The 124078-nt window shown below is 43.7% G+C and overlaps 1 protein-coding gene across 1 annotated transcript; it reads right to left on the reverse strand.

Annotated features, from left to right (window-relative positions):
• Positions 1 to 16018: 16018 nt before the first annotated feature.
• Positions 16019 to 64187, reverse strand: LOC142202547 (piwi-like protein 2). Its single transcript, XM_075272711.1, has 23 exons — positions 64026 to 64187; positions 62179 to 62278; positions 61360 to 61498; positions 60038 to 60190; positions 57199 to 57411; positions 53952 to 54062; positions 51890 to 52007; positions 51659 to 51783; positions 50244 to 50324; positions 49130 to 49243; positions 46231 to 46419; positions 36448 to 36532; positions 36244 to 36330; positions 35254 to 35394; positions 33402 to 33515; positions 31755 to 31943; positions 26026 to 26127; positions 25384 to 25500; positions 21495 to 21583; positions 20381 to 20486; positions 19344 to 19597; positions 19152 to 19259; positions 16019 to 16379 (listed from the first exon to the last, which is right to left on the reverse strand). Exons 1-23 carry the CDS (start codon positions 64185 to 64187, stop codon positions 16223 to 16225), a joined length of 3054 nt encoding a protein of 1017 aa, XP_075128812.1. The 3' UTR covers positions 16019 to 16222.
• Between the last annotated feature and the right edge of the window lie 59891 nt (positions 64188 to 124078).

Genomic DNA, 124078 nt, shown 5'->3' on the forward strand with positions numbered 1-124078 from the left:
TTTGAGACGGATAAATCAAACCTAAATGGCAACATTAAAAAATCATCTAAACCCTCCCCCATACCTATGTACCGTATTTTTCGGACTATAAGATGCACTTTTTTTCCCCAAAATTTTTGGGGAAAAGAAGGGTGCGTCTTATAGTCTGAAGGTGGCGCCTGGCATCCGCTGTAATAGAGAGGCGGAAGCCGGCAAGTGATAGACGCCGGGGCCTGAGACATCGCTGCGCTCCTCTGCCCTGCATGAAGCCAGCAGCGGGAGGAGTGATGCTATTCCGCTCCTCCGTCCCCCGCCGCTGGCTTCATGCAGGGCAGGGCAGCGATGTCTCAGGCCCCGGCGTCTATCCCTCCCCAGCATCCGCCTCTCTAGTACAGCGGATGCCGGGTCAGTATCCGTGGCCCCTTCTCCCCCGGGGCCGGTCCCCACCGGACCCGTACCTGTAAAGATGAAGGCCGGCTCCTGCGCGGCGATATCGCAGGAGCCGACCTGTTCGGGTGACAGCCGGGAGCCTAATGAGGCTCCCGGGCCTGTCACTGCTATATATTAGTATTGCGGCTGGGTCTATGACCAGCCGTAATACTAATAGACAGAATGTCCCATAGACGGCAATACAGTTGTATTGCCGTCTATGGGACTTGCGATCAAGTGACCGCAGGTTAAAAAAAAAGCTTTAAAAATATGAAATAAATAAAAGTTCTAAATCACCTCCTGTTTTTTTTTTCAATACAAGGTGATCTAAGCAATAGATATCCCCCAAAATGGTATAACTAAAAAGTACAGCTGGCCCCGCAAAAAAAAAACACTCTATGCGTCCCCGTACAGCTGCAGGGTCACCTGTCAATGTGGCCTTGCAGCTGTTGCAAAACTACAACTCCCATATATTAAATATTTTACCAGTTTTTGCTTCAAATTTTTTTTTCCCTATTTTCCTCCTCTAAAACCTAGGTGCGTCTTATAGTCCGAAAAATACGGTATATATTTACAGGGGCGGGTGTTCAAGAATCACCAAAATCGCAGAAATGCGCCATCCCATTTTGTGCATGCAGATTAAATAGGACTTTACATAAAATGTTATTTTCCATCCCCCTATAAAAATTTTAGCAATCTATACGTCATCTCTAGTGATAATCGTTATTACTATTATCTTAGCGTGTAACGGACATCACTAGAGACGTATTTTACTGTAGAAAGCTCAGGTATAGACAGGACAGGGATTGGGTGAAATGTAAACTTTATTCATGACTTTATGTATATGTTGTGTAAGTGTTTGGTGCGACTTTTTTTTTTTTGGCTTGTGACCTGGACAATGGTAAACGTCTGGGTCACAGCGCCAATAAACTTCCTGGTTATGTTCAGGAGGTATAACATAAGAATACCCCACTAGAAAAGCTCAGGGGGAAATTACATTATACCTGTATGTGACAATCAGAGACAAATGTATAGTATACGCTCTGATTGGAAGGAGAAGGGTTAATAAGGACAGTCCCTGCCACTCCACTCCTGGTGTCACATATAAGTTATATACAGAGTCAGATTGTTTCTCTGTCTCTGTGCATCCTGCTGGGCTGCTCGTGCCCCTCACCCTTTCCTGTTCCAGTTCGCAGATTGCTTGCTTAGACAGGAGGGGGGGGGGGGACAGGACAATTTAGAGCTCTATATCTTTGGACTGCATCAACATATCTTGATGGTTTAAAATGCATTTTAAAGAGGAGAAGCTCATCTTTAAAATGATACCAAGAACTAGATGATTAAACTTACAGTTTTGGAGCAATTCACTGTTGAAACGCTGTCAGGAATTGAGATCTGCAGTTGATGCAGTCCAGAGATATGGGCATTAGTAATGAGAACGTAGTAGCTACGTCCTCCGCTACTGTGGTGCCACCTGGGAGGACGTAGAGCTACGAGCTTGGCAGTGAAAGGGATATTCCTGAAGAAAAACTTTTATCTTCTACAAATTCCGCTGTGTGAATAAACCCTAAAAGTCCAACTTTTCTAATCCATTACATGAATAATTTCACAGATCTGTATAGATTTCTGATAATGGGCCGAGAACAGGACAGGTGACAGCAGGTGCCCACCTACAGCTCCCCCTCATAGCACAGATTGGGGGGGAGCAATTTGCTTCTTAGATATTTAACCACTTCAGTACCGGGCCAATTTGTGCTCCAGGACCAGACACATTTTAGATTTATTTTGTATGTCTCATTCAACTCATTTTTGCATCTTTTTTTCGGAGACACGTAGGGCTTTATTTTTATATTGTTTTAATTATTTTTTGAATGTGTTTTAATTATTTTTATATCCAGGAAAATACAAACAAAATATGAGGGAAATCGTGTCTGGTTTTCACTTTTCTTTCATTTTTTTTTTTAATTTGATAACACAAAGTGCTACTGAAAAACTTTATAAAATAGTTTTTCCTCTCCGTTACGGTGATTTTTATTTTATATGGTGCCGCAGGGGGTGGGGCTATAACCTTTAATAGTGGCGTTTTATTGGCGTATTATGTTTTGGTCTTTTTAAATTATTTTATTTACCGTATTTTTCAGACTATAAGACGCACTAAGGTTATAGAGGAGGAAAATAGGGGAAAAAATTTTGAAGCAAAAAAATTTGTAAAATATTTAATAACAAAATAATATAATATTTCACCAATGTAAATAGAACCGGGGGTTTTCGGACACAGGGATACCAAATGTGTTTCAACAGTAATGTTTTGTTTTATATGTATTCTAGGGATATCGGGGTGTATATATATATATATATATATATATATATATATATATATATATATATATATATATTACACACACACACACACCCCGTATTTTCCGGCATATAAGACGACCCCCGACTTTTCCAGTTAAAATTTAGATGCTGGGATATACCTGTAAGTACATGTAGTATATATACACTAGACCAGCAGTTCTCAACCTGTGGGTTGCGACCCCGGCAGGTCTCGGTCTGGGGGAGGTATGTCCTGGTTTCAACTGATCGGCGCCCGGAGGACGCTGATGAGTTGAACACACAGGCGATTAAAGCAGGAGCTGTCACAGCCAGCTCCTGCTTTACCACTGTGCTGCGGCTTCTGTATGTCTAGCCGCGATGTGATGACGTCACATCATGGCTACAACTATATGAGTGAGTGAGACTGAGCAGGCGGCGGGGGAGCGTTGGAAGGTGAGTATAAGTGTTTTTTTTTTTTGTTTTAAACATTAAGGTGGAACATAATGAAGGGGGGTGACGGCATGACACTGGGGGCAGAGATGGAGGGACATGAAACTGGGCAGATGAAGGGGGGGATGGCATGACACTGGGGGCAGAGATGGAGGGACATGAAACTCTGGGCAGAGATGGGGGAACATGAAACTGAGGAACAGATGGGGACATGAAACTGGAGGAAGAGATGAAGGACATGAAACTGTGGGCAGATGAAGGGGGGGTACGGCTTGACACTGGAGGCAGAGATGGGGGGACATGAAACTAGGGGAGAGATGGCGGGGAGACATATAATGTACGGTGACTGTAGGAGGATTATACTGTGTGGGAGCACATGAAAAATGAATACATACATATTTACATATACATATTTCTGATGGCTTTAGCCACTGAGAAGCCGCGCAACAGTCTGCAGCAGCGCTATTCTGCTGGAACACACACCGTTATGGACGCGTGTTCCAAACTGAATGGGGTCACCGCAACATGAGGAACTGTATTGCGGGGTCACGCCATTAGAAAGGATGAGAACCACTGCACTAGACAATATACATACATGCAGTATACATATTGGACATGCTATATACTGTAGTACTGCTGCAGTATATTACCACCACATGCACACACTATGGCCTATACTGGGGTACACCGCCCCCACATACCAGCCTGCATCCCCTCCCCCACCTCAATGTTATTACATAGAAAGCAGCACAATGACGTCATAACACAAGATGACCTGACAGACCCTACAAAGGCAGACGTCACAGCAGTGACAGACATATGACGTCATACAGTTTGTTTACAACACAGACACAAGTGGAGACGCCTGTGCAACGCAGAGTGTGAATTACACCTTATGCTAACACTTTATACCGCAGTGTCTGTACACAGTGACATTATACAGGTGTATGCACCACCTCAGGCTGGCCATGGCAGTGACATCACCAGTAATGACGTAATAATCCGGACATAGGAAACATTTACCTCACCGATCACCGCAGGCGCCTTCAGCGTCACATCTACCAAGCGCCTGACCACTTTGGTCACGTGATGCGCCTTCTTTGTCCCCTGATTGGCCGGTGAGGCCGTCACTCAGCCAGGACAATCACCTCATTGGTCCGCGGGGGCGGTGAGATCCTGTCACAGGTGAGGAAGGGAAAATGGTGGCGGTGACTGAAAGTGGAAAGTGAGGGGAGAGCGGGAAGGAGGATGATGGAGGCCTCACTGTGTGTACGAGGCCGAGAACTGGGGCAGGGGCCCGGGAAATACACCCAGCAGTGCTAATATAAGAAGTAACACTAGGGGGCGCTTAGTGAGCACGGACTGTAGAAATGTATCTGCGCTCCCCCTAGTGGTGGTTGTAAGAAGGCACAATTTCAGGATAGAGATCAGTCTACATTACTGCGGCTCTCCTGCTGTTACACAGCATGCTGGGAGTTGTAGTTCTGGAGCAGCCAGAGAGCCACAGGTGGGGGGTAACATGGCCAATAAAGAAGGAGCCCAAACCCCGGACCCAGAGGTGATGGAGCGTCTTCAGTCTTCCTTCATGTTCTCCAATCATCTTGAAATAAAAATGTGAAATTCATGAAACGTCTGAGTTTTATTATATCTTAGTTTGCTATTTATATCTTTTCCTGTTTCACAATCGCTTCAAGGGCATTTTTCACCATGAACATCCTACAAGGAGGGAAAAGTGTAGGAGTCTGTTCACATGAGTGGAATCTGTACAAGCTCTATATCCCATACATGTATCAGAGACTGAGCGGTAATAATGAGGAGTGAACCGACCTCTCTGCTGCCTGGGGCCAACTATACAAAGGCTGCACTCATGCTAGGGCAGGTCGCTTCTTCTCTCCGCAAGACTGCTCGCAGAAAAAGGCAATGGCCAGCTCTTACTGAATTCATTGGGAGGCAGTTTTTTGACCCAAAAAACTATGTGTGAACTAGCCCTTACTTTTCTCCCTCTTCTACTGTTAGATGGAAGGCAGTAACATGGCAGCTGAATCAGACGACCTAGGCAGGGGTGTAACATGAAGCTCCAGGGGCCAGTATCTGTAATGTGGCCCTTACCTACCAGTTAGAATAGCTTGGGGCCCCTTAGGGGCCCCGGTCCTGTAGCAGCTACTACCGGTGTATACTCTATACCCGTGTCCCTGTACCTAGGTCTGCCCTTTTTTATTTTATATACACAGGAGTTTTATAAGATGTGCACAATGACATACTTTAGTGGTTGAGGCCACTGTCAGGTCAATGGGGGCCTTAAAGGGGCTCTATCAGCAAAATTATGCTGAAAGAGACCCACATATGCGTGAATACAACAACGAAAAATCCAGCACCGCTTCAGATTCCTTAAAACTTAGCCTTTATTTATGCTGATTTAAAATCCAAAAATCCATGCACTTCTTCTATAGCTATGACTCCATCATACTGGGAAAAGCATCCAGCCGACGCGTTTCGAGGATAATAGATCCTCTTAGTCGTAGTCTGATTCTGTTCCCATATGAGTGACTATAAATACGCTTTAGCAGAATTGCAAACATCTGTTGTGCCCAGAAAACAACCAGAATAAAAACCCATTAACCCTTGAATCTACCTACACCAACTATATATACCGTACTTCAAACTTCATTAAAAAACACGTTTTTTTTTTAAAACAACAGTTACCCTGTAGAATTGAGTTGATGTATTATATGTGCATTATATCAAAAATGTAAAAATGAAATAAATACATAAATATACATTAACCAATATACCAGACAGCTACTAGAAAATGAAGAAACAAAAGTGTGAACCTGCCTCTAGGACAAACATTACATATATTGCAAATATCGCAGATGTACATACCTTGAATATATCTATAAATAGTAAAGACTAGAATACCCAATTGTTTCATTCGAGAGTGCACGTATCTACCCCTCTCAAAGATGGCCGACAGTGATGAACCTACAATTACTGCACCTGCGCACCTAAAAAAGGCAAGTTCCTTTTAAGATCATATGTATTGTCTATTTGCCCTTAACAAAAATGCCTCACTTTGACTCATTGTACTGTATTATATTGCGCATGCTTACCCTGGTCGTTAAAGAATTCATATGAGAGATTATATCTACATGCCCGATCCTTCTCATAGTAAAAAAGACAAAACTATTTCACACTCAATAACAATTTACACCACTGAGGGCCATCATGTAAAAGGAACATAAATGCATTATTAATGTATTTGCATATATGATTTAGATGTGATAATGTGTATGACAGTTAATTAATAGATAGATGCTAAGTCATTTCTGCGATTGAGACCTGATGGATGTCGGGCGTTAAAGGGGTATTCCCATAACTCTTGCTCTGCTATCTGCTATGATCCACAGTATGAAGCTGATGTAGCAGAGCTGAATTTGAGTCAGCTTGCATTACATACAGAGGTAACGACTCCTTATCTCAGCCCTTATCAGCCAAATTCAATTAAACCAGCTGATAAGTGGAAGAGCTGAAGATAGACAGCACAGTAACTCCAGAGAGCTCTGACCTCCCCCTGCCCTATATGAGGAAATCCGTTGCTTGTCAGCCCCTCCCTCCCCCCCTGAGAGCAGGCAGGTATGGCACTTGACAAATGAGCAGATAATCCCAAGGGCCAGTGTCAACAATGAAGTGAATAAATTAAGATAGCGGCCAATCAAAGCAGTTTTGATAAAGCAATGTATTTAGGAAAAGTCTTATATCCACATAAACTAGCAGTATAGATAGGATCCTTGTTATGGGACAACCCCTTTAAGTTTTAGAATCCGAAACGCCTCTTACCTTTAATTTATGACCCCAATTGCCCCCTCTAGCAGGTTTAAACACTTTTTCAATAACTTTGAAACTAAAAGAGGATAAATCTCCCTTATGTTCCACAAGGAAGTGCTTTGAAGCTCCCGATGTTTTTACAGAATTGGGATTGCGTACACTTTGAAGATGTTCTGATATTCTAACCTTCACAGGTCTAGATGTGATCCCACATAACTTAAATCACAAATATCACGTGATCATATAGATCACATTTTCTGTTGTACAATTGGTGAACCCTTTGATGTCATATATATGAGTTTTAGATACATTAGTAAAAGATTAACGCTATTTGGCAAACTTGACAATTTGCTAAACCGCACTTGAAAAAGTCGCATAGGTGTCTGTTTTCTGAACTGTTCTATCAGTATACATACTGGGTGACAAGCAATTGCCAAGTGTTTGCCCACGTTTGGCTACAAAATTGCAGCCCTTCGAAATAATGGAATGTAAAATTTCAAATCCTGACCCAATATAGGTACGTTCTTGCAAATGATGTTCACAACCTCATTGTAGTTGTTACTGTATTTGGTTGTAAAATAAACATCCGTGTTTTTGATTTTCTATTGTTTCTCCTTATACAATAAAGTCATCCTATCTGTGTTGGAAACAATGTTCCTTCCCCTATGTATCATCCACCATGTTGTCTCAACCTATTGCTAATCTCATTAGCCTGGGTCTCATAGGTGTCATTATTTGTGCAAGCTCTTTTTACAGGTGTAAATTCACCAATTGGTAAAGATTTAGTCATGCGTTTCGGATGGGAACTGTGCGCATGTATTAAGGTGTTTCCTGGCAATTTCTTCCGATATGCACAAACCGAAACAGTGCCCTCACATTCAACTCCTGTCAATGTAATGTCAAGGAAATTAATGCTCTTGGGTTCCATGTGATGTGTGAATTTAAAGGGATTCTACCATTAAAAATCTTTTTTTTCTGTGGCTAACACGTCGGAATAGCCTTTAGAAAGGCTATTCGTCTCTTACCTTTAGATGGGATCTCCGCCGCGCTGTTCCTTAGTAATACCAGTTTTTACCGGTATGTAAAATAGTTCTCTGGCAGCGATGGGGGCGGGTCCCAGCGCTGAAAATGTGATGAGGGCGTCCCCACCGCTGCCCGACAACAGGATCCTACGCCGCCTCTATCTTCTGCTGGATCCTCCCCTTCTTTCTTCATCTTTCTTCTGACGCCTTCGCATTTGGTTCTGCCGCTGAAACACTAGTAGAGCCGACTGCGCATGCACGCAATTGCGGCCTCGGAACTATGGCCGCGCATGCGCAGTCGGCTCTACTAGTGTCAGAGCTGACAGAGGTGAAGCCGCCGAAGAAAGAAGGGGAGGATCCAGCAGAAGACAGAGGCGGCGCAGGATCCTGTTCTCAGGCAGCGGTGGGGACACCCTCATCGCATTTTCAGCGCTGGGACCCACCCCCATCACTGCCAGAGAACTAATTTACATAAAGGGGTAAAAACCGGTATTACTAAGGAACGGCGCGGCGGAGATCCCATCTAAAGGTAAGAGACGAATAGCCTTTCTAAAGGCTATTCCGACGTGTTAGCCACAGAAAAGGATTTTTAAAGGGGCTCTATCAGCATAATCATGCTGATTGAGCCCCACATATCCGTGAATAGCCTTTAAAAAGGCTATTCAGGCACCGTAAATGTTATATTAAACTACCCCCCCACCCCCCCGTTTTAAAATAATACCCTAAAAAAGAATGTGAACTACTTACGCATCGTGCACGCTGGGCGGGCATTCAGGGTGTGTCTTCTTCTTCATCCACGCCTCCTCTTCCTCCGATGTCCTCGGGTCCCGTCCTCCTCCGGCGCTTGCGAACGGACATTGATAAAAAAAATAAAGGCCTGGACGCATGCGCAGTAGCCGTAGTAGAAGCCGCATGCTACTGCGCATGCTCCCAGGCCATTTCTTTTTATCAATGTCCGTTCGCGAGCGCCGGAGGAGGACGGGACCCTAGGACATTGGAGGAAGAGGAGGCGTGGATGAAGAAGACACACCCTGAATGCTGCCCAGCGTGCACGATGCGTACGTAGATCACATTCTTTTTCATAGACTCCCAAAGGTCCATAAGGGTGTGCTCCCTCCTCCACTCAGGCCTATAATTTCTGGCATAGACTCTCTCAACGAGAGAATTTGTCAGTGGGTTGATCAAATTTTACAACCCCTAGTAGTTAGAAATCCTGGATATCTGAAAGATACAAAGGGGGTCTTGAAAATTTTGGACTCATTTGAGTGGAGGACGGGGCACACCTGGCTATCGTGTGACATCGTGTCACTATATTCATCGATACTACACGAGGTAGCCATTCGGGCCGTTGCACATCATTTGGCCAAATACTCTAGTTTACCACCGGATCAATTCCAATATATTATTTTGGTCATTGAATACCTGCGAAGCCACAACTATTTTTTATTTAATCGCAAGTATTATCTGCAAACTTGCGGCGCACCCATGGGTGCTAAATTTTCACCTTCGCTGGCAAATATAGTTTGAATGGCCGCAAGGCAGAGAACACCTATAACGACTGGAAAGCTTTTCCTCATACAATGAATAAGATTTGTTTTCCTACTATAAGTGTAATATCCCCTGTAAATAACAGAATAAAGGAAAGGGTTAATAAGCCATCAATAAAACACAGAAGTATTTTACGCATACAAGGACGGGATTTATTCAGAAAACATAAGTACAATACACAGTAACTACCTGTTACAATGACATCCCATAAATCCCACATCTATAGGGCACTGACGTACGGCTGGATGCCCCTTATAAACTGGAAATATGGAATACTGAATGAGAACCCAAAGACATTGTATTATAATCAGCAAGAAAACATGTAAAAAAGAGAAAAAAAAAAACTGGGTCCATTGCCCTTCTAATGGTGATTGTTCCCTAGCGGTGTGCAATACTGAAAACAGGCCACGTGGTAGTCTGCCACTATGGAGGACACGTAACCGCGATGGTCTGGTGATGGATCCTATACGCATCACATTGTGTCATGTACAGGAGACTGCGCTGGAATATCAAAGAATTGCTACAACTAGTAAGTTACATTATGTCTATGGGGGCCAGAAGACACCCCAGGGGGACACAGTAACTAGCCCCTAGTATGGGTATACCTGCTACTGACTAACCGTAGTCCTGCGTACTAGCAGAAGGGAAGGAACTGAAAAGATGCCATGTTGTAGTAGTGCTTTTCATGCCTGATGAGACATCATAAAGCAGTTCCATGCTGCAAACAACTCACCTACCTAAGTCCTTGTAATATGGCATTGGGAATATTGTTGTTAAATGGGTATTGTCATCTCTGCCAGTCATGGCTGAAATGGGAATATGTACGGAGTCGACCAGAATGATAGAAGCAGCTGATCTTTGGTAACACTCAGAGACGTACATGTGAACTACAGCGAGCCTGCTTGACCTATTCCTATTGAGATTGGTGCCGCCTTTTGTGGCATAACCTATAGATATGAGATGGGAATATTCCTATAACACACCTAATGTGAGGTTTTCATAGCGTTTGGCATTCATTCCACAGTTTACGTCTGATCATTCATCACCTCCCATAAATTCTCACTATCACTGATGTATCTGCAGCGATCAGGTTACAGCTGCTGCCAATAGACGTCTATGGAAAGAGAGCAAATGAGAGACCGCACAGAGCCCTGATCTCAGTCCCATCCAGCACCTTTGGGGGGAACTAAAATGGCGATTATGAGCCAGGCCCTCTCGGGCAATGTTGGTGTGTGTCCTCAGGGAAGGGAATATAAAATATGACCTCCTTGGCGGATAAGGGGAACTTGCTCTAGCACCATTTATTTGGAAGATAGCTCCATATAGATTAATATCTGTTTTTTTCTGAAATTTAGTGGCATAATATGGGATAAAGCCAAGAGAGAATACCTCTTCCAAAAGTAAGGCCTGGTTCTGGGAGTCCACTTGGGGAATGGAATACTAAACACATTGACAAGCGGTGAGCAGTGAAAGCACACGGACCCCATAGACTATAATGGGGTCCGTGTGGTGTCCGCTTGGAACATGTGGAGAGAAAAGTACTTCATGAGCTACTTTCTTCTCTGCATGACTCGCACAGAAAACACATGGACCCCATTATAGTCTATGGGGTCTGTGTGTTTTCACTGCTCACCGCTTGTCAATGAAATTGGTATACTGTTCCCTGAAAGGAATACCAAACGCAGATGTGAACCAGACCTAAAAGGGACCCATCCACAGACAGCTGTTTTGAGCAAGATACTGGCCAGCTGGCTAAAAAGTCAATAGATGTGGGTCAGAAAGGATATATCTCTGTAATGAGTCATAGTACCCTGCTGACCCAGGTCTAAGACCTCTCACTCACCCAGCCAGTACTCTGATGAGGGGCAATATCCTCCAAACAACTTTCTGCACATGGGTTTCTATTCCTGTCTTGACTTTATTCCCAGATTATGCCACTAGGTTTCATGATAACTAGGCATTGATCTACAGGGACCTACCTTGCAAGTAAGTGGGGCTAGAGCAAGTTCCCCTTTTCCACCAAGGAGGATGTATTTGCATAGTCATTTCCCAGAATTCCTAGCAGGGCATGCTTGGTCTAATTTGTCTCTGTACACTCCAAAGCAGCCTTTCTGAGGCAACATCTCCTTGTTGAGACATAGTACCTCTTTTGACCCAGATCTGACCTCACAAACGCTCTTCTGGAAGAATGGGAAAAATCTTATAGAAAACCTTCTCAGACAAGGGGCGACTCTTCTAGCTGTAAAGGGGGACAACAAAAAACGCATACCTACAAAGTGGATGGGATTCTGGCTTTCCGCGGACATGATGTGATTTCAAGATCGCCGCATGTCCATTCTGTATTGGTGTAATGGAAGCAGAATGTTTTCCTTTATGGACTTTCTATGAAAAGCGATGTGGGAAAAACTGCAATGCGTTTCGGCTGCTACGTGGGGCTTAGTCTAACACCTACTGTTTTGGAATGGGATGTCAACAAGCTCCTATAGGTTAAATGGTCGGGGCTCAACATACCTTTGGTTATATAGTATATATCTAGTATTGCAATACCACACTTAGCTCGTGGACAATGGAGGTGACATTTCTATAGAATGTATTACTTTTCTTACCTACAACCATAGACAATACATAATATCTGACCAATGTTGAGACATTAATGGACTACATCTGTACATATTACAAGAGAATACATCTCTTAATCTAGGACATAACATTCAATCTACAAGATTTACTGCAGCAGAACTTACCGGGGTTTGTGTCATTGTGTAAATTGGGTGTGGGGGCTGTTCTGTTCAGGATCATTTCTTGGCCACAGTGGAGATGGGTTATAAAGAGCGCCTCTTTGCTCTGGAGGACATATTGTGTCCTGTACTATACAGACAACCCATTGACTTGAATGGGCATTGTGCAATACTTAAAGTTTCCTGTGGAGGTGCTGCAGGGAAACTGAACACTTACTGCCAGGTCTACCACAGGTTGACGCCAATAATGAGCAATATGGCAAACAAGTCAAGTTCTCCCCAGGTCTGTTGGATATGGCTTTGCAGAAAGAAGTGACAAATGATCATGGCGGCCAATACAGCGCACTGCATAGAGTTCACACTGTGTAAGATCTATAAACAACTAGCGCTTTCCAACTCATGCTTTCCAAGGTGAAGTGAATGAAGCGGCATACTGTATATTAATGGAACGTGAAGGTCAAAGTCTGACCTCCTGCTCTACTACCACTCCTTAAATACTTCTTGGTAAAAGCAGTTGAACAAGATGCACAATATCATACACAGCCCCCTCCTTAAGGAGCAGCAATGCTATGCAAGGCACAATATCAGTCCTGATTATTTCACTGGTAAGACTCAGGACTGGTTTCTTCTCAATTCAAGAGAAATGACTGAAGACAGTCTGGTTTTCCGGACTTCCCCCAACATGCTGGGTAAGCCACAGTCAGCAGCAAGTTGAGCGGGGGCTGATTTTATAGCAGAATGCACTAGGTCCGGCCCCAACTGATTTCAATGGAGGGAGGGGGGGGTCCAGTACCGTTCTGAAGTTACAGAGCAGGCTAGGACCTGCTCTATAAGCACTGGGATTGAGCATACAAAGTCCTCTCAGATGGCAGTCCGTTGTGTGCATGGGGCCTTAAAGGGGATTTCTGGCCACAAATAGTTTCTTCATACTGATGACTTATCCACAGGTCATCAGTATATGATCTGTGGGGGTTCAACGCCTAGATCCTCCACTGAACAGCCAGGATAGGTCATCAGTATGTGATCAGTGGGGGTCCAATGCCTAGATCCTGCACAGAACAGCCAGGATAGGTCATCAGTATGTGATCTATGGGGGTTCCGACACACAGAACAGCTAGAATAGGTCATCAGTATGTGCTCTATGGGGGTCCGACACCCAGATCCTGCACAGAACAGCTGGTGCAGTAGCCTCTGGGTACCGGATGCTGCTAGTGGATGGGGAGCATGTGCAGTGCCGCTCTTATTGCAGCCCAGATGGAACGGAGCAGCAGCACAGGCAGCGAGCATCACTCCATTCAAATGCAGATTAAAATGGAGTTTGTGACTATTACCGACATGGATTTGTAGCTAAAACTTGCATAAAATGACCATGCACAAGTGGAGCAGAAGGCAGAGCAGAAGCCAATAGCCCAAGTGTTTACAGATTGAAGGTTTTCTGTTCCATTATGGAGACCACTGTTTCAAAAGTGACAACAGGAAGTGCCGCCATATTGGTTGTAGCTTTTAAAGGATTTTGTCGCTATAACCACATATTCCCTAATAATAAGTATCCAGTTGTCCTGGAGTCCATTGTGTGAGCACCATATCATTCACTGCTATGGAACATACAATTCAACGCAGCCATCTCTATCAAGTCTCATAGAAGTAAATGTAGTAGTAGTATATAATACGTATAGTATGTAGTAGTAGTAGTGTATGTAGTAGTAGTAGTACTACACGGATTTGGGGACCCCTGGGGTCTTACAGATAATTGTTATCAGTTGGAGACCCCCGTTAAGGTAACATCTCCTAGCTTATTTGTATAGCGGCAACATATTCTGCAGCGCTTTACAGACATTGTCAATCACTAATATGGCGGCACCTCTGTCTGACATGTTTGCAAGAAGTGACACCACAACAAAACCTTCGTATCTCTCTAAGTAAATCTAAATATATGAAGACGTTCGACTTTGGAGTGTAAAGCTCTCTCTTTTTTTTAATGTAGATTGTGAGCCCCATATAGGGATCGCAATGTGCTTTTTTTTTTTTTTGGGGGGGGGGGGGGGGGGTCTAAATCTCTTTTGATGATGTCACCTTCAGATGGGCCTGGATGACCCTCCAGAAGATGCTCTCAGATGGAACTAAATGATAGTCTGTTTTCTTGCTGAATAAAACAAAGCTGTATTTGGGCTATAGAGCAGAACTCGGGGGGTGGGGGGTGGTCACAGCCGGGTGGTCTTCATGTATCTGCCCCCCTTGTTATTATGGTCCTATTAACATATACAGCCTGAGTGATCACAGGCTCAATGAATAGGGTTTTGCTTCCATGAATGAGGCCTTTGGTTTGGGTCAAATCTATGTGGTGGGAAATACCTTTTAGACATAGATGCAAATATTACGGTGCAAAATGGAATTGCCAAATTTACAATGATATAGTAATAACACAACAATGCCTTCTAATACACTGAATTATAAAGTGCTACTAAATATGTCCCTGCTATAGAAATCACCTTCATGAAAGTCAGGAGAAAGCTTGTTATTCTATAGTATATAATAAAGGAACGATCATTGCTGAGACCACCCCAGTGTGTGCCACGTGATCTGTCTCACTTTACTGTAGGAAACTCCATGGTGGCTTCATACAGTCTATTGACCATTCAGTGGTCGTGTGAGTAAAGATCCGTGGGGGTCCGGCTGCTAGGAATCAACAAAATCTCTATGTAAAGACCCTTAGAAATAAAAAACTTAGTGTGGTATGTTTATGCAGGGCTGGAGCGACGGTGCACGGCCTGGGAACTCTGCCTTTATGTTGTACGTCATGCCTTGACTTCTAGACATAGACATTGCCTTGAGAGATCCTTTAATGTAACTCTCCAAGCTCTTCTGTCAAATTGTAATAAAAAAAAAATTCTTAGTTATAAGAACGATAGCTATAGCGTTCCTAGAAAAGTGACAACCAATATGGCTGCTGTTGTGACATCCACTGGGATTGTCACCAAATGTCCTAACCTGCCTCTCTAAACATTCATTCAGGGATGGGTGTCAGCCCAGATAATGGTGATAGCGGTCACCGATGCTAATGTGAAAACTAAGGAACACTATTTGTAACAATTTGACAGAAGTTAAAGGGGCTTCCCAGGAGTTGAGTACTGATGACCTTAGTTCATGAATATCTGATCAGTCTAGGTCCGACACAGGGGACCCTGCAGATCAGCTGCTCAAAGCAGGAGGCAGCATGTAGGTGAGCATCGATCTGTTTGTAATGTCACGTTCATCGATTATGAGGTTGGTTTGCAGCTCCCTCCCAGGATCTGTAACACCAAGACCAGACCCTACACAATGTATGGTGCTGTAAATACTATTCATTGTAGAGGCAGCAGTGTTCACCCAAACAGGTGGAGGGGGTCCTGTGTGCCAGACCCTCACCAATCAGATATTAATGTCCTCTATAAAGGACAGGTCATCAATATGCAACTCCCAGAAAACCCCTTCAACCTTAGGACGACTGCAATCTGTGTACAGCGCTGCAGAATATGTTGCCACTACAAGAGCAAGGGGGTAAATAAAATGACTGTCCTACCTTCTGCACACTTTGTTTTAACTATAGCTTATAAGTTCCTAGGTAAACTCGAGACACATTCAGGTTTCATCTATAGCAGTGGTGTCCAACCTGTGACAGACAAGTCGTAGCAAAACTACATCATCACCGGCGTGTAATCTGTAGGTGGTTGTAAGGTTTAATATGTCCAGAGAAAACATCGTAGACATCTCAGGTTCTCTAACAAGCAAAAAACTAAATGAACTGTGGTAAAATAGGAGAGGGATAATGCTAAATCTGCAGACTCAGCATGATCCTATAGGTAGGGCAATAAAAACCGAAAGGGGATCATTCTAAAGTAACCAACAATTAGGGGGGTCCAAAGACTGTGTCATTTAAAGAAAAAACAGCTTGTCGCATAGCTGAATGGACGGCTCGCGGTGGAGGAACTGGCCAGACAGGAAGGCCAGTTTGTGGGCATATTTGCAAGGGGCTGGCACTCTGATGGTACCCGGCCAGTTCCAATACATGTGGCACAGCTTGAAAGTCAACCTGAAAAGAAAACAGGAAAAACAAATATTAAATGGAAACATATTCATTTCAGATCAAATATATAATAAAAAAAAAGGCAAAGTCACAACCAAAGCGACAGCCAGAGACAGGACGTCTTGTCAAAAGTGACCAAATGTTACTAGAAATCTATCAGGCCTATATGGGGCACTAAACCACCTACTGGTACGTATGGACTGGTGGCTTAGCCTACTAAATGGCCTACTCCTAACCCTGCTCGTGTCTGCAGTTATGTGCACGTCTTGGCTTCACTGTGCATGAGCACCAGGTACAACTCTGGCTGCAGTAAGAGCTGCGCATGCACCAGGAGAACAGGAGCCAGGTAAGTATAAAGGCTCATTCACACGGGGCAAGAGGAGGCGGATTAAGGCACTGAATCATTCTCCGCTCCTTCCGTTCGCCCAGCTGTGTAGTTCTCACTCTGACCTGCGCCTCTCGTGGTTGGAGTACGCTCAACTCCAGTCCTTTCTGAAGCAGTTTTCGCTCACTCCTCGCCTCTCTTCTCCTCCATTAGCCCTTGAATCCTATGTCGGGCGTCAGACCTCCCCCTCTCGTGCCCTTTCGCTTCTATATGATGTTCTCCTCTCGGATGTCACTGCGTAACTCCCTCCCTACGTCGCCGCTTGGAACGCCGACCTTCCTGTGGGTTTGTCATCTGCGGATTGGGACCGGTCCTTTTTGCTCTCTCACAAGCTGGCCCTCCCTTGTAGTGCTCAGGAGAGGAATTATAAGATTTTGTCCCGGTGGTATAGGTGTCCGGTGCTTCTCCATAGGATTTTTCCCGCTGTTCCGGACTTGTGTTGGCGCTGTGGCTCCGCTAGGGGTACTATGTTGCACATATGGTGGGACTGTGACGTTCTGCGCCCCTTTTGGGACGCGGTGTTTTCTTTGTATTCCAGGGTCAGTGGGCGCTCGGTGACTGTCTCTCCCCAGCTGGCACTTCTGTCGGTCATCCCTGGTAAGCTGTCGGAGATTAAGAAGGACCTCCTGGGGCACTTTCTCGTGGCCGCCAGGACCGTCATCCCCAGACACTGGCGCAGCCCTACCCCTCCCTCCTTGATTGAGTTCCTCCAGGAGTTCCTTCTTATTCAGCGGATGGAGACCTTGGTGGCGGAAGATTCCCCTGACTATTCCAAGTTTGAACTTCGTTGGCATCCCTGGGTTATGTTCCAGGAGTCGTCTGCCTTCTCTTCTGCCTTTGCTTGAGTGTGACATGGCCGTCTGTTTTCTTCTCCTTTTCTTCTTTTGCTTCCGTTGTGGTTCTTTTAGTCTTCGTCTTGTGTTTGTTTGTTTATTTCTTGTCTATTCCTTTTCCCTTTTTCCCTTTCTCGTTGGGCTATATTTGATTTGTGCGGAGGGGGGTCTTTTTGGCCTCCCTGTCCGCGGACTGTTATGTTTTTTCATTATTGCTCGACTTCATGTTTGTTGTTTGTTTTGTATTATTTTGAAAAATCTTTAAGAAAACCCGTTTAAGCATAAGGCGCTGAATCCATGTCAGAATCCGCCCCCTCACAATAGAGGTCTAAGTAGACCGCTAGCTTACTTTTTTCCGTGAGCGGTATGTTCCTGCTCACGTAAAAAAAAGAAGCGAGCCGCCCTCTCTACAGGCGGATTCCGCGGCAGATTCAGCCCCGCTGTCCGCCTCAAGGCAGCACCGTCAGGACTTGGCCCGTTCATTTGGCCCTAATCCGGAGCGGGAAACCGCGACTGTCAGAAGCCGCAACAGTCGTGGCAGGCGCATTTTGGTCCTACTCTGATGCGGCTTCCTGCGTCAAAGTCAGAACCAAAATACACCTAACCGTGCCCCGTGTGAACTAGCCCTAAAAGGTGTTTGTTCTTTTTTATTTAATTATTTTTTAATCCTGCCCACAGACACAGGGGTTTTCAGGGCCCAAACTGATTTTAGATATTGATGACCTATGCACGTGACAGGTCATCAGCATATAATCTATCAGGGCCTGACACTTGAACAGCGAGATCGGCTGATGTAGTACTTGTTTGTATAGGAGCGGTGCTGCCCCTTTCATTAGCAGCTTCCAGCACCTGGAGTCTACTACAAGAGCTGATCTGTGCGGGGTCCGAGTGTCTGACCCCAATAGATCAAATATGGATGACCTATCCTGTGAATAAGTCAATAGTATGAAAAATTCATTTGAGGCCAGAAAACCTCTTTAAGAAAAAAAGGCTATCCCGAGCTTAGCGCCCCCTTGTTCCTCAGCATCTTCTTTTCACCAGGGCTATGTAGTTGGGAGGCCAAACCTCACAGACTCTTCATAAATGTCTGACCGCTATAGTTAGTCAGTCATTAATAATCTATTGACTGATTCCTATGTAAGTAAATATGTAACAAACTATCCATCTAATTAATTATACTAATAATTTTCTAATTAAAAATAATTAGCCAATTTCTTTTGAAGCTGGCGTCAGAATGTGTCTCTCCAACTCCAGCCAAAATTGGTCCCAACTCCACAGGCCCTATTTCTGGACTGTCCCTTTAAGGCAGGATATAATCTCTCTCTTCTTTTTAATGTAGATTATGAGCCCCATATAGGGATCACAATGTACATTTTTTTCCTATCAGTATGTCTTTGTAGAGTGGGAGGAATCCACGCAAACACGGGGAGAACATACAAACTCCTTGCAGATGTTGTTCCTAGCAGGATTCAAACCCAGGACTCGATCGCTACAAGGCTGCAATGCTAACCAATGAGCCAACGTGTTGCCCCTATAATCTCTCTGTACAACATGCCTTACCTCTGTAAATGATCAGGGCTAAGGTTGGCGGTGTTCAAGACACATACGTAGTGAGTAGGAATGCCACAGCCCTGTCTTGCATGGTGAGAGAGCAAGAAGAAATCCACCCTATAGAATAAGACATAATCCTGTAAATACGTCTATTAGGACAAGTGTCGTGTAAGGTGTAATGCACATGGTAGAGCGGCTCACCAGTCACGGGAGGTGACAGTATGGTCCAACACTGTCCCTGGTGCCGGAGTTACAAATTCCCCAGTATGAGAAGAGTAGAGATTGGTGCTAACTCTCTTCTGCACCACAATCACTACCATGCGGGGCGAATAGTTCTCAAATGTACTGAAGCAAGTCTGGAGCTGCGGGATCTCATAATTCTGCACTACGTTCAGCTGACTGTCTGACACGCCATCTCGGTACACGACGATCTTCTCCGGCAGCATGTGGTTCACCTACATGGAAAAAGAATACTAATGTGCTGATATAAAAATCCAACCAACAAGGTAAATTGTTCTACTTTTCTATGCCATTTACTTAAAGGGATTCTATCATTAGAATCCCTTGTTTCAGTACTACCACATAGGAATAGTCTTAAGAAAGGTTCTGTCTGAAGACTCTCCAGCCCTTCTTCTTCTACGGGCAAAGCAAACTGCACGTCTTGTCAGCCATTTTTCTGTGGCCGCTACATGAGTGTACTGCACATGCGCAGTACGCTCATGTAGTTCTATGGAGTACAGAGCACACTGAGCATGCTCAATAGCTCTGTACCGGCATCCATTACGCATTGGATGTCGGTACAGAGCTACTGAGCATGCTCCATATGCTCTATACTCTGTAGAACTACATGATTCTACTGCGCATGCGCAGGACGTTCATGTAGCAGCCACTGAAAAATAGCCGACAAAACGCGCGCAGTCGGCTCTGCCCTGTGTTGCCCGGAAACTCATTTGCATATGGAGAAAACCGGGAATATCACCAGAACGGCGGCGCGGAGAAGAATTCTAAAGGTAGGGGAAGAATAGCCTTTATTAAGGCTATTCCGATGTGGTAGTACTAAAAAAAGAGAGTCTAATGATAGAATCCCTTTAAAGGGGGTCACTACAACCAATGTTAAACCTAAGGACAGTGACCGGCCTAAAGAAATGCTAGTAGACTGGGGGGGTCCTCATTGCTAGACAAAAAGCAAGCACATTAATAATCTTTCACAGTAAAACCTAGTAACATCCATTGCTCACCTCATGGAATTTCTGCAAGGCCCCCACTAGGCAAAGCTTTAGCCCATCCATGATTTCCTGATGGGGAAGCTGGAAGACAACACGCGAGTACCAGCGGGTCAAGCAGCTGCAAGGAGATCACAAGCGCTTGTGTTATTCTCTTTCATCACATTGTTATATGGTTGTCTTCTGATCAAGAAGAAATGAAGCAATGCCCTATACTGGGGACGTACATGATATCAGTGCAGGATCGGAGACGGTGACCAAAGTAACCACCGAAACCAAAGTGGCTGCACTGAAATCAGTGGGGGGTTTAATGGGTGGGCAGAGCTTATTCAGTTTTATGGCATTTCCTGTTTGTAGCCCCTTTAATATGTTACTCAGGTCTTTCTACTCAGTTCTGAATAAGCAGGGTAACAGCTTAAAGGCATTTTGAGGGATTTTTATTTTGATAACCAATTGTTAGGATAGGTGGGGGCCAACAACAAGCCCCGTACACAGATCTGTTGTTCAGGACTTCTATCGGGTCTGGTACTACACAGAATACTGAGCCAGAAGCAGATGACACTAGGTTCACACCTGCGTTTTGGTCTCCGTTCTGTGGTTTCCGTCTTCTGCATGCAAGAAGACGGAAAGCACAGACCGGGTCCGGCCGTGAGCGTTTTAAGCTCTCCGCCGCAAAACCGTTTTTTTAAATCCGGACACAGAGTACTGCATGTCCGACTCTGTGTCCGGATTAAAAAACACGGTTTTGCGGCGGAGAGCATAAAACGCTCACCGCCGCACATCTTTCTCACCCATTCAAATGAATGGGTGAGAAAGAGTCCTGCAGGTTTCCATAACCTGCCTCTGTTTTATGCAGGAAACGGAAACCTGCATAATGGAGTCCTGGGTGCAGATGTGAACGAGCCCTGACTGCATATTATATAGTAGCCATATGGCATTACTGTAGGTCAACCACTATATAACATATGAAGCCCGCTGCTTCAAGCTCCATAGCTTTAGTCCCAGAAAAACCCTTTTAAAGGGATCACATGGAAAATTTTAGTGCTGGTTGAAGCTGTCCTTTAACGTTAAACTAAACATTTCAACACCATATAAAGCCATAGCAAGCATTAAATGTGCAGATACTCACTGGTTCATGCTGGCCACAAATCCAGTCACTGACCGCAAACCACGACTAGGGTCATGGTAAACATCAATTCCGATGACCATCAAGTATTTCTAGGTGGAGAAGACAAATAATAAGTATAACATGCAAATGAGGACGTTGTATTGTGGTGGATTTATGTCTGATGGTCCTTATATAGCTTCATGTCATTTATCTCATCTACAATACTCAGCAGTGCAGTGGTTATTTTACATGGAGATGTTCATCCTAAAGTCACCTATTCCTCATATTTCTCCTATGATCACTGCTTATAGGTGTCCAGTGCAGGGATCCCTTTCTTCTGACTGGGACAATCTATCAGATTATAGGGTCACATACTGATAGAATCCAACAGGATTGGAAATAGATTTGTGCAAATCCATAAAATACATGAGAAGAGGTGACGGAGGAGGAGGAGGATGAAGCTGCAGTTCTCATGGTTAAGAGCACCCTGAACCACAGATGTCACTTCTAACAACGCTGTTGATTAGAGATGAGCGAGTAGTGAAATATTCGATATTCGTTTTGAATAGCCCCTCAATATTCGACCAAATATCGAATTCCATTATAGTCTATGGGGAATACTTGGAAACCTTCTTTCCTCTACGTTAGTATGGACAGAAAAAAAAAAATTAAACCTAAAGAAACATTAGCATGTGCTCATTACAATTCCTGACTTGATGGCAACATTAAGCAGAGTGCAGGTAACAACGCTGACGAGGCCCGAGCACCAAGAACAGGTGTTACAATGGCTAGCGGATAATGCTTCCAGCTGCATTTGCACCAGCCAGTCAGACAATACCTAAAGTCGTGTTCCTACTTAAGAGTCTGCCCCTCCTTCCTCCCAATATGTCCAAACTTCCCAGCACAGTCATCCCACCCTTTCCCAGGAGCTGTTTTCGGGTCCTCTAACTGTCTCTCATTCTGGCCAACCACTTCCCACATCCCAGGAGCTAACAGACAAATTTCTCTGTCCTGATGCCCAAACACTGGAGCATCCGCCATCTCCTGCCAATTTTGTGGTTGTGGACCAGCAACCGGCATTTCTCTGCCTCAGTGATGATGACAAGACATAGTTGCCATCAGGTCAGGGGTGATGTATAGTGGGGAAAGCAGTGTAGATATGGAGGCAGGCGGAGCACCAACAAAGGTGGCTAGAGGCAGAGGCATGTCCAGAGGCAAAGGACAGCTGCTTCACAGAAGCCAGGCCACAGCCAGCAAAGCCCACCTGTACTAGCCACTCGCCCAAAACTCGCCCATGTTGGCCACCTCCCTCGATGGTGTGTAGATTTTTCAACGTATGCGCGGAGGACAAACTAAGTGAGTTTTACACACTGTGCAACTCAAAACTAAATAGGGGCTCTGAGAAACCTGACCACCTCGGCCATGCCCCGTCATTTGGAAGGCAAGCACTGGGCTCAGTGGGAGAAAGCTAACGCTGGACAATCATCGTCCGGCGTTGCCGCCAATTACTCTTTCACTGTGTCCCATACCATCAGATATCATCCCATACCAAATCTTGTGCGGACATTAGCATCAGACACTAGCTGTGTCCGTGACATATTGCATTGACTTAAATGGACATTGGGTGCGTTCTTTTACACTCCGTGCCTGTCCTTAACTGTCCGTTCCCAAACATGTCTGACTTTTCAAGCGGACAGCTAAACCCGACATGTAGGTTTTTGCTGTCCGCTTGAAAAGTGGGACATCTTTGGGAACGGACAGTTAAGGACAGACCCGGACTGTAAAAGAACGCACCCAATGTCCATTTAAATCAATGCAAAATGTCACGGACACAGCTAGTGTGCGATGCTAATGTCTGCACAGGATTTTGCACGGACATTAGCAGCGGACACTAGCTGTCGGACACCGACAGTAGTGTGAACGCTCCCTTAGTATTATATCTACCTGTATATTCTGTGTATTGTATGTAAACCCTCAAATGTAAAGCACCATGGAATTCATGGTGCTATATAAATAAACAATAATAATAATAAGTTCAGTGCGTCCAATTGCTTCAGCGCGGACGGTGTGAAGAGGAGTAGTAGTGGAGGAAATGGAGAGTGACCCTTCCAGTGGGGGCAGCAAAGTCATGCCAAGTAGCACACTGGCACACATGGCTGACTTCATGTTGGGCTGCTTTTCCAGAGACAAAGGCATAGTTCACATCATGGAGAGCAAACAATACTGGATTTTGCAATCCTCGACCCCCGGTATAAAAATAACATCTTGTCCTTCGTTCTGGTAGGGAAGAGGAACAATCGCATAAATGATTGCCACAAGCAACTGGTGCAGAATATGATGGAAATGTTTGCATCAACCCTCGCTGGCGGCAGAGAGGAGATTTCCTCCAAGAGGCTGACAACTGCCTTCTGGTCCACAATCACCCGGGGAACACTCTCCAAGGTGCGGGACACATTAATGGCCCCCCCGGTCAAACTACCACCACTGAGGAGCCTAGTGTCACCAGGACGGAAAAGTATAGGCAGATGTTGTGTGAATACCTGGCCAACCACAGGCTTGTCCTCTCTGATCCCTCTGCGCCTTACACGTATTGGGTGTAGAAGTTGGACCTGTGGCCCTTGGGGTGAGTGGAGGCTTCCCCCAGCTGAGCTTTGGGTGAGTTTGACGAAGGGCTGCAAGTACGCCCCCCAGTTAGCCTTTTTGGTGGCATAGAGTGTACACAATGAACCCCAACTGTCACTTGCTGAGCCACTCTTCTACTTGTAACTGCACCCCAAATGTAAAGCACCATGGAATTAATGGTGCTATATAAATAAACAATAATAATAATGATAGTACCTGCATGTCTATGCTCTCTTTTGAGTTCTAGTTAGATTTGTGCACCTGCATTTCATCTTATGCCCCATTCTGTGACTTCAACCCACAAGCAGAGTTCTTTTTTTGTGCCCCTTTGTGCCAATTCAGCCCTGCCCCACCAGTTGTAATTCTTTCTTCCCTATCTTGGAGTTGTGACTTGCACCAGCAGCGTTTAGAGTGTCAGGCCCATTCTGTTGCTTCAGCCCAGGTATATACTGTATACCAGTGGTATGGAATTTGAGCCCTAAAAAGTGCTTTTGAGAACTTTCTGCAGGATAAGCCTATAAGCTGATGGTGTTTATAGACTCTTCAAGCAGTGTTGCTTTTTTCAGAATATTTCCTGCCCAGCAGAAGCTAAAATTTCTCTCTGACCCTCAGCACGATGTCTTTCCCTAGCTCACCAAACCGCATCTAGCACGAATATGGCTGAATAAAACTGTTCCACGCAGTCTTATTTCTCTTGTGAAAATGAGGGACAGTGTGTTGGAACGGTCCGTGTTTGAGTTTCCGGGGTCTGAGGAGAGGTATTGGATGTCACTGAAGAGAGATCTGTACCTTTACTATATGTTGTGCTTCTGTGCTCTATGGGATGTGCGACACATTTACTGAGTGGTCTTCCAGCCTGTGCTACATCACAGAATGCCATGTGTGTACAATCTGATGACTGTAAATAAAGCTGTTTAATCAACCCAAAACAGTACAAGGTGACAAGATCAACTAGATATGATTAAAAAAAATCCATAAGACTAGGTTCACACTAGCGCTCGCTCCACATTCAGGGATTCTGTTCCCCATGCATTGAAAAATGAAACACTTCTCTCTCCACATTTTTTGGGCGGAAACCAGGCAGACCTCATTAAAGTCTATGGGGTCTGTGAGTAACTGCTTTTTAAGCGGACTGGGTTTCTGTTTTTTGAGTCCACTTGGGAAGAAAGGAAACCCAAACGCTACTTTGAACCTAAAAGAAACATCTCCACAGGCTTTACAGGCCATAGCCTTTCTCTTAACACACAAAGACAATGGTCCATTCCTTATCAGCCTGCAAGTCACTCACCAATGGGATGTCTACGCCCCACAGCTCACCCCCTAGTTTGCAGTTTATCTGCAATAGAATTTTTTGGGCAATGCTCCGCAGTTTCTGTGGATTAGAGATGGTTCTGGAGTTCACAACCTGTTAAATGAAAAGTATACAAAAATAAGAAGAGGGAAATATGGTGTGTATAGAGTAAGCTAGAAAAGAAGTGGTTGTGCTGTGCCATGCCATCGCTGCCATTGAAATCAATGGGAGCTAGCTGCCCTTTCTTCAGGCGGATTCCGCGGCTGATTCAGCCATGGCGTCCGCCTCGCGACAACTCCCTCCACCACTAGGCCCATTCATTTAGGCCTAATCCAGAGCAGAAAGCTGCGACGGGATGCCAGTGTGAACTAGCCCTGAGAAATGTCCATTTAGTGCCATTATCATCTTTCAGATGACTCCAAGATGATAGGTTTACCTGTAAAATTTCCAGAGATATCACCAGCTGAAAACCCAGTCGGGATTGACATATTTACTATGGCTTAAAATGCCTGCATTATAACGGTTCTCTGCGTGACACGATATGGCTATTTTACTTGTGTCAAGTTGAGATCTTAACTCAAATTTCAAAAACAGTAAATCTGTAAGTAGCACAAGGCAGGAATGTAGAAGGATCCTTACCTGAGATGGGACAGGGGTCTGTACACAGCACATCTTCTTTATGGCACCATACAGGTCATCCCTGGTCCCAGATATTATGCAGACAATAAGCTGCACCTTGGCCTGTCAACAACAAAGACGTGTGATCATGGGGGTGATAACTTTACAATGTGTTATACTATATGGATCTTCAAAAATCTGACCTGCACAAGTAAAATCAATTCAACAAGATGATGTTTTTTTTAAATATTATTTACTTTTCATTTTAAGCATCAGCAGCCCCTCCTGTACTTGCCTATCCGGGTGCAGGACTGTCCACTACAGTCTTGTCTTTTACCAAATGCTGCACTAGTAACACTGAGCATCAAACTCAACTCTGCTACACCAATGGCACCACACAACTATACCAGCGGCTCAGCTCTGCTTCCATTTTCCATTGTGGGCTCCACAGGAGAGAAAATGGAGGAGGAAGACCACCTCATATTCTGTAGTGTGACCCTACCCTAATAAGAGGGAGCATCTACCCAGTAATGTGTCATCTAACGTGTATGGCAAGATGGAGGCGCCATAGGTGAGGTAACGTGCTTTAGTAAATGGGAGAAGCTGTGGTAAACGTGTGACCGGCCCCGAGTACAGTGCACTCAGCTTTATACGTCTCGCTCAGTCTTGATGATCAGCTCGAAGATGATAGAGATAAAAATGTGCTGGGAAAAGAATATGCAGAGTTGTCTTGGAAAAGTGCCAACTTTAGGAGGGTAGCTCCTTATAGATCAATGCCTGGATTTCAGGAAACCTTTTAAGGCTGTATTCACACAGAGTAACGCCAGGCGTTTTTTGTGTGCTTTTTTGCACATAGCGCTGCGTTAACGCCGCGTAGCGCCGCGTTAACGCCAGGCAACGCCACCGCAAAATAGTGCGGCGTTAACGCCGCGTATACGCGGCGCTATGTGCAAAAAGCACACAAAAAACGCCTGGCGTTACTCTGTGTGAATACAGCCTAACATGATCTGGGATTAAAATCAGAGCAGAATATCTACTGCAAAAGGAAAAAATATTGGTTGGACCAAATACTCCGAAATGAAGATAGACCCATCCGCAGAAAGTGGATTCAGGGGATACAGTCCTAGATCAGTGCAAAGCAGGGAATTGGCGGGCTAGGTGAGAGGTCACAGATGTGAGACACAGAGGTGCGTACCTACAGGGGGTGCAGAAGTAACAATCACTATCAGGCCCTGTAGCCTTGGGAGTCCCACAGGTCTCTCTACAACATAAGACGACCCCAGTATTATAGGTAGTACATGGTAAGTGGAGAACAGCTGCTTCAAGATGCACCTCTGGTGGGACAGAGGGGGTACTGTGTCATCCAGGTCACTTTTTGGTGAGTTTGCACTTCAGGTATTTCTTCCCCCTTAGCCTGGATTATTATACATGTGATATGTGTTGGGCAGGGGCTGAGCACTGGAGAACGACACCTGCACTCTCTTTCGCTGCTCACTGAAGCTTATACTCTTATGCTCAGTCCTACACAAATAAGCTTCAAGTGGTGACTTTTAAGTGTTGTTTTATGCAATACACTGTGGGGGGTTTACTGAGGAGCATACAGTCCTATGAAAAAGTTTGGGCACCCCTATTAATCTTAATCATTTTTAGTTCTAAATATTTTGGTGTTTGCAACAGCCATTTCAGTTTGATATATCTAATAACTGATGGACACAGTAATATTTCAGGATTGAAATGAGGTTTATTGTACTAACAGAAAATGTGCAATATGCATTAAACCAAAATTTGACCGGTGCAAAAGTATGGGCACCTCAACAGAAAAGTGACATTAATATTTAGTAGATCCTCCTTTTGCAAAGATAACAGCCTCTAGTCGCTTCCTGTAGCTTTTAATCAGTTCCTGGATCCTGGATAAAGGTATTTTGGACAAACAATTCAAGTTCAGTTAAGTTAGATGGTCGCCGAGCATGGACAGCCCGCTTCAAATCATCCCACAGATGTTCAATGATATTCAGGTCTGGGGACTGGGATGGCCATTCCAGAACATTGTAATTGTTCCTCTGCATGAATGCCTGAGGATTTGGAGCGGTGTTTTGGATCATTGTCTTGCTGAAATATCCATCCCCGGCGTAACTTCAACTTCGTCACTGATTCTTGAACATTATTCTCAAGAATCTGCTGATACTGAGTGGAATCCATGCGACCCTCAACTTTAACAAGATTCCCGATGCCGGCATTGGCCACACAGCCCCAAAGCATGATGGAACCTCCACCGGATTTTACAGTGGGTAGCATGTGTTTTTCTTGGAATGCTGTTTCTTTTTGGACGCCATGCATAACGCCTTTTTTTATAACCAAACAACTCAATTTTTGTTTCCAAAATGAAGCTGCCTTGTCCAAATGTGCTTTTTCATACCTCAGGCAACTCTATTTGTGGCGTACGTGCAGAAACGGCTTCTTTCTCATCACTCTCCCATACAGCTTCTATTTGTGCAAAGTGCGCTGTATAGTTGACCGATGCACAGTGACACCATCTGCAGCAAGATGATGCTGCAGCTCTTTGGAGGTGGTCTGTGGATTGTCCTTGACTGTTCTCACCATTCTTCTTCTCTGCCTTTCTGATATTTTTCTTGGCCTGCCACTTCTGGGCTTAACAAGAACTGTCCCTGTGGTCTTCCATTTCCTTACTATGTTCCTCACAGTGGAAACTGACAGGTTAAATCTCTGAGACAACTTTTTGTATGCTTCCCCTGAACAACTATGTTGAACAATCTTTGTTTTCAGATCATTTGAGAGTTGTTTTGAGTAGCCCATGATGCCACTCTTCAGAGGAGATTCAAATAGGAGATCAACTTGCAATTGGCCACCTTAAATACCTTTTCTTATGATTGGATACATCTGGCTATGAAGTTCAAAGCTCACTGAGGTTACAAAACCAATTTTGTGCTTCAGTAAGTCAGTAAAAAGTAGTTAGGGGAATTCAAATCAATAAAATGATAAGGGTGCCCATACTTTTGCACCGGTCAAATTTTGGTTTAATGCATATTGCACATTTTCTGTTAGTACAATAAACCTCATTTCAATCCTGAAATATTACTGTGTCCATCAGTTATTAGATATATCAAACTGAAATGGCTGCTGCAAACACCAAAATATTTAGAACAAAAAATGATTAAGATTAATAGGGGTGCCCAAACTTTTTCATAGGACTGTATAATACAGTGTGTGTGTGTGGGGGTATACTGTGGAGTATATAATACTGTGTGGGGGTATACTGTGGAGCATATAATATTTAAATTTTTTTGAAACTATATTTCGGCCCTCCAATGATCTGAGGGACAGGGAACTAGCGTAAAAAGGGCCACTCCATTGGAGCCCCCTATAACAATACTAGTGATACGGCAGCAGGAGTCCAGTACTCAGTTAAGGCCGGAGACAGCACACGGATAGCCCACAGGAGGCCTGAGGTAGTAGTCCAGGAGCAGATACTTGAGACAAAGTGGAAGTCTGTAGCATCTCAGGAGTTTTTAGTGAAGCTACAGAGAGCTTTCAGCCAGCAGAGAGTAGTTCCAAAGAAATAGAGAAGATCACCAGCAAGGAGATCTCCTGGGTGTCCAGCTTGTATCCAGATACCTGTACACAATACCAACACAAAGTAGGAAGTGTCAGAGTCACCTATATATATATATAGGCAGTCCAATCAGGGTTAATTCAGTGTGGGTTCTAATCAGTGGAAACACAAAAGTCCAGCAGACAGCTATTCAAGAAGCTGAATAGCTCAGCAAGCAAAGAGACACTGGGCAAGACAGCAGGTCACAGGTTCAAATCCTGACACCCCCCTCCAGGACAACCAGCTTCTCATCTTTGATCCTGCATGCTTTCACATATCTCTGCTATGCTTCTCTGGACGCAGCAGCCAAAGTGGTGGCCATCCGCCATACAGTGTGGATTTGGTCATGGAATACTGAATCCATTGCCTTCCTTCACTTCTCGCGGGCCAAACAGGGCAGACTTGTGGGCAAAGGTCTTGAGAAGCTCATCTCTGAAGTTACCAGGGAAAAAAGCTCTCTCCTCCTTCAGCAGAAAGTTGGAAGTGCAGAGAGGGATAAAAGCTTACTGGATATAAGGGTAGAATTTGTTAGCTTACTATAAGGTTAAAATGCACATAAGGCTATAAGCTCAAAATCTGCAATAAAAAAGTAACAATTTCTTCCGGATTTTTGCAATTTTAATGTGACAGTTAGGGGGCTAAGAACGTGAATTGGCAGGGGAGGTGAAAGGTCCTCTATAAAGGTGCATGATGGGTTTATAGGCACTGTGTCCCATTTATTCAGCTCTGTATGTGTAACAACGTCTGCTATTACAGCTCAGTATCATTTTGTTAAATGGGGCAAACCTGCAGTGAGCCGTAATACCAGCCACAGTATAGATAAACAAAATGAATGGGGTACAACACTCGTCCGAGGGCCCAGGCCCCTTTAAGCAGTTACATTGATGGTGGTGCACAGAGCTGGACCCTCGGCACTGAGCTAATATTGATGGCCTACCCTAACAATAGGCTATCATGTGTAAAATATTGGATAACCCTTTAAAAACTGATGTCTTATGAATGCAAACTTTTTCGGAATAAAGCCAGCCTAGTGATCAGCTTATTGCTGCATATGTAGCTTGTAACGTTTCAGTGGCGAGCTGCGACTAGCCGGACATTTCCCATATAAAAGCTGTAGAAATATATGCTAACCATTAAAAGTAATGGCCAGAGACATAAGGCAGGGGCTCTTTAGTGAGACCAGTCCTTGTTAGGGCCTCAGCGGACATGTGGTTAACAGCAAACAAGAAATGTGTCTATGTGTTATGTTAAACAATATTTTTTAAGAATACTTATATTTAAAAAAAATTCTAAAAAAAAACCCCTTACAATTCTAACTCTTGCCACTAAGCTTAAAGCATTCAGTGACTTCCTGATTTCTACAGAAGAACCATGGGCCATAGACGTAATAATCTGGAGAAAACTCTATTCAGTTGTATGAGAGTGTTTCTACGTATGCTCTTTTATACCTGAACAGGTCATTGTATAGATACGGGAATAGACAAGCAGAAAAATTCTCTATTGTGACTGGCAGATACATAGACATGACAGCTGTGATGGTTATTGTGCTGGTAAGTGAGGAGACTGCTGCAAAGAAATCTCCTACAGAAACCAGAAAATATTATATGGCCTAGTGGACAACGTCAGAACTGCAGGAATTTGTTTTTGCATAGGTAACATGGAAAAGTTTTAAAAACCGCACCAAAAATATACAAAATGTATAAATATACGTTTACCATAAAACTTGATTTAAAAAAAATAAATAAAAAAAAAATAAAATATCGCTCATTTTCTGGTGACACATCTCTAAAGCGGTCGTCTTAACCCCTTATATACAATTACATGAGAATCTTTTGGAGCCAATCTAAAAACTGGTGACTGACATCATGTACCATCATCATACCCATACTGATATAAAACGTCTGATAGTCCTAATCTCCTCCCCTTCCTAAAAAGTAAAAAACACAAAAGTCTGACATTGGTTCTCACAAACAGGATACAGAGGTCACCAGTCCACTTGCTAAATCCCAGTATATTTTCTAGTAAAGCCTCACATGACTCATTTGTGTATCCGATATTGTCCTTCTGACCAACACCAGTCATTTCCTATCATGATGAATGTTGAGGTTTATTTCCCATACAGTGGGCCTAGTGACCTTACCTCCCCCTCCAGCAGTGACCTGATGCTTTGGACATATGTCTCTACACGGTCGTCTCTAAGCTCAATACAACTGGGCTGATTCACACGCATGCCAATTGGGCTGGCAATCCGGTCAATGGCACTAGTAAGATCCTTGACTTGAGTGCAGGCACGTTTAGGGTATATCACTACCCAATATTGCAGAGGAACCTGAGGAGGAAACAAAGAATAAGATTTACCCTGGAAAAATGCTGATTCTGATGCCGGAAGTGTATCTTCTAAAAAGCTGCAACTGAGACTGTACCATCTAAGAATTTACACCAAGGAAGGGCTTAATTTGCCACCTCCCCCCTGTAGGAAGCTGAGCAGTTGTCACAACGGCGTGCACTATTGCACGAACATCACCGGAATCAATGCAATCAATCACATGATGAATGCCATAACATAAACATTCCCCGAATCTCCATTGTATGGTTGAGTGGCCTCCCCACCCCTAGAAAACATGATTAAAAGGTGATAAAAAAAACCCCATACATATTCCACAATGAGATCAACAAAAATTACAGCTCACCCCACAAAAAATGAGCCCCCATACAGCTCTGCAGATGGAAACATAAAAAGGTAAAAGGGCGTCAAAATAGGGCAATGCAAAGCAAATTATTATTATTAGAATTTTTTTTTTTAAAGAACTGTATAAAGGCATAGAAAAAAACGATATAAATTTGCTGTATACTGGCCCACAGAATCAGGCTATTGTTACACAAAAGATCTGTTTTGCAGGCTCTAAAACAAACAGACATTTTACAACCTAGGGTATTTCCATTTTTGTTGTTTCCACCCCCCAACAAATTTTAATTTAGACGGAACATGCAATGGTGCCGTTAAAAAGTACAACTTGTCCTGCAAAAAACAAGCTCTCATATCACCATATCAGAAAGCAGTATAGCACCGAAAAGAGAGCAGCACTATGTAAATACGCGCAATTGGTACAAGCCTCCAGTCAGGGGCAAAATCACCAAAGTAGCAAAATGAGGTAGCACTCCAAAATTGATGCAACAAATACTTTAGTAGCCCAGTAACGCAACGTTTCGGTTTAACCTGAACCTTTCTCAAGCCTATATCATAAGGGAAGGTATAAACATGAAAAATTGAAAGCCTGCATTGGTGGGAAGGGGTTAAACAAGCGACTGTAGAAAACAAAGAAAAATAAAGAATTAAAAAAAACAAAAAAACTTGCTGCAACTTTTACTGAATCCTTACAACATCTCCATCTATACCTGTAAAGTGGATGTGTATAAAACAGCAAATACAATATAAATACATACAAGTCTGGCTCTAGCGACACCTTTTGAAAAGGTAGATCCCTATAGATTGGCGATTCTCAATTTTTTTCAAGCGATGTATCCCCTAGTGAGAAAAAGTCCTAACCAAGTACCCCCAAAGTAATGATCTCTTATATTACTTCTGACAGTTATGTAATGACCCCGACATGTAACACAATGACCCCCACATATGCCATAATGGTCTTAAAAATGTAACATAATGACAACTTTTGTACTATTCTGTCAAAGTGCAGCAAAGGGGTTTCACACAGCTCTACGTCACTATCAAAAACAATAAAAATTACATATATATAATAATATAATATATATATAGATATAGACATACAGATGAAATGGATGGTTCACGGGTTACTTCTCTGGTCCAGTTCAGGTCCTCTCCTGGTGGGAACGAATTGTTCCTTAGGTTAATTTTCTCCACTGGTAGAATCCTTCCAGACGTCTGCAGAAAGCAAGGTGTATAGGAAACTAATTCTTATACAATACTAAAAATCTCATCAGTGTAATATTAAACCGATAAGTAAAGAATGTCCTACAGTGTTGGCCAAAAGTATTGGCCCCCCTGCAATTCTGTCAGATAATCCTCGTGTTCATCCAGAAAATGATTACAAGCACAAACTCTTTGGTAATATCTTCATTTATTTTGCTTGCAATGAAAAAACACAAAAGAGAATGAAAAATAAGTCAAATCATTGATCATTTTACACAAAACTCCAACAATGGGGCGGACAAAAGTATTGGCCCCCTCAGCCTAATACTTGGTAGCACAACCTTTAGACACAATAACTGCGCACAACCGCTTACGGTAACCAGCAATGAGTTTCTTACAAGGCTCTGCTGGAATTTTAGACCCTTCTTCTTTGGCAAACTGCTCGCGGTCCCCCCTGAGATGTGAAGGGGGCCTTCTCCAAACTGCCACCAAGAGATCTCTCCTCCCCCACAGGTGTTCTATGGGATTCAGGGCTGGACTCATTGCTGCCACTTTACAAGTCTCCAGGGCTTTCTCTCACCACCATTTTCTAGTGCTGACCTGAAGTGTGTTTTGGGTCATTGTCCTGCTGGGAGACCCCTGACCTCTGAGGGAGACCCAGCTTTCTCACACTGGGCCCTACATTATGCTGCACAATGTGTTGGTCGTCTTCAGACTTCATAATGCCATGCACACGGTCAAGCAGTCCAATGCCAGAGGCAGCAAAGCAACCCCAAAACATCAGGGACCCTCCGCCATGTCTGACTGTAGGGACCGTGTTCTTTTCTTTGAAGGCCTCTTTTTTTCCCTGTAAACTCTATGTTGATGCCTTTTCCTACTTTTGTCTCATCTGACCAGAGAACATTCTTCCAAAACGTTTTTGGCTTTTTCAGGTAAGTTTTGGCAAACTTCAGCCTGGCTTTTTTATGTCTCTGGGTCAGAAGTGGGGTCTTCCTGGGTCTCCTACCATACAGTCCCTTCTCATTCAGACGCTGACGGATAGTACGGGGTGACACTGTTGTACCCTCGGACACATCTAGGGAGGTTAGCCACAGTGCCATGGGCTTTAAACTTCTTGATGACACTGCGCACGGTAGACACAGGAACATTCAGGTCTTTGGAGATGGACTTGTAGCCTTGAGATTGCTCATGCTTCCTCACAATTTTGCTTCTCAAGTCCTCAGACAGTTCTTTGGTCTTCTTTCTTTTCTCCATGCTCAATGTGGTACACACAAGGACTCAGGACAGAGGTTGAGTCAACTTTAATCCATTTCAACTGGCTGCAAGTGTGATATAGTTATTGCCACCACCTGTTAGGTGCCTCAGGTAAGTAACAGGTGCTGTTAATTACACAAATTAGAGAAGCATCACATGATTTTTCAAGCAGTGCCAATACTTTTGTCCACCCCCTTTATGTTTGCTGTGAAATTATATCCAATTTGGCTTTTTGACAATTCTTTTTGCGGTTTTCCACTGAAGACAAATTAAATGAAGATAATAATACCAAAGAATTTGTGCTTGCAATCATTTTCTGGAAGAATATTATCTGACAGAATTGCAGGGGTGCCAATACTTTTGGCCAACACTGTAAGAGGGCATACAGCCACTTAATATTTCCATAAAGGGACTATATCAGGGGGAATATAAGGAATACTGATGCAAATAACACATAAATATACATCAGCACATACAGCATTTGTACAATCCCTACAATGTGTATATCGGAGTCTATCTGTAGGCCCCATCTCTGCATCTCAGCCTGCGCCTCCTCTTTGGTCTGGATTCTCTTAATCATCTTTCCAAGCGATATGTGGTGCTGCTTAGGACTCAGGTGTATCTGCTGGGTCAAGTCCTGGAAACAGAACAAGGACATGGTTGGCACCACAAGCTGAGCCAGGGGGGAGACATTTCATAAGAGAAAAGGCTTGCAAAGGTCAAATTAAGTAAAGCTGTCCTCCACCCACCTACACCCCACATATGTATTACAAACTTGTCGTCGTTGTGATCTCTTCCCCCATAGATAATGGGTTGTTTCATCAATGTACGGATACAGACCTATTGTAATTTGTATGGGTACTATGTAGATTTCTCCAGCAATATCAATTCACTATAAAAGATTCAATAGTTAGTTCTAGGCTGATAAACTGACATGGAGAAGTTGATGATGTGAGAAGGTGACAGGCAGAGTGCTGGAGTCCCAGTATATCTCCCCCGGGTTTCTGACATACATGTGGTCCAGGGCGGGTCTGGAGTAGGCCTCAGCCCAGGTGTAGGGCCCAGACTTGTTACTGGCCCATAAAAGGCTGCAGATCCTGGGAGCGAGAGGAGGTGCCTGGGTCTGTCCCGAAACACTGAGAGTCTGGGGAGACTGTACGGTGCTACATTGTTTGTGTGGCAGTAAGGCACACTTATAGTTAGCTTTTTACTGTTTAGTTAGTGCTCGGACAAGCAGGGCTTTGTTTGAGGTTTTACTTGACGTAAAGCTGTATTTTATTTTGCTTATTTTTTGCCCGACATGAAGGTTTATTTTATTTTGCTGTTTTTCCAAATAAACCTGTTTGCATCAGAAATTGTGTCCCTGTCTCGGATTAGTTGGGTCCACACCATCGCTGCTACAGAGCTACCTTCCCCACAATGGATAAACAAGATATTGTCAAAACGGGCTATATTACAGTTGTCAGCAAATATAGCACCCAGTTACCTTCATGGCTTTAAAGTCTTTTTTCATTTTTTCAGGAATGCCAGTCATGTAGGAAAGTTCTGGAAGGAGGAGGACCATACCTGCCATCTAAATGTAAAAATAGACTATGAACTCTGATATTCCCCACTGTGGTACTATTAAAGGATTATCTTATCTTATATACACATCCATAACATCTGCAGACAGTACAGGCACAGACATCACCTTGCTAGGAACATCTTTCCTCTCCTTAGGCCTGTGAACTAAGAGCGGCTGGTCCACTTCTTTCACTGTGATGCCATAATTCTTACTACAGGACAAAAGATACCAGATAAGTGCACATATATCATATGTATGATCAGTGGTGTAACTAGGAATAGCGGGGCCCCGTGGTGAACTTTTGACATGCCCCCTTTCCCCTGACTGACGCAGGCCCCTGCCAGGATCGGTAAGTAAATAGGGCCCGTTACCGACTAGAGTAACTCCAGCCAGTAACGGCGTATTAAAAAAAACCCCGCAGCAGTAGCGGCTGTCGCCGGGGCCCTAATGTCCCGGGCCCTATGGCAGCTTCTACCCTGATAGTTACGCCCCTGTGTATGACCGGTGCAGGTATGGAAGAGCATTCACATACTGTACATTTATGCTTTTCAGTTCAAGGTGTAGGGTTCTGACAATAAAACCAGCAATACAACTATAACCTATGCAAATCCAATGAACAAAAATGTGGCTTGCAAAGGGATTTGTTAATCTGCAGTTACTGCAAAGCATGTGCTGGAAGGACAGAGAAGTACAGGCAGTCACTGTGTGCCACAAGCACATGGGCAGCATTTTACTAACATAATCTTTATACTACAATCTACATGAAGGAATTTCCTATCAGAGGCCTGAAGAGAGGCTTATATATGAAACTGGACTTAGCCAGCCAGACAACTAGGGAAACTATCATGGCCGCTGGAAAAAGAAAGATACCGTATATACACGAGTATAAGCCGACTTGAATATAAGCCGAGGCCCCTAATTTTACCTAAAAAAAACTGGGAAAACTTATTGACTCGAGTATAAGCCGAGGGGGGGAAATGCAGCAGCTACTGGAAAAATTCAAAAATTAAAATGGTCGGAGTTTTTGGGTGCAGTAGACGCTGAGGAAGGGGAGGGGGTGTTTTGGTTGTCTGTCTGCCCCTTCCCTGAGCTTGAGGACTGTTTTTTTTTCCCCACCACTTGGAATTCAGCCTAGCTGACTATAGGGTATCTGCAGTGCTATTAACCCCTTCCCGACGGAACAGGAGAACTGCAGATACCGTAAATTCAGCCTGGTTGTAGTCAGACTGAATTCCAAGTAGGGGGGAAAAAAAAAAACAGTCTCAGGGAAGGGGCAGTTTGACAACTTTTTTTCCCGCTATGGCGTTTACCGTACAGGAAAAATATTTTTATAGCTTTGTAGAGCGGGTGTTTTCGGACACAGGGATTCCTAACGTGTATGTGTTTCACTGTATTAGTTTTATATGTGTTCTAGGGAAAGGGGAATAGTTTGAATTTTTAATACTTTATTTTTTTTTTGCATTTATTAGACCCCCTAGGGGTCTTTAACCCCAGGGGGTCTTATCACTAATGCAATGCATTACAATGCTAATGCATTGTAATACATGGCAAAAATTGTCATTTCTTTTGCAGGCTGCATAGAGCACTGCAGGCCAGGGAGCCTTTACAGAAGCGCTCAGGGGAATGCCCGGCAGAAGCGATGAGGGGCGGACCTGAAGGAAAACCTCAGCCAGCCGGACCTGAAGGGAAACTGCAGCTGGCCGCCGGCAGAAGCACTGAGTGGAATCCCCGGCAGAAGCGCTTTTGCCAGCGGCCGGTCGCAGTTCCCCTTCAGGTCTGGCATCCGAGGTTCTCCCTTAGGTCCGCCCTGCGGCAGGGGACCTTCCTCAGCACAGCCGAGCCTATCTTCAGGATCGCCCTTGAGTGAGTGGTCGCGCCTGCTCCCTCCTCCTCCCTCCAGGGACATGGTGGCGCCTGCCGCCTACCCTCAGCAGTTCCCCTCGGAGGCTTCAAGTTCCACCAGTGGAGGGCATCGCTGCTGTAACTCTTTCAGCAGAGATGCTGGATCTCATGAATTCCGGTATTACCGCTATAAGAGTTACAACATAGGTGCCGGTTGCTGTGGCAACGGCTCAGGATCAGAGTGGCGCCATTAGAGCTACAGACCCGGCATACATACACCGGGATGGGTGTCGGGCCCACAGCATCGCTGTTCACTTCAAACTGCTAGCAGGCCCGGAATGCAGACACACGTTGGGTGCGGGCCTGAGGTTATGTGACCACGTAACCCCGCGTGTGATAGAGCAGTGTGTGTGTGTGTGTGGGGGGGGGTCTGTGTTCCGGGCCTGCTAGCAGAAGTACTGTAAGTACTTCTGCAATTTGAAATGAACAGCAGGAGCATGGCGATGCTGCAGGCCCGGCACCCGTCCCGCTGTATGTATGCCAGGTCCGGATGCCGGGTCTGTAGTTATAATATTGCTGAATTACCGTAATGACGCGAGTATAACCCGAGGCAGACATTTTCAGCACAAAAATTGTGCTGAAAAACTCGACTTATACTCGAGTATATACGGTAATTGAGAAAAGAAACAGCGTTAATATTAAGTAAAATTCTGTGTGTGTAGTTATGTGATAGTTGCTCTCAGAATTACTTTATAAAGGTTGTTCAGGCTGGAAGTATTTTCATTATTGATAACTGTAGATGAGCGAGTAGTGAAATATTCAATATTCGTTTTGAGTAGCCCCTCAATTTTCAACTATTCGATCGAATATCAAATCCCATTATAGTCTATGGTGAAAAAATACTCGTTTCAGGGTAAACCACAATTCGACTAAGAAGAGTCACCAAGTCCACTATGACACCCCAGGAAACGATGCCAACACTTCTGGAATGCAACTGGGACAGCAGGGGAAGCATGTCTAGGGGCATCTAACATGCCCAAGTCCCAGGATTACCCCACTATCACAGCTTATCAACTATACACTCTCCTCACTCAATAGAACCTCTATGGAAAGTGGAAAAATACTTGGAAACCTTCTTTCCTCTACATTAGTATGGACAGAAACACAAATTTAAACCTAAAGAAACATTAGCATGCGTTCATTACAATTCCTGACTTGATAGCTGCGTTAAGCAGGGTGCAGGGTACAACGCTGACGAGGCCCGAGCACCATGACCAGGAGATACAATGGCTAGCGGATAATGTGTCCAGCTGCATTTACACCAGCCAGTCAGCCACTACCTCCAGTCGTGTTCATACCCAAGACACTGCCCCTCCTTCCTCCCAACATGCCCAATCTTCCAAGCAGAGTCATCCCACCCTTGCCCCCTCCAAGAGCTGTTTTCGGGTCCTTTCCACTCTTCCACTCTGTTCAACCACTTCCTGAATCCCAGGAGCTAACAGACAAATTTCTCTGTCCTGATGCCCAAACACTGGAGCATTCACCATCTCCTGCCGATTTTGTGGTTGTGGACCCGCAACCAGCGTTTCTGGGCCTCAGTGATGATGACGAGACACAGTTACTATCAAGGCAGGCTGTGGTTACATGCGGTTTGCATTAAAAGGACAGTGAACAATTGGAAGAGGAGGTGGTGGACGACGAGATCACCAACCCTAAATGGACAGGGGTGATGTATAGTGGGGAAAGCAGTGTAGATGTGGATGCAAGCGCAGCAGCAAAAAAGGTGGCTAGAGGCAGAGGCATGTCCAGAGGCAGAGGAGAGCTGCTTCACAGAAGCCAGGCCAGAGCAAGCAAGGCCCAAGATGTTCCCTGTACTAGTCACTCGCCCAAAACTCACCCATCGAAGCCACGTCCCTTAATGGTTTGTAGATTTTTCAACTTATGCGCGGAGAACAAACTGAGTGCGGTTTGCACACTGTGCAACTCAAAACTGAATAGGTGCTCTGAGAAAGGAAACCTAACCACATTAGCCATGTGGCGTCATTTGTAAGGCAAGCACTGGGCTCAGTGGGAGAGAGCAAACGCAGGACAATCATCGGCCGGTATTGCAGACACTGCCTCTCCCACTGTTTCCAATGCTGGTACTGCAGTCCAGACCACCAGCCAGGACACCTCCACATCTGCCTCTGGCCTTTGGGGACTTCACCCTCATACTCTCGTTTTCCTGCCTCTAGTCCTTTTGCCTGCACCATCATGCGCCTCTTCAGAGGAACTCTCCATTTCCCAACCCACCCACATGCCCAAGCCCTAAACAGCCACATCTCAAAACTGCTGGCCCTGGAAATATCGGCGTTTAGGCTTGTGGAGACTGAGGCCTTCCGTGACCTAATGACAGCTGCGGCACCTCGCTATGCTGCCCCTAGCCATCACTACTTCTCTTGGTGTGCCATCACCGCCTTGCACCAGCACATGTCCCATTACATCAGGCGGTCCCTGAGTTCCGCGCATTGCTCTAAGGTCCACTTGACCACCGACGCCTGGACAAGCGCATGCGGACAGGGACGCTGCATCTCTGTAACGATAGGCTAGGTGAATGTAGTGAAGCCTGCGACCGAGTCACAAACTGGGGCGGCCTATCTCCTCTCCCCGCCCAAGATTCCTGGCAGGGGTTCTCACAAAGCCTCCTCTCTTTCGCTGTAACATCGACCCCAGCTGCAAGCTAGAAAAGCTGCAGCACTGGCATGGGGAGACGTCAGCATATTGTGCTGAAGCTCATCAGCTTGTGCGACAGAAAACACACTGCCCCCGAGGTGAGGGATGCCATCCTAGATGAGACGGCAATGTGGTTTTCACCAATGCACCTGGGCCCAGGCATGGTTGTGCGTGATAATGGCCGGAACCTGGTAGCGGGTCTGGAGTTTGCCAGACTCAAAACACTTTCCATGACTGGCCCAAGTTTTCAAGTTGGTGGTGCAAAGGTTTTTAAAAATCTACCCCAATGTGCCTGAGCTACTGGTGAAAGTGCGCCGCTTGTGCGCCCACTTTCGTAAGTCTACATTAGCTGCTGCTAGCCTGAAAACCTTCCAGCAACACCTACATCTGCCTGAACACCAGCTGTTGTGCGATGTCACCACACGCTGGAACTCAACATACCACATGTTGAGCAGGGTGTGTGAGCAGCAGAGACCTTTGATGGAGTGCCATTTCCAAAATCCAAGGGTTCCTCAAAGTCTGGTCCCTCAGTTTATCCACTATGAGTAGTCATGGATGACAGACATATGTGAAATCCTACGCATCTTTGAGGAGTCCACCAAGAGGGTCAGCTGTGACGACGCATTAGTGAGTGTAACAATCCCGCTCTTGTGTGTGATGCGAGAATCCCTCATCGCCATAAGGGATAACGCATTGTACGCTGAGGAGTCTGGGATTTGCAGACCCATCACAGCTAGATACTCAGAGCACACTCCCGTCAGCTTCTCAGTGTTGAATGATGGAGGAAGAGGAGGAGGAGGATGAAGTGGCAAAGGATGTCATTCTCACACACGAGGCTAGCAGGGAAGTTCAGTGCGTCCCATTGCTTCAGCGCGGATGGAGTGAAAGGGAGGAGGAAGAGGAGGAAATTGAGAGTGACCCTTCCGGTGGGGGCAGCGAAATCATGCCAAGTAACACTCTGGCACACATGGCTGACTTCATGTTGGGCTGCTTTTCAAGTGATAAATGCATTGTACACATCATGGAGAGCAAACAATACTGAATTTTTGCAATCCTCGACCCCCGGTATAAAAATAACATCTCGTCTTTCATTACAGTAGAGAGGAGGACCAATCGCATAAATGTATTGCCACAAGCAACTGGTGCAGAATATGATGGAAATGTTTGCATCAACCCTCGCTGGTGGCAGAGAGGAGAATTCCTCCAAGAGGCTAACAACTGCCATCCGGTCCACACCCAACACGGGGAACACTCTCCAAGGTCTGGGACACGTTAATGGCACCCTCTCGCCAAACTACCGCCACTGAGGGGCCTAGTGTCACCAGGAGGGAGAAGTATAGGCGGATGTTGCGGGAGTACCTAGCCGACCACAGCCCTGTCCTCTCCAATCCCTCTGCGCCCTACACTTATTGAGTGTCTTAGTTAGACATGTGGCCCTTAAAGTTAGCCTTTTTGGTGGGACAGAATGTACACAAAGAGCCACATCTGTCACTTGCTGAGCGACTCTTCTACTTGTAACATCATAATTGAACCTGCATGTGTATGTTTTCTTTTCAGTTCAAGTTTGATTTCTGTTTCCCATCGTCACAATTTTTTAAAAATGAAAACTGATCAACGATTTACTGTAGTTACGTTTTCTCATAGTATGTTAGATTATCAATAGAATATGAATAGATTAGAGTTAGAATATCAATAGATTTGTATTTGATCTATTGAGAGTTGCTGAAGAATGGCATGTAGAAAAGTTTTTCTTCAAAGATCATTTTGGAATTTTTAAGGACTGGAGTTTTATAGTAAGTCCTCTTCTCAGAGCCCTTAGACCCTTGGGGTGAGTTGAGCCTTGCACCAGCAGATATATAGTAGTAGATAAACGCCATATATACTGGATGACAGTATACAGATTTCTTCTCACCCAATGGGACAGTTAGAATGAGTGAGTTCACAAACTGATGTATACAAATGTTTTTTTTGTTTTTTTTTGTATACACAGAGGGTAGATATATTGAGCGTATCTACTGCCGTACATACTGGATGATAGTATACAGCGTGCTTCTCACCCAATGGGACAATCAGAATGAGTGAGTGCACAAACTGATGTATACAAGTGTTCTTGATTGTACTATACACGGAGGGTAGATAAATTGAGCTTATGTACTGCCGTATATACCGGATGACCGTATACAGGTTTCTTCTCACCCAATGCGACAGGTACAATAAGTGAGTGAACAAAAACACTTGTATACATCAGTTTGTTTAAAGTATACACGGGGGGTAGATATAGCGTTTATCTACTACCGTATATACCGGATGCAAGTCAAACTGCTAGCTTCTCACTCCTATGCGACTCATATGTGGTGTTTACCAGTGGTAGGGAATTGGAGCCCTAAAAAGGGCTTTTGTCGAAATTAGCTGACAGATGAGTGTGTAATGTCCCGGTACTGCTCGTCTCATTCCCTTTAATAGTCATTGCAGACTGAGATGGTATGGACATTTGCATATAAGGTAAAAAGTTTCCTCCCCCTTCATTATATATTACCAGAGCCAGCACACAGGGGGTCTATTAATGCGCCATCTTGTGGATGTTTTTGTGAACTACACCTGCCTATACTTGCCATTGTAATTTGAGTTGGCACTGTAAAGGAATGTCCAGTATGATCAGGTGACCTTCAGGACTAATCAAGCTCCCTTGACTGGCTTGGAGGAGGAGGAGTTACAGCCCCCTCTAGGGGGTTGGGGACCTTTTGTCTGGTCTCTTTTGTGTGGAGCTACAAGGCTAAGACATAGGGAGCTAGCAGCACATGGAGAGCTGAAAATGGCAGCCAAGTCTGAGAGCACTTCCAACAGAGATGGCTTTTCCTCTGTACTCAAGATTCTCCTCAAAGAGTGTTTTCCTCTGAAGCTCTAAGCCTACAAGCACTAAAAGTTGACGGACCTGCTTATCCATACATCTGGGAACCTCACACATATCTCTCTATTCAAGTAAGTCTTTGGGACAAATCTATATTTAAGAAGCCCATAGCTAGTCTGGCAGAATTTGAGGGTCCCCCGCTGCTGACAATTCTAGTTGCTCTTCTACATACGTGTACCCAGTTTGTTGAGGACTAACCCCCTGGATACAGGCCATCTTTACAAGTATATACAAGTTTAACTACCCAAGCAACTACTAATTAAACTATCCAAAGCATTCCTGCTCCAAGCTCTATCACCTGCTTAATTGGACACTGCCTACAAAAATCGCTGTATTGTATGTGAAGAATTACTCCATATGTACATTTGTATTACTTTGTCCTGCTAGTAAAAGAGCAACGACTACCCCAGAGACCTGGTTGTCTGTTGTCATTGTCAGATATCACGTGGGGGTGGGTAGTCGGTGACATCAAAAAGGAGATTTTGTGCACATTTGGGACCCCCTGAAAGCCGGCCACATCTGATATATTACCCGGGATACCAGCCCTGGCCCTCCTGAGTGTTACAAGTGCATATATTAGTGGTGTATATACACTCATTAAGCAGTGTAGCTGAGAATGTTTCCTGCCTGCCTAGCATAAGCTAATCCCTCTCAAGCCCTCAGCATGTCTCTCCATATTTAACACCAAGCTGCAAATGACACGAACATGACTGTCACAATTATAAATCCGAGGTCACCTGATTTAGCCAGCCAATTACTTTTTCCTATTTTTTCCGATGCCTAAGTTTTCCTGCTTCCTGTCCCACCTTCCCTGCAGTTATTGGTGCAAAAAAAAGCGTTTTTACCGCGTGGTATTCGATCGAAATTGAATATGTCAAATACATTAATATTAGATTGAATACCTACTTGATCGAACGGTATTCGCTCATCTCTATTGATAACCTATCCTCAGGATTCGCATCAGTGAACACTGAGAACCAACACAGGTCAGCTCTTCCCAGCAGCCTACTACCCCAAAACCTATACAGGGGGTGGAACTGCAAGCAGAAAGCTCTGTACCCTGTATTGCAGGTGTGACAGAGTGGATTTCAGTATCCACCACCACTGCTATACACTGTTTGGAAACCTCTGCTTCTGCCTCCATGTTTTGTATAGGTTGCAGCGCTTAGAACAGCTGATGAGTGCCATATCTGTGTGTTAGACCCCCATCTGTCTATTTTAGGGTGGGTCATCCGTTACAGGTTCGCTTTAACTGTAGGGACATCTGTGTATCCAGAACGGGCCCTATGGTAGTAACCTCCCCGGATAGAGCGGGACAATCCCACATTTCAGGTGCTGTCCGGCTGTTTCGGGCGGCAGGCACTGATACAGTAACAGGGCGCAGAGCTATCAGTTCCAACAGTTCCAAGCTCCATTATTCAGCAGTAGGGAAGAGCAATGAGCGCCAAGCCATAGACACCACTACAGCCGGAGCCTGCAGGTCCATGGGAACAAGGTTAGGTGAGTATTCTGTGTTTTTTTCTCTCATATATTAGCCCTGATCAATATCAAAAATGCCCCGCAGCTCAGCAGAAAACTCTTTAGGCCATATTCAGACAACCTAATGCTTCTGCATTTTAGCATTCCTATCTGTAAATCTCACCATGACCACAGGTCTAATAACCCGAACTAGCAGCACCAAGGAGATCTAAAGTGCAGCAAATTCGGGTTACAGAATCTGTAATAGAGATACTAAAATGCGAACAGAATTACATTGGAATCCAATGGGTCTCCGCTGTGCCAGACGATTTTCATTCACTGATTTCAGGCAGACGCCGTGACAGAGTTTCCAATGCAGATGTGAATGTAGACTTAGGGTGTTTTGGTGTTAGGGACCAGCATTGGTATCAGATTCAAGTAACTATGTAGAGGCTGTTGTAATAAGAAGTCGTTCCTGGTTGTGCTTCCCTGCTATGAGATACCAGCAGATGTGAAGGAAGATTTGCCTGCAGCTTCAGTTTTTTGGTATAGGCAGATAAAAGTGACATGTAATGTATCATGGCTGCTCAATAATCTGTGCCCTGCTGTCCACTTCTGGGATCTGAACAAGGTTATATAACTCAGCTCAGCAATGGAAGAAATGCCCCGAAATGAAACGTAGGAAATATAGTTATGTCCTGAGATGTACAACCACAGTGACTGAATGGCAGTGTCTGAATAACATAGCGGATGGAGCCACCTAGTGGCCAAATTAGGAAAAGACAGCAAGTCCACACACAGTGCAGGAAGATCACCATGGACGTAAAGGCTGCTACACTGAAAGTAGTGAAAGCCGCCGTGAAAATTGACAACATTGACATCTGCGGCTTTTACAATTTCCTGTACTGGAAAAATTTGCAAAATCTCATTCGCTTCTCTTGCTCTGCCATGTACCTGCACAATGTCATTATACACACAGCAATTCTTACCTGTAGTAGTCAATGAAACTTATATTTGTGCCATCTGACATGGTGAAGACGTCTTTAGGGGTTTTCTTCCACTCGATATCATCTATGCGGTAGGTGCGGTTATTGTATCTGGTGATCACGATGCTGCCTATCAGCTGCTTGGTCACTTCATCTTGAAAGTGTTCACGACTTTGCTGGTACAAGGTATGCCTATAATGTGACCATACACAGACAATGGTGACACCAGGGTACAGCGCTCCTCCTGTCATTTAGCAGAAGTTACATCGATTCTTGATATTCCTGATAATACAAGGACTAGTCATCACCTCGACCTCTGTCCTGTTCCTCAAACTATTCCTAAGCAATGAATGTAGTGTGACGGGGGCATTAGAGGAAACTCTCAGTAGGAAATACAACTAAACACATTTGTCTGTACAATGTTCAGGTAGGTGGTACAAGTCAGAGTAACCTCCACATAATAGCAATACATTGTCCAGGCCATCACATGGTCTCTGCGGGCTTATCTTTATCCCATAGTGCCTTTTGGCCACTTTCAAACCAATATTGAGAGACAAATGTTATGGTTTGTATAATAAAAAGTCGGACAAGTTTCCAATATACTTTCTGTATCAATTCCTCTCGGTTTTCTAGATTTCGGCTTGCTGTCATTCATTCTGTTACTTCTAGAGGATAAAACGCTGACCGTGGTCATGTGATCTACGGTCCATGGTCATGTGATCTACGGTCCATGGTCATGTGATGAGCACACAGGTGCCGCTCGTTATAGTCACAACACAGTAATCAGACATCAGCCTGGTAATGAGCTGTGCACCTGTGTACTCATCACATGACCATGGACCGTAGATCACATGACCATGGTCAGAGTTTTATCCTCTAGAAGTAACAGAATGAATGACAGCAAGCAGAGATCTAGAAAACTGAGTAATTGATACAGAAAGTATATTGGAAAATTGTATATCTTTTTATTATACAAACCATAACATTTGCCTCTCAATATTGGTCAGAAAATAGCCAACCCCTTTAATATGTCTGATCGATCAATATTTGTGCGTGTTTCTTGAATGCTATGGTAATCTTGCCATGAAAGGGTCTGCTGTGAGTTCATGTGAGCCCCACTGAACAGGGCCTGGTGTCTTTACAGACAATCTCAGTACAGTACAGAACAATATACCAGCGCTGTATAAGCAAAACGACAAAAGTATATAAAGATATCCACAGACTCAGGCGTAAAACTAAGTAGATATAAGGTTTAGGCCTTAATAATGATAATAATACATTTTATTTATATAGCGCCAACATATTCCGCAGCGCTGTACAATTTGTAGGGTTCAAGTACAGACAAACAGATACATAACAAAGAAATAGTCGCTTCACACAATGGGACTGAGGGCCCTGCTCGCAAGAGCTTACAATCTATGAGGCGTTATTCATACATCAGTGTTTCGATCGGTGATTTGTATCTGTGATTGAGAGCCAAAACCAGTAGTGTAGAGTATATAGAGAAAAGGGATCATGGAAAGATGTCCTCCTGTACTGCGATTTCAGGCCACTCTGGTTTTCGGCTTACCAACACGGATGAAGACACTGATGTGTGAATAACACCTTAGAGTGGGAAGAGTCACTAAAATTCCAGGCCCTTCAGCGTCGCTAGTACAGGAGGCCTCAGATGCCTGTAAGTACTACGAGAAGGTGACAGGTGAGATTCTGGAAGGTCGCTATATCTCTCCCAGATTCCTCCTTGTGTGTGGTAAGTGAGGTTACAATTCAGGTAACACCTTAGCTGTGAGACGGCTCCTTCTGTTAACTACTTCTTGTCCTACTAGGAAGGAGCCTTCAAACACAGGTGGGAGCTGGGCCTCATTAAAGGCCTATGAATTATTGCCAAGACCTCAGTTCTGGGCAGGAGCCGGGTTCTGTCCTAACACACTGCAAACTGGTGAGAGTCCAGTCTGAACTGTTGCCTTGACTGGGCTTTGTGTTGACCGTGTGTCTGAAGCAAGCCACACGTACAGTTAGGGTATTCTCTGTATAGTTAGTAGCTCAGACGAGCAGGATTTCTGTTATTGTTTTGCCTAAAGTTAAGGCTTATTTTGTTTTGCTGCAAAATAAACGAACAGGGTAAAACCTGTTTGCACCTGAATGTTTGAGTCTGTCTCTGATTGTATGTGTCCGCTGCTGCTGCTACCACTGAGCCTTTCCTCCCACAGTACAGATCAGGAAATATGCAAAATGGAGGTCAATTTGGTAATAACCAGAGATGAGCGAGTAGTTAAATACTCGATATTCGTTTCGAGTAGCCCTACAATATTCGACTACTCGAATCAAATATCGAATCCTATTATACTCTATGGAAGAAAAATGCTCGTTTCAGGGGTAAGCAACATTCGATCAAACTGATCTTACCAAGTCCACGAGTGAGGGTCGGGCTGGATTCTCTGAGAAGTCTTCTCCGCGCAGCATCCCCGCGTTGTCATCCGGCAATGAATTCACTCTGCTAGGCATCGGGCCTGGGCAGAGACGACTGCGCATGCCCACACTACAAGAAAATGGCCGCTTACAGTCAAAGCTGCCATTTTCTTGTAGCACGGGCATGCGCAGTCGGCTCTGCCCAGGCCCGATGCCTGGCAGAGTGAATTCAGAGACGGAAGACGCCGTGGGGACGCAGCAAGGAGAAGACTTCTAAAGGTAGGAGAAGAACCAGTGTTGATTGGCCGACTGTATAGCATTCGGCCAATCAATGCTGGTTCTGCACTGAATTTATCCATTCGAATAGCGAGTGGTACTCGATCGAGTACGAGTATTTCGAATATCGTAGAATTCGATCGAATACCTACTCGATCGAATACTACTCCCTCATCTCAAGTAATAACTAATAGATAACTAGATGATCAGTACTTACATAATGTCCAGCACAGAATCATTACGGATAACCTTATGGGTAACGTCAGCAAGAAGAAAGAGACCTCCATCTGTCCTGCGTATACTGGCTGCAAATCCTGGCCACACCTGCAACCTACAACACAGCACATTACAGCATGTAAGGCAGTCTAACGGCACAGACAGACATTAGTAATGGGACATATGTGACGTACTTTAGCAGACATTCGCTCTAGATGACATTGTAGGAGGGCACCAATAGATGTGGCAAAACCTTTTTTTTTTTTAATGATGAACAACTGGAATCCAGATGTTATTTTGTATATATCTCCCCCACCTTTCAGGGTAATATATACAAGCACAGATCTAATAAATGTAATACTATCCTATCCAAAGATTTACAATAAAGTAATAATGGGCTAAAACAGAATGCCAAGAAATGCACGCACACGCCATATACACACAATAAAGGGATATTCCAGTTACTTATCGCCATCCAAAGGATAGGGGTAACCTGCTGTTTGGTGGGACCCCTACTGATCTCAAGAACTGGGGGGTTTTGCACCCCATTTCTGACCAGGGAGCCTGACCGTACAGTGCCCATAGCTCCATTCATTTGAATGGGAACTGCTAGAGATAGCTGAATGCTTACTTGAATAAAAACACATAGTATTTAGAGAAGCCCCATGTATAGTTCACATGTGGGTGCAAATCCATAGGGTCCGGCGGTTGAACCCTCTAGTAATAATGAAAAAAAAGGCAGCACTCCAAAGTAGTGATGAAGAAATGATGCGAATTTATTCCAAGAACTACGTTTCGGTCCTAGGAGTGTTGGATTCTTAGCCTGACAAAGGTCTAATACTCCTAGGACCGAAATGCAGTTCTAGGAATGAATTCATATCAGTTCTTCCCCATTACTTTGGAGCGCTGCATCTTTTTGATTGTGAATGCTTACTTGGCTCCCTCATCTCTGGCCAGTCCCCATTCATATGAATGAAGCGGCACCCTGGCTATAACTGTGGTGCAAAACACCCCGATTCTCAAAATTGGTGGGGGTCCCAGTGGTTGGACACCCACCGATCAGCAAGTTACCCTCTATCCAAAGTTGTAACAGGAATACCCCTTTAACTGCTTACCTGTACTGATGCAGCACTGTGGCGCTTGTGGGATCATAGTAATTTCTACCAACTAGTTTCATATCCAGAATCTTCATTACTCTGGAACAGAATGTACACATTACCCGAGTATAATGGTACCCACACACAAACCCCAAATATAGCCTAGTCCCAAACAAAGCTCTATATGTCTCAGATTATCACAGTAGCAGCTTCACAAAGACTCCCCCCTCCCCCGAGACATCAATAGAAAAGCAAAACTGGGGTTTTATAAGTTTTTCCTAGTACAAGAAAAAACTGCTCCATACTAACAACTTTATTTATATAGCGCCAACATATTCTGTAGCAATTTACAAATCAGAGGGCACATGAACAGACAATATGAGACATTAGAAGGTAAGGAGAGCAGCCTGATACAATAATAAGATTTATTACAATGTTTCTTATATTCACCTGTACTATTCAATTAGGAAAAGTGGTTTTAGAATTGGAAGTAAACATTAAAGGGATCCTATCATTGAATACCCTTTTTTCTGACTAACACGTAGGAATAGCCTTAAGAAAAACTATTCTTCTCCTAATTTTAGATGTCTTCTCTGCGCCGCCGTTTAGTAGAAATCCAGGTTTTCGTCTGTATGCAAATGTGTTCTCTCACAGCACTGGGGGTGGTCCCCAGCGCTCAAACAGCACTGGGGGTGTCCCCAATACTGCATCTTCTTCCATCCTAGGTTTCAATCTTCTAGACATGCGCAGTTGACTCTGCCAACGAGCTGAGCCAACTTCGCATGCTCGTGGCCACAAAAAAATGGCCACTTACACAGTAAGATGGAGTAAGCGGCCATTTTCTTGTGGCCGCTTACACAGTAAACTGGTGTAAGCGGCCATTTTCTTGTGGCTGTGGGCATGCCCAAGCTGACTGCGCATGCCTGGGAGATTGAAACCCAGGATGGAAGAAGACGCAGGTAGAGGCCGTCCCAGAAGAAGATGGAGGCGGCGCTGGAGTGTTCTCTTGCAGCATTGAGGACGCCCCCAGTGCTGCGAGAGAACTCATTGGCATAACGAAGAAAACCAAGATTTCTATAACACGGCGGTGCGGAGAAGACATCTAAAGGTAGGAGAAGAATAGCTTTTCTTAAGGCTATACCTACGTCTTAGTCAGAAAAAAAGGGTATCCAATGATAGGATCCCTTTAAGGATTTGTGCTGCTGCTGCTTCCTATAGTCCTAGCTGTGTGTATTGCTTTAGGTTCTGCTATGTTGGACATACCACAGTACATTACAAGGAGCGGTCTGTCTGTCTTGTCTGTCTCTTTACCAGGCTTCAGGACTAACGTGCCATTTTGATATGAGACTGTGGCAGGAAATCTCTGCTGTCATAGCTGTGATGTGTCGCCACCACTGAGATCACTGCTACAGTACATAAAACATGTCCCTTACCTTCTGATCACAACATTATAGAATGGAATGCACAGGTCTGAACTGGGTTCTAGGATCTTGGTCATCTGTATTGTGAGTTTTATCTTCTGTCCATCTGTCCGGCGCTCGCTCTCAAGTTCCACTGTCTGCAAAAACACAAAAAACATACATCTAGTTACAGATAATAGTTTGTCCAGCGTATGGTATCTCAAACAAGGTGACAATGAATATAATAACCATATGACAGTTTACCTGGGCAAGCTTGACAGGAAGGTAGAGGATGGAACCATCAAATGCAGTCACTTGTCCGGTCACAGAACGATGGTCTTTTAACATGCCAAAGCGCATGCTGCGACACTCCACATTGGGTCTGCACAAAGCAAGAGAGGAAGGTCCACATACAACTAAAATACATTGATCAGTGTCTCCACTTCATATTCTGTTTATCCAGCTCATACAGTTGAAGGGGTTGTTATATTACTTATCCACAGGATTAAAAAGGGTCAGCGATGAGGAAAACACAATTTATAGTCCACCTGCATTCTCCCTGTGAATGAAGCGTCAGTGCACTTATATGACCAGTGCTCCATTCACCGTACTGAAGCTACATTCACAACGAAGCATACAGGTGGATGTAATGGGACAACCAATGACTAACACTGAACTCTTATGTTAGTAGTGTTCACCTCCTAGGGAAGCAGGGGATAAAGTAGTCTGGGCTACAGAACAGGAACAGCACCTACATGATCATACAGAAAACTGTGATTGGTGATCCATAGAAGAGTATGCCAGTAGTGTACATTTGGGTTTCCTCCAGGCACTCCAGCTTCTTCCCACACTCCCAAGGCATACTGATAAGGAATTTAGATTGTGCGCCTTACTTGGGACAGTGCTGACAATATCTGTGTAAAGCGCAGTGGAATATGATGGTGCTATATAAGTAAGGGGGTGTACACACTAGTGCCGCTGTCCGCCCTTTGGGTTTCTGTCCTAATCCCTGGAGAAACTGCAGAGGGGTTTTTAAAGCAAACTGCCAGTGTCCATATGCAGCCTCTCCGTGGTGAAACCGTTTGTTTTGCATTGATACAAAGTCCTGCATGTCCGACTTTGTGTCCGTACAAAAAAAAAAAAACGGTATCACCGCAGAACGGCTAGATACGGACACCAGCGGTTTGCTTTAAAAACCCATTCAAATGAATAGGTTTCTAAAAGGGAACGCTGGCAAGCCGTCCCCTATGCAGTTTCTGTGGGGATTAGGACGGAAACCCAAAAGGCAGACAGTGGCGCAAGTGTGAATGCCCCCTAACAGAAATCAGTAAATAACAAGCCCTGCTTCTCCCCTTTGAAGTTTCTCCTACTGTGAAATGTATTTTCTTAAAAATAGTTAAAGGGAATCTGTCAGGTTTATCTGGGACCTTACGGACCGGTGGATTACTGTCCCAAATAGCCCTATTGTGGAACTTACGTCACTCTGCAGCATCAGTGTGCATGTGCCAGGCCTAGGGGTGTACTTCCCTGGCTTCAGTAACCTAATACTTAGACACCAGGAGCACCACAGAGGGGTCTGATCATCTGTAGTTAAAAAGAACCTTTCATGTCCTCTGGCACTGGTGGTTTTATATACCTCTTGAAAGCCGACTTTGTGCTGACATCAGCTTTGACAGTACATGTCCAGGTGTAGGAGATATTAAACTAACAGCACCGATATCCCTTCACTGTCAGAAGGGCAGGCCTTAATGCTCAATCCCCTCTCCCAAACAGAACAAGGCTATGGAAGAGTACTGTCGGAGGAAGGCATTCCTTACTGCCTAGCTTCATTGCCCGCCCTTCTGACTGTGGAGAGATACTGGTGCTGAAATTAACAGCACTGACATCCCCTGCACCCTGGCACACATTGGGACAGTGTGCTGAATTCAGTGCACTGTCAGCTTTCTAGCAGTATATAATGCCGGGGATGCCAGAATATAAAAGGTTGATTTTTTCATAGTGGACACAGAAGAGTTATTATAGGGCTGTTGGAGAATCTAAACCTTTAGTTCCCATTAAAATATACTGAACCTTACAGATAAGTATTTCTGGTATTAGGACCTCATTAGACTGCCCAGTCTATAGAGGATATCCTATGTATATATCTGTCACTTTATCCTCTCTCATATCCCTGTGTGGCTCCCAGCTCACCGCCTCACATTTCAGGTCTTACAATAATGACAACTGACAGATCAAATCTTCATTGGCCAAAATGTATGAAGAGTAAAAGCCTATATAGAAATGTATACATATACGTGTATTAAAGACACATCAGGTACATGCTTACGTGAATGTGACGTGGTACTGATACACAGCCTCGTTCTTGCAGTGGATCTTTATCAGGTTCAGGCCTAGTGGAGTGCTGGTCCCTTTGGAGCCCTGTTTTATCAGAGGTTCTCTGTGAAGACAAATAAATGAGTGTTCGGGAAGGGGCTCCTCTGGATAAAACAAGGGGTACAAAACTAGAGATGGCAAAAACCATTCTGCTGCACAATGGGAAATCTTGTTTTACTTGCTGGTAATAGTCTGGAAAAGTTATTTGTTACCCAAAGTGGCACACAAAAGCTACAGAAAATTATAGTTTACGTCGTTCACCTACAGAGACGGTCCACGATTCACACTAGGCTGTTTTGTCACGAGCTCAAAAGTTACCCCAACTCAGGGAAGGTCGTCTCTACACATAGCCTACCCTCTCTTTATGATTGGGCACAAGGGTCCCGAAACATCTTGTGGATCACAGAGAGCTGTGCAGTCATACAGTACCTATCAGTATTCAGGACTACACTGGAGTCTAGAGAGGTAAGTGACCTCAGGTACGCAGCTTTAACCCCACCAATCCTACCAATGTATCATGTGACTGACCAGGGATACTGAGAATAACCCCTTCACGGCCCCAGACCACCAAGGACTCCGATATTAATCTTCAGACATTAAAGGAGTATTCCCATAACCCTTGTTCTGCAGCCTGCAGGCTCTGTGTTCTGTTCACTTCCTGGATTTCTCGGCACATTGGAGGACGGGGTTTCACTTGCTCTGCTATCTGCTATGTTTGCAGTTAGTAATGAGGGATTGGTTGTAGATACATTACCACAGTATGAAGCTGATGTAGAGGCTGATGTAGCAGAGCTGGATTTGAGTCAGATTGCATTACATCAAAATCAAATCAAATCAAATCAAAAAAATGCTTTATTGGCACGTCCGAATAGGTATTTGGCATTGCCAAAGCTAGTAAAGTGGGTGGGTGGGGGGGGGAGTTGGGTTGGGTGGGTGGTGGGTATGGGGGGGGGGGGGGGGTTCGGTTATAACAGTCCATGGAGTCTCATCTTCCTCTTCGTTGGTGACTGCTATATGGGGAGGTGGGGGTGGGGGTGGGTGGGGGTGGGTGGGGCGGGTGTTTTGGGATAAATATAACAGTCCATGGAGTCTCATCTTCCTCTTGTTTGGTGACAGCTGGACACGTATTGGGCAGCGATCTCCACAGTGGCCTCTTCTTCTCCCAGTAGGATGTAGAGTTTCCTCTTCTCGTCTGCAGATATGAAGTCTGGGATGTGGGCAGAGAGTCTTTGGTAGTAGACGGCCCTCATAGCTGAGTATTTGGTGCAGTGTAGCAGGAAGTGGGTCTCGTCTTCTAGGGCCCCCTGGTCACAGTGCTGGCACAGTCTCTTCTCCCGTGGCTTGTACGTCTGTCTGTATCGCCCCGTCTCTATCTCTAGGTTGTGGGCGCTCAGTCTGTATCGGCTCAGGGTCTGTCTGTGCTTGGGGTGGCGTATTCTCTCCAGGTAGGTGGCCATGGTGTAGTCCCTTTGTAGGGATTGGTACACGGTGAGTTTCTTGGAGTTATTTATTTCGTTTCTCCATTCTTCAATGTACCGCTCTCTGTTTGCCTCTGTGGTCGCCTTTATTTCGGCCTTGGTTATCATCTGTTGGAGTTTTTGGTTTGGTGGTTGGCTGCTGTTTGGTTGTTGAATGTCTGGTTTGCTCAGGTGGCTTAGCCAGGCTTGGTGGTGGTAGGAGTCAGGCTTGCTCCCCTGGATGTGTGCCTGGAAAGCTAGCGCCCTCTTCTGTATGGTGAGCCATAGGGGGAGTCTGCCTAGCTCTGCCCTGCAGGCTATGTTGGTGGTGTTGCGATGGACATACAGAGGTACCGGACTCCTTATCTCAGCCCTTATGAGCCAAATTCAATTAAACCGGCTGATAAGTGGAAGAGCTGAAGATAGAGTTCAGAAATCCCGGAGCTCTCACCTCCCCCCTCCCCTATCTGAGGAGTTCCATTACTTGTCAGACATAAACAGCACTCAGCCCATCCCTCCCCCCCTGAGAGCAGGGAGCTATGTCACTTGGGAAATGAGCAGATAAGCCCAGTGGCCATAGAAACTAGGTGTAAACAATGAAGTGAATAAATTAAGATAGCAGCCAAACAAAGCAGTTTTGATTTAGGAAAAGACTCAAATCCACATAAACTAGCAGTATATATAGGATCCTTGTTATGAGCTTACCCTGTTTTCCAGGGCTATTGGATTCAGAGTCAGTTTTAGGTAAAGTTGGATAAAGTTAATAGCTTGGACTATATTACACAATTATCAATATTGAATAATTAAGTAGAGTGTTAATTGTTTTGATACTTATTTACTGTCATAGGAATCAATCACTGGCTTTGTCAATTAGAGGATCTTTACAGGTACTTTAGGTTCACACTAGCGATCGGTTTTCCATCCTTCGGGTCTGAAAGACAGAGACCCTGTCCGCTTAAAAAGCAGTTACACGTGGAAACCTGCGGACCACATAGACTATACGGGGTCTGACAGATTTCTGCTGCTTTCAGTATAAAACTCTCCGCATGACGTTTTTCTCTCTGCCGAATTCTTAAGCGAATTCTGCAGCGAAGTCTCCAATGTAGATGTGAACCTCGCCTTACTGACTAACCAGGACTGTCAGCCATTTATGACAGAGGAGCCGGGCTGTGGAACAAATTGAGGAGTTAGAACTGGTGGTTTCTAAGACCTGTATTTCACTGCCCTAGAGCACCAGGAATATTGACATTAATCGGATGTTGTCTCTAGATCACCAGGGATGTGGACACTAACACCTTTACAGACGCAGATGGCCGTGCACACAGACATGAACCCTTCTGCTGTAATAAACCACCAAGGATACAGACCTGAGAGAGGTGTCAGAGCCAAACTACACCAAACCACTAAGGAGAGAGTGTCAGAGATAACCAAACTATAGTGCTCGGCTATTTCCAACAGTTCTACTGAAATGAATATAGCACGACGCATGCTGCCTGACCGCTACTCTATTCAGAAGGGGGACAAAACTACCCAGTTCTCCCGATCAGTTGGGGTCTGGGTTTGTCATAACAAAGTTCTAAAAATCTAGATGTGGTGTGAGAGCGCACACCAGGACAATAGCGCCTTAGTCACCTACATCTCGGCTCAAAGACCAAGTAACTATTACTATTACTTCTGAATTATTTGCTAAAACTTTGCAGTTCCATTTATTAAACACAACCCTCATCCCATTTCTACTTTTACCTCTTCTCCTCTTTCTTGACAGCAGGTGTAGAAGGAGGGCTTGCTCTGCCAGGAGGTGTAGCAGGAGGGCTTGCTCTGCCAGGAGGTGTAGCAGGAGGGCTTGCTCTGCCAGGATGTGTAGTGATTGGGACAGGAGCCATTTCCTGCTTCCTTACACCCCTACCAAGAAGGATTGGCAGTGACTGTCCTGCAGCGAGAGGGCTCACCGGTGACCTGTGAAAGATGTGACACAAATATTATTCACATTTACCTGTATTAGGAGTCAGATACCAGCGGAGATGAAGAGAAATGTACAAGAATTCTGGATCAACTTGTGCCAAAAACTGGCAATCCCACTAGTGCGATTTACTATGTGTCAGTGACAGTGTCGAGAGAAAGATGTGGCCTAAATGGAGCCAAACTGAAACAAAATTTTAGCCAAAACCCCCACTGTCTTTAACCGGGAGAATCCCTAATGACTAGAGATCAGCAAATAGTATTCAATTGAATCGGTATTCGATCGTATTTGATTACAATCAAATACCATGTGGTTTCCACTGTTAATATTCGATTCCCCTCCCACCTTCCCTGGCGCTATTTTGGCACCAATAACTGTGCAGGGGAGTTGGGACAAGAAGCAGGAAAACGTAGGCATCGAAAAAAAAAAAAAAGTCATTGGCTGGCTAAATCAGGTGACCTCTGATTTATAAGAATAGTGGCTGTGAGATTCGTTTCAGATGCGATTTGGATGTAGATAGGGAGAGACATTCTGCTGCTCAGGGTTAGCTAGCAATTAGCTTCTGTTAGGTAGGAAATATACCAACAGCTCTTATAAGAGCTACACTGCTTGAAGAGTATATATACACCTCTAGTATATACACTCATCCTGCAGCTAATTTTCACAAAAGCCCTTTTAAGGGCTTCAATTCCCTACCACCTTTTATACTGGTATACAATATACTGTACCTGTCCCATACGGGTGTGAAGCAAGGTGTAGACTTGCCATCTGGTACATACCGTAATTGCTATACGCTCTAAATATATAATGTCCGTTTCATACTTGCAACAGTACACTTGTATACATCCGTTTGTGAACCCAATATACCTGTCACATATGGGTGTGAAGCAAGGTGTATACTTGAAAAACAGTACGCTTGTTTACATTTCAAAATGCGTAAGGCTAGAGCAATGGAACGAGGATGGGGGCGTGGAAATCCAGCTGCGAGCCCAGGCCGCGGTCAAGCTGCTGCGGATCCAACACCTACTGGTGAGGGGCAGCCAACATTGAGCTCATCCACAATCCATTGCTTGATGGCAACGTTAAACAGGGTACAATGCTGGCAAGGCCCGAGCACCAGGACCAGGTGATACAATGGCTAACGGGCAATGCTTCCAGCGGCATTTCTACCAGCCAGTCAGATACTACCTCCAGTCGTGTTCCTACCCAAGAGTCTGCCTCTCCTGGCGATTTAGTGCTTGTGGAGCCGCAACCAGCATGTCTCGTCCTCAACGATAATGATGAGACACAGTTCCACGTTTCTGTTCCAGCTCACAAGTTCATCCTCCTCCTCCACCACCGTTGAAAAAGGACATTTCAAACCACCCCATTAAGGCTCACCTCAAGGGTCTAATATTATGCTCCTTAATTCGTCCCAAAAGCCTAATACTCTGCTACTCTAAGGCTCAAGTCACCCCAAGGGCCTAAACCTCTGCTACTACAAGGCTCAAGTCACCCCAAGGGCCTAAACCTCTGCTCCTACAAGGCTCAACTCAACTCAAGGGCCTAAAACTCTGCTAGTGCAAGGCTCAACTCACTTCAAGAACCTGAAAAGTAAATTTTTGTATGGCTCAGCTTAAGGGCCTCTAAAATAATTGGGAAGAGCTCACCTCAAGGGCCACAAAAGTAATTTTTGGAGGTCTCACCACATCACAGACACAACGACAATGACATACACAATGACAGTTAAGGGTGGGGTCTGTTTGATTTCCCCCTTGCCTATGCCATCTGTGGTTGTCATGGGCAACGTGATTTAAAGGGGTGCTTGCTAATATTTCTTTAGCTTAAAATGTGTCTTTCTTTCCATACTAATGTAGAGGAAAGAAGGTTTCCAAGTATTTTTCCACTTTCATAGAGGTTCTATTGAGTTTGTAGTGTCTAGTTGATAAGCTGTGATAGCGGGGGTAATCCCGTGACTTGGGCATGTTAGATGCCCCCAGACATGCTTCCCCTGCTGTCCCAGTTGCATTCTAGAGGTGCTGGCATCATTTCCTGAGGTGTCATAGTGGAGTTGGTGACTCTCCATTACTTCCCCATAGACTATAATGGGATTCAATATTCGGTCGAATAGTCAAATATTGAGGGTCTACTCGAAACGAATATCAAATATTTCACTACTCGCTCATCTCTACTAATGACCAATGAGCAAAGTTATATAGCCGTGTATTCATCTTTTTTTTCTGCTTCCTGATTGGTGCATCTGTTGCTAAGAAATTAATGGCTCTCTCGATAAGCAAAGGAGCTGTTTGGTGCAATGAGGGCACCATTATTGTTCTCATTGCACCAAAGAGCTACCAGGGCCAGACTGTATACATGACAGTCTTAGTAAGATGGAGGGATGGAGAGACTGTGTGTTGGACAGCACAGCTTTTGTTGTGATGAGAAATGTCCTCATTGCACCAAACAGCTCATTAGCATATTAGGAAAAAGCCAATATCTCAGTGACGGAGGTTAAAGGGAAAGCAGATGGAAAAGAAACTATCCTTAAGTATCACATACAGAAGGCCTATCCTACTGAATATCTTACAATATGCCCTGGACTAAATACAACTAAGCAGTAGGATTGTTCTCTTGATTTCTCACCTCCTTTCCTCTGGTTTTATTGAAGTTTCAGCAGATACGCCTCCTACTTTAGGAATTGGACTACTCGGGGTTGTAGAAATTTGTTGCCTTCCTATACCCCTACCAGGAAAGATTGACATGGACTGTTCTCCAGCAGGCAGGTTCATTGGAAATCTTGGAAAACTGAGAAAATACAGCAATAATACTTAATAGGGCTGAGAATATGGAAGCAAGGACTAGTAAGGACGCAGTCACACAGGCCCAGCAATCCTGAGCCATCCAGAAAGGGAAAGCTTATTCAATGTACCAACCATGGGCTCAACTGGGGCGCGGAGCTAGACCTGTAACCAAACTGATAAATACTCCGGATAACTGGAAATGCATCAATGGACTGTAATGTATTCATTTATGTAACAGAGTATATTCTCCAATGTATAATTCATGAGATATTCTACAGAACTACTGAATAATCTCATCCTGTTCCATCTCACCAGTAATACCAGGCTGGAATACTAAATACCTCTGTAAGTAACTATTCTAAGGGACCTCTTAGGGTAAGTCCACACAGTCAGGGGCGCACACGTAACATCTATTAAGATGGTATGGCCGCACCTGCTATTATCTTATGTCACCTCTATATTAGTGAAAAGACTGATGTGACACAAATATGGAGTTTAATGCCGTATTCTCAATGTATTTATGCTAGAAAACACAACATAAATACCCCGATACATGTCCCACTGCTAACCCCAAATTCCTAGGTTACCTGCACATACAAAACCATTAAGATCCTGCTGCCTGCAGGTACCACTAGGGGGAGCTCACGGCACATGGATTTATATAGCTAGTATATGAGCTGAGCAAATCCCTATGTAGTGTGCGCCCCCTAGTGGACTCTACTGGAAAACCCTGTGACTGTGTCAGGAAGGGAGAAAAGCCATTCAGTGCTGGGCCCTCCTTGTCGTGGGCGGTACGCCGCCATACATAGGTCAAATCTGATGCGGTTCTTTTATGCAGAAAATCAACAGCATCAAATTGGGAACAAATTGAACACCGTTACCTGCAAAATTCCTGAAATACTGAAAAATGAATAATTCAATTAAAATGCATATTTGCAGATTTCACTGTGGATCTGAAGTAAATTCTGCAACACTAAATATATAGATGTGATTGAAGACAATAGGGAAAATAAAATGACAAATTCACTATCATTCCACAGCCAAACCTTATTTGTGCAAATCTGCATAAAAAGTCTAGAGATTTTCTATGCTGTGTGAATTTACCCCTACAGGAACATTAAAGACGTGTGTTTGGCATCACAAAGCATACATGTCATCACTCACCTGGCTCTGCCCAGGGGTACAGCTGAATCCCCACTACCTAAATGTGTCGTCTCCGGAGGTTTAATGGCTGAGGGTACAGGCGCACCAGGATGAGGGGTAGGGACTTTGTCTTGGCCAACAGCTCCAAGAATTCCCCGGCCTGGAGGAAAAAAGGGAATGTCAAACTAGCTAGAAAACATTCACTGTTATTAGTAAAAGCCCATGGAGCAATGTGGAATCTCTACACCGCCACTTCATATATCAGAATAATAAGGTACAATGGTGGACAATAATCCCTGGCAAACAAGAAGTGACGTATGACATGAGCTCTGTCACTGCGGCTGAGAAGGGACATGTAGTAGTGTCTTGTACTTCACACAATATTCAATATGAGGAGCTTTGCCTAGTGACACTCACATGTATACACTGCTGTATACGGCAGCCCCATCACTACTAACACTAGGTTCACACCTGCGTTCTTCTTTCCGTTCTGTGCTTTCCGTCTTCTGCATGCCAGAAGACGGAAAGCACAGACCGGGTCCGGCCGTGAGCGACGGTGAGCGTTTTATGCTCTCCACCGCGAAACCAGATTTTTTTTATCCGGACACAGAGTACTGCATGTCCGACTCTGTGTCCGGATTATAAAACCCGGTTTCGCGGTGGAGAGCGCAAAACGCTCACCGCCGCTCACGGCCGGACATCTCTCTCACCCATTCAAATGAATGGGTGAGAGAGACTCATGCAGGTTTCCGTCTCCTGCCTCTGTTTTAGGCAGGAAACGGAAACCTGCAGTACGGAGAGGGCGACGCAGATGTGAACGAGCCCTAACACAGGACTTACCTATAAAGGGTCCTGCTCGACCAAGACCTGGAGCTGACTGTGTCTCAAAGCCCAACCCACGGAACAGGGAAGGCAGCACATTTCTGGGATCCTGGGGCTCCTGTACAAAGAATTAGGAAATAATACAATTACTTAAAGCAACATGTCACACAATGAGTCCATCGTGGGTCACTACATACCACAGTATTCTTACGCTAGGTTCACATTAGTGATGTCTCTACATTGTTCTGGTCCCTCAGGGAACCCAAACAATGAAGAGGCGGACCTCTAAAACAATGGTTACACTCCTAGTCCGGAGGACACCATTGACTATAATGGGATCCATTGGGTGTGCATTGTTTTTAAACTGAAAACAGCGGAGGAGCCGATATTCGGCAGAGTCTCCAATGGAGACTACAGCATAGATGTGAACATAGCTTTAAAGGGATCCTATCATTCAATCACAATTTTTTCTCTTTAACACGTCGGAATAGCCTTAAGAAATGCGATTCTTCCCCTGCCTTTCGTTGTCTTCTCTGCACCACCATTCGCTTGAAAATCCGTTTTTTTGACGGTATGTAAATGAGATCTCTCGCAGCACTGGGGGTGGGATTTAGCGATCAAACAGCACTGGGGGCGTCCCCAATGCTGCCAGAGAACTCTCAAGAGCCACCTACATCTTCGTCTGGAACGAGGTCTTCACCGCCTCTTCTTCTGGCGGTGGTTGTAACTTCTATGCCTCGGGCAAAGCCGACTGCGCATGCCCGCGGCCACAAGAAGAATGGCTGCTTCTAAGCGGCCATTTTCTCATGGCCGGCGGGCATGTGCATTCGGATTTGCCCTAGAAATTACAAGCCACCGCCAGAAGAAGATGTTGCAACTCCATTCACTTACTTTGTTGGGGGAATTAGGGGGAAATCCACAGGCCAGGAGTCTGACTGCTGAGGGCCGATCAGTGGCTCCCCCGTGATTAGAAGAATGGGGGAATGAAAGTCCATCTAGCGCCTCTTTGTGAATGCAGCTCAATTTGGATTATATGGATAGATCTGGTGACAGAGACTTTAAAGCCTTGTACTTGTTAACCAGTGCAGACTGTATTAATTTGTTCTCCTTTCCTTGGACAAGTTTCTGTTCATTTTACCAGTGCCCGCTCGCTATATCCTGCACATCCTGTATATGTGACTCTACAGTCTAGCTCAAGGGTGCCCAATACATCGATCGCGATCTACCGGTCGATCGTAATGGACGTATGGGTCGATCGCGGGATGCAGCCAGGCAACCCCGCTGTCTGCTTCTTCACAGCGCAGGCTGACAGTTATCTCTGGACACTGCCAAGCTGTGCCTGCGGCAGCCCCGCCTGCCAGTGTCCGTAGATGACTCTCAGCCTGCGCTGTGAACAAGCAGCACCCCGGCCCCCTCCATCCCTAAGAGCGGCCTGCAAGTGCTTGTTCACAGCGCAGGCTGAGAGTCATCTACGGACACTGGCAGGCGGGGCTGCCGCAGCCCCAGCCTGCCAGTGTCCAGAGATAAATGTCAGCCTGCGCTGTGAAGAAGCAGACAACAGGGATGCCTGGGCGGCCACCTCTCACGATCCGCCCGGCCCCACCCTGCCCACAGACACGCCCCACATTGGCCCCGCCCAAAGGTCTGTCTCGGCCCCGCACACAAGAAGTGAGTAGTCGATCTTAGGGCTTGGTCATGTAAAGAAGTAGCTCACATGCTGACAAAGTGTGAGCACCCCTGGTCTAGCTCATGGTTTGCCTTATACATTTCCTATCCTTGTATATTGTTTCCGTTCACCTGTCTACTCCATAAACTTTATCTGGTTTAATAAAAAATAAAAACTTGAGATTGCAGTTTTATTTTACCTTAACAGTTGGGTCAACACCGCCAGGTACCTCGAATCCACGCCCCCTCGTCAGAGAAGCCGCTCTCCCAGACGCTCCTTCTTTGGATTCAGGCGATTGTAACTTAACTCCAAAGGGTGTTGGACCACGAGAGCCCCCAAACGGGTGTCTGGTAGGATCCATTCTGAAAAACAAACAGACTTACATTTGTCTGGCTATTGGATGCAGAGCCCTGAAATGCCATTAAAGTGGAACCTCCTGACGTGACCCCATTTTGTAAACTACACCCCTCAAGGGATTTATCCTGGGGTGCAGTGAGCATTTCTAACCCTCAAGTGTTTCTATAATTTATTTTACAGAAATGAATACGCAGCTGATGGGGATTGGAAAAATTGTCATTTTCTCCAGGAATACGTCATGTCAGAGTGTAATATGTTGTACCCGACTTGTATCAGAGATGAACGCTCCAAAAGTTGTTGTGCCTGGAATACCTGCTTACCAGTATTTGGAGTGTGTGTCTCTGCTGACATAAACTGGGCACAATCTGGACGAATCTCTCCATTATCAGTTGTGTAATCATTTCTGGAAATTAAATTAATGAATTATAGCATCTCAAGGGTTAAAAATGCTGGCTACCCCACTTCATAAATCCCTTTAGGGTTGTAGTTACCAAAATGGGGTGTCATGTCTGCGGATTCCACTTTACTGGCAATTCAGCGGTTCTGCACAAGTGGCATGGCGTCCAAAAACCAAAGTGTTGCCAAAATAGCGCCCCTTCCCTTCTGTGCCCTAACAGCAGTTTATACCCAAATATAACATTGTTATCCTGGATACAAGAGTGTCATACATGTCGAATACACTACCATTTGGGTACGCACCAGGGAACAGATGTGAAAGAGAATATGTTTACACCCATATATACAACATGTATGCCCCTCGGGATGGCCCACTTAGTAGTTTTAGGAGTGCAGGTCTCTGATCACATAAAGTGGGCGCAACATATTGGGCACTAACATGGCAAATTTCTATAAAAAATTATAATTTTATTTTGTACATTAATGTTTGTGAAGCTGTCTTGGGCAATAAAATAATAATATCCCTTGAGAAATGCCTTGAGGGGTGTAGTTTCTAAAATGGGGTCACTGTTTGGGGGTTCCCATTGTATTCGTATGTTAGCGCCTGAAAACTATTCCAGCAACATCTGCCTTTCAAAATCCAAATATCGCTCATCCCATTCTGAGCCCCGCCATGTCCCCATACAGCAGATTACACCCACATATGGGGCAATTCTGCGCAACAAACTGTGAGATGGGTTTTCTCCTTTAACCCTTTGTGAATGTGTTCATTTTAGGGCTAAATGAATATATTACTGAAAAAATAAATAAAATATCACCTCCATATTGTTTTATCTCGTGTCCCGGAACAATTGCCGCAGCATCCCATGGATCCAACTGACCCGGCTCAGGATGACTCACCCATCGGACATGGAGTCGGACGTCCCATCGTAGGATGACTCCTATATATGAGGGTCCGAGGAGGAGGACAAGTCTTACCATCTACAGGAGCCGCTCCCCAATAACAGCAGAGCACAGGAGCCAGCAGACATCCCTCCTTCCACCAGCCAGGATGAGGAACCACCGGCCTGCAGCATCTGCCTGATGGAGTATGGACAAGGGGAGCACATATCCCATCTAAGGTGCTCCCATGAGTTCCACTATTTGTGCCTCACCAGGTGGACACAGAACAACACCTGTCCATTATGCAGAGCGGCCATATTATACAGAGCCCGCCTGGAAGGTGTAGGGGTCGTTTATATTACCCCCAATCCTCACCTAGACCATCAAGCCCCCATAAAAATGGCGTTCAGCAATGGCGAGAGAAGGATCCTCTCCTTCTTCTGACCACCAGGTTTCTCTCCCCACTCACCTCGCCCCTCTCTTTCTACCCAATATCCCTCTCTCTTATACCCCCCTCTTTGCCTCCCCACCCATCCCCTATCTATCTATCTAGTCATATGATGATAACAGTATAGATAGATGGTGAGACTTCCAGTATAGACCTGTATGGTAGTGGACAGCTTTATTACGTGAGCCCCTGCAGCCCCTGACAACTCCCCAACCTCACAATCATTTCTGGAAATGTTGCCAACTATGCACAAGGGGAAGATGGAGATCTACCCCAACAAGCTGCTCCTCTCTCCCCGGCCTCCTTCCAGATGTCCCCACCACCAATCCTCCAACATCTCCACCTCACCTAATGAAGTATACAGCTCCATGACAGGACCAGACATCTGCCCAATGTACCCAGGAACCATTCCACCAGGAGATGTAGACTGGCACCGGGCACCTCCTGTATGACAACAATATGATGTAGTGACAGCTCCAGAAGATCAATCCTCAGAAAATCCTCTGGACGCCGCAGACACTGATCTACTAGTGATCACTGAACGTCATTGCTTATCTGATATTTGCAGAACTCGATAGAATAAAATCCTATTATTGGTCCATAATTCTGTATTATTTGTGATTTCACTCCATATTAGTGAATAAGTCTTCTTAAAGGTACAGGTCCTCTATTAACTAGGCATGTATTAGACTGTCCATGGACATCCTGAGGTCACCAAATCAGGTTCTCCTATTATGGAGCGTCTCACAGAGGGGGTCACACACAGGGATCGGTGTCTAGGACATTCCTATATCATAATAGGGCACATGAGAAGACGTTGTCATGACAAGACATCCCCTTTAAGGGTATGTTTACATAAAGGTATATGGAGTGGACTCTGAGGTGGATTTTGCCTCAAAATTAGCTCCAAATTCCCCATGAAACCTCCTCCATGTAGTTCACTAGTAGGCAGATGCTGATTTATTTTTTTATCCATTGAAAACTCTCCCTGAAATAAATATTAGAAGAAAAATTCCTCCATCTGATATAAAGTTTACAAACTCAATGGCGAATTCCGCAGAAGATTCTGCAGCGATTTGGTAAAGTGGAAAAATTCTGCTTCTACATTCCTGAAGAAAAACTTTTATCTTCTACAAATTCCGCTGTGTGAATAAACCCTAAAAGTCCAACTTTTCTAATCCATTACATGAATAATTTCAGAGATCTGTATATATTTCTGATAATGGGCCGAGAACAGGACAGGTGACAGCAGGCGCCCACCTACGGCTCCCCCTCATAGCAGAGATTGGGGGGAGCAATTTGCTTCTTAGATATTTAATACATGACACATTTTTGTTGGGTTTTAGGCATGGCAAAAAAAAACCTCCATGAAATTGTGATCTATAACAATCTGTAAAGCAGAGACATACGCAGGACCTGTTACTGGTGGCCATATTACAGCAGGTCCTCAGAGCAGTGAGTGGGGCCTCAAAGAGAATAGGAGAATATATAAGTGCTATGTAATTAGTCTAGTCTGGGCTTATACACAGTCCAGTCACATTAATGTCAAAATCCAGAATAACCCCCTTTGGCAGAGCGGACCGCTGTGAGACGTGCAGGAAGAGAGGGGATGTTGTGATGATGTCACTGGGATGTTGAGCCATGCCGACTCCTGTGCCGTGGCCAGCTGCGCTAGGTTACGCGGTTGAGCATACATGGTGCGAACAACCCGATCGAGGTGGTCACACAGATTCTCGATTGGGTTCAAGTCCGGGGAATTTGCTGGAAAAGGGAGTACGGTAAACTCATCCTGGTGCTCCTCCAACCACGCACGTACACTGCGAGCTTTATGACACATCGCATTGTCCTGGTGGTAGATGCCATCATCCTGAGGAAAAACAATTCGCATGAAGGGGTGAACATGGTCCGCGAGGATAGATGCATACTTGTGTTGATCCATCGTGTCTTCCACAATGATGAGTGCACCCAGATGGCTGATGACACGTGCCTTCTGCGACTGGTTATTTAACGGTGATGTCAAAAGTAGGCGGTGGTCACATTAATATGACTGGACTGTGTACTTATTTAAAGAGCCCTGTAGGTCCACTAAACCCCCCACAGGGCCTTATAGACCAGTGTTATAATGTTGTATATAAACCTGTCCCAATGCCATCAGTGTCCGATGCAAACTTTTATTTCACCTAGAGATGAGTCTTGTGCTCCCGGCGCTTACACATTGCTTTAGTAAAGTGCACCCCAGTTTCAAAGCGCATGCGCCCTGACAAAGGGGTGTAGTGCTCCGGCTTCACCAAGGAACTGTGTCCAGAGCTGAAGAGTCGGGTGAGTAATGTTTTACTTTGTATCATGGGCTACTTGGGGCACTAAACCCTTGGTCTATAGGAACCTATGGGTGTTTCAGTGTCTCAAATCCCCCCCCCCCCCCCCCCCAACAGGTTCTCTTTAAGCGATTTCTATTTAGGGGTCTGATCTGGATTTACTCAATACTCTGTATTTTGGGGTCTGATCGGAGGTATTTATTAGGAAATCTAGATTTATTTAGGAGGTCTGCTCTAGCATCTGTATTTCTTAACATGTACTTATATGGGGGGGGGGGGGTGAGGGCAGGTAGCAGTTGGACTGGGGCGAATGAGCAATTGTCTGACAGGAAGACGCCTCCACCTCCACCAGGTTTACTGTTGGGGCAGGGAGTGTGTGAAAATTGCACACCCCCATAGGAGAGGGCAGCGGGGGAGGAAGTGTCTGATGGTGTCAGCCATGTTTCTGTGATGCCGAGAAATGTAAATTCATCTGAAATGGAACGGTCATGGATGTATTTGCGTTTATTGCGTGCGGAGCGAGCGTTCCATAGTGCCCTGGAGAGGACAGGGGGAGGGGCAGGAGCAAGTGAGATAGGTTTAAGATTTGAGGGGTTCCATGCTCTGATGCCAGATGTGGAGAATGAGTCGAAAGTAGGGGTTTGCTGGGGTGGTCCCGCATTAGGAGATATGTCGCCAGAGGTAAGGAGGAGCAGGGAGAGGTAGTCAAACCTCGAAACGCGTCGGTGTTTATTTTAATCACCATTTGTGGTTTTTCTAACTTTTCACGTTTGGATTTATTTTAGTTCTTATGTATTGGATTTTTAACATGGAATATTAAAAGCTAAATTTTCTTGAGTCCTGGAAGAGTGCGGATAAGCTTTATTCATTACAAGCAATTTTTCATGGGAAGAAACACGTCTTCTCAGTCCAGAAAGAACAAGGTCGTGCACCCCTTCAGGTCTCGTAGTAAAGATACGGTGAGCCTCAGTAGATTTATTCTATACATATATTGCTCTCTGTTTTAGTTGCTACAACAGTCTATGGTGACATGTGGGCCCAGCCAGCCTGGAAAATGGATGAGAGTAGTAGTAATGGCGACTGTGACACATGATGTATGATTATTAGAGATGAGCGAATACTGTTTCGGATCAGCCGATCCGAACAGCACGCTCGCATAGAAATGAATGGACGTAGCCGGTACGCGGGGGGTTAAGCGGCCGGCCGCCGTTAAAGCGGAAGTACCAGGTGCATCCATTCATTTCTATGGAGCGTGCTGTTCGGATCGGCTGATCCGAACAGTACTCGCTCATCTCTAATGATTATATATTTACTACATTACATATATATACACTCACCGGCCACTTTATTAGGTACACCTGTCCAACTGCTCGTTAACACTTAATTTCTAATCAGCCAATCACGGCAACTCAGTGCATTTAGGCATGTAGACATGGTCAAGACAATCTCCTGCAGTTCAAACCGAGCATCAGTATGGAGAAGAAAGGTGATTTGAGTGCCTTTGAACGTGGCATGGTTGTTGGTGCCAGAAGGTCTGGTCTGAGTATTTCAGAAACTGCTGATCTACTGGGATTTTCACGCATAACCATCTCTAGGGTTTACAGAGAATGGTCCGAAAAAGAAAAAACATCCAGTGAGCGGAAGTTCTGTGGGCGGAAATGCATTGTTGATGCCAGAGGTCAGAGGAGAATGGCCAGACTGGTTCGAGCTGATAGAAAGGCAACAGTGACTCAAATAGCCACCCGTTACAACCAAGGTAGCCAGAAGAGCATCTCTGAACGCACAGTACGTCGAACTTTGAGGCAGATGCCCTACAGCAGCAGAAGACCACACCGGGTGCCACTCCTTTCAGCTAAGAACAGGAAACTGAGGCTACAATTTGCACAAGCTCATCGAAATTGGACAATTGAAGATTGGAAAAACGTTGCCTGGTCTGATGAGTCTCGATTTCTGCTGCGACATTCGGATGGTAGGGTCAGAATTTGGCGTCAACAACATGAAAGCATGGATCCATCCTGCCTTGTATCAACGGTTCAGGCTGGTGGTGGTGGTGTCATGGTGTGGGGAATATTTTCTTGGCACTCTTTGGGCCCCTTGGTACCAATTGAGCATCGTTGCAACGCCAAAGCCTACCTGAGTATTGTTGCTGACCATGTCCATCCCTTTAAGACCACAATATACCCAACATCTGATGGCTACTTTCAGCAGGATAATGCGCCATGTCATAAAGCTGGAATCATCTCAGACTGGTTTCTTGAACATGACAATGAGTTCACTGTACTCCAATGGCCTCCACAGTCACCAGATCTCAATCCAATAGAGCATCTTTGGGATGTGGTGGAACGGGAGATTCGCATCATGGATGTGCAGCCGACAAATCTGCGGCAACTGTGTGATGCCATCATGTCAATATGGACCAAAATCTCTGAGGAATGCTTCCAGCACCTTGTTGAATCTATGCCACAAAGAATTGAGGCAGTTCTGAAGGCAAAAGGGGGTCCAACCCGTTACTAGCATGGTGTACCTAATAAAGTGGCCGGTGAGTGTATAACCTCCTGTATATAAGTACATGTAGTATATATACACTAGAACCTCCTCTATATAAGTACATGTAGTATATATACACTATAACCTCCTGTATATAAGTACATGTAGTATATATACACTATAACCCCTGTATATAAGTACATGTAGTATATATATACTATAACCTCCTGTATATAAGTACATGTAGTATATATACACTATAACCTCCTCCATATAAGTACATGTAGTATATATACACTATAACCCTCTCTATATAAGTACATGTAGTATATATACACTATAACCCCTGTATATAAGTACATGTAGTATATATACACTATAACCCCCTGTATATAAGTACATGTAGTATATATACACTATAACCCTCTCTATATAAGTACATGTAGTATATATACACTATAACCCCCTGTATATAAGTACATGTAGTATATATACACTATAACCCCTGTATATAAGTACATGTAGTATATATACACTATAACCCCTGTATATAAGTACATGTAGTATATATACACTATAACCCCTGTATATAAGTACATGTAGTATATATACACTATAACCCCTGTATATAAGTACATGTAGTATATATACACTATAACCCCCTGTATATAAGTACATGTAGTATATATACACTATAACCTCCTCTATATAAGTACATGTAGTATATATACACTATAACCTCCTGTATATAAGTACATGTAGTATATATACACTATAACCCTCTCTATATAAGTACATGTAGTATATATACACTATAACCCCCTCTATATAAGTACATGTAGTATATATATACTATAACCTCCTGTATATAAGTACATGTAGTATATATATACTATAACCTCCTGTATATAAGTACATGTAGTATATATACACTAGAACCTCCTCTATATAAGTACATGTAGTATATATATACTATAACCTCCTGTATATAAGTACATGTAGTATATATACACTATAACCCTCTCTATATAAGTACATGTAGTATATATACACTATAACCCCCTCTATATAAGTACATGTAGTATATATATACTATAACCTCCTGTATATAAGTACATGTAGTATATATACACTATAACCCCTGTATATAAGTACATGTAGTATATATACACTATAACCCCTGTATATAAGTACATGTAGTATATATACACTATAACCCCTGTATATAAGTACATGTAGTATATATACACTATAACCCCTGTATAAGTACATGTAGTATATATATACTATAACCCCTGTATATAAGTACATGTAGTATATATACACTATAACCCCCTCTATATAAGTACATGTAGTATATATACACTATAACCTCCTCTATATAAGTACATGTAGTATATATACACTATAACCCCCTCTATATAAGTACATGTAGTATATATACACTATAACCCCCTCTATATAAGTACATGTAGTATATATCCACTATAACCTCCTCTATATAAGTACATGTAGTATATATACACTATAACCCCTCTATATAAGTACATGTAGTATATATACATTATAACCCCCTCTATATAAGTACATGTAGTATATATACACTATAACCCCCTCTATATAAGTACATGTAGTATATATACACTATAACCCCTCTATATAAGTACATGTAGTATATATACACTATAACCCCTCTATATAAGTACATGTAGTATATATACATTATAACCCCCTCTATATAAGTACATGTAGTATATATACACTATAACCCCCTCTATATAAGTACATGTAGTATATATACACTATAACCTCCTCTATATAAGTACATGTAGTATATATACACTATAACCCCTGTATATAAGTACATGTAGTATATATACACTATAACCCCCTCTATATAAGTACATGTAGTATATATACACTATAACCTCCTCTATATAAGTACATGTAGTATATATACACTATAACCCCTGTATATAAGTACATGTAGTATATATACACTATAACCCCCTGTATATAAGTACATGTAGTATATATACACTATAACCCCCTCTATATAAGTACATGTAGTATATATACACTATAACCTCCTCTATATAAGTACATGTAGTATATATATGCACTATAACCTCCTGTATATAAGTACATGTAGTATATATACACTATAACCCCCTCTATATAAGTACATGTAGTATATATACACTATAACCCCTGTATATAAGTACATGTAGTATATATACACTATAACCCCTGTATATAAGTACATGTAGTATATATACACTATAACCCCTGTATATAAGTACATGTAGTATATATACACTATAACCCCCTCTATATAAGTACATGTAGTATATATACACTATAACCCCCTCTATATAAGTACATGTAGTATATATACACTATAACCCCCTCTATATAAGTACATGTAGTATATATACACTATAACCTCCTCTATATAAGTACATGTAGTATATATACACTATAACCCCTGTATATAAGTACATGTAGTATATATACACTATAACCCCTGTATATAAGTACATGTAGTATATATACACTATAACCCCCTCTATATAAGTACATGTAGTATATATACACTATAACCCCCTGTATATAAGTACATGTAGTATATATACACTATAACCCCCTCTATATAAGTACATGCAGTATATATACACTATAACCTCCTCTATATAAGTACATGTAGTATATATACACTATAACCTCCTCTATATAAGTACATGTAGTATATATACACTATAACCCCTGTATATAAGTACATGTAGTATATATACACTATAACCCCTGTATATAAGTACATGTAGTATATATACACTATAACCCCCTCTATATAAGTACATGTAGTATATATACACTATAACCCCCTGTATATAAGTACATGTAGTATATATACACTATAACCCCCTCTATATAAGTACATGTAGTATATATACACTATAACCTCCTGTATATAAGTACATGTAGTATATATATGCACTATAACCTCCTGTATATAAGTACATGTAGTATATATACACTATAACCCCCTCTATATAAGTACATGTAGTATATATACACTATAACCTCCTCTATATAAGTACATGTAGTATATATATGCACTATAACCTCCTGTATATAAGTACATGTAGTATATATACACTATAACCCCCTCTATATAAGTACATGTAGTATATATACACTATAACCCCTGTATATAAGTACATGTAGTATATATACACTATAACCCCTGTATATAAGTACATGTAGTATATATACACTATAACCCCTGTATATAAGTACATGTAGTATATATACACTATAACCCCCTCTATATAAGTACATGTAGTATATATACACTATAACCCCCTCTATATAAGTACATGTAGTATATATACACTATAACCCCCTCTATATAAGTACATGTAGTATATATACACTATAACCTCCTCTATATAAGTACATGTAGTATATATACACTATAACCCCTGTATATAAGTACATGTAGTATATATACACTATAACCCCTGTATATAAGTACATGTAGTATATATACACTATAACCCCCTCTATATAAGTACATGTAGTATATATACACTATAACCCCCTGTATATAAGTACATGTAGTATATATACACTATAACCCCCTCTATATAAGTACATGCAGTATATATACACTATAACCTCCTCTATATAAGTACATGTAGTATATATACACTATAACCTCCTCTATATAAGTACATGTAGTATATATACACTATAACCCCTGTATATAAGTACATGTAGTATATATACACTATAACCCCTGTATATAAGTACATGTAGTATATATACACTATAACCCCCTCTATATAAGTACATGTAGTATATATACACTATAACCCCCTGTATATAAGTACATGTAGTATATATACACTATAACCCCCTCTATATAAGTACATGTAGTATATATACACTATAACCCCCTCTATATAAGTACATGTAGTATATATACACTATAACCCCTGTATATAAGTACATGTAGTATGTATACACTATAACCCCCTCTATATAAGTACATGTAGTATATATACACTATAACCCCTCTATATAAGTACATGTAGTATGTATACACTATAACCCCTCTATATAAGTACATGTAGTATATATACACTATAACCCCCTCTATATAAGTACATGTAGTATATATACACTATAGCCCCCTCTATATAAGTACATGTAGTATATATACACTATAACCTCCTGTATATAAGTACATGTAGTATATATACACTAGACAATATACATACATGCAGTATACATATTGGACATGCTATACACTGTAGTACTGCTGCAGTATATTACCACCACATGTACACACTATGGCCTATACTGGGGTACACCGCCCCCACATACCAGCCTGCATCCCCTCCCCCACCTCATGCAATTACATAGAAAGCAACACAATGACGTCATAACACAAGATGACCTGACTGACCCTACAAAGGCAGACGTCACAGCAGTGCTAGACATATGACGTCATACAGTTTGTTTACAACACAGACACACGTGGAGACGCCTGTGCAGCGCAGAGTGTGAATTACACCTTATGCTAACACTTTATACCGCAGTGTCTGTACACAGTGACATTATACAGGTGTATGCACCACCTCAGGCCGGCTATGGCGGTGACATCACCAGTAATGACGTAATAATCCGGACATAGGAAACATTTACCTCACCGATCACCGCAGGCGCCTTCAGCGTCACATCTACCAAGCGCCCGACCACTTTGGTCACGTGATGCGCCTTCTTTGTCCCCTGATTGGCCGGTGAGGCCGTCACTCAGCCAGGACAATCACCTCATTGGTCCGCGGGGGCGGTGAGATCCAAGAGAGGTGAGGAAGGGAAAATGGTGGCGGTGACTGAAAGTGGAAAGTGAGGGGAGAGCGGGAAGGAGGATGATGGAGGCCTCACTGTGTGTACGAGGCCGAGAACTGCGGCAGGGGCCCGGGAAATACACCCAGCAGTGCTAATATAAGAAGTAACACTAGGGGGCGCTTAGTGAGCACGGACTGTAGAAATGTATCTGCGCTCCCCCTAGTGGTGGTTGTAAGAAGGCACAATTTCATGATAGAGATCAGTCTACATTACTGCGGCTCTCCTGCTGTTACACAGCATGCTGGGAGTTGTAGTTCTGGTGCAGCCAGAGAGCCACAGGTGGTGGCAACATGGCCAATAAAGAAGGAGCCCAAACTCCGGACCCAGAGGTGATGGAGCGTCTTCAGTCTTCCTTCATGTTCTCCAATCATCTTGTAATAAAAATGTGACATTCATGAAACGTCTGAGTTTTATTATATCTTGGGCCAGGTTCACACTGGGTTTTATGGACCGGATTTTGAGGTGGAGGCCTTTTGGCATTTTGCTCCGGGTTAGGCCTGAATGAATGGAGGGAGCCTCGCGCCACGGACTATGCGCTGAATTCTGCTGCGGAATCCGAGGCATAAGGGCAGGTTGCTTCTATTTTCTGAGAGCAGCACAAAACTGCTAGCGGAAAAAGAAGTGAGTCCCATTGAATTCAACTGGAGGCGATATTTTGAGCCGGATTCTGACGCAGATTCCAGCCTTAATTTGCTATTGATAACTTTTCCTGTTTCACAATCACTTCAAGGGCATTTTTCACCATGAACATCCTACAAGGAGGGAAAAGTGTAGGAGTCTGTTCACATGAGTGGAATCTGTACAAGCTCTATATCCCATACATGTATCAGAGACTGAGCGGTAATAATGAGGAGTGAACCGACCTCTCTGCTGCCTGGGGCCAACTATACAAAGGCTGCACCCCTCACCCAAAAAAAATAAGTTTATGAACCTCTTTTTACCCCCACACATAGTAAAGGGCAATCATTTTTACCTACCTGTCCTGGCCGCCCTCCACTGCCGCCTTCAGGGTGAGCTGTAGCCATAAGTGTAGCGCCACCTAGAGGAAGCAACGAAGGGCGGCCAGAACAGGAGCTTGGACAAGTGAGTAAGAAGTATCGGCAGCTGCTGATTGTAATAGCACAATAAATAGCTGGCGATTAAAGAAAAAACTAATGCCGCCCTCCAGTTTATTCCATGAGACGCCGCCGGAGGCCACCGCCTTAGGTCACCTCATGGAACGTGCGCCCGGCACCCCTGATAATAATGCTTATGTTTTACACCCAAAATAAGGGAACAGCCATCTCTATCTGCAGAGGAGTTTTTCTGTTGTAGCACCAAAAACCCTGCAGTGAAAATAAGTGACCTGTCACATAACATAAGGCTTTGTCCTACTGAGTCCCCATGAGGATAATCCTTGTGTCAGGACAAATGCAAATCTGAGGGTATGTTCACACAGAGTTTTTTGGAGAGGACTTTGATGCGGAATCTGCCTCAATATCTGCCTCCAAAGACGCCTCCCATTGACTTCAATGGGAGCCGCTCACTTTCTTTTTTCCACTAGCTAGTATCGGAAAACAGAAGCGATATACCCTATCTTTCCACAGATTCCGTGGCTGACCCAGCTGTGGCTCGAGGCTCCCTCTCGATTAGGCCCATTCATTCAGGTCATTCAATCCGGAGCGGAATGTCGTGACTGGATGTCGGTGCACTGCATAGGCTGCCCGTTGCGGCTAGCCACACAGAAGTGTTCAAATGTGGAATGCAAATTCCGCTGTGTAAACATACCCTGACTGCGGCAGTGGTACAAGGGCCAGCCTCAGGTTTTTTGTTCCCTATGGATGCTGAAAGCAGGGCCAGCATTTGGGGGAGAGGCAAACTGGGCAAATGCCCAGGGCCCCCGTCTCCTAAAGGGCCACAAGATGCGCAGCACCAGACGTTTGGCCTGGTGATCGGATCGGGGAAACGTTAACAAGTGTATCAGCGTGCTATGCACGGCCAAACTATCAACATCTATGTCAGTGCAGGGAGCTACACAGTCCTTGCGCTGACATATATGTCTATGTAGAATACAGGACGGGGCGCAATGACATCACTACATCGCACCCCGTGCCCAGGTCCTGCTCTAGAGCCACTAGCAGGGAGAGACTACAGCGTCATGTCTCAGCAGGGGAGCCTGGATAGGTGAGTGAAAGGGTTATTATTTTCTGAGAAATTAAAGGGCTTTATTTATAGCAAAGTGGGGCACATATTTATTAATAGTTCCTCTTTCTAAATTCCTCCTTATATAAGCCTTCCCTTAGGGTTATTAGTAATTGTCTCTCCTTATAAATAGCTCCATATATACAGTACAGACCAAAAGTTTGGACACATCTTCTCATTCAAAGAATTTTCTGTATTTCCATGACTATGGTAAGGGCTCGTTCACATCTGTGCCGGCACTCCGTAGTTCAGGTTTCCGTTTCCTGCATAAAACAGAGCAGGAGACGGAAACCTGCAGGAGTCTTTCTCACCCATTCATTTGAATGGGTGAGAAAGCTGTCCAGCCGTGAGCGGCGGTGAGCGTTTTATGCTCTCCGCCGCGAAACCGGGTTTTATAATCCGGACACAGAGTTCGGTTTCACGGCGGAGAGCATAAAACGCTCACCGCCGCTCACGGCCGGACCCGGTCTGAGCTTTCCGACTTCTGGCATGTAGAAGACGGAAACCACAGAACGGACAGATGAACGCAGGTGTGAACCTAGCGTGATTGTAGATTCTCACTGAAGGCATGAAAACTATGAAGTAACACATGTGGAATTCCCGCTGTATTCCCGCATCCATCCGATTTGCATTTAGTTGGACCATCATTTATTTTTCAACAGGACAATGACCTCAAACACCTCCAGGCTGTGTAAGGGCTATGTGACCAAGAAGGAGAGTGATGGGATGCTACGCCAGATGACCTGGCCTCCACAGTCACCAGACCTGAACCCAATCGAGATGGTTTGGGGTGAGCTGGACCGCAGAGTGAAGGCAAAAGGGCCAACAAGTGCTAAGCATCTCTGGGAACTCCTTCAAGACTGTTGGAAGACCATTTCAGGTGACTACCTCTTGAAGCTCATCAAGACAATGCCAAGAGTGTGCAAAGCAGGAATCATAGCAAAAGGTGGCTACTCTGAAGCAAGAATATAAGACAGATTGTCAGTTGTTTCACACTTTTTTGTTAAGTCTATAATTCCACATGTGTTACTTCATAGTTTTGATGCCTTCAGTGTGAATCTACAATTACCATAGTCATGAAAATACAGAAAACTCTTTGAATGAGAAGGTGTGTCCAAACTTTTGGATTACATAAGGAGGAATTTAGAAAGAGGAACTATTAATAAATATGTGCCCCACATTGTTATAAATAAAGCGCTTTAATTTCTCAGAAAATAATAAACCTTTTACTCACCTATCCAGGCTCCCCTGCTGAGACCTGACGCTGTAGTCTCTCCCTTCTAGTGGCTCCAGAGCAGTACCTGGGCACGGGGTGCGATGTAGTGACGTCATCGCGCCCCATCCCGTATTCTACATAGACATATATGTCAGTGCAAGAACTGTGTAGCTCCCTGCACTGACATAGATGTTGATAGGATGGCCGTGCATAGCACGCTGATACTCATGTTAAGGTTGCCCCAATCTAGTCACTAGACCAAACGTCTGGTGCTGCAGATCTTGTGGACCTTTAGGAGACGGAGGCCCTGGGCAGTTGCCCAGTTTGCCCCCCCTAAATGCCGGCCCTGCTTACAGCATCCATAGGGAACAAAAAACCTGAGACCGGCCCTTGTATCACTGCCGCAGTCAGGGTATGTTTACACAGCGGAATTTGCATTTTGCGTGTGAACACTTCCATGCAACCTAATCGTGAGGGAGCCTCGCGCAACAGCTGAGTCAGCCACGGAATCTGTGGAAAGATAGGGTATGTCGCTTCTGTTTTCCGATACTAGCTAGTGGAAAAAAGAAGTGAGCGGCTCCCATTGAAGACAATGGGAGGCGTCTTTGGAGGCAGATATTGAGGCAGATTCCGCATCAAAATCCTCTCCAAAAAACTCTGTGTGAACATACCCTCAGAATTGCATTTGTCCTGACACAAAGATTATCCTCAGGGGGACTCAGTGGGACAAATCCTCATGTTATGTGACAGGTCACTTATTTTCACAGCAGGGTTTTTGGTGCTACAACAGAAAAACTCCTCTGCAGATAGAGATGGCTGTTCCCTTATTTTGGGTGTAAAACATAAGCATTATTATCAGGGGTGCCGGGCGCACGTTCCATGAGGTGACCTAAGGCGGTGACCTCCGGCAGCATCTCATGGAATAAACTGGAGGGCAGCATTAGTTTTTCTTTAATCGGCAGCTATTTATTGTGCTATTACAATGAGCAGCTTGCCGATACTTCTTACTCACTTGTCCAAGGTCCTGTTCTGGCCGCACTTCGTTGCTTCCTCTAGGTGGCGCTACACTTATGGCTACAGCTCACCCTGGAGGCGGCAAAGGAGGGCGGCCAGGACAGGTAGGTAAAAATGATTGCCCTTTACTATGTGTGGGGGTAAAAAGAGGTTCATAAACTTATTTTTTTTGGGTGAGGGGTGCAGCCTTTGTATAGTTGGCCCCAGGCAGCAGAGAGGTCGGTTCACTCCTCATTATTACCGCTCAGTCTCTGATACATGTATGGGATATAGAGCTTGTACAGATTCCACTCATGTGAACAGACTCCTACACTTTTCCCTCCTTGTAGGATGTTCATGGTGAAAAATGCCCTTGAACCGATTGTGAAACAGGAAAAGTTATAAACTAAGGCTGGGTTCATACAGGGTTTTTTAGGACCAATTTTGACACGGAATCCTCATCAAAATCCTGCTCAAAAAACTGCTTCCCGTTGAAAACGCTAGCGGAAAAAAGAAGCGACCTGCCCTTTCTTGTCACGAATTCCACAGCGGAATCGCCTCATAGTCTGTGGCGCGAGGCTCCCTCCCGAATAGTCCCATTTTTTCGGGCCTAATCCGGAGCAGAATGCCATGACTGGATTTGGGGCACTGCATCGGCATCCAGTCGCAACTAGCCGTTTTTTGGACCGGATTCTGAAGCGGCCTCCACCTTTAAATCCGGTCCATAAAACCCAGTGTGAACCTGGCCCAAGATATAATAAAACTCAGACGTTTCATGAATTTCACATTTTTATTACAAGATGATTGGACAACATGAAGGAAGACTGAAGACGATCCATCACCTCTGGGTCCGGGGTTTGGGCTCCTTCTTTATTGGCCATGTTACCCCCCACCTGTGGCTCTCTGGCTGCTCCAGAACTACAACTCCCAGCATGCTGTGTAACAGCAGGAGAGCCGCAGTAATGTAGACTGATCTCTATCATGAAATTGTGCCTTCTTACAACCACCACTAGGGGGAGCGCAGATACATTTCTTCAGTCTGTGCTCACTAAGCGCCCCCTAGTGTTACTTCTTATATTAGCACTGCTGGGTGTATTTCCCGGGCCCCTGCCGCAGTTCTCGGCCTCGTACACACAGTGAGGCCTCCATCATCCTCCTTCCCGCTCTCCCCTCACTTTCCACTTTCAGTCACCGCCACCATTTTCCCTTCCTCACCTCTCTTGGATCTCACCGCCCCCGCGGACCAATGAGGTGATTGTCCTGGCTGAGTGACGGCCTCACCGGCCAATCAGGGGACAAAGAAGGCGCATCACGTGACCAAAGTGGTCGGGCGCTTGGTAGATGTGACGCTGAAGGCGCCTGCGGTGATCGGTGAGGTAAATGTTTCCTATGTTCGGATTATTACGTCATTACTGGTGATGTCACCGCCATAGCCGGCCTGAGGTGGTGCATACACCTGTATAATGTCACTATGTACAGACACTGCGGTATAAAGTGTTAGCATAAGGTGTAATTCACACTCTGCGCTGCACAGGCGTCTCCACGTGTGTCTGTGTTGTAAACAAACTGTATGACGTCATATGTCTGTCACTGCTGTTACGTCTGCCTTTGTAGGGTCAGTCAGGTCATCTTGTGTTATGACGTCATTGTGCTGCTTTCTATGTAATTGCATGAGGTGGGGGAGGGGATGCAGGCTGGTATGTGGGGGCGGTGTACCCCAGTATAGGCCATAGTGTGTACATGTGGTGGTAATATACTGCAGTACTGCAACAGTATATAGCATGTCCAATATGTATACTGCATGTATGTATATTGTCTAGTGTATATATACTACATGTACTTATATACAGGAGGTTATAGTGTATATATACTACATGTACTTATATACAGGAGGTTATAGTGTATATATACTACATGTACTTATATACAGGGGTTATAGTGTGTATATATACTACATGTACTTATATAGAGGAGGTTATAGTGTATATATACTACATGTACTTATATAGAGGAGGTTATAGTGTATATATACTACATGTACTTATATAGAGGAGGTTATAGTGTATATATACTACATGTACTTATATACAGGGGGTTATAGTGTATATATACTACGTGTACTTATATAGAGTAGATTATAGTGTATATATACTACATGTACTTATATACAGGGGTTATAGTGTGTATATACTACATGTACTTATATAGAGGGGGTTATAGTGTATATATACTACATGTACTTATATAGAGGGGGTTATAGTGTATATATACTACATGTACTTATATAGAGGAGGTTATAGTGTATATATACTACATGTACTTATATAGAGTAGATTATAGTGTATATATACTACATGTACTTATATAGAGGGGGTTATAGTGTATATATACTACATGTACGGTACTTATATACAGGGGTTATAGTATATATATACTACATGTACTTATATACAGGAGGTTATAGTGTATATTAGAGATGAGCGAACAGTGTTCTATCGAACTCATGTTCGATCGGATATTAGGCTGTTCGGCATGTTCGAATCGAATCGAACACCGCGTGGTAAAGTGCGCCATTACTCGATTCCCCTCCCACCTTCCCTGGCGCCTTTTTTGCTCCAATAACAGCGCAGGGTAGGTGGGACAGGAACTACGACACCGGTGACGTTGAGAAAAGTAGGCAAAACCCATTGGCTGCCGAAAACATGTGACCTCTAATTTAAAAGAACAGCGCCGCCCAGCTTTGCTTCATTCTGAGCTTGCAATTCACCGAGGACGGAGGTTTCCGTCCAGCTAGCTAGGGCTTAGATTCTGGGTAGGCAGGGACAGGCTAGGATAGGAAGGAGAAGACAACCACAACAGCTCTTGTAAGAGCTAAATTCCAGGGAGAAGCTTGTCAGTGTAACGTGGCACTGACGGGCTCAATCGCCGCAACCCAGCTTTCCCAGGATCCTGAATGGAATACACTGTCAGTGTATTCCCGTATACCCCATATATACACCCCAAATCACCGTTCCAACGGTGTGCCCCCCCACCTTCACCTCAGAAATACCCTGCAAGTCCCCTAGCAATAGAATTGGGGCTATATACACCCACAATTTTTGCTACTGGTATATAGTGCCATTGTCTGACTGGGAATTCAAAGAATATATTGGGGTTACGTGCACCCACAATTTTTACTACTGGTATACAGTGCCAGTTTCTGACTGGGAATTCAAAGAATATATTGGGGTTACAAATACCCTCATTTCTTGCTACTGCCATATAGTGCCAGTTTCTGACTGGTAATTCAAAGAATATATTGGGGTTACGTGCACCCACAATTTTTACTACTGGTATACAGTGCCATTGTCTGACTGGGAATTCAAAGAATATATTGGGGTTACAAATACCCTCATTTCTTGCTACTGCCATATAGTGCCAGTTTCTGACTGGTAATTCAAAGAATATATTGGGGTTACGTGCACCCACAATTTTTACTACTGGTATACAGTGCCATTGTCTGACTGGGAATTCAAAGAATATATTGGGGTTATAAATACCCTCATTTCTTGCTACTGGTATATAGTGCCATTGTCTGACTGGGAATTCAAAGAATATATTGGGGTTACGTGCACCCACAATTTTTACTACTGGTATACAGTGCCATTGTCTGACTGGGAATTCAAAGAATATATTGGGGTTACGTGCACCCACAATTTTTACTACTGGTATACAGTGCCATTGTCTGACTGGGAATTCAAAGAATATATTGGGGTTACGTGCACCCACAATTTTTACTACTGGTATATAGTGCCATTGTCTGACTGGGAATTCAAAGAATATATTGGGGTTACGTGCACCCACAATTTTTACTACTGGTATACAGTGCCAGTTTCTGACTGGGAATTCAAAGAATATATTGGGGTTACAAATACCCTCATTTCTTGCTACTGCCATATAGTGCCAGTTTCTGACTGGTAATTCAAAGAATATATTGGGGTTACGTGCACCCACAATTTTTACTACTGGTATACAGTGCCATTGTCTGACTGGGAATTCAAAGAATATATTGGGGTTACGTGCACCCACAATTTTTACTACTGGAATATAGTGCCATTGTCTGACTGGGAATTCAAAGAATATATTGGGGTTACGTGCACCCACAATTTTTACTACTGGTATACAGTGCCAGTTTCTGACTGGGAATTCAAAGAATATATTGGGGTTACAAATACCCTCATTTCTTGCTACTGCCATATAGTGCCAGTTTCTGACTGGTAATTCAAAGAATATATTGGGGTTACGTGCACCCACAATTTTTACTACTGGTATACAGTGCCATTGTCTGACTGGGAATTCAAAGAATATATTGGGGTTACGTGCACCCACAATTTTTACTACTGGTATACAGTGCCATTGTCTGACTGGGAATTCAAAGAATATATTGGGGTTATAAATACCCTCATTTCTTGCTACTGCCATATAGTGCCAGTTTCTGACTGGTAATTCAAAGAATATATTGGGGTTACGTGCACCCACAATTTTTACTACTGGTATACAGTGCCATTGTCTGACTGGGAATTCAAAGAATATATTGGGGTTATAAATACCCTCATTTCTTGCTACTGCCATATAGTGCCAGTTTCTGACTGGTAATTCAAAGAATATATTGGGGTTACGTGCACCCACAATTTTTACTACTGGTATACAGTGCCATTGTCTGACTGGGAATTCAAAGAATATATTGGGGTTATAAATACCCTCATTTCTTGCTACTGCCATATAGTGCCAGTTTCTGACTGGGAATTCAAAGAATATATTGGGGTTACGTGCACCCACAATTTTTACTACTGGTATACAGTGCCATTGTCTGACTGGGAATTCAAAGAATATATTGGGGTTATAAATAACCTCATTTCTTGCTACTGGTATATAGTGCCATTGTCTGACTGGGAATTCAAAGAATATATTGGGGTTACGTGCACCCACAATTTTTACTACTGGTATACAGTGCCATTGTCTGACTGGGAATTCAAAGAATATATTGGGGTTACGTGCACCCACAATTTTTACTACTGGTATATAGTGCCATTGTCTGACTGGGAATTCAAAGAATATATTGGGGTTACGTGCACCCACAATTTTTACTACTGGTATATAGTGCCATTGTCTGACTGGGAATTCAAAGAATATATTGGGGTTACGTGCACCCACAATTTTTGCTACTGGTATATAGTGCCAATTTCTAACTGGGAATTCAAAATGCGCAAGGCTCCCGGAAAGGGACGTGGACGAGGCCGTGGGCGAGGTCGGGGGAATGGTTCTGGGGAGCAAGGTAGCAGTGAAGCCACAGGGCGTCCCGTGCCTACTCCTGTGGGGCAGCAAGCATTGCGCCACTCCACAGTGCCAGGGTTGCTTGCCACATTAACTAAACTGCAGGGTACAAACCTTAGTAGGCCCGAGAACCAGGAACAGGTCTTGCAATGGCTGTCAGAGAACGCTTACAGCACATTGTCCAGCAGCCAGTCAGACTCTGCCTCCTCTCCTCCTATTACCCAACAGTCTTGTCCTCCTTCCTCCCAAAATTCCCAAGCTTCACAGAACAATAACCCCAACTGTCCCTGCTCCCCAGAGCTGTTCTCCGCTCCTTTCATTGTCCCTCAACCTGCCTCTCCACGTCACGATTCCACGAACCTAACAGAGGAGCATCTGTGTCCAGATGCTCAAACACTAGAGTCTCCTCCATCTCCGTTCGATTTGGTGGTGGATGACCAGCAACCCACCCTCATCGACGATGATGTGACGCAGTTGCCGTCAGGGCATCCAGTTGACCGGGGCATTGTGCGGGAGGAGGAGATGAGACAGGAGTTGGAAGAGGAAGTGGTGGATGATGAGGACACTGACCCGACCTGGACAGGGGGGATGTCAAGCGGGGAAAGTAGTGTGGATGTTGAGGCAAGTGCAGCACCAAAAAGGGTAGCTAGAGACAGAGGCAGAGGTCAGCAGCTTAGGCGAAGCCAGGCCACACCCGGAATCTCCCAAGATGTTCCAGTTCGTACCCAGCCCCGAAAAACTCCCACCTCGAGGGCACGTTTCTCGAAGGTGTGGAGTTTTTTCAAGGAATGCGCCGAGGACAGATATAGTGTTGTCTGCACAATTTGCCTCTCGAAATTGATTAGGGGCTCTGAGAAGAGCAACCTGTCCACCACTTTAATGCGCCGTCATTTGGAATCCAAGCACTGGAATCAGTGGCAGGCAGCAACGGCAGGACAAAGGCCGCCTGCCGTTCACGCCACTGCCACTGCCTCTGCCTCTGCCACTGCCACTGCTGACTGTGCTGGCGATGCACTCCAGAGGACGAGCCAGGACACCACTTCATCTGCCTCCGCCACTTTGTTGACTTCTCCCTCATCCTCCCCTGTTCCTGTCTTATCTCCTTCTCCTGCACCATCAAAGGCACCATCAGGCGCTTCTTTACAACAACCCACCATCTCTCAGACATTGGAGCGGCGGCAGAAATACACTGCTAACCACCCACACGCGCAAGCCTTGAACGCCAACATCGCTAAACTGCTGGCCCAGGAGATGTTGGCGTTCCGGCTTGTTGAAACTCCCGCCTTCCTGGACCTGATGGCAACTGCGGCACCTCGCTATGCCGTCCCTAGCCGTCACTACTTCTCCCGGTGTGCCGTCCCCGCCTTGCATCAGCACGTGTCACTCAACATCAGGCGGGCCCTTAGTTCCGCGCTTTGCACAAAGGTCCACTTGACCACCGACGCGTGGACAAGTGCATGCGGACAGGGACGCTACATTTCACTGACGGCACACTGGGTGAATGTAGTTGAGGCTGGGACTGCTTCCCAAACTGGCCCGGTGTACCTCGTCTCCCCGCCTAACATTCCTGGCAGGGACACGAGAAGAACACCCCCCTCCTCCTCCTCCTCTACCGCCTCCTCCTCCGCCACCGCCTCCTCCTCCGCTGTTAGATTGACCCCAGCTACGAGTTGGAAACGTTGCAGCACTGGCGTTGGTAGACGTCAGCAGGCTGTGCTGAAGCTGATCAGCTTGGGGGACAGACAGCACACTGCCTCCGAGGTGAGGGATGCCCTCCTCGATGAGACGGCAATATGGTTTGAGCCGCTGCACCTGGGCCCAGGCATGGTCGTTTGTGATAACGGCCGGAACCTGGTAGCAGCTCTGGAGCTTGCCGGACTCCAACATGTTCCATGCCTGGCCCACGTCTTCAACCTAGTGGTGCAACGTTTCCTAAAGAGCTACCCCAATGTTCCAGAGCTACTGGTGAAAGTGCGGCGCATGTGCGCCCACTTTAGCAAGTCGACAGTAGCCGCTGATAGCTTAAAATCTCTCCAGCAACGCCTGCATGTGCCACAACACCGGCTTTTGTGCGACGTCCCCACACGCTGGAACTCAACGTTTCAGATGTTGAATAGAGTGGTTGAGCAGCAGAGACCTTTGATGGAATACCAGCTACAAAACCCTAGGGTGCCACAAAGTCAGCTGCCTCAGTTTCTCATCCATGAGTGGCCATGGATGAGAGACCTTTGTGACATCCTACGGGTGTTTGAGGAGTCCACAAGGAGGGTGAGCTCTGAGGATGCGATGGTGAGCCTTACAATCCCGCTCTTGTGTGTTCTGAGAGAATCCCTGATTGACATCAGGGATAACTCAGATCACACAGAGGAGTCAGGGATAGCATCCGATCCGTCACAGCTGGAGAGTAGGTCCACACATCTGTCCGCTTCACTGCGTTTAATGGAGGAGGAGGAAGAAGAGTTGTCCGATGATGTGATGGTGATACAGGAGGCTTCCGGGCAACTTCGAATCGTCCCATTGTTGCAGCGCGGATGGGTAGACATGGAGGATGAGGAGGAAATGGAGATTGAACTTTCCGGTGGGGCCAGAGGAGTCATGCCAACTAACACTGTGGCAGACATGGCTGAGTTCATGTTGGGGTGCTTTACAACCGACAAGCGTATTGTCAAAATCATGGAGGACAACCAGTACTGGATCTTTGCTATCCTTGACCCCCGGTATAAAAACAACATCTCGTCTTTTATTCCGGTAGAGGGGAGGGCCAATCGCATCAATGCTTGCCACAGGCAATTGGTGCAGAATATGATGGAGATGTTTCCAGCATGTGACGTTGGCGGCAGGGAGGGCAGTTCCTCCAGTAGGCAACCAAGTTCTCACCGGTCCACACAAACGAGGGGCACACTGTCTAAGGTCTGGGACACCTTGATGGCACCCCCTCGCCAAAGTGCCGCCACGGAGGGTCCTAGTGTCACCAGGCGTGAGAAGTATAGGCGCATGTTGCGGGAATACCTTTCCGACCACAGCCCTGTCCTCTCCGACCCCTCTGCGCCCTACACGTATTGGGTGTCGAAGTTGGACCTGTGGCTTGAACTTGCCCTATATGCCTTGGAGGTGCTGTCCTGTCCTGCCGCCAGCGTCCTATCTGAGAGGGTGTTCAGTGCAGCCGGTGGCATCATCACTGACAAGCGCACCCGTCTGTCAGCTGAGAGTGCCGACCGGCTCACTTTGATAAAAATGAACCACCACTGGATAGAGCCTTCATTTTTGGGCCCACCTGTGTAAAGCACCCCAACATGAAACTCCATGTCTGTACTCAACCTCTCCAATTCCTCCGCATCCTCATACTCATCCACCATAAGCGTTGCACAATTCTGCTAATACTAGGCTCCCTCCACCCTGATTTCCCCCAACTCTGCTGGTTAGAGGCTCCCTCCACCCTGCTTTCCCACAACTCTGCTGGTTAGAGGCTCCCTCCACCCTGATTTCCACCAACTCTGCTGGTTAGAGGCTCCCTCCACCATGAATTGGTCCAAACTGGGCTGTTTAGCGGCTCCCTCCACCATGAATTGGTCCAAACTGGGGTTTTTAGAGGCTCCCTCCACCATGAATTGGTCCAAACTGGGCTGTTTAGAGGCTCCCTCCACCATGAATTGGTCCAAACTGGGGTTTTTAGAGGCTCCCTCCACCATGAATTGGTCCAAACTGGGCTGGTTAGAGGCTCCCTCCACCATGAATTTGCCCAAACTGGCCTGTTTAGAGGCTCCCTCCACCATGAATTTGCCCAAACTGGCCTGTTTAGAGGCTCCCTCCACCATGAATTGGTCCAAACTGGGGTTTTTAGAGGCTCTCTCCACCATGAATTGGTCCAAACTGGGCTGTTTAGAGGCTCCCTCCATCATGAATTGGTCCAAACTGGGGTTTTTAGAGGCTCCCTCCACCATGAATTGGTCCAAACTGGGGTTTTTAGAGGCTCCCTCCACCATGAATTGGTCCAAACTGGGGTTTTTAGAGGCTCCCTCCACCATGAATTTGCCCAAACTGGGCTGTTTAGAGTCTCCCTCCACCATGAATTTGCCCAAACTGGGCTGTTTAGAGGCTCCCTCCACCATGAATTGGTCCAAACTGGGGGTTTTTAGAGGCTCCCTCCACCATGAATTGGTCCAAACTGGGGTTTTTAGAGGCTCCCTCCACCATGAATTGGTCCAAACTGGGGTTTTTAGAGGCTCCCTCCACCATGAATTGGTCCAAACTGGGGTTTTTAGAGGCTCCCTCCACCATGAATTTGCCCAAACTGAGCTGTTTAGAGGCTCCCTCCACCATGAATTGGTCCAAACTGGGGTTTTTAGAGGCTCCCTCCACCATGAATTGGTCCAAACTGGGGGTTTTTAGAGGCTCCCTCCACCATGAATTTGCCCAAACTGGGCTGTTTAGAGGCTCCCTCCACCATGAATTGGTCCAAACTGGGGTTTTTAGAGGCTCCCTCCACCATGAATTGGTCCAAACTGGGCTGGTTAGAGGCTCCCTCCACCATGAATTTGCCCAAACTGGCCTGTTTAGAGGCTCCCTCCACCATGAATTTGCCCAAACTGGCCTGTTTAGAGGCTCCCTCCACCATGAATTGGTCCAAACTGGGGTTTTTAGAGGCTCTCTCCACCATGAATTGGTCCAAACTGGGCTGTTTAGAGGCTCCCTCCATCATGAATTGGTCCAAACTGGGGTTTTTAGAGGCTCCCTCCACCATGAATTGGTCCAAACTGGGGTTTTTAGAGGCTCCCTCCACCATGAATTTGCCCAAACTGGGCTGTTTAGAGGCTCCCTCCACCATGAATTTGCCCAAACTGGGCTGTTTAGAGGCTCCCTCCACCATGAATTGGTCCAAACTGGGGTTTTTAGAGGCTCCCTCCACCATGAATTGGTCCAAACTGGGGTTTTTAGAGGCTTCCTCCACCATGAATTGGTCCAAACTGGGCTGTTTAGAGGCTCCCTCCACCATGAATTGGTCCAAACTGGGGTTTTTAGAGGCTCCCTCCACCATGAATTGGTCCAAACTGGGCTGTTTAGAGGCTCCCTCCACCATGAATTGGTCCAAACTGGGGTTTTTAGAGGCTCCCTCCACCATGAATTGGTCCAAACTGGGGTTTTTAGAGGCTCCCTCCACCATGAATTTGCCCAAACTGGGCTGTTTAGAGGCTCCCTCCACCATGAATTTGCCCAAACTGGGCTGTTTAGAGGCTCCCTCCACCATGAATTGGTCCAAACTGGGGTTTTTAGAGGCTCCCTCCACCATGAATTGGTCCAAACTGGGGGTTTTTAGAGGCTCCCTCCACCATGAATTTGCCCAAACTGGGCTGTTTAGAGGCTCCCTCCACCATGAATTTGCCCAAACTGGGCTGTTTAGAGGCTCCCTCCACCATGAATTGGTCCAAACTGGGGTTTTTAGAGGCTCCCTCCACCATGAATTGGTCCAAACTGGGGGTTTTTAGAGGCTCCCTCCACCATGAATTTGCCCAAACTGGGCTGTTTAGAGGCTCCCTCCACCATGAATTGGTCCAAACTGGGGTTTTTAGAGGCTCCCTCCACCATGAATTGGTCCAAACTGGGGGTTTTTAGAGGCTCCCTCCACCATGAATTTGCCCAAACTGGGCTGTTTAGAGGCTCCCTCCACCATGAATTGGTCCAAACTGGGGTTTTTAGAGGCTCCCTCCACCATGAATTGGTCCAAACTGGGGTTTTTAGAGGCTCCCTCCACCATGAATTGGTCCAAACTGGGGTTTTTAGAGGCTCCCTCCACCATGAATTTGCCCAAACTGAGCTGTTTAGAGGCTCCCTCCACCATGAATTGGTCCAAACTGGGGTTTTTAGAGGCTCCCTCCACCATGAATTGGTCCAAACTGGGGGTTTTTAGAGGCTCCCTCCACCATGAATTTGCCCAAACTGGGCTGTTTAGAGGCTCCCTCCACCATGAATTGGTCCAAACTGGGGTTTTTAGAGGCTCCCTCCACCATGAATTGGTCCAAACTGGGGTTTTTAGAGGCTCCCTCCACCATGAATTTGCCCAAACTGGGCTGGTTAGAGGCTCCCTCCACCATGAATTGGTCCAAACTGGGCTGTTTAGAGGCTCCCTCCACCATGAATTGGTCCAAACTGGGCTGTTTAGAGGCTCCCTCCACCATGAATTGGTCCAAACTGGGCTGTTTAGAGGCTCCCTCCACCATGAATTGGTCCAAACTGGGTTTTTTAGAGGCTCCCTCCACCATGAATTGGTCCAAACTGGGGTTTTTAGAGGCTCCCTCCACCATGAATTTGCCCAAACTGGGGTGTTTAGAGGCTCCCTCCACCATGAATTTGCCCAAACTCTGCTGGTTAGAGGCTCAATCCACCCTGATTTTCAAAACAAATGTTGGTGCCAACCTCAACTTACTACAAGGGCCAAATTCACTGCTGGTGACAAGCTCTCCTCACTGCAAGTGCCAAATACACATGTTTCAAGGTGTTTTCCTACTGTCAGAGAGGTGGTATTGAGTGTGTAAAGTGTGTAGTTGTTAGGCTGTGATGTTGGGGTAATAGAGGGTCTTTGGTGTGTTAGATGCCCCCAGACATGCTTCCCCTGCTGTCCCAGTGTCATTCCAGAGGTGTTGGCATCATTTCCTGGGGTGTCATAGTGGACTTGGTGACCCTCCAGACACGGATTTGGGTTTCCCCCTTAACGAGTATCTGTTCCCCATAGACTATAATGGGGTTCGAAACCCGTTCGAACACACGAACATTGAGCGGCTGTTCGAATCGAATTTCGAACCTCGAACATTTTAGTGTTCGCTCATCTCTAGTGTATATATACTACATGTACTTATATAGAGGGGGTTATAGTGTATATATACTACATGTACTTATATAGAGTAGATTATAGTGTATATATACTACATGTACTTATATAGAGGAGGTTATAGTGTATATATACTACATGTACTTATATACAGGGGGTTATAGTGTATATATACTACATGTACTTATATAGAGTAGATTATAGTGTATATATACTACATGTACTTATATAGAGGGTTATAGTGTATATATACTACATGTACTTATATACAGGGGTTATAGTGTATATATACTACATGTACTTATATAGAGGGGGTTATAGTGTGTATATATACTACATGTACTTATATACAGGAGATTATAGTGTATATATACTACATGTACTTATATAGAGGGTTATAGTGTATATATACTACATGTACTTATATAGAGGGGGTTATAGTGTATATATACTACATAAACTTATATAGAGGGGGTTATAGTATATATATATACTACATGTACTTATATAGAGGAGGTTATAGTGTATATATACTGCATGTACTTATATAGAGGAGGTTATAGTGTATATATACTACATGTACGGTACTTATATACAGGAGGTTATAGTGTGTATATACTACATGTACTTATATACAGGGGTTATAGTGTATATATACTACATGTACTTATATAGAGTAGATTATAGTGTATATATACTACATGTACTTATATACAGGGGTTATAGTGTATATATACTACATGTACTTATATAGAGGGGTTATAGTGTATACATACTACATGTACTTATATACAGGGGTTATAGTGTATATATACTACATGTACTTATATAGAGAGGGTTATAGTGTATATATACTACATGTACTTATATACAGGGGTTATAGTATATATATATACTACATGTACTTATATACAGGAGGTTATAGTGTATATATATACTACATGTACTTATATAGAGGGGGTTATAGTGTAGATATACTACATGTACTTATATACAGGAGGTTATAGTATATATATACTACATGTACTTATATAGAGGAGGTTATAGTGTATATATACTACATGTACTTATATAGAGGGGGTTATAGTGTATATATACTACATGTACTTATATAGAGAGGGTTATAGTGTATATATACTACATGTACTTATATACAGGAGGTTATAGTATATATATACTACATGTACTTATATACAGGGGTTATAGTGTATATATACTACATGTACTTATATAGAGGAGGTTCTAGTGTATATATACTACATGTACTTATATACAGGGGTTATAGTGTATATATACTACATGTACTTATATAGAGAGGGTTATAGTGTATATATACTACATGTACTTATATACAGGAGGTTATAGTATATATATACTACATGTACTTATATACAGGGGTTATAGTGTATATATACTACATGTACTTATATACAGGGGTTATAGTGTGTATATATACTACATGTACTTATATAGAGGGGGTTATAGTGTATATACAGTCCTATGAAAAAGTTTGGGCACCCCTATTAATCTTAATCATTTTTAGTTCTAAATATTTTGGTATTTGCAACAGCCATTTCAGTTTGATATATCTAATAACTGATGGACACAGTAATATTTCAGGATTGAAATGAGGTTTATTGTACTAACAGAAAATATGCAATATGCATTAAACCAAAATTTGACCGGTGCAAAAGTATGGGCACCTCAACAGAAAAGTGACATTAATATTTAGTACATCCTCCTTTTGCAAAGATAACAGCCTCTAGTCGCTTCCTGTAGCTTTTAATCAGTTCCTGGATCCTGGATGAAGGGATTTTGGACAAACAATTCAAGTTCAGTTAAGTTAGATGGTCGCCGAGCATGGACAGCCCGCTTCAAATCATCCCACAGATGTTCAATGATATTCAGGTCTGGGGACTGGGATGGCCATTCCAGAACATTGTAATTGTTCCTCTGCATGAATGCCTGAGGATTTGGAGCGGTGTTTTGGATCATTGTCTTGCTGAAATATCCATCCCCGGCGTAACTTCAACTTCGTCACTGATTCTTGAACATTATTCTCAAGAATCTGCTGATACTGAGTGGAATCCATGCGACCCTCAACTTTAACAAGATTCCCGGTGCCGGCATTGGCCACACAGCCCCAAAGCATGATGGAACCTCCACCAAATTTTACAGTGGGTAGCAAGTGTTTTTCTTAGAATGCTGTTTCTTTTTGGACGCCATGCATAACGCCTTTTTTTATAACCAAACAACTCAATCTTTGTTTCCAAAATGAAGCTGCCTTGTCCAAATGTGCTTTTTCATACCTCAGGCAACTCTATTTGTGGCGTACGTGCAGAAACGGCTTCTTTCTCATCACTCTCCCATACAGCTTCTATTTGTGCAAAGTGCGCTGTATAGTTGACCGATGCACAGTGACACCATCTGCAGCAAGATGATGCTGCAGCTCTTTGGAGGTGGTCTGTGGATTGTCCTTGACTGTTCTCACCATTCTTCTTCTCTGCCTTTCTGATATTTTTCTTGGCCTGCCACTTCTGGGCTTAACAAGAACTGTCCCTGTGCTCTTCCATCTCCTTACTATGTTCCTCACAGTGGAAACTGACAGGTTAAATCTCTGAGACAACGTTTTGTATCCTTCCCCTGAACAACTATGTTGAACAATCTTTGTTTTCAGATCATTTGAGAGCGGGCTGTCCATGTTCGGCGACCATCAAACTTAACTGAACTTGAATTGTTTTGTAGAAAGAAATGGTCCAAAATACCTTCATCCAGGATCCAGGAACTGATTAAAAGCTACAGGAAGCGACTAGAGGCTGTTATCTTTGCAAAAGGAGGATTTACTAAATATTAATGTCACTTTTCTGTTGAGGTGCCCATATTTTTGCACCGGTCAAATTTTGGTTTAATGCATATTGCGCATTTTCTGTTAGTACAATAAACCTCATTTCAATCCTGAAATATTACTGTGTCCATCAGTTATTAGATATATCAAACTGAAATGGCTTTTGCAAACACCAAAATATTTAGAACTAAAAATGATTAAGAGTAATAGGGGTGCCCAAACTTTTTCATAGGACTGTATACTACATTTACTTATATACAGGGGTTATAGTGTGTATATATACTACATGTACTTATATAGAGGGGGTTATAGTGTATATATACTACATGTACTTATATACAGGGGTTATAGTGTATATATACTACATGTACTTATATAGAGGAGGTTATAGTGTATATATACTACATGTACTTATATAGAGGGGGTTATAGTGTATATATACTACATGTACTTATATACAGGAGGTTATAGTGTATATATACTACATGTACTTATATAGAGGGGGTTATAGTATATATATATATATACTACATGTACTTATATGCAGGGGTTATAGTGTATATATACTACATGTACTTATATACAGGAGGTTATAGTATATATATACTACATGTACTTATATACAGGGGTTATAGTGTATATATACTACATGTACTTATATAGAGGAGGTTCTAGTGTATATATACTACATGTACTTATATACAGGGGTTATAGTGTATATATACTACATGTACTTATATAGAGAGGGTTATAGTGTATATATACTACATGTACTTATATACAGGAGGTTATAGTATATACAGTTAGGGCCAGAAATATTTGGACAGTGACACAAGTTTTGTTATTTTAGCTGTTTAGTAAAACATGTTCAGAAATACAATTATATATATATAATATGGGCTGAAAGTGCACACTCCCAGCTGCAATATGACAGTTTCCACATCCAAATCGGAGAAAGGGTTTAGGAATCATAGCTCTGTAATGCATAGCCTCCTCTTTTTCAAGGGACCAAAAGTAATTGGACAATGGACTCTAAGGGCTGCAATTAACTCTGAAGGCGTCTCCCTCGTAAACCTGTAATCAATGAAGTAGTTAAAAGGTCTGGGGTTGATTCCAGGTGTGTGGTTTTGCATTTGGAAGCTGTTGCTGTGACCAGACAACATGCGGTCAAAGGAACTCTCAGTTGAGATGAAGCAGAACATCCTGAGGCTGAAAAAAAAGAAAAAATCCATCAGAGAGATAGCAGACATGCTTGGAGTAGCAAAATCAACAGTCGGGTACATTCTAAGAAAAAAGGAATTGACTGGTGAGCTTGGGAACTCAAAAAGGCCTGGGCGTCCACGGATGACAACAGTGGTGGATGATCGCTGCATACTTTCTTTGGTCAAGAAGAACCCGTTCACAACATCAACTGAAGTCCAGAACACTCTCAGTGAAGTAGGTGTATCTGTCTCTAAGTCAACAGTAAAGAGAAGACTCCATGAAAGTAGATACAAAGGGTTCACATCTAGATGCAAACCATTCATCAATTCCAAAAATAGACAGGCCAGAGTTAAATTTGCTGAAAAACACCTCAAGAAGCCAGCTCAGTTCTGGAAAAGTATTCTATGGACAGATGAGACAAAGATCAACCTGTACCAGAATGATGGGAAGAAAAAAGTTTGGAGAAGAAAGGGAATGGCACATGATCCAAGGCACACCACATCCTCTGTAAAACATGGTGGAGACAACGTGATGGCATGGGCATGCATGGCTTTCAATGGCACTGGGTCACTTGTGTTTATTGATGACATAACAGCAGACAAGAGTAGCCGGATGAATTCTGAAGTGTACCGGGATATACTTTCAGTCCAGATTCAGCCAAATGCTGCCAAGTTGATCAGACGGCGCTTCATAGTACAGATGGACAATGACCCCAAGCATACAGCCAAAGCTACCCAGGAGTTCATGAGTGCAAAAAAGTGGAACATTCTGCAATGGCCAAGTCAATCACCAGATCTTAACCCATTTCACTTGCTCAAATCCAGACTTAAGGCGGAAAGACCCACAAACAAGCAAGACCTGAAGGCTGCGGCTGTAAAGGCCTGGCAAAGCATTAAGAAGGAGGAAACCCAGCGTTTGGTGATGTCCATGGGTTCCAGACTTAAGGCAGTGATTGCCTCCAAAGGATTCGCAACAAAATATTGAAAATAAAAATATTTTGTTTTGGGTTATGTTTATTTGTCCAATTACTTTTGAGCTCCTAAAATGTGGAGTGTTTGTAAAGAAATGTGTACAATTCCTACATTTTCTATCAGATATTTTTGTTCAACCCTTCAAATTAAACGTTACAATCTGCACTTGAATTCTGTTGTAGAGGTTTCATTTCAAAACCAATGTGGTGGCATGCAGAGCCCAACTCGCGAAAATTGTGTCACTGTCCAAATATTTCTGGCCCTAACTGTATATACTACATGTACTTATATAGAGGAGGTTATAGTGTATATATACTACATGTACTTATATAGAGGGGGTTATAGTGTATATATACTACATGTACTTATATAGAGAGGGTTATAGTGTATATATACTACATGTACTTATATACAGGGGTTATAGTGTATATATACTACATGTACTTATATAGAGGGGGTTATAGTGTATATATACTACATGTACTTATATAGAGGAGGTTATAGTGTATATATACTACATGTACTTATATAGAGGGGGTTATAGTATATATATACTACATGTACTTATATACAGGGGTTATAGTGTATATATACTACATGTACTTATATACAGGGGTTATAGTGTATATATACTACATGTACTTATATACAGGAGGTTATAGTATATATATACTACATGTACTTATATACAGGGGTTATAGTGTATATATACTACATGTACTTATATAGAGAGGGTTATAGTGTATATATACTACATGTACTTATATACAGGAGGTTATAGTGTATATATACTACATGTACTTATATAGAGGGGTTATAGTGTATATATACTACATGTACTTATATAGAGGGGGTTATAGTGTATATATACTACATGTACTTATATACAGGAGGTTATACACTCACCGGCCACTTTATTAGGTACACCATGCTAGTAACGGGTTGGACCCCCTTTTGCCTTCAGAACTGCCTCAATTCTTCGTGGCATAGATACAACAAGGTGCTGGAAGCATTCCTCAGAGATTTTGGTCCATATTGACATGATGGCATCACACAGTTGCTGCAGATTTGTCGGCTGCACATCCATGATGCGAATCTCCCGTTCCACCACATCCCAAAGATGCTCTATTGGATTGAGATCTGGTGACTGTGGAGGCCATTGGAGTACAGTGAACTCATTGTCATGTTCAAGAAACCAGTCTGAGATGATTCCAGCTTTATGACATGGCGCATTATCCTGCTGAAAGTAGCCATCAGATGTTGGGTACATTGTGGTCATAAAGGGATGGACATGGTCAGCAACAATACTCAGGTAGGCTTTGGCGTTGCAACGATGCTCAATTGGAACCAAGGGGCCCAAAGAGTGCCAAGAAAATATTCCCCACACCATGACACCACCACCACCAGCCTGAACCGTTGATACAAGGCAGGATGGATCCATGCTTTCATGTTGTTGACGCCAAATTCTGACCCTACCATCCGAATGTCGCAGCAGAAATCGAGACTCATCAGACCAGGCAACGTTTTTCCAATCTTCAATTGTCCAATTTCGATGAGCTTGTGCAAATTGTAGCCTCAGTTTCCTGTTCTTAGCTGAAAGGAGTGGCACCCGGTGTGGTCTTCTGCTGCTGTAGCCCATCTGCCTCAAAGTTCGACGTACTGTGCGTTCAGAGATGCTCTTCTGGCTACCTTGGTTGTAACGGGTGGCTATTTGAGTCACTGTTGCCTTTCTATCAGCTCGAACCAGTCTGGCCATTCTCCTCTGACCTCTGGCATCAACAACGCATTTCCGCCCACAGAACTGCCGCTCACTGGATGTTTTTTCTTTTTCGGACCATTCTCTGTAAACCCTAGAGATGGTTGTGCGTGAAAATCCCAGTAGATCAGCAGTTTCTGAAATACTCAGACCAGCCCTTCTGGCACCAACAACCATGCCACGTTCAAAGGCACTCAAATCACCTTTCTTCCCCATACTGATGCTCGGTTTGAACTGCAGGAGATTGTCTTGACCATGTCTACATGCCTAAATGCACTGAGTTGCCGCCATGTGATTGGCTGATTAGAAATTAAGTGTTAACGAGCAGTTGGACAGGTGTACCTAATAAAGTGGCCGGTGAGTGTATATACAGGAGGTTATAGTGTATATATACTACATGTACTTATATAGAGGGGGTTATAGTGTATATATACTACATGTACTTATATAGAGGGGGTTATAGTGTATATATACTACATGTACTTATATAGAGGGGGTTATAGTGTATATATACTACATGTACTTATATAGAGGGGGTTATAGTGTATATATACTACATGTACTTATATACAGGGGTTATAGTATATATATACTACGTGTACTTATATAGAGGGGGTTATAGTGTATATATACTACATGTACTTATATACAGGGGGTTATAGTGTATATATACTACATGTACTTATATAGAGGAGGTTATAGTGTATATATACTACATGTACTTATATAGAGGGGGTTATAGTGTATATATACTACATGTACTTATATAGAGGAGGTTATAGTGTATACATACCACATGTACTTATATAGAGGGGGTTATAGTGTATATATACTACATGTACTTATATAGAGGGGGTTATAGTGTATATATACTACATGTACTTATATAGAGGAGGTTATAGTGTATATATACTACATGTACTTATATAGAGGGGGTTATAGTGTATATATACTACATGTACTTATATACAGGGGGTTATAGTGTATATATACTACATGTACTTATATACAGGGGTTATAGTGTATATATACTACATGTACTTATATACAGGGGTTATAGTGTATATATACTACATGTACTTATATACAGGAGGTTATAGTATATATATACTACATGTACTTATATACAGGGGTTATAGTGTATATATACTACATGTACTTATATAGAGGAGGTTCTAGTGTATATATACTACATGTACTTATATACAGGGGTTATAGTGTATATATACTACATGTACTTATATAGAGAGGGTTATAGTGTATATATACTACATGTACTTATATACAGGAGGTTATAGTGTATATATACTACATGTACTTATATAGAGGGGGTTATAGTGTATATATACTACATGTACTTATATACAGGAGGTTATACACTCACCGGCCACTTTATTAGGTACACCATGCTAGTAACGGGTTGGACCCCCTTTTGCCTTCAGAACTGCCTCAATTCTTCGTGGCATAGATTCAACAAGGTGCTGGAAGCATTCCTCAGAGATTTTGGTCCATATTGACATGATGGCATCACACAGTTGCCGCAGATTTGTCGGCTGCACATCCATGATGCGAATCTCCCGTTCCACCACATCCCAAAGATGCTCTATTGGATTGAGATCTGGTGACTGTGGAGGCCATTGGAGTACAGTGAACTCATTGTCATGTTCAAGAAACCAGTCTGAGATGATTCCAGCTTTATGACATGGCGCATTATCCTGCTGAAAGTAGCCATCAGATGTTGGGTACATTGTGGTCATAAAGGGATGGACATGGTCAGCAACAATACTCAGGTAGGCTTTGGCGTTGCAACGATGCTCAATTGGAACCAAGGGGCCCAAAGAGTGCCAAGAAAATATTCCCCACACCATGACACCACCACCACCAGCCTGAACCGTTGATACAAGGCAGGATGGATCCATGCTTTCATGTTGTTGACGCCAAATTCTGACCCTACCATCCGAATGTCGCAGCAGAAATCGAGACTCATCAGACCAGGCAACGTTTTTCCAATCTTCAATTGTCCAATTTCGATGAGCTTGTGCAAATTGTAGCCTCAGTTTCCTGTTCTTAGCTGAAAGGAGTGGCACCCGGTGTGGTCTTCTGCTGCTGTAGGGCATCTGCCTCAAAGTTCGACGTACTGTGCGTTCAGAGATGCTCTTCTGGCTACCTTGGTTGTAACGGGTGGCTATTTGAGTCACTGTTGCCTTTCTATCAGCTCGAACCAGTCTGGCCATTCTCCTCTGACCTCTGGCATCAACAACGCATTTCCGCCCACAGAACTGCCGCTCACTGGATGTTTTTTCTTTTTCGGACCATTCTCTGTAAACCCTAGAGATGGTTGTGCATGAAAATCCCAGTAGATCAGCAGTTTCTGAAATACTCAGACCAGCCCTTCTGGCACCAACAACCATGCCACGTTCAAAGGCACTCAAATCACCTTTCTTCCCCATACTGATGCTCGGTTTGAACTGCAGGAGATTGTCTTGACCATGTCTACATGCCTAAATGCACTGAGTTGCCGCCATGTGATTGGCTGATTAGAAATTAAGTGTTAACGAGCAGTTGGACAGGTGTACCTAATAAAGTGGCCGGTGAGTGTATATACAGGAGGTTATAGTGTATATATACTACATGTACTTATATAGAGGGGGTTATAGTGTATATATACTACATGTACTTATATAGAGGGGGTTATAGTGTATATATACTACATGTACTTATATAGAGGGGGTTATAGTGTATATATACTACATGTACTTATATAGAGGGGGTTATAGTGTATATATACTACATGTACTTATATACAGGGGTTATAGTATATATATACTACGTGTACTTATATAGAGGGGGTTATAGTGTATATATACTACATGTACTTATATACAGGGGGTTATAGTGTATATATACTACATGTACTTATATAGAGGAGGTTATAGTGTATATATACTACATGTACTTATATAGAGGGGGTTATAGTGTATATATACTACATGTACTTATATAGAGGGGGTTATAGTGTATATATACTACATGTACTTATATAGAGGAGGTTATAGTGTATATATACTACATGTACTTATATACAGGGGTTATAGTATATATATACTACATGTACTTATATAGAGAGGGTTATAGTGTATATATACTACATGTACTTATATACAGGGGGTTATAGTGTATATATACTACATGTACTTATATACAGGGGTTATAGTGTATATATACTACATGTACTTATATACAGGGGGTTATAGTGTATATATACTACATGTACTTATATACAGGGGGTTATAGTGTATATATACTACATGTACTTATATAGAGGAGGTTATAGTGTATATATACTACATGTACTTATATACAGGGGGTTATAGTGTATATATACTACATGTACTTATATAGAGGGGGTTATAGTGTATATATACTACATGTACTTATATAGAGGGGGTTATAGTGTATATATACTACATGTACTTATATAGAGGAGGTTATAGTGTATATATACTACATGTACTTATATAGAGGGGGTTATAGTGTATATATACTACATGTACTTATATACAGGGGGTTATAGTGTATATATACTACATGTACTTATATACAGGGGGTTATAGTGTATATATACTACATGTACTTATATAGAGGGGGTTATAGTGTATATATACTACATGTACTTATATAGAGGGGGTTATAGAGTATATATACTACATGTACTTATATAGAGGGGGTTATAGTGTATATATACTACATGTACTTATATAGAGGAGGTTATAGTGTATATATACTACATGTACTTATATAGAGGGGGTTATAGTGTATATATACTACATGTACTTATATACAGGGGGTTATAGTGTATATATACTACATGTACTTATATACAGGGGGTTATAGTGTATATATACTACATGTACTTATATACAGGGGGTTATAGTGTATATATACTACATGTACTTATATACAGGGGTTATAGTGTATACCGTATTTTTCGGACTATAAGACGCACTTTTTTTCCTCCCAATATGGGAGGAAAATGTGTGTGCGTCTTATAGTCCGAATGCAGCGTGTGCAGCGTCTGTGTCCTGTCTATGAGGAGCAGCACGGAGAGCAGCACGGTGCCTGCCTGCTCTGCCTCTCCTTCCCTGTCTGTGTGGCGTGTTTGCAGGAGCGAGATCTGAGAGGCAGGGAAGTAAGGGCGGGCCAGACAGGTGAAGGAAGCGTGGTTTCAAGCTTGCCGAGAAAACCACGCCTCTTTCACCCGTCTGGCTCGTCCCTCCTTCACTGCCTCTCAGATCTGGCTCCGGCAATGAAACTACACAGACAGGGAAGGAGGGGCGGGCCAAACGGGAGGAGGAGGTGTGGTTTTCTCGGCAAGCTTGAAACCACGCCTCCTTCACCCGTCTGGCCCGCCCCTACTTCCCTGTCTGTGTGGCTTTATTGCAGAAGCAAGATCTAAGAGGCAGTGAAGGAGGGGCGGGCCAGACGGGTAAAAGAGGTGTGGTTTCAAGTTTGCTTAGAAAACCACACCTCCTTCACCCGTCTGGCCCGCCCCTTTTTCTCTTCTTACATAGCTTCACTGCAGGGTGTCTCTTTCCATCCATGGATGAGATTAGATAGAATAGATAGATAGATACAGATAGATAGATAGACAGACAGACAGATAGGAGATAGATACATAGATAGATAGATAGATAGATAGACAGACAGACAGACAGGAGATAGATAGATACATAGATAGATAGACAGACAGACAGACAGATAGGAGATAGATAGATACATAGATAGATAGATAGGATAGATTAGATAGATAGATATGTTCAAATCACCCCCATATCCCTACAATACATATAAAACAAAAACATTACTGTGAAACACATACACATTTGGTATCCCTGTGTCCGAAAGCCACCGGTTCTATTTACATTGGTGAAATATTATATTATTAGGTTATTAAATATTTCACCAATTTTTTTTCCTTAATTTTTTTTTCCCCTATTTTCCTCCTCTAAAACCTTAGTGCGTCTTATGGTCCGGTGCGTCTTATAGTCCGAAAAATACGGTATATACTACATGTACTTATATACAGGGGGTTATAGTGTATATATACTGCATGTACTTATATACAGGGGGTTATAGTGTATATATACTACATGTACTTATATACAGGGGGTTATAGTGTATATATATACACTACATGTACTTCTATAGAGGGATTTATAGTGTATATATACTACATGTACTTATATACAGGGGTTATAGTGTATATATACTACATGTACTTATATACAGGGGGTTATAGTGTATATATACTACATGTACTTATATACAGGGGGTTATAGTGTATATATACTACATGTACTTATATAGAGGGGGTTATAGTGTATATATACTACATGTACTTATATAGAGGGGGTTATAGAGTATATATACTACATGTACTTATATAGAGGGGGTTATAGTGTATATATACTACATGTACTTATATAGAGGAGGTTATAGTGTATATATACTACATGTACTTATATAGAGGGGGTTATAGTGTATATATACTACATGTACTTATATACAGGGGGTTATAGTGTATATATACTACATGTACTTATATACAGGGGGTTATAGTGTATATATACTACATGTACTTATATACAGGGGGTTATAGTGTATATATACTACATGTACTTATATACAGGGGTTATAGTGTATATATACTACATGTACTTATATACAGGGGGTTATAGTGTATATATACTGCATGTACTTATATACAGGGGGTTATAGTGTATATATACTACATGTACTTATATACAGGGGGTTATAGTGTATATATATACACTACATGTACTTCTATAGAGGGATTTATAGTGTATATATACTACATGTACTTATCCACTTCCATACCAGATCCTTTACCCTCCTTCCAGACCAGACACATTTTAGGTTTTTTTTTGTATGTGCGGTTACATAGAAGTGGTTATAGTGTGTAATATATATATATATACACAGTCGTAGAATCCATGGGAAGATAGGGCATGTCGCTTCTTTTTCGCCTCTAGCTGAAAAAAATCACTAGTGGGAAATAGAAGAGAGCGACTTTAGCTGTTGATGTTGTGAAAAGTCTCATAGACTGTAAAGAGCTACGGTACCGGCACCGATAGCTCTTCACCCGGGGCACAGATCGGGAAAGCCGACAGTGCACTGAATTCAGCGCACTGTCGGCTTTCCAGCGGTATAGAACACCGCATGTGCCCAAATCCATGAAAGTTCCACTTTAAGGACCAGGCCTCTTTTTTTCAAACCTGACGTGTCACTTTAAATGGAAATAACTTTGAGACGCTTTAACTTACACAAGTGATTTTCAGATTGGTTTTTCATAACACATTATACTTAATTTTAGTGGTAACATTAATCAATATTTTTTGGAAATTTGGAAAAAATTGCAATTATTCAAAGTGTGAAATTCTCTGCTTTTCAGGCAGACAGTCATACCACCCAAATACATGAATAACTATTATCTCCCATATCTCTGCTTTATATTGGCATCATCTTTTGATTGTCTTTTAATTTATTTAGGATGTTACAAGGCTTACAAGTGTGACAGCGATTTTCCAGATTTACAAGAAAATTCCCCAAACTAATTTTTTAGGGACGACTTCAGTTCTGAAAGGAATTATAAAGGCCAATATAATAGAAACCCCCATAAATCACCCCATTTTCCAAACTGCACTCCTCAAATAATTCAAAACAGCATTTGGGATGTTTGTTAACCCTTTAAGCATTTTATAAGAATAAACATAATATGGAGGTGAAATTTTGACACTTCATTTTTTTTTCACTAATATATTCATTTAGACCTAAATGATTAATTAACATAGTCATAAACAGTTAAATAGAGATGAGTGAATAGAATCCGATCGAATACTAAGGTAATCGAGATATTCGAATCTAATCGAATACCATGCATTTTTCACTATTAAATATTCGATTCCCCTCCCACCTTCCTTGGCGCTTTTTTTGCACCAATAACTGTGATGGGGAGGTGGGAAAGGAAGTAGGAAAACGTAGGCATCGAAAAATAAATAGGAAAAAGTCATTGGCTGACTAAATCAGGTGACCACTCATTTATAAGAATAGTCCCTGTGAGATTTGTTACAGATGGCTTGGATTTAGACAGGGAGAGACTTCTGCTCAGGGTTAGCTAGGAATTACCATATTTTTCGGACTATAAGACGCACCGGACCATAAGACGCACTAAGGTTTTAGAGGAGGAAAGTAGGGAAAAAAATTTTGAAGCAAAAAAATTAGTAAAATATTTAATAACATAATAATATAATATTTCACCAATGTAAATAGAATCGGGGGGTTTTGGACACAGTTATACCAAATGTGTATGTGTTTCAACAGTAATGTTTTTGTTTTATATGTATTCTAGGTATATGGGGGTGATTTGAACATATATATATATATATATATATATATATATATATATATATATATATACACATTTTGACCCTACAGCTGTTTCACAGATTGTATTAACATTGGGACATGAAAATTAAATTTACTTTTTTTCCATTAAACTGTCAATTTAGCCCCAAATTTTTCATTTTCACAAGATGATAAAGGAGAAAAAGCCCCCTTAAGTTTGTTACACAATTTCTCCTGAACACAGAAATGCCCGATATGTGGTCGTATGGGAACATGGTGGGGCTCAGAACGGAAAGAGCGCTATTCGGATTTTGGAGAGCAGATTTTGCTGGAATAGTTAAGTACTAATACCATGGAAACCCCCTAAAAGTGACCCTATTTTGGAAACTACACCCCTCATAAAATATATCTAGGGGTAGAGTGAGCATTTTGACCTCACTGCTGTTTCACAGATTTATTAATATTGGGACGTAAAAATGAAAAATTTATTTTTTTCCACTAAATTGTCCATTTAGCGCCATATTTTTAATTATTGAAAGTAGTTAAAGAATTAAAAGTCCCGCACAGTTTTTTACATAGTTACATAGTAGATGAGGTTGGATAAAGACATGAGTCCATCAAGTCTTCTTCTGAACACGGCAATACCCTATATGTGGTCATAATCTGCTGTATGGGAACATGGTGGGGCTCAGAATGGAAAAGCGCTATTTGGCTTTTGGAGGGCAGATGTTGCTGGAATAGTTTTCTGGTGCCATGTCGCATTTGCTGAGGCCCTAAAGTACCAATACAATGGAAACCCCTCAAAGGTGACCCCATTTTAGAAACTACACCTGTCAAGGAATGAATCAAAGAATATTATCGTTTTGAGCCTAAAAATGCTTCCCAAAAATTAATGTACAAAATGAAAATTAAAATTTTGAAAGAAATATGGCATTTTTGTGCTCAATACATTGTACCCACTTTGTGTTGTCAGAGACCTGCACTCCTAAAACTATTAAGTGGGCCATCCCAAGGGCAAAAAATTATATATGTGGGTGTAAACTGCTGCTTGGGCACACAGCAGGGCGCAGAAGGGAAGGAGCACTGCGCTTTTTAGCTATTTGGGGTAGAGATGGAGGGACTTTCTGGGTGCCATGTTGTTTTTGCAGAGTCCTAGAGGTGACAGTAAACTGGAATTCCCCAAGAAGTGACCCCATTTTGTAGCAGCAATTTTAGGGTCTCTGCAAATGTGACATGGCATCCAAAAACTAGCAATCTAAATTGGCACTCCAAAAGCACATAGCGCTCCTTCACATCTGCGCCTTGATGTGTACCCAAATGGCAGTGTATGCCCACATGTATGACACTGGTGGACCCCAGATAACGTACTTAGTGCTATATGTGGGTATAAACGGCTGTTTGGGCACAGCCAGACATAGAAGGAAAGGAGTGATATTTTGGTTTTTGAAGCATAGTTTGGTTTTAGGACGTCATGCCACTTTTGCAAAGCCCCTGAATAGCCAAAAAAGTGGAACCCGCAGACATGTCACCCCATGTTGGACACTAAACCACTGATGGGATTTATCAAGTGGCGTAGCAAGCATTTTTAACCCTTGACGCTGGGTTCACACCAGTCTGGCCGTGAGCGCCGGTGAGAGTTTTATGCATTCTGCGGCGAAACCGTTTTTTTTAAACAGGAAACACAGTACTACATGTCCGACTCTGTGTCCAGTTTAAAAAACCCGGTTTCGCCGTGGAGAGCATAAAACGCTCACCGGCGCACACGGCCGGAGACTTTTTCAAGCCCATTCAAATGAATGGGATTGAAACATGCCGGCAGGTTTCTGGCTCCTGCCCCTGTTTTGTGCAGGAAACGGAAACCTGCGAAATGGAAACCTGCAGAACGGAATACGGGCGCAGATGTGAACAAGCCCTGAGTGTTGCATTTATTTAGTTTCCAGAAATGAAATCGCAACTGATAATGAGAAGTTAAAAATGAAAATTTTCCAGAGATTCGCCATTTCAGTGTCCGATATGTTGTGCCCAACTTATGTCAGTAGAGATACACACTCCAAAAACTGTTAAGCGGGTATCCCGGGCTCAACAGCTTTTAGAGCGTTCATTTTTTTTATACAAGTCGGGCACAACATATTACGCACTGAAATGACGTATTCCTAGAAAAATTGTCATTTTCACCTTTCACAATCAGATTCATATTCATTTATGGATAATAAGTTATAGTAACACTTGGGGGTTAAAAATACTCTCTGTACCCCTGGATAAATCCTTTAGGGGTGTAGATTCCAAATTAAGGTCACATATCAGGGGATTCCACTACCGGCGTTTTAGCTCTGCAAAAGTGTCATGGTTTTCAAAAGCCAAGCCGTCTGTGCTCGAAAAAACAGTTTATACCCACATATGACATTACGTATGGTATCCCGAGCACACCAGTGTCATACATGTGGCATAAACTGCAGAAGGGAAGGAGCGCTATGCGACTTTTGGAGTACAGATTCAGATGTTTGGTATCTGGACACCATGTCATGTTTGTAGAGCCTGTAAGGTACCAGAAAAGTGGATTCTCCAAAGGAGTGACCTCATTTTGAAAACTGCACCCCTCAAAGAATTTATTAGGGGGTGTAGTGAATATTAGTATCCCAGACATGACTGCACAACGGATGGCGAAGAGGGAATATATAAACTGTGCGGAGTACATTGCAAACACCAAATTACCTACTATATCCCAGTAGCTCCTATGATTGGGGGGATACACTTTGGGGGTCACTTTTGGTGTCTTTTCCCTCATAAGCTCTAAATCTGGGTTGTCTCCTGATATTCGCTCCCGCAGCTTATACATTCCCTTCCTGTCGCAGTGTTAGGATTATGCAGTAGCTGCGGCCATGATATGGGCCTCGCTGCCTGTTCCTCTGCACAGTCCAGGGTTGCAAGGGTTTGCAACAGCCTGGCGTGGTCGACTGTTTGACCGACATAGGTGTCGACCAATGGACGCTCGGGCGTGGGCGGCTGGGCTATTTGCTTCTGACTGCCCCTTGCCTATATAAGGGGGCTGGTCTGGACGCCTGGCGCTCTAAGATCAAATCTGAAAATCCAAATGTGTGTGTGTGCATGGGTTCCAGCCTGAACAAAATATTAGTTGTCCTAGTTAGGATATACTCCCTGAGATAGCAATGCCATTGGTAGTTGGGCAGTATGCTTCCTTGTGTGTGTGTTGTGAGATATCTCAGTAGGCTTTAGCTAGTGAAACTATCAGTCAGTATTTACACTGGGTTGGTTTGGCAGTTAAGCTGCATTGTGGGTTGGGTGGAACTAAAGCACACTGGGTTTAGTCGGTCTCTGTCTAGACCAGGAGTTCTGGCTAGACAGTCTTAGTTGTTGTAGCGGCTCTTCTGATCTGCACAGGTGGCTCTATGATTTTAACAAGAGCACACCCACTTACTTTTGTTTAGTTCGCAGTGACACTAACTGCTAGCCTGTATTCACACTTGGGTGTTTAGCAGTCAGAGTCCAGTGGGCTCCGTAGGGTTTTTGTTTATTTAGTTTTTTTTAATAAACCCTGCTGACCCTAACACGCAGCCAGTTGTGTTGAAATGATTTGGCGATTTTTGGGTTTTTTTGTCTTCACATTGCTAGATGCTATATTTTTTTTATTTTTCTGGTGACGTGGCCATATAAGGGCTTGTTGTTTGCGGGATGAAATGTATTTTGTAATGACACCATTTTGGGGTGTCTACAACTTATTAAATACATTTTATTAACTCTTTCGTGCTGGATTTAAAAAAAAAAAAATCAAACCTGGCATTGAGTTTTACCTTTCTAATTTTTCACCATGCAGCATATAGTATAAGTAACATGTGGCCTTTATTATGCGGGTCGGTACGATTACGGCAATACCTCATTTATGTAATTTTTTTATGCGATACTAAGGGCCCCTTCACACAGAGTTTACACTCCGTGTATTCTGTCTACGCTTTGCTCATTTTGTTCATTTTACACGTGTAAAAATACACATGTAAAATGTAGTTAGCCATGGCTAACTACATTTCACACGTGTATTTTTACACGTGTAAAATAAACAAAATGAGCGGAGCGTAGATAGGATACATGGAGTGTAAACTCCGTGTGAAGAGGCCCTAATTCTGCTGAACAAAAACACATTTGGGGACATAAATCAATGTTTTTTGCATCGCCATTGTCTGAGAGGCATAACATTTTTATTTTTCGGTTGACAGTATTGGTTGAGGGCTTATTTTTTGCGGGACAACCTGCGATTTTTATTGGTACTATTGTGTGGTACAAATGACTTTTTGATCACTTTTTATAGCATATTTTGTAAGGTGAGATGGCGAAAAATCAGTACTTCCGGCGTGTTTTTTCCGTTTTTCTTTTTTTTCCGCTGTTCATCGTGTTCATTAAAATTTTGTTTCAGTTTTGTTGCACAGATTGTTACGGACGCAACAATACCAAATATGCATTGTTTTGCATGTCTCACAGTGCATAACAGGAAGTCAATCTATGCAGATGCATAGATTGTCTTCCTTAGTACCCGGCAGGATCAACCAGGTAACGGGGGCTCAGGGGAGTCTGGGGTCACTGGTCAGACCCCAGGCTGCATAGTAGACATACTGGCACCCCCTGATCTCGACGCGGGGGGTGCCTGGGGGAGGGGGGTCACAAAGATTGCGGAGCGTCTTAGATACGGCAATCATGTTTGCTCGCTGCATCTAAGGGGTTAATCTGTCCGGTCGGAGCGCAGCTCCACCGGACATTACGGAGCAGGGTGCTAGCTGTTAATAACGGTGAATGACGGTGAAAAGGTTTCTGAAGTGCCGACCGTATTTTTACAATAGGCCGGTCTTCAGAGACCAGGACCGCCAGCCGTAATTTTACGCCCAGCGGTCCTTAACCGGTCAGTACTGCTGAGAATTTTTTCAATGTGTAAAAATGACTTTACAGGTATTATAGCAAGCTCTGACTGTGACTGTCATATCTATAGCAACACTATGGCGCTCTAGTTATCAGAATTATGAGGCTACTATATAGAGACTGGGGGTGTCACTGTTTTAGGGGTTCTGTGTCTGTCATTACTATAGAAACACTAGTGGTGGCGCTGTTCAGGATAGTCTTCCTTTAGTAATAATGGGGGTGTCACTGTTATAGGGTAACTGTGTCTGAATAAATACATGAAGGAATACAGACGCCAGAGCAGATCTCTTAAATAAATGGAAATCTCTGGAAAAATATATACACACGTGGACAAAATTGTTGGCACCCCTCATTTAATGAAAAAAAAAGAACCAAAATGGTCACAGAAATAACTTGAATCACTACGCTTTTTTAGAGAATCTGTAAAGCTTGCACTGGGACTTAGGGTCTGGTCTCTGATATATACCGCCTTCTGTCGGACCCCACTCCTGAGGTTCTACCTAGACTTCCATATATGGCTCGATGGGAGACAGCCCATCTCGAGCTCCGACTGGTCCTTTATCTAGAATAGAGGGGCTAAAACCTCGAGCTGCATTGTCCATAAAGAAAACTTTTTAAGGCTAAGGCCCCACGGGCCATAATCGCAGAGCTTAAAGCGCTGCGAAAGAACCGCTGCGTGAAGGCATTGCGGTTCTTTCTGTAGCGCTTTTAACCCCTTAGAGACACAGCCCAAAAGTGACTTAAGGACCAGGCCTCTTTTTTCAAATCTGACATGTGTCACTTTAAATGGCGATAACTTTGAGACGCTTTAACTTACACAAGTGATTCTGAGATTGTTTTTTCGTAACACATTGTACTTCATGTCAGTAGTAAATTTTCGTCGATATGTTTTGTCTTTAATTATGAAAAAATAGGAAATTTGGTGAAAATTTTGAAAAAAATGCAGTTTTCAAATTTTGAAGTTGCAAGCCTTTCAAATAGAAAGTCATACTACCCGAATTTTTTCATAAATATAATTAACCATGTCTCTGATTTATGTAGCAATCAAATTTTAAGCACCCTTTCATTTTTTTCAGATATTATAAGGCTTACAAGTCAAGCAATAATTTTCCAAATTTTCAAGAAAATTTCCAAAACACATTTTTCAAGGGACCAGTTCAGTTCTGAAGGGAACTTGAAAGGCCTCTCTAATAAAAACCCCCAAAAGTCACCCCATTCTAAAAACTGCACTCCTGAAAGAATCTAAAACAGCAGTTAGAAAGTTTCTTAACCCTTTCAGCATTTCACAACAATTAAAACAAAATGGAGGTCAAATTTACATTTTTCAATTTCTGTCACTAATATATTCATTTAGCCCTAGAATTTACACATTTACTAAGGGTTAAAGGAGAAACTGCACCCCACATTTTGTTACACAATTTCTCCCGAACACGACAATACCCCATATGTGCTGGTACCCTAATGTACGGGCACACGGTCGCTCTCAGAACAGATGGAGCACTAATTGGATTTTGTAGGCCAGATTTTGCTAGAATATTTTTCAGGCCCCATGCCCCGATTGCAAAGCCCCCAAGGTGCCAAAACAGTGGAAAACCCCAAAATGTCACCCCATTTTGGAAACTAGACCCCTCAAGGAATTTATCAAGGGGTATAGTGAGCACTTGGACCCTACAGGTGTTTCACAGATTTTTTTACCATTGAGATGTGAAAATGAAAAATTACTTTTTTTTTTATAATAAAATGTCACTGTAGCCCCAAATTTTTCATCTTCACAAAGGGTTAAAGGAGAAACTGCACCCCACATTTTGTTACACAATTTCTCCTGAACACGACAATACCCCATATGTGCTGGTACCCTAATGTACGGGCACACGGTCGCTCTCAGAACGGATAGAGCGCTAATTGGATTTTGTAGGCCAGATTTTACTAGAATACTTTTCAGGCACCATGTCCCTTTTGCAGAGCCCCCAATGTGCCAAAACAGTGGAAACCCCCAAAATGTTACCCCATTTTGGAAACTATACCCCTCAAGGAATTTACCAAGGGGTTTAGTGAGCCGTTTGACCCTACAGGAGTGTAACAGAATTGGCCCAACAAAAGGAAAAGTGACATTTTTTGCTATAAAATGTAGCTTTAACCCCAAATTATGCATTTCCACAAGGGGTTAAAAAAGAAAATGCACCCCACAAATTGTCAAGCACTTTGCCCCAACTACAGAAATGCCCCACATGTGTATGTAAAGTGATGTATGGGCACACTGTAAAGTCCAGAGCTGAAGGATCGCTATTGGGATTTTGGAGGGCAAATTTAGCTGAAATCTGTTTCAGGCACCATGTTGCATTTGGAGAGCCCCTGAAGTGCTAGAAGAGTGGAAACCCCCCCCCCCAAACGACCCCATTTTGAAAACTAGACCCCTCAAGGAATTTATCAAGGGATTTAGTGAGCACTTGGACCCTACAGGTGTTTCACAGATTTTTTTACCATTGAGATGTGAAAATGAAAAATTACTTTTTTTTCCAATAAATCGTCCATTTAGCACCATATTTTTAATTTTTGCAAGTAGTTAGAGAATTAAGAGCCCCCCACAGTTTGTTACACAATTTCCCCTGAACACGGCAATACCCCATATGTGATCATAATCTGCTGTATGGGTACATGGCGGGGCTCAGAATGGAAAGAGCGCTATTTGGATTTTGGAGGGCATATATTGCTGGAATAGTTTTGAGGTGCCATGTCGCATTTGCTGAGCCCCTAAAGTATCAATACAATAGAAACCCCTCAAAAGTGACCCCATTTTAGAAACTACACCCGTCAAGGAATGTATCAAGTGGTATTATGATTGAGACTAAAAATGCTTCCCAAAAATTGAAATTTTTAAAGAAATATGCCATTTTGGTATCCAATACATTGCACCCACTTTGTGTTGTCAGAGACCTGCACTTCTAAAACTATTAAGTGGGCGATCCCGAGGGGCAAAAAAATTATATATGTGGGTATAAACTGCTGCTTGGGCACACAGCAGGGCTCAGAAGGGAAGGAGCACTGCGCTTTTTAGCTTTTGGGGTACAGATTTAGAGGGACTTTCTGGGTGCCATGTTGTTTTTGCAGAGCTCTGGAGGTGCCAGTAAACTGGAATTCCCCAAGAAGTGACCCCATTTTGTAGGGGAAATTTTAGAGTCTCTGCAAAAGTGCTATGGCATCCAAAAACCAAACCGTCTAAGTCTGTGCTCCAAAAACCAAATAACCTTCTTCCTTTCTGTGTCCGGCTGGCCCTAATATCAGTTTATACCCACATATGACATTACGTACGTTATCCGGGGTACACCAGTGTCATATATGTGCCCTAATATCAGTTTATACTCACATATGACATTACCCCGGTTACACCAGTGTCATACATGTGTCATACATGTGGCATAAACTGCAGTTTGGGCGCACAGCAGGGGGCAGAAGGGAAGGAGCGCGATGAGGCTTTTGGAGTACAGATTCAGATGTTTGGTATCTGGACGCCATGTCATGTTTGTAGAGCCTGTAAGGTACCAGAAAAGTGGATTCCCCAAAGGAGTGACCGCAGTTTGAAAACTGCACCCCTCAAAGAATTTCTCAGGGGGTGTAGTGAGTATTAGTATCCCGGACGTGACTGCACAGCGGATGGTGAAGAGGGAATGTATAAGCGGTGCGGAGGACATTGCAGACACTAAATTCCCTACTATGTCCCAGTAGCTCCTATGATTGGGGGAGTCACACTGGGGTCACTTTGGGGGTCACTTCTGGTATATTTTCCCTCATAAGCTGTAAATATGGGGTGTCCCCTGATATTCGCTCGCACAGCTTATATATTCCCCTCCTGCCGCACCCAGTTGTGTTCTAATAATTTGGCGATTTTGCGTGATTTTGTCTTCACATTGGTAGAGGCTATATTTTCTTTATTTTTCTGCTGACGTGGCCATATAAGGGCTTGTTGTTTGCGGGATGCGATGTATTTTGTAATGACACCGTCTTGGGGTGCCTAAAACTTACTGATTACATTTTATTAACTATTTTTTTGCTGGATTTAAAAGAGAAAAAATCAATTCTGGTATTGAGTTTTACCTTTTACATTTTTCGCCATGCAGCGTACAGTATAAGTAACATGTGACCTTTATTCTGCGGGTCGGTATGGTTACGGCGATACCTCATTTATGTTATTTTTTTATGCGTAACTAATTCTGCAGAACAAAAACACATTTGGGGACATAAATCAGTGATTTTTGCATCGCCATCTTCTGAGAGGCGTAACATTTTTATTTTTCGCTTGACAGTGTTGGTTGAGGGCTTATTTTTTGCGGGACAACCTGTGCATTTTATTGGTACTATTTTGGGGTGCATATGACTTTTTGATCACTTTTTATAGCACATTTTGTAAGGTGAGATGGCGAAAAATCACTACTTCCGGTGGGTTTTTTCCGTTATTTTTTACCGCCGTTCACTGTGTACATTAAATATTATTTCAGTTTTGTTGTACAGGTTGTTACGGACGCGACAATACCAAATATGTATTGTTTTTATTAATTTTTTGTGTTTTTTTTTACATAATTCATTTTTTATAGAAAAAAGGGATTTTTGGGACTTTATAACTTTATTAATTGTTTTCAAATACTTTTTTTTTTTTACTTGTTCTTGTGTCCCTATGGGACACATGGATCAGTGATGATTGCATCACTGATTCTCTACTATAGACTGAGACACAGGCTGCAGTGACAGCCTGCACGTGTCTCACTCTAGACACAGGAAGTGAGCTGTGCGGACAGCACAGACTCACTTCCAGAAGACGCCGGGAGCATCACCAGGTAAGTGAGTGCTCAGGGCTGTCTGGGGTCACTAACCAGACCCCAGACTACATATTACAGATACCGGCACCCACCGATCTCGCCGCGGGGGGGGGGAGAGATCGCGGCACCCTTTGTTTGCGGTGGTCATGTTTGACCATCGCAATCAAAGGGTTAAAACCTCCGATCGGTAAAAGTACCGACCGGAGGTTATGGAAAAGGGTGATAGCTGTCAGTAACAGCTATCACTCAGTTCCGATTCCGCCCGCTCAGCTAGTGAGCGGGCGGAATCACCATGACGTACTATTACTTCATGGTGCGCGAAGTACCTCGCGTCCATGACGTAATAGTACGTCAAAGGTCGCTAAGGGGTTAAGAGAGAGTTCACAGTTTTCCTCTGCGGACATTCTCTTCACATTATATCTGTGGGAAAGCCGCTGCCGTTTCTGTAGATATAATTGACATGCTGCGATTTGGTACTTCTCATCCTGAGCAAAGCAGTTTCATCTCGCTATTTTTTGAGGCATCCATCATGTGTGGTATTGAATGTGTGTGTACAGACCTCATATACACATTCACCACACACTATAAACCTACAAAACCCTTTAGGCTAAGGCCCCACGGGCCGTAATTGCAGCGCTAAAGTGCTGCAGAAAGAAACACAGCATGAATGCATTGCGGTTCTTATCGCAGCACTTTTAAGAGAAACTTCACAGAGTTTTCCTCCGCAGACTTTCTCTTAACATTATATTTGCGGGAAAGCCGCCGGTGTTTCCGTAGATATAATTGACATGCTGCGATTTGCAAAGCCGCAGCGTCTTTGCAAATCGCAGCGTGTGCGCGATGCTATCTTTTCCACAAAGTGGGTATGGGATTTGTATGAATCCCTTACACTTTGCCTGAACTGTACAACGCTGCGATTTTTCCGCAGCATCTCTGCTGCGAGCAAATTGTAGCGTTTACGTCCCGTGGGGCCCTGGCCTAAAGATGTTAATGCACTGGTACCACACGCCAACTCCATTCTCCATTCTTTTCATAGGTCTATCCTGTATTTTTGCTGGCGTTGTGGTATCCACCCTGCACATATTTTTCACTTATTTTGGTCCTGCCCCTCCCTTGTCCCTTTTTTGGTGTCAGGTCCGGGATCTCTTGGACCAGGTGATGGGAGTATGTTTCCCTCTCTTCCCTAGGACGTACCTCCTTAATCTCCCCCCAGTTAAATTGTGCAAGGCGGCCTTCCGCCTGTTCTTGCTTCTACTCACCTCTGCTAGATGTTTGATCGCCAAGCATTGACGTCAGCCAGCCCCCTCCATCTCTTGAGGAATTATACTGCAGGATAGGATTGCGCGGTTTCTGGAGTATCTGATGGCAATTCTAAACAACAAGGATGAGCTATTTCATATTGTTTGGAACTTGTGGGACATGTTCTGGGCCACCCAGCCTCTCTGATTATGCTTCCCACTGGAACTTCATGGTACCCTTTTGTTGTCTCTTTCCCTCGTCTTGTCTATGTCTGTTATCCCTGTTTGTCTTTTCATGGCTTGTTGCTTATTTTCCCATTGCATTAATGCTGTGTTTATATGTTTCTGGACCGATACTGGCTTATTGGTCGTGTTGTATTCTTTTATTGTTAAAACTTCTTAAATAAACAATTTTAAAATAAATAACTTGAATCTGAGAAAAGTAATCTCTATATTAGAATTTATTTGCGTCTGTCTGCCTGTTCTTTATGCGCGACCAAACGAATGAACCGATCTTCAACAACTTTGGCACACAGATACTTCAGGTGTCCAGGAAGGTTTAAGATGAGGCATCAACGCGCTCGGCCGTACCGTTCCAGAGATGCAGCTTTTACAAAACCCTGACCCCTCCCATTAGCCAATACAAGCCTGCAAGTCTTTCACTCATATTCCAACTGCCGTAAACACACTCCAAATGCACAATCCAACACGGATATCCCAACTAAGATACACGCATCAGAGGATTAGATACACAGGTCAGCACCCAGTATCACACGCCAGAGGATTAGATACGCGCGTCTGCATACAGTTCCACATGCCGGAGGATTAGATACGTGCGTCTGCACACAGTACCACACGCCAAAGGATTAGATAAACAAATCAGCACACAGTATCACACAGCAGAGGATTAGATACGCGCATCTGCACACAGTTCCACACGCCAGAGGGTTAAATATGCGCGTCTGCACACAGTAACACGCCGAAAGATTAGATGCATGCATCTGCACACACACATGCCAGAGGATTAGATGCGTGCATCTGCACAAAGTACCACACGCTGGAGGATTAGATACACAATTCAGTACACAGTATCACACGCCAGAGGATTAGATACGCACGTTTGCACACAATACCACATGTCGGAGGATTAAATATGCGCATCTGCACACTACCGCACGCCGGAGGATTAGATATGCACTACTGCACATAGTTACACACTGCAGGATTAGATATGCCCGTCTGCACAGTTACACAAACCACAGGATTAGATATGCGCATCTGCACACAGTACACACGCTGGAGGATTAGATACACACGTACAACATGCCGGAGGATTAGATACGCATGTCTGCACACAGTTCCACACGCCGGAGGATTAGATACATGCGTCTATACATAGTTACACACGCCGCAGGATTAGATATGCACGTCTGCACACAATTCCACATGCCAGAGGATTAAATATGTGCGTCTGCACAGTTACACACGCCAGAGGATTAGATACGCACGTCTGCACACAATACCACATGCCGGAGGATTAAATACGCGCGTCTGCACACTGTACCGCACGCCGGAGGATTAAATACGCACTACTGCACACAGTTACACACTGCAGGATTAGATACGCCCGTCTGCACAGTTACACCGCAGGATTAGATGCGCGCATCTGCACGCTACACACGCTGGAGGATTAGATACACATGTACCACATGCCGGAGGATTAGATAAGCATGTCTGCACACAGTTCCACACGCCGGAGGATTAGATACATGCGTCTATACATAGTTACACACGCCGCAGGATTAGATATGCACGTCTGCACACAGTTCCACATGCCAGAGGATTAAATATGTGCATCTGCACAGTTACACACGCCAGAGGATTAGATACACATTTCTGCACAAAGTACCACACACTGGAGGATTTGATACACAAGTCAGCACACAGTATCACACGCCGGAGAATTAGATACACACGTATGCACACAGTACCAAGCGCCGAAGGATTAGATACACGCGTCCTCACACAATCCCACACGACTCAGGATTAGATGCACGCCACTGCACATAATACCACACGCCGGAGGATTGGATACACACCACTGCACACAATACCACACGCCGGAAGATTAGATACGCGCCACTGCACACAATACCACACGGGAGGATTAGATATGTGCCACTGCACACAGTACCACACTCCGGAGGATTAGATACGCGCAACTGCACACAGTTCCACACGCCGGAGGATTAGATACACGCGTCTGCACAGTTACACATGCCACAGGATTAGAGATGCATGTCTGCACACAGTACACACACTGGAGGATTAGATACAAAGTACCACAAGCCAGAGGATTAGATGTGCGTGTGTGCACACAATACACGCTGGAGGATTACAAAGTACCACAAGCCAAAGGATTAGATACACGTGTCTGCACACAATACACATGCTGGAGGATTAGATACACAAGTCAGCACACAGTACCACACGCCGGAGGATTAGATACGTGCGTCTATACACAGTTAAACATGCCGCGGCATTAGATATGCACGTCTGCACACAGTTACACATGCCAGAAGATTAGATATGTGCATCTGCACATAGTACCACACGCTGGAGGATTAGATACACAAGTCAGCACACAGTATCACACGCCGGAGGATAAAATATGTGCATCTGCACACAGTACCACACTCCGGAGGATTAGATACAAACCACTGCACACAGTTACACACACCGCAGGATTAGATACACAAGTTCCCCAAGCCGGAGGATTAGATATGCGTGTCTGCACACAATACACATGCTGGAGGATTAGATATACAAGTCAGCACACAGTACCACACACCGGAGGATTAGATACGCATGTCTGCACACAGTTCCACACACTGGATGATTGGATACGCATGTCTCTACACAATACCACATGCTGGAGGATTAGATATGCCCATCTGCACACAGTTCCACATGCCGGAGGATTAGATACGTGCGTCTTTATACAGTTAAACACGCCGGAGGATTAGTTATGCACGCCTGCACAGAGTTACACACGCCAGAGGATTAGATATGCTCGTCTTTACATAATACCACACGATGAAGGATTAGATACGCAACGCTGCACACAATGTCACACGCTAGAGGATTAGATAAGCTCTACTGCACACAATACCACACGAGGAGGGTTAGATAGACGTGTCTGCACACAGTACCACACGCTGGAGGATTAAATACACAAGTCAGCACACTATCACATACCAGAGGATTAGATACGCGCGTCTGCACACAGTACTACACGCTGGAAGATTCGATACACACGTCTTTTCACTGTGCCACACGCTGGAGGATTAGATATACGTGTCTGCACACATTACCACACGCTAGAGGTTTAGATACATGTGTCTGCACACAGTACCACACGCCAGAGGATTAAATACTTGGGTCTGCACACAGTACCACATGCTGGAGGATTAGATACACGCTTATGCACACAGGATCACACGCCAGAGGATTAGATACTCGCTACTGCACACAATATAACACGCCATTAGATATGCGCCACTGCACACAATACTACACAGGGGACGATTAGATACGCGCCTCTGCACACAGTACCAGATGCCAGAGGATTAGATACACTCGTCTGCACACAGTTCCACATGCCAGAGGATTAGATACGCTCCTCAGCACACAGTACTACACGCTGGAGGATAAGATATGCAGCTCTGCACAGAATACCACACATTAGAGTTATACTCCAGGTTTCCATAGCAACCCAGCAATTTTTATTCACTGTTTAATTTCAACTTTAATGGGGCAGGTCCCTGTGGATGACACAGCGTTACTCCAGATATCCATAACAACCGATTGCAGGTTTTACACTGATATCCGAATTGGGATTCACATAACGCTTATTGACACAAACGACATACAAAATACACCAGTGTAAAACTGGACAATTCTTATGGGGCCACTACAGAAACAAAAATTAAAATATACCCATGCGAAGCCGGGTCCTCCTGCTAGTCATAAATAAAAATTCTATGAAAATGAACAAATGAAAGTCAGACATTGCTTTTCACTTTAACAGAATTTTTAAAAAATAAAATTAAACTAATGAAACAGGCCTGGGCAGAAATGATGGTTCCCCTGAAAATAATGTCACCAAAGGGACCTGTTACATCTTGGGGTGTCCACTACGTAGCATCACAGGGGTCTACAATCTTGTGATCAGTCCGTGACCATGGTATATAGGGCTACATATACTCACTGTGCTCTTTGGTGACCTGTATATAGGGTACAGATGATAACTGTGCTGTGTGGTGACCTGTATATAGGGCTACCGATACTCCCTGTGCTGTTTGGTGACATGGTGTGGACCACACTCAAAATGGACCAGAGGAAGTGAAGGAAAAGGTTGTGTCAGGAGCTTAGAAAGGAAATTATTGACAAGCATGTTAAAGGTTATAAGACCATCTCCAAGCAGCTTGATGGTCTTGTGGCTACAGTTGCACATAGTATTCAGAAGTTTAAGGTCCATGGGACTGTATCCGACCTCCATGGACATGGCCGCAGGAGAAAAATTTGTGACAAATCAAAGAGAACGATAATACGAATGGTAACAAAAGAGCCCAGAAAAACTTCTAAAGACAATACAGATGAAATTCAAGCTGAAGGAACATCAGTGTCAGATCGCACCACCTGTTGTTGTTTGAGCCAAAGTGGACTTCATGAGAGATGACCAAGAAGGACACCATTGTTGAAAACAAATCATAAAAAAGCCAGATTGGAATTTGCCAAACTACATGTTGACAAGCCACAAAGCCTCTGGGAGAATGTCCTATGGACAAATGAGACAAAAATTTAAGTTTTTGGCAAGACATCAGTTCTATGTTCACAGACGGAAAAATGAAGCTTATATTGAAAAGAACAGTCCCTACTGTGAAACATGGAGGAGGCTCTGGTATGTTCTGGGGCTGCTTTGCTATATCTGACACAGGGAGGCTTGAATCTGTGAAGGGTACAATGTAATCTCAAGACTACCAAGGGATTCTAGAGAGAAATGTGCTGCCCAGTGTCAGAAAGCTTGGTCTCAGTCACAGGTCATGGGTCTTGTAACAGGATAGTGACCCATATGACACAGCTAAAAACACCCAAGAATGGCTAAGAGGAAAACATTGGACTATTCTGAAGTGGCCTTCTATGAGCCCTGACCTAAATCATATTGAACATCTTTGGAAGGAGCTGAAACATGCCGTCTGGAAAAGCCCCCTTCACACCCGAGACAACTGGAGCAGTTTGCTCATGAGAAGGCCAAAATACCCGCTGAGAGGTGCAGAAGTCTCATTGACAGTTACAGGAATTGTGTGATTGTAGTGATTGTCTCAAAAGGTTGTGCAACAAAATATTAAGTTACAGGAACCGTCATTTCTGTCCAGGCCTGTCTCATGAGCTTTCTTTTTAAAAAAATAAAAATATCTGTTGAAGAGAAAAAGCAGTGTCTGACTTTCATTTGCTCATTTTCATAGAATTTTTATATATTGTTACTTTTGTCAGATTCAGGTTATTTCTGTGACCATTGTGGGTTTTTCTTTCATTAAACCCTAGTACGGCGGATGCCGGGTGTATAACTATGGTAGCTGCCTCGGAGCCAGGCGGCCGCCATAGTCGCTGGGTGTCTACTGTGTTATACAGTAGACACCCAACGCTAATGCCCCTGGTTGGTTCCCTCACTGATCAGCGGCATTAACCCATCCGGCGCCTTGGTCAAAGCTGACTGAGGCGCCATTTTTCCGGCATGCTCGCGTAAGTGCCGCGCCCAAGTGCAGTCAGCACTGCCCAAGGCTTGATGGCAGAGCCGTCTGCTCCTGCGTAGAAGTTTGACCCCCAGTGGCGAAAGAAGATGCATAAAGAGGCCATTCCGGAAGATAGAGGTGTCACTGAAGAGTTCTCTCGCAGCATTTCGGATGCACCCAGTGCTGTTTGACCGCTGAGAACTCATTTGCATACCGAAGAAAACCGGCGTGGAGAAGACATCTAAAGGTAGGAGAAGAATAGCCTTTCTTAAGGCTATTCCTATGTATTAGTCAGAAAAAAACAACATTTTAATGATATATAATATAGCTCTGAGGGTGGAGAAATAAAAAACGTTATGGGGTTTGGAAGGGGGGGCAGTCACACAAAAAAGGCGTCGGTGGGAAAGGGTTAAATGAGGAACGCCAACAATTTTGTTCATGTGTGTACCTCAGAATATACCCCAAAATACAGACTACTGAGTAAATACAGATCATACCCATAAATAAACCACTTCTATATCAAAGGGAACCAGTCAGGATTATTTCAGACACTAAAGTCACCCCCAGGTTCCTATGGACCAAGTTTTTCACATCGCCCTTTTTTTAATACCATCTGTGCCCATGGTAAAAAGAAAACACATTACTCACTGGACACAGTTCCTTGGTGAAGCTGGAGCAGTACACCCCGAATATTGTATGGAGCAACTCCCTTTATGTACCCTATACGTACATCTGATTGTTGAATTTTCCTTTTTCATCTTTTATACATTGTAAAACCTTTTTCTTCTTAATAAAAAACAAATTTAAAATAAATATCTAAGAAGCAAATTGCTCCCCCCAATCTGTGCTATGAGGGGGAGCCATAGATGGGCGCCTGCTGTCACCTGTCCTGTTCTCGGCCCATTATCAGAAATATATACAGATCTGTGAAATTATTCATGTAATGGATTAGAAAAG

The sequence above is a fragment of the Leptodactylus fuscus genome, chromosome 5, assembly GCF_031893055.1.
Source record: "Leptodactylus fuscus isolate aLepFus1 chromosome 5, aLepFus1.hap2, whole genome shotgun sequence".
Lineage (NCBI taxonomy): Eukaryota > Metazoa > Chordata > Amphibia > Anura > Leptodactylidae > Leptodactylus > Leptodactylus fuscus.

Bases quoted from the DNA above. Each gene is read 5' to 3' on its own strand.
- LOC142202547 (XM_075272711.1), bottom strand. From the start codon at position 64,187: ATGGATCCTACCAGACACCCGTTTGGGGGCTCTCGTGGTCCAACACCC. The intron at 51,784-51,889 runs GTAAACTGTCAT...GTGTTTTTGCAG, and splicing joins TTCCTGTCAAGCTTGCCCAG to ACAGTGGAACTTGAGAGCGA. The intron at 19,598-20,380 runs GTGAGCAATGGA...TTTTCCATGTAG, and splicing joins CCTTGCAGAAATTCCATGAG to GTGAACCACATGCTGCCGGA.